The following is a 118,005-nucleotide window of genomic DNA, read 5'->3' as shown; positions in this document are numbered from 1 at the left end:
GGGAACGAGTCACCTGTTGACTCCACCGGAGGAGGCGTCGAGCAAGTTGTGTTTAGCTGCTGTGTGCGAACGCCACCCTGACGATCTGTATTCGCTACAGCTATAGTGCTGTCCTCGGAACAGCACGTGTATGTCTCGCACGAGAGGCCGTAGCCTGCTCAGTGCAAGTAGCATAGCCCACAACTCTTGGCAATTGATATGCCAGCGCAGGCGGGGGTTCGTCCAACACCCCACCTGCGTGCCCGTTGCACACTACACCGCACCCCTGCAGGGAGACTTCAGTCGTCACCACGACCTGCCTCATAACCTGCTCAGAGGGACCTGAGTCCGTCGAAAAAGTCATAAAGACTAGGGGTTATGGTGCGTCGGCAGCAGGGCGGCATCACCATGCGCCTGCTGCCGGTGTGCCACGCTCTCCTCGGAACTCGACTCTGAAACCAGTGTTGGAGCGGTGTCATGTGCATCAACTCGAGGGGTATTAGCCCGCGAGGACGCCATGTGTCCCAGGAGCCTCTGAATTGTTTCAGGGGGACCGCTGTCTGCCTAAAATGTTCATTTCAGACAGTTCAACACTGGTTGGGCACAACTGCGGACAGGTGTGCCGACATGGTGACAGAGTTGAGTTCCATACCGAGAAAGAGGACGCTCTGCACTGGGGAGAGCTTGCCCCTCTCTTGGTTGACCTGGAGTCCCAATCGACCTAGGTGCCGGAGCACCAGGTCCCTTTGTGTACATAACAGATCTCGCGAGTGTGCCAAGATAGGCCAGTCGCTGAGATAGTTTAGTACCCGCTCGCCTTCCTCCTCTCAGGGAGAAAGGGCGGTCAGGGACAGACCGAAAGGGAGGACTCTGTACTGATATGCCCGCCTCTCGCACGCGAACCGTGGGAACGGCCGGTGTCGAGGAGGATCGAGACATGAAAGTAAGCGTCCTTCAGGTCGATTGCCACGAACCAATCCTGACACCTCATAGATGTCAGGACGCGCCTCTGTGTGAGCACCCTGAATGGCAGCTTGTGAAGGTGCTCTGTTCAGGGTACGCAGCCTTTGGGGGCAACCCGCCGTCTTTCTTGGGAACGATGAAGTGCGGGTGGTGACCCACTGAACATCTTGGTTTTGAGGGACGAACTCGATGCCTGTTTTGCCAGAAGGGTGGTGACCTCTACCCGAAGTACGGAGGCGTCCCTGCCTCTGACAGAGGGAGAGATGATGCCCCGAAACTTGGGTGAGTCTCTGGCGAACTGGATCGAGTAACCAAGACGGACCGCCCTCATTAGCCAGCGAGACAGTGTGGGCAGCTCTCGAGCTCCCAGGGACTGTGACAGGGTGACCAAGGGGACGGTCTGCTTCATCATTCCCACGGGGGGTGGTTCGTCGGCTGGCGGAGCTAACCATGTCGCGGGGAGTCCCCGGAGGGAAGGTTTTTGCTCCGCCTGCTTACCTGCCTGGCGGGACAACGGCACGCACTGTCGGTTTGAGAGTGGTGACGGCTGTCGTATGTGTACGACCTCACGCCTCGCCAGGGTGTGAGGTCGGTTCGCCGAGCACAGTCCAGTGGAGTGTGCGATCGGCTGCAAGTAAACCCGGGGAGAACAGAAAACTCAGTGAGTAAGTGGGCGCCAAGCCCTAACAAGGGCCCGGCTTTGGTGACGAGGCAGGAGTCGTCCCGTACCGACCGATCAGAGCCGTGGCTGTGAAGGTTCGGGCCCGATGTTGTTCTCCCTGGGGTCTTCCCGTCAGTGTCCCTTCTCGCGAGGAGGTTGCTGACGGGGTGTAGGTTTCCCCCTCGACCTCTGCTTCCGGGGTGCCGCCTGTGGGGGCACAGGAACCGGAGCCGATGCCGAAAGGGTCCTGGGTTGCAGGGAAGCAGACGTCACGTGAGATCTCGGAGGCCTGTAGGCGGCCGAGTCGCGGCGTGAAAAAAATGTGGTTAATTGCCACTGTCTGCTTCGCCGTCAAAAAACTGCTGAGCGCAGTCCTCGACGGTGTTACCAACAACCCACCCTGCGAGATGAGTGCATCAAGAAAGCGGACTTCCTTGCTGTCACTCTTCTGCACAAGGTATAGCCGGGGGTGTCTCTCCTGGACCACTACCGTGGACATCGTCCGACCCAGGGCCCGTGCCGCCGCCTTAGTCGCCCGTAGAGCGCTGTCAGCGGTGGCACGGAGATCCTGCATTATACCCGGGTCGGCCTTACCCTCGTGGAGCCCTCTCAACGCCCTGGCCTGGCGGACCTGCAGGATGGCCAAGGCATAGAGAGAGGAGGCAGCCTGGCCCGCAACATCGCAAGCTTTCGACACCAGTGATGCCGAAGTCTTACGTGTTTTGGACGGTAGGAGTGGTCGATCCCCCCCCAGGTGGTAGCCGTCCGCGGCACAGGTGCACCGCAGGCGGACGTTCCACCCGGGGGATCTCGACGCAGTCCTTGGCTGCCTCACCATCGAGGGAAGTAAGGGAGCCGGAGCTGGTTTCACTGGAACGGTCCGTGAGTGGAGCGTTCCAAGTTTTACACAGCTCCTCATGCACCTCCGGGAAAAACATGGCACCCGGGGTGGGCGCGGTTTGCACCGCGCACCGACCTCGGGAACCACGCATCCCCGGGTTAGCACGGATGACATCACTTCTGCTTCCTCCTGAACTCGACCGCTGGGGGTGGAGTTTGGATTCGGCAGAGTCGGATGCCAGTCTCCCTCCGATGCTGCGAGCGACATCTCATCTACGTCACACATCGTTTCCGAGTGTGTGCGTGAGGATCCGGACGGTATGCCACCGCCGGTTGGGGAACGTTCAGAAGAGCGAATCGGGGTGCGATCGGCCCGTGAGCACTTGGCTGGCGGGTTTACGTTCGCAGAGTTCCCCGTATCACTAACGCTGCTAACGTGGGTGGTCATCGGGGCCGTAGCCACAGATGTCACAGCCCGGGTAGCAGACGAAATGGTGGCTGGTTCCCGTAGGAAGACAGCCACCCGTGACCGCAACTTCTGAATGACAATCTGCCCGCAGTGCAGGCAGATGTGTCAACGAACGCTGCTTCAGTGTGCTGGACGCCCAGACACCTAATGCAGCGATCGTGTCCATCCCCCTCCTCGATGAGGGTGCCGCACCCAAGAGAACAGCGGGACATGCCGCGCTGGAGAATGCTCAGTCAGTCCTGAAAAGGACTTTTAGAAAAAATCTCTAACACCTCCGGAACCGCCGAGACGCCCAGGGGAAGGTCGCTGCAGGAAGGGACGATCCGCTGTAACACGTCGTAGCACCAGCGTGTAGTTGTAGAGGATTGAATCCTGAGTTGTACTCATGAGCGATGGCTCTGAAGAACAAAAGGTAAGTGAATGCTGCACGCCGGCCTCCTTTTATACCGGATTTCCGGGGGCGGAGCCCGGCATGCAAATTGCATTCGCCAAATTTCATTGGCCTTTTCTATAGTAGTCAGAGTTGATTGGTTCTCAAGGGCGAACCCCATCTGTCGTTCTCGACACAACGTCGAGAGACCGACAGAAAGGGAACTACAATATATAATTACATATAAAAGTATAAAAGTATATACAAACATATTTCTGTTCTTACATAGCAAGTTAACACAGTATCTTTAGATTTCTGTACATTTCTAGCATTAGCTATTTGCTAACATGTAACGTGAGTGGTTGACAAAAATAGAAAACAAATTGTTAATAATAAATTATTTGATATTATTTATATTTCGATCATAAAATAGCATAGGGGTTCATTCACACAGGGCATCAGTGTTAACGCCTCTCATTTAATTTGATAGGTGACATCATGCATTACAGAACTGAATTGTGGGTCCGTCGGCGTCGCCTCACTGGCATAGCTCACGGCAGAAGTTGAAAATGTCTCAAAGTTTCAAGTGCAAAAGAAGGCATCAGTCCTTCAGAACGCCTTATGCAAATAACCTTCTGCAAGCGCTAGCCAATTGCTTTCACGCAAGACCAGATAAAAATGTCTCTTTGACGTTTGATTTTGTTGTCTCACCACAGGACACACACGGTTTAAACCTATATGGTTAAAGATATTGTAAATTATAAAAAATGATATACCTTATTATCACTGCTGTCCTTCCGAAACCTTGTATCTCCATGTTGTCAGTGGGTTTGCAAAATATCTAGCAAATAAAAATTATCCAAAATGCCTGTCAACTTTCACAACACAGTATTTAATTATTGAAAAAACAGTGTTTCCATTTCCTGAAAAATGTGGACATCTGAGATCTCGGAAGAACAGAGAGGATACAGTATGCTTTAACCATGTAGAAATTCGTCAGTCAGCACCATTGTAGAGTATTTTTTTCTCAAAACTGCAGTTGATCATGACGTCTGAAAAGCGTGGTTTGAAACCAACCCTTCTCTCTACGTAACAAACATTTTAAAACTAATTCCTGATAACACCAAGTGGAATTTATTATTACAGTTGTTTTCTTAAATGTAGGAAGTTTGTTTAGGGCAACATAAAAACTGGTCCTCCAATCAGATCAGTGTCAGAACCATCCTATCATTTTAAAAGAAGTTTATTTGTGTGATTAGCCACTCTTTAATAACAACCTGTTTCTAAGCAGTACTGTGCCGTTGGAAAATAAAATGGTAAATGAAATTTAGAAATTGAGTATGTTTTAAAGCCTACACATTTATATGGTGTTTTTCTTTTTGAGTGTTGAAACTGGAAGAGGAGCAGAAGCAGCAGCAGCGAGTGGAAACATCATTGTGCAGTGCTGCGTGGGCTGCTGTGTGCAGTGAGCTCACGAGGGGAAAGGCATGGCCTGAATTCCCAGACAAACATAAACCCAATACTCACTCAGGGAAAGGAAACAGGAAATGAAGCACTGCTTTGTCCAGCCAAGCTCGAGCATTATGAGTGGTCAGAAGGTAAAGTGCTTCAGTTCTCTTTATGTCTGATATGTATGCTTCTTGATAAACAACTGATTTGAATAGTCTGAAAGCGTCTTACAATATGGGGCATTCCATTTTGACACTGGAAGAAAAATCACAGTTGCAGCTCCACCATTCTGTACTTTGAATCTGACACCATTATATGTCAATCATTTGGGTCAACAAGCTCCTTTAAACTGTGTCATTGACCATTGTCCCATGCAATGGATTTTCCTAAATAGCCTTAATAGTGGTCTGCCCTTTCAATGTCTATTTTTATAACTGTTACCCAAATTTATATTCCATCTGCTGACAGTACACTTGGAAAATGGAACGCTGAAATATAATAGAACTGATAACATATTCTTTTCCTTTAGTACCCATCTTTGTTAAAGGGGAAAAGGCACACATTTCCTAGAATGACCCTCCTAACTCCCATATCCTCAAGAACAGGAAACTGTTTTCCTTTACTAATCCTATTAATGTTACAGCTGCAATCTGTTATTTTGTCATCTCTGTTTGAAACATCAAAATTGAAAGTAACTTGTGGAGTTCTTCATAAGGTGTTTAGCTTCATGTGGTATAGGACTGTTCAACAATTGATCAAAATTAATCGCATACGTAAAAAATCAGTAAAAATAGGGCACAATAAACTGTATTAATATACACTTACAGTTGTTTTACCTTTTTGCACTGCGATAAATTGCATTTTAGCATTAACGGAAATGTTCGTAAAAGAAACTTTCGTTTTTGTAACAGGACTTTTTTTACAGTGTATATTTCTTAATATGTACACATGTATGTGTATGTTTTTATAAAAACAAAATAAATATGCACGGTGCACATTACTGTGTAAATACAAACTTTTATTCTGGATGCGATTAATCATTAACCATTTATCCACGATTAATCCGGATGCGATTAATCTGACACACAGACTAATCGGCGTATGATGTCTAAGTTCCATGCGTGCGATTCAAAAGCACTGCACAAGTCGAACACATATTTTCTTTTCGTGAGTCAAGTTAAGTTTATGAAATCAGACATTTCCCATGAAATCAGCCCTGACAGCTCAATCTATACATAATTATATAAATGTACCGTTGTGAATTGGAGCGACGTTAGTTTTAAACAAGTTTTTTTGTACTTGTTTGATAACTGGTGTTAACCAAAAATGTGACGTATTGCAGAGTTAATAAACAAATATGGGTCAGACAAATTTTGGGTCATGACTACTGAGATTGTTTCAGCGTCACACTGAACTCTAATGTAGCGCTCCTCTGAAAACTGCAGTGGCACTCAGAAGATTGGGGGGAAAGCGTATCCAGATGTTATCTTCATAAAGGACCAAAGACAGAAAAAAAGCAAGGCTGACTAATTCTTCCCTCAGTCCCGTGGGCCACACATGTGCAGCATGAGGAGGATTATTTCTCCAGTTTTTCTTTTCCTAAAATCTTTTCTTCCTGAAAACAAATGCATAGAAGCACTGGCTCAAAGAGAAACTAACTGTAGTTTGTAACAGATTTGTTGTTAATCATGTTGGCAGCCTGATGAACGGGGCGACTCAAGCCAAATCTCTCATTATCTGGATGTATAAAGCAAGGCACTGTCCAATAGAGACCCAAGCCCCCAGACAGGAAGGAAAAGAGTAGGCTGTCTTGAGAATTCCGGCTTTGTTTTTCTTTTTCCACGAGTGTTAAGCGTTAGGCAAACTCAAGCACACTCCACCGGTTGAGGCGAGCATATTTTGTGGCCAGCAGGAATCTCAAGAGAACAATCAGAAGAGATTAATCTCACCTGAACTACTGTGAGGTCATTTGTCTGACAAACTACATGACAACAAACCTCAAGGTAGGCCTTCGGTGGTCTAGCAGGGTGTTTTTCTTTCCTATAAAATACTGGCTTGGGATTTTCTGGAAGCTTTTAAAATACAGCAAAAAGGAAAGCTTTTAATTTCAATGAGCTAACAAAACCAAGAATATACGGAGTACATGGAGTTCAAATTTTCTTTATAGATCACTTTGCAAGATGTTAACACTGGTCCAGAAGTACTTTTATTTATTTAAGTTTTTTTTACATTTTATATCATTAAATCTTAAAGATAGTCGTTTATAATTTTCAATTGGTGGCATTTTGTTCACAATTAGTGTAACTGAAACAGGAAGTTCTTCTAGTGTTATTTACTTCATCCGAAAGGGTCTGTACACACTTTCAAAATCTACTGTAGGTTATTATTTTTTGATCAGCCATATCAATAGGGGTAAGATGGTCCATAAACAGTTTTTTAAATGATAACATACATTTTATTTAATATTCTTTTTTTATGCGAATAATAAGCAACACAATGTTAAATACACATTTTATTAAAATTGTATTTTTCTTTGAAAAACAAAAAAAATTATACAAATCTGTGCCTAAACTACGCACAGTGTGAGAACTCCTAAAGCTCATGAAAGCTTAACTAAACAACAACAAAAAAAGCATTCACTGCAGCTACATAAAGAAAATGCTACAGACCCAACGACACAACATCAAAACAGATTATACACAGTTTAGCTCTCACAAGGAACAGAAAGGTTAAGATCGAGATGATTCTCTTATCAGAACAGAGGACTAAACTCCAGTGTGTGATTTTAAGGATGGATTGTATTACAGTAAACTAGATGCCTTCCACTGCTTTCTACACCAGCAGGACGACGTACTCCGCAGAAACCAATCCACCCTCAGCACAATTCTCCAGATAAACACTGCTACACAATGCAAAAATCTGGATCTCGTAGCACAAAACCATCTGCACCCACATAGTAATAATAATAAATTATTGTTTGTTTTATTTACTTGTGTCAACACATTGATGACGATCTGTAACACAACAAATGGTTGATTTGGGATACTGTTGAATCGTAGACTTTGAATGTTGAAGATGGAAGGTGAGAGGTAGACTGCTGGGTCAGTTGTCAGAGTTGGACCGCTGTTGAGAGCTGATCTTGTGTTGGTTCTCGATACACTCCTTTAGTTTATCTTCTGTGAGTGTCAGACGCTGCTCCAAAATGGCCACCGTCTGTCAAACAAGACACAATAAAGCGATTGAGCCACAATTCACATAATACACATAATACTCGATACGGGCTTCCCCAACGCTTAGATAGAGAGAGAGGGATTATGAAAGAGGATAGAAAAGCCCTATGAAAAAAACAAAAAAGTGAGATTTGGGGAAAATAAAGAAGACCGAGAGAGATCTAGCCGTGGGAGGGAGTCATAATCTGTCGTCACAAGAATGCATGAATGCATCTATTTTGGACGGCCCCAAACAGATGTGCCGTTCTCCTCGCAGACAAACCCTCTGATTATGCGGGCCCCCTGGTTGTGGCATGAAGCAGAAACCAAACACCACATCCTCTATGTGGGCCGGAAGCAAGGACAGACCCCTCAAGAATGCGGCCTTCTCTGAGAGACGCTGGAGAGGAGACGGAGGAATGGAGGCACTATGTCTTGGCAGGGTCAGCATGGCGGGCCCATCATTAGGGCACACGCTGAGAACCCCCTGACCTTAATGTACTGTGGGGGCTGGGTAGAAGCTTTGCCATTCCCTACCGCACAACTGTTGTGGGAGCACTAACAGCATGAAAACAAGCTCCCGGGAGAAGTATGCAGTAATCGTTTTTGGGTTTCTTCCTTGTCCTCCGCCAAAGCTGGAAGGCTGGTAGGTCATAAGAGCATATTACATAATATTACAGTGCCTATAATTGGCCTCAAGTTGTTATGAAAATGTATTTTCAGACTTGTTTAATTGTAGGGATGAGCAAAACTTCATACTTTTGAACCAGTCTGTGTAAGAGAAGCACTGTGTAATTATGTCGGTTCATGTCTACCAGGCAAAGATGAGACGTGTTTTCTGAGCGACATGTATAAACGCCACACACAACCTTCCAGACGGGTTTTCAGTAAGTGATCCAAAAAATATTTTATTGCACAAAACCGCCATAGCCCTCACAAATGATGAGCAATAATAAGAACAGTTCAGATTTAAGAATCGACAATAAAAAGGGAAATCGCCCTGAAGCCTTGGGGCGAAAATTCTGGGAATACTTTCCACTAGATTCTCAGTAAGGGATAATGTACAGGCAGCCGGTTGTTATCGCAGAAATCAGCCCAGACAGTGTGATCATCTTGTCTCCTTGTACATTATTCTGCACAGCTACTTGCCACAAACTGAATGAAATCTGAATTTGAAATATATGATTAGCTCATTTTTGGCGAGGAAAAGCCGTTTAGTTTCGGTTTTAGGGTAAGAAATGACATTCAAACGTCACAAATAGACAATTTAGTTTTTTAGTAAACTAAGTTTTTAGTTTTTAGTAATTTGTAATCAATCTCATATATGTAATTAAAATAAATATTTATATTTAATTTGTCAAAAGAGCCTGGAAAAATGATTTCCTGCATCCGTGTTTTATTAGTCATGACTGGCCAATCAGAATCAAGCATTTAAACAAGCCATGTAATAAGCCACAATAACACATTTGGTGTCGAAACTGATGTAAATTTACTATCATCATCATCAGGTCACAGTCTGAACGGATGGCGTTAGTTGGCACTGAGGTCTGGATTCAGTCCAGGTCACTCAAGTTCCTCCACACCCACCTTGACAAACCATTTCAGTATGGATTTCCTGTTGTGCTGGTCAGGATTGTCATAACGAGGCAGGAAAGGGCCCTCCTTAAACTGTCGCCACACATTCGAAAGCACGGAATTGTCTTGAATGTCATAAAAATCATTATTATCCTTCCACGAAACACTGGCACGATGCATTCCGGTAGGTACCGTTCTGCTTGGCACGCACCAAACTCAGATTTGTCCGTCAGACAGCCAGATGGTGTGATTCATTACTCCACAGATCGTCAGAGCGCGTTCCCACTGTTTCTGCAGCTTTGCAACATTCAGCCAACGATCTGCATAACAAACAGTGATCCATCGCTTGTGTCTGCTGCACGACCATGTACACGATTTCCAGGAGGCTCCAGACAAACAGTTTGTGTTGACGTTACATCTAGAGACGGTGTGAATCTTGTTGATGAGCGATCGAGAACAGCCGATGTTTTGGTGATATATGGTTCAGTCAATGTACTATAAGCTTGTATGACCTACTAGGGCTGTGCTGTTGTTCCTCATTTTGAGAACAGCAATATGTTGACCAATATGACTCTGATCAAAGCAGAACTTTGATGTTCTGACAGGTAGAAGCGGTGGCATCAAATTATTCACAGTGTGAAGTTGAAAGGAACAAAGCTCTTTAGTGTGGGCCATGACAGTAAAATTGCCCACAAAAACATCTCACGTCAACCTAAAGATCAGGCATTAGGGTGTCAAAGTCCCAATGACCCAATGAAGTTTGATGGAAGTAAAATAAAAGCACACTGTAGATTTGGAAAAGGGTATACATTCTTTCCAATGGTTTGGATGTCTCAACAGCCACAGTTGGTTCAATCATGAAACAGAGGAAGCTACATCAAACCAAACAGACACAGTCCAAAAAAAGATCAACCCTCAAAACTCTCTGCACGAACAAAAGAAGCCTTGTTAGCGGAGCCCGGACACGACGATGATCACTTTGAATGAGCTGAGGAGTTCAGTGGCTGAGAACAGAGTGAAGGTGAATCAGTCAACCACATCAAGAGATGTGAAGAACATTGCTCTATGTACCCGAGGTACAATAGAAGCCTTTACTCAAGAGTTTCAGCCTTGTGTGTTGAGATGTAAGGCAGTGTTTGAAATCCAAAAGGTAAAAGAGCATGGGCGAGTAAAAAACAGTGGAATGTTTAACGCATATACTGTACAAGCAAACAAATCCAGAGATGTTTTAACACCATATTACTGGGATAACTTAAAGTGGATGAATTGTGATTACTGCCAGACAGTTGAAAGTCCTTGTGAACCGGTGGTTGCGATCATGTTATCTTCCGTATTCTGACGCTTATTCGAGTGAAACGGAATTTCGAAAGAGAAAATTTGTGGGCGTGGCCTGTTTTGTTCACCGCAATTTGATCTATGTAACAGAATGGAACTTATGAAATGGAACTGGGAGCAGACTGACAGTTGAAGGGGAGGAGTTAACGAATGCTCCGCCCAAGCCATCTAACTTGCGTCACTACAGCACAGAAGTGCATTTTCAGATTTTAACTGAGGGCACATGAATTTGAAGAAGAGAATGACCCACATTGGTAAGCTGTTTACAATAAACGCTGCAATTTTTCTTGCAAGGATTTTTTTTATCTCAATAGGACTTTAAAAGTAATGTGAAACATGATATTCAATATACTGATAATATACTGGCACAAGCTTAAAAAATGATATTCATAACTTGTAATCAATTAAAATTAGTAAACAACAGCAATATATTACCTACATAGCACTTCTTAGTAACAGTATGATGTCACACATGTTTTGGGTAGCTCATTGTGACGTATGTGTAATTGTTTCAACATTTAGTTAAGTGCTGTTAAGTTTTACACTCAACACCTAATACTTCTGTGTGGTGTTCAATAGCAGTAAAAAATCAATATAGCAGTGTGTAGAATTTTGTGCACGGTACAAAAATATCCTCAGACACCTTTCAATTTTGTTCTGATATGGTTTCGAGAGACAATCCTCTATCGAAAAGATCCCTTTGAACCTTTAAATCATAGAACAAAATCCAATAAACAACCTCTCCATGTTCTTTTCTACCAAAGTTTATTTTATAGGATTCAATTTTAATGTAATCTCGTAAAACACAGACTACAATTCTGGGACATAATCATCAGTCATACGTTCTAACTGCAGCCTTGCCTTTTCTGTCTTGGGTCAGTTTTTATACAGTATATAATGATAATGATAGCCGTCATTTTTTGTATTTCTTATATTTAAAGTCTTTCCTCAATCCTCATTCGAGATCTCCTACCAGAAGGACGTACTGGACGCGCAACCCGAGGGTGACCCCCGGAGTGCACGCGGTTCAGAATGTGGGCGAGACTGGACTGATGCACAGTAAACAGGCTTCCTGAGCCAGCCCCTCGGGGCCTGAAAGGCAGAGCTCGATAACATCTGCTGGTATTTCATGCTAGAGGGAATGGGTTTTGCATTTCCTTCCTCTGCAAGTGTGCTTTTCCAATCAATAAGCAAGAGCTTATCGGGCCTATCGGAAAAAGCTGGGCAGCGCTAGACTCCGGCACAACACGCCGCTGAAGGTCATCGGGGTTGTGTAACGCGGTGCGCTGCATGTTGTTTACAGGAGCAGCGTTCAAGTGTGCGCGCTCCCAGCGAAAAATGCTTTGATTTCGCCGCCTGATGGCTCTTGTTGAATAAGAGGAGTATTTCACTTTAAAGAGTGAAAAACCACTTCTAAAGCCATTTGTTTAATAGAAAGTGAATGCTGCATTGCTGTAAGCTTAGTGTATGAAGCCAAGGAAGCAGAACCAAAAAGAGTTTGGTTTTCAAGACCACATTTAAAAATAATCTTTTCTAAATATAGGACTCACATTTTCAGTTTTCCATTATTAAGAAAGCAGTTTTCGTGGATAAACCAATGAAAAGCCATACTGATGTAGTGCAGATGGAAATCGTTTGTAAATGAGGTTAACTGGATCTGCCGGCAATGCAAAAATTCAAATCAGTCAAATAAAGTCTGTTTAATCTAAAATAGATGCATCTATACTGAGCAAAACAGCAGGGTTTGCCCAGTAAAAGTTGTGTTATGGGTCCATTAAACCCAGTGCAGATTTGATCCCATTTTATTTTTGTTTCAGTGGTGGCTCTATTACCCACACACCCCTGTATGCTGTGGTTTTCACTTTTTTATAAATGAGTCCCGCGCTTCAAAGCTGGTGGTGTGCACACCCGTTGAGTGATGGTAATGACGTTTGGGCCCAGTTGAATAAGTTAAGGTCTTAAATAACTTTTTCATTCTGCAGTTGGGGTGTAAGGCTGATACGGGCTCTGAGTGTGTGAAAGTGTGCAGTTTAGCACATTCCCCCGTTTCAGGTTTGAATGTAAATTATTCATCAGGTCCTTCCAGCAACTGGATACAGTGTTTTCTTTAAAGAGCGTAACACCCGGCGCTCACAGTGTACATTAGATATGCATTACACCGAGTCAGTCCATTCACAGTTAGATTACATTACAGAGATAAAAAACACAGGGTTTACATTTAACTCTTTCACCGCCATCGACGAGTTATCTCGTCAATTAAAAAAAACGCTTCCCCGACAAAGAAGAGTTATTACGGCAATCAGTGTTTGTACTGTTTTACAGCAGGTGGCTCTATTACACACCTTTGGGAAAAATGACAGAATCCCAGAACCTAGAACGTATATGTTTTAGCGGTTTTTAATGATTGTTCTGAGTGTAATCTGGGCGGAATCTTTGACAAAAAGCTGTTTAATCAAAGTGATGCATTTTTGAAGAAACCTACTCACATCTACGGAGTGATAAAAAACGAACAAATAAAGATAAAAGAATACCGTTTCTAATTTTTAAAAGCTGAGACTCTGTTCTTTCATTTGACATATTGTTATATATTGTATTGTCCATATATTCTTTACAGAAAATTTACTGTGAACCTTTAAAGTTGGGTGAAAATGTTAAAAAAACGCTGGCATAGGCTGGCAACTTTTTAAAAAAAGGCTGGTGGGGAAAAAGTTAAAGGAAAAGTTGAAATAAATGAAAATTCAGTCCCAATAACATGCTAATGAAATTTAAAGGGACAAGACTTCAGAGGACAACAATGGAAATTTGAAGAAGTGTGCTGGCTGATTTATTCAATGCATTCACAATTAGAGAAGACCTGAGGCTCTATATGAGTTGTGTGTGAAGTCATACAATAGCTTCGACTGAACAGCAACAGATATTACAGAAATGAAAATCTTTTCAAGAAAATCTGGTTGTGTAACCTTTTATGCAAACAAATCTAGGTGGGCTTTAAAGCTCCAGTGTGTAATTTTTTGTAGAATCTTTTGACAGAAATGCAATATAATATGCATAACTATGTCTTCAGAGGTGTATAAAGACCTTATATAATGAAGCATTATGCTTTTTCTTACATTAGAATGATTTATTTCTATCTACATCTAACACAGGTCCCCTTACATGGAATTCACCATGTTGTTTCTACGGTAGCCCTAAACGGACAAACTGCTCTACAGAACGTGTTACATAAATACGTTATCATCTTTAATAAAGAGGTGAAAACGTGACGACGTCTTAGTTCTTTGTCGGCCACCGTAATGCTTTGAAACGGAGAGCTGGAGTGAGCCATTGGATGTAATACGCAAACTCGACCGTTAGATGCCAATACATTTTCTAGATTGGACATTCAACAGGGTGAAAAGGACATTTTTATTCTATGATAATGCATCTTAAAACAATGTATCTGAAAAGAAAAAAAAATCACAATATTTAGTCTTTATTTAGAGAAAAAATCCCAAGTGTTTCTTCACCTTATCTATCATTTAGACAAGTTTAAGGTATTCTATCACAAGACTGAGTTTCAACAAACACAAACAGAGTATAGATTAGATTATAGATCAGGAGTTTTGAAATGGTCTGGATTTTGTCTCTGCCTCAGACTGTTTACGGTCAGCACAATGACTATGAGATCAATTGCTTCCTTAAAGGATTTAGTTCAAGCCATCATAGAAATGAGAATCATTTTTATAATGTTTAGAAATGAGAACTAAAGCTTTATATTCTTTTTTATGCAGCACTAAGCATAATCACACCAATTTTCTCAAAGCCAGAGTACAGATCTCATTTTGTACGGTGTAGGACATTTAATAAACGCACACTTCACCTTTAAGTTTGCTTAACTCAGAGCTTTGGTCTTTTAACTAAATTGAATCAAGTGTTTGCATTACAAGTGAATACTGACCAGACTCCCTGTAGCAGAACTGCAGGTCGTGACAGACAGCTAAAGGCTAGTGTTCGCAGCATGGAGAATGTGAATCTGGAATATAGATAAAAGCTGCCAGATGATGAAAAGCCCCCTTTGAGGCCCGAGTGTTTTCTGCGTGCCAGAGGAGCAGCGCAGAGGCAGAAGGTGGTGTTCTTCAGCGATGGAAAGCAGCTGTTACGTGCTAATAGCTGCAGCATAAAGAGCTTTACCTCCGCTGTCATGCGAGCTGATTATGAGGCTATATCCAACGGAACAGATCAGAATGAGGTCAGGTCGGGTGAAACTGCTGACCTGAGACGCTCAGAAACATTAACCTGCACTTTTCCCAGTCAATGATGGGTCAGATAACATTTCATTATATTGTGAATTTTTATGGAAGATCTCAACAGAATTCATTGACCTTCCTCATTATGTCACATTCATATTCCGCCACACCGCCCAGCCCTAGGTACAATGTACTGATAAAAACAAAGAGTGAAAAAAGAAAGGTGCTCAAAAGGTTCTTCACAGCGATGCCATAGAAAAAACATTTTAGGTTCCACAACCATTCAATGTTCTTTAAAGAACCATCTCTTTCTTTTTTAATCTGAAGAACCTTTTTCAACACAAAGAATCTATTGTGAAACAGAAAGGTTCTTTGGATGTTAAAAGTTCTTTTTGGAACCAAAAGGTTCTTCTATGTCATCAAAGGACCTTTTGAATAGTTGTGGGAACCTTTGGTACCTCACGATTCAATAAAAAATGTATTTTTTGATTTTTAATAACGATTCTTTCTCAAAATAAGATGTGATCTATGTTTAGCCCCTTGACTGGTGCCGTCCTGTATCCGGGACAGCTGATTTACTCAAATATTTTGCATGTGAATTCTTATCTTATTGTAACAAACATAATAGCGTTGGAAAGTCTATAGAAGACATATTTCATCACCGTTTTATAGAATAATGTGTGTGGAAAAGGGCTTAAATTTTAGTCCTTTCCCTGTATGTATAGTTTCATACAAATGTATTGTTTTTATTTTGTTTCTGTCCTTGATTATTTTTTCATTGTGTCTGTTAATTGGAAAATGAAAAAAAAAAACACTTCAATGTGTGTTGTGGTCAAATTTCAGATCAGATGTTAAAACCAATGGAAAGTATATGGGCCCCTAGTGGATTTTTGCAATACTGCAGCTAAAAAACTGACAGACACATCAAAATTTGATGTATCAAGAACAAACTTGATACAACAGTTGGTGATCCTTGAAACTTTGACATTTTGGGGCTGATCCATAAATCTTTTAAATGTATTTTTTTTTATAAAAGACAAACAACCCTATTTTTTTAATACTTTTTTTAGTGGGACTGTGGCGTTGAATGACATCACAAGCTCATGATCATTTTTACGGCATCATTGTGATGTATTTGCATTGGCCCTTCAGATCCGTTTCTCTTTAAGTCTCTGAACATTCTGTGTATGGATTGAAGGTGCTTCAGTAGATGCTGAGAGAGCAGTTCCCTGCACAGGTAAAGCAAGACCTCGCGCTCGCGGGGATCTACTGCCGACATTTTCTTCTGAATGAAAGCGAAGGTTTACCCTTAAAGTTGTAGATTTGTTGTTATACGCTTCTTCTGAACAAATGTTGCTAAAGGGATTTGGAAAAGTCGCTAAATCTAGTGCTAAATAAACAACAATGTTCTGCATCCATGCTTCCGCCATCCACCAGAGGGTGATTAAGTTGTTTTGACTTCACTTTTCATGAGACTATGTCAGACTTCGTACTTCAGCTCAATATCAGTTCGCTTCTGTACAAGCAAATAGAAGTAGCTGAGTTTGGTATTACCTTGGCAACGCTTATGTCAAATTCTTAACAAAAGTTATAAGGAGTTTGCCATGAGACCTGATAATCCAATTTTTTTTTTAAATTCATCAAATTCAACTCATCCAGTATATAGAAAGCTCACTTTTGCAAACTTATTCATCATTATACAGCATCAATGTCTTTCTGTGACCTTCAGAGTTAATATTCCCAGCCATATTACAGTCAGTAGGCAGTGGTACATAAGAAATGCAGTCATTTAGCATGGCCTTCACTGGACTCACAGCTTACAATTATGTGTTCCTGTTGAGGTCTCAGTGGCCTATGGAAATGAACAGTCATGAATAATGTAAAATGGTCTGGGCAATTCTCATAGCAGAGACCAAACTTTCACAAAGGTCATTATAAACAGAGACAAAGAATAACATCACGCCAGTGGACGTGATTGACAGAACTGAGGATGGAGATTTGGTACAGGATTTACATTAGTATGTCATTAATCGACAGCAGAGAGGAGACAGAAAACGAATAACTAATATTTATGTGAACTTACATTAATAAATGCTGCAGAAATATTGTTCATTGCTAGTTCTACATAAAACATTAAAGATGGAACAGATCAAAAGATCACAGAACACTTAGATGACAACATTCACTAGAAGTAAACGTGTGATTATTTTGGTCAAATCTCTACCTGTGTGAGCACATCCAGTTGTCCTACGATGTGCTGGAGGGTGTTAGCCAGCACCGCAGGGACGCTGTCTCTTTCAGTCTGCTTCAGCTGCTGCTGATGTTGTTGGGTATATGACGGAGATGGAGACTCAATGCGAGGTTCATAGAAGATCTGGGTGGGCTGATCGAGGCTTCTGCTGCCACTCTCGTGCGAGTCAAAGTCATGAGATCTCCCAATACCATCTGACACCTGGAGAAGTGATAGAAATAATAATACAGGCAATGATTCATGTGATCATACGGCCACAGTCACAAGCATGTTTTAGTAGTTTAGGTCAAGGGTTGGTTGAGGGGGCAGAGGTCCAGGGAGGGTAAGGATAGATGTTTGCTGGATACACTATTATGTCATGCATACTATATAATGGCCACAAATGAGACTTACAGATATTTGACAAGAGAAAGACGGAAAAAACATCAACATTATAACAGCTTTCGATTAAAAGATATTACGCACATAAAGACTGATTTCAAACCCTAGAGGGCAATGAAGACACTAATCATCCTTTTTGCACTGCACGCTATTTTTAATGCACACTTTCCTTCTCAGTTTATCAATTATATGCCATTTCTGTCCATGTTGGCTTATACAATTCATGAAATAATTTCCTTTAATAAGACTCTTAATGCATTTTACTACAATGGGTGGACGGTTGAAATCATTTCCAATAAAGCTGAAGTGTGTACTTTTTCTACATTTTTATTCCCATCTTATTATGGTTACTAAGATTGAGATAGTGCTCAAGAAACCTGTTCGGAAACAGACAATATTTTTGCCACACTATTTAGTAATGCTAGTAAAAGAGAAAAACATCCCTGATTTAAACAATTGTATTTTTATAATGATTCAAAGTCTGCATTCCCAAGTCTGAAATGTGCAACTAAGTTTATTGAAGTTCTTAAGTAAATAATTAGATATAGTTGTTGTTGTTCAGTGAATGATTGTTGACTGGTGAAGCAGCGACTGTGAAGCTGGCCATTATTTAAGCAGCAGACAATTATAAAATCATTTTTTGTATAGAGAGCAGATGCTATGAAATTACTGCAATCAAATGAATGCAATTGACACTTATGAGAATTGTGAAGATGAGACCGATTCACAGAACAAGTTCACTAAAGTCAAAAATATGTAAAAGCACTAATTAACTTAATGTATCAATTCCATGATCATTCATCCTCAAGAAAATTTCCCTCATGCTAGAATTGATTTAACCGGAATTCAAGCTAAAGTTGATTCCATTGAAATTCACATGAAAGCTGATTCAAAATTCCAGTTTTTGAAATTCTAATTCACTGTATTCTTCCTTGTAAATGACTGCATACTATAACATTAGGCTTCATGATACCAAGTGAAATAATGTTGTACTTTATGCATCCCAATTTAACAAAGTAGTCTGCTTAAAGGGATACTTTACTAATAAATCCAAATTTCCCTATGTTTTACTCGCTCTCAAGGCATCCTGACTGAATATGACTTTCTTCTAGAAGAATTTCGCATTCGGGGTTATAATACCACTTATCATTGTACTTCAAAGCAGCAGATTGGGAGTGAATGGGTGTTGACTTTTTGAAGCTGCATCCATCGATCAAAGAACTGCTTGACACGGCACAGCGCGGCAGTTGAACACACCTATGGTCTACACGTTTTCTGCAAATGGATCAGCTCTTTCGATCGCCCGTAATAGAGATCGCCGACTGATCAATCAGAGCACCCTTACCAACTCTAAAATCTTGAATAAAGAGATGCAATATACACCGAAACAGATAAGCAGGTCAGACCTTGAAGATGATCTATCCTGCAATAAACGCCTCTAAAAACATCTGGTGAGCAGGTGCCATTCGAGTACCAATTTCTGGTCCAAGCAAGGTAAATATTTGCCTCTGTGACCAAGGTGATTTCAAGGCTGTGCAACACACACTAATGTGATGGTTGAACAAAGACCGCCCCAGTAAAAACAAGCACATGCTTTTTGTATGGTAAATAGAGATTCCCTACAGTAAAGCTGTCCCAAACTACTCCATACATTTTGTAACAGGGTCAAAAAAAGGAATACAGATGCTAGAATGATTGGGTTGATAAAGTAGTGTTCAAGCATGTAGTAGTGATTACTGAACCAGACATCACTTTTGTTATTTAAAATGTCTACAAACCCCCAAAATATGGCACTTTTCTGTGTGTTTTGTACAACAGAAAAGCTTTGTAATTTTAGCGAAACACATACCTATAAAAAGTCAATTTTAAAAACAGAAAAACGATCTCTAAAATGGGCTCTCATATTTCATCAGGCTTTATATGCTAATGTACATTTTCCATACACTGCACTAAAACTCCGCAAACATTTCTCATCAAACCATAAATTTCACTTGAGTGAAAATATGTACAATTTAAGTGTAATTTAATTTTAAAGAGAACATAACACAAGACATTTCATGCAGTGAGTAATGTTTGTGTGTGTGAAAGTAAGCATTCTGCCAAGTTGTAAATTCGAATGTGAATGAATAAAATAATTGGCATGGAAAAAAGGGAGTCGACTCTGAATCACGCAAACGAGTCGTCACTAGTCCGATTCACGGAGCGCCACTGATTTACATCATTACATATAGTCCATACCTATGTTTTGTTAGTACTGCCCGTTAAAACTTCATTCTTCTACCCCAAACACTGTAACTCTTGAGCCTCATTCATGGTAGACCAATCACAGCAGACTAGACCATCTGACCAATCAAATCAGACTAGACCATCTGACCAATCACATCACACTAGACCATCTGACCAATCACATCAGACTAGGCTAGCGGAAAGGAGGGGATTAGACAGATGAATCACGGAACAAATCATTTGAGAGTCAGACAAGAAGTCAGATAAGAATAACTGCATTTTATTACGAAATAATAGTGTTTTTACACCTTCTATGCACATTAACTTGTTATTGGACACTCCATAAACCAAAGCAGGACCTTAAAAATCCCTAGTTATGTAATCCCTAGTTATGATAAAATCATCAAAATTCCATTGCTATCCAGATTTTTTTTTTTTAAATGGGCCTTTACAACAAATTTAACCCAAATTTGTTCCTCACATCATTTTTATATGTGTAAAATCAAACATACCCCTATCATTCGCTAAGGTCTATTCTTCCATTTTCTGCCACATTCTCTCATAAGTTTAATGTCTCAGCAGGTCTGTGAAGCAAAAGTCTTGGCCAGCTTGGTAGCTCCACCTGTCAGACATCAGCACTGCCTTCCAGTCACCGTGGAAAACTACTCAGCCTTGCCAACAGAAGTCAGTGATACAGCATGAAGTGGAACTGTTTAATCACCCACCTAACGCCAGCTCGTCTCTAATGACTAAACCCTGCTGCTTCTGATCCAGATTTATTACCATGGCAAACGTGGGATTTTCTTCATCATCACCCGATTCACTCGCATGTAACAGAAAAAGGTGCATTCGGTAGTGTGTGAGTTCTGACGAAACTCGCCGACGGTGCCACTCGAGGACGCCGCAAGGTGCATATCTGCAGTGCCGGGTAAGTGCACACTGCAGCTCTATATTTAACCAGGTTAACCAGGTAACCCTGACTAATGGTTTCTAAGCTCATTTGGGATACCAAGGAATCCATAATTGTCCAAGTCAGATTCTCATCAGACCCCATAGTACGTCCTCCATTTATTAGACGTAAGAAAATATGTTTATTCAAACACAATCATTTTAATTCATGACTGTTTATATATGGTAAGGATGAACAGCGATATGTTAACATAAGGCTGCCGATCTCTGGAACAGTGTGCAAGCAGTGGCCAGTGAAGCTGAAGTGCTAAGAAAGCTGAAACAAACACAAAAACGTGAAAGCCGAAGCTTATGCCAAGCCAACGTGCTCCCCAAAAGCAGGATTGACTCTTGTTGAGAGGTGGACTTATTCACAGCTCAGCAGTAACCCAGCTGCTCAAACACGTACACACAAACAGTGATACACACACTCACGCACCCTTTAACACCCTCACCATGAATCACCTGGCCTGGAAAAACCAACAGTGGAAAATTTCCTGAGGCCCCAATGAACCTCTGAGTTGCACTGGACTGACGGATCCATCAATAGCTGCTTCCTCATACGCAGTCATTCATCATGATCCGCACCGCGCGCCTGTGCTCGCGCATACACAGAGAGGAGGGCCGCTTTATCATGTTGCTCTGCTGTAAAAGTGGGAATGCACCTGTAATTAAAAGGTGTCGTGTTGAAAAGAAAAGTTCGTACAGGATGAATGAGCATGACGGCTGGTGTCTAAGGCAATTTTAGCACAGACTATACAATTAAATGGATAAAAGTACATTTTCAGAAAAAACACTTGCTGCTGGTACAAAAGTCCAGTAAGCCCACCCACATGTCTCTATAATAGTATATTTCCCAGATATGGCTGGATTCCTTATAAACAGTTCACATATAGAATACATATTCATTTGAATTCGCATCCATGTTGTAAAATAGCATTACAACTTGTACGCTTTTACATGTTTGGTGGAAATCACAATGCTGCCGTGCTCTTGTGCTTTTTCATCTATGTTGCAAAACCACATCAATATTTAAGCATGAACACATAAAAATACACAGGTTGTTTGTGAAGAACAAATGCTGTTATTCTCAACCAAAGTGATTGCAACCTGATTGAACCGTTTCGAACATGAACCCCAGTTTCACTTTACAAACATTTCACTGTGGTATATCTAAACCAAATGTACCTTTATCTCACTACAGGAACCACAGTTTTACTATGTTATTATTTAAAATTCATATTAACACAAATCAATATGTCAAAAAATCATAGACAGTTATAACAGACGTGTGTGCCTGACCCGATGTTAACTTCAAGTCTGTGTTTCATTATTACTCTGGCTAGAGGGTAATTTTATATTTGTATTAATTTATACTTTATTTTATTGTATTTTAATTGTATTTAATTCAAACTTCTCAACAGTTATTGGTTCTTTGCAGATGTCTACCAAAAGTTTGGGCCGCATGTTTAGGTTATGTTGCTGTGATGACATTTTCCCGCCAGTTAATCGACGTGTAAAAACACCGGTTTTTACTGGTGACACCGGGGCTGAGGGGTGTTCTGTGGGGTGGTCGAAGATGTGGCCGTGCGCATGACGCATTTTACTTTCAGTTTTAGGGTGTACTCACACTAGGAAATGTGAACTGTGCCCGAGCACGTTTGACCCCCAAAGCTCGGTTCATTTGACTAGTGTGGTCGCTCAGTATCATGCCCGGTCATGGTTCGTTTAGCTGGCTAAATGGTACGTCCCTGGCTCGCTTGAAAGAGGTGGTCCAGAGCATGGTGCGGTTGGGCTCGGGCATGATACAAATCACGCCAGAGTGCAGAACTGAAAGCATGACTTATGAATTATGCGACTGTTTAAATTCCTCCCTGAGATTCAACTGTCACAGTTAAAAAACTCATAAACCATACACTTACACGTGCAAGCGTGTGTCACCCCCTAGTAAGCCGAAACTTACTAGGTTTTGTCAAACATAATCCAACATGTGTAGCGATAGGCTTTACATTAATAATGTACAAGAGGGTGATTTAAAAGCATGAGTCGTTTAATCTCGTATCGCTCTCGTATGACGATGACATATTTTAAGCAGATCGGTCTGTGCAGCGTACGCATGAAGTCATACTCAAATATGCCCCAAACTGAACGTGGCGGTGGATTCCATTGTGCTGAGAGGGATCGCTTTGTTTACGTTTGCTCCGAAGCAGTCGCACCGTAATGATGAAAGCGTGCCCGGGTGTGGATGGTAAGGAAAAATGTGAGCGCAGGCCAGCGGGGGAGTGGAGAGGAGGGAACGTGCTCAGGCACAGTTGAGAGCAACTATGATAAGTGAGAGTACACCCTTAAAATAGCGGCAATTCAAGAACGGTTAATGGTATGGGTTCAATATCTCTCTTAATAAAAACAAACAAAACTAAAAAAAAAACTACAATGATTTGCACATATTAAAAACAGACCTTACAGAAAACGAATAAATACAGCACACAAAAAAAGAAAATAGAAATGAAAATAAAAATGATTTACGTTAGATAAGTTGCCTCTGTATTAAAAGTTCAGTGGTAAGAGCTTGGCGTTAAACAAAACCTGGGTCGTGGGTTCGATCCAAGGGGATTGCACATACTTGGCAACAAATGTATAGAATAATATAATGTAAGTTGCTTTGGACAAAAGCGTCTGCCAAATGCAGAAATGTACATGTATGAAACGAAAAACGTAATGTTAAATGAATAAATAAATAAGAAACGAATACTAAACGAATAAGAAACGCAAAGTCTATGTTAAAGTGCTTACATATTCTTATGTGTTCTTTGCCAGAAAAGCCTGCCCATCCTCTTGTCAGTCAGCACTTCGCTTTCCTCAGATGATGAATAAATTATAACTTGTTGCACTTACACTGAATGCAGCAGCCGCGTTCAGAACCGGCATCTGGTTTTTGACTAAACTAAGTGATTTATTACTATAAAAATTACGGTGGGGTCAGCGCTGCGGTGGACAAGTGAATCACCAGTGACACAGACTATCGCAACAAGCCTAGTTACCACTGAGACATCTATATCAAAACGATGGTGATTAATAGAGTTGAGCCGGATTCTCGGCTGAAACGAGTATCCGGTACGGATAAAGCACTTTTGCCGAGCACGAGTATCATACGAGTAATACGAGTCAATATCTGTGCTCGGATTGAATAAAAATCCTCATTGGGTAGCTGACTGTGTCTGCGTTCTGTGATAGGCTAGTCACAGCGCCCCTCCCCTACACACATACAGATGTATTGTGTTGCTGACTGTGTCCGTAGCTCTCTCTCTCTCTCTCTCTCTCTCTCTCTCTCTGTCTGTCTCTCCCTCAGGTCACTCAGGTTCGCGCGTCTTTTCCGTTAACGTTTAGGTCTCTTCAGCTTCAGGTTTGTTTTTTACTTCGGTTTGTAGTACTTACTTATTAACCAGTAGAGTTTTGATAAACGTGGGGTTTGTTCAGACATGGTGCATGGTAGAATGCGTCTCTGCCTGTCTGAGTTTTTATTTTTTAAACCGTCAGCTGGCTCTAACCAGTTTTTTTTACTTCACGCAAACACTTGTTCATTACATTTTACTTCCTGATTGCAACCGCATGTGTTGTATTCATTGTTGCAAAATTTGTTCTGTATATAGTTCGTTTGTTATCGTGATCAAAACCATTGATCTGAAGCTCAATGCTGGTGCTGTCATGTAAATACTTTTCTAATCATCAATAAATATAACAATTTCTGATCAACCCATATCAATTGCATGCTTAAAATAACACACCGGTTAAAGCCCCGCCCATCTCAAGACAACCAGACCCAATTTCCGGGTTAAATCCTGCCCACTTCCGGGTTAGGCCCCGCCCAGTTCGAGTACAGATACATATAATTCATATGGTTAACAGATACAGATACAGATAATGCTGTACTCGCTCATCCCTACACTGTAAAAAAAATCCTGTAAAATTTACAGTAAACTACTGGCAGCAGGGTTGCCAGCCAGTTACTGTAAATTGTACAGCCACAGTACTGTAATTTAAGTTACAGCCATTTACTGTAATTGCAGAATACAGGAAAAACTGTAATTTTGAATAGCAACAGTATAATGCTGTATTTTTTACAACAAATTGCTTGATTTTAATTTATTTTATTTAGAAGAAATACATAAATCACTGTATTTCCAGTACGTTTTGCATACTGGATATACAGTGTTTAATTTGACTTTAATTTGTAATTGATACAAAAATACATTACAGACGAATTGTGTACGTTGTTGTACATGAAATAATTTTATTCAGTTTCAACTTCATAGTATCCAACATGGCTCTTTAAACATTCATGTTTAAACAACGCGTTAACCAACATTACCATCATGAAACAAAATTGCAAAACAAGGCCCAAGTGAGTCTGTAAAACGGTCCACATCTTGATCCATCAGAGCACAACAAGTAGCAAGAACTATGGAAACAAAACAAGAGAATAATGTTAGATATTCAATTTATAGTCAGAGAAAAACAGAGGACAACATATACAGTCAGAGAATAATATGATGTAATTCAATGATGAGATCTCTGTGTGTTTGTGTGCGTGTGTGTATGTGTGTGTGTGCGTGTGTGCGTGTGTCTGTGTGTGTGCGTGCTTCTTACTTTTCATCGATTACAATGAAAATTCATCATTGTGTAGAGCGGCAACATGTGGGTTCACTGCAACCTGTTTCTTCTGTTTCCTGGCATTTTAGATGATGCTTCTTCTTGTTCCACTCTCTGGATTAATATCTACAAAGAGTCAGGAAAAACAAAATGTTATATATTAAATGTACAAAATATATTATATTAAAACACATGAATTAAATCATTAGCTTGCTAGTGTTAAATAGGGGAGACTTCTAAATAATTTGCACTAAAAAAATCCATCTCTCGTTGAGAAATATTGTTTTAAAGGTCTTAACAGGTATATAACATTAACATATCTATAAAATGCAGGTAAGGAAGTTGTTCAACTAATACCTTTCATTGGACTCCAAGATACACGCTGACCCATCCTGGTACTCAAGATTGAATATGTAACATGCTATGAACAGAGTGGGAAGGCCAGACATGAAGCTGTGCTGAGAACCGTCACACAGAACCTAACCTTCAGTAGTCAGCATCCAGTGGCCTGCATGGCAAAGTGTGTCTTAAAACAAACAATACCACATGTGACAATAGTTAATAGTTACTATACAATTTTATCTTTAAGCTTTTTACATTTAAACTACATTTTAGTATAAGTGATTATACAAACAAACTCTAAGCAAATTACACAGATTAATTTACACTTAAAACCGTACTTATACAGAAATGTAAGCTAACTAACGTTAGGGAGGTCACGGTCAAGAAATTGTCACACTAGTATTTTGTAACGGGTCTCACTCCCACCATCCCACGGTCCTATCTGTTCGACAGTCCTGCTCTAACGATGAGGGTGTCGCTAACGTCTTTTGCTACAGCTCTCATCTGGCCTCCGTTACATAAACTGTATATCTAGGATGGTTACGTACATTAATCACTTTACCGGGCTATCCTCCGTGAACAACGACTTACCTCAAGCTTTGGCGACTCGTTTTAATTTGGGCGCTCGATTTAACGGATAACTGCATTTGCACATTTGAATTACACCAGAAAATAATCACGACCGAGTGTGGTATCCCTACTGTCGAAGCATGTAACTTTTACCGAGTCTACGGCGTGCGCGATGTTCAACATTAAAAAAACAACCGTCAACTTACTAATACAATGAACTGTAGCTCGTCACATACCGACTTCGCTCCTGATTTGTACAAAAACTCTAAATAACATGAACAACTTCTGTCATCAGGTGCTATAGCGACGGAGAATGTTTGAAATCTTACCGCGACGGCGCTGCTGAAACCCCGCGCAAGACTCCTTCGGTCCCCGCGGATGGAGGTTGAATCCGGGGTTACCAATGTGAAACGCGAATGTAGATACCTCTATATAAAGTTACCACTATGATAGTTACCAAATATGGAAAAAACGTAATAAATCACTTACCACATGTGTGAATCACTCATTTTGCGCACTACACCAATCTCGACCGTTGAAGATCATCCCGCCATTGTAGATTTGAAATTTACAGCAATATTCTGTACATTTGAGTTAATCCGTCACGTGACCCCAGAATGCATTGCACTTTACAGCAATATTCTATATTATTTAAAAAACAGTCAGCTTCTGTAAAATAACGCTGTAGTTTTTACAGCAATTCGTTACAGTGTAGTGATTATATTTAGTACGTTTTCATTACACATCAAATTGCAAAAACTGATATTATGCTATAGAAATACATTTCTTTTGTTCCCACACTTTCATTTTAGCAATTTTACGTTTTTATATACGTGCATGGGACACACCAAAGACACAGAAAAATACACAATCGCATCATATGACCCCTTAAAGAACTCCCATATATAACAAAATTGTTCGATGCTTGCATATTCTACATGTCTTTTTCAAAGCATACAAGCGTGATTTTTTTCGGCCAATATCGTGCATCCCTCATAAGCAGTTGTGATGATCACACCCACTTTTGTTCCTCATGCTTGTCTTGGTGCATTAATGTTGGAAATATTTACCTCATAAACTTTTGGATAAAAACCCTTAGGTGAAAGCATTCATACAGGTGTTTCTGTTTAACAGACAGATGTTCTTGTAAGTAGATGGTTTGTATGGCTTTGATTGGAGTCAGATTATCATTCCTACAGTTTAATTACACCACATGACACATTTCCACAAAAGCCTTAGTTCAGCATATGGACTTCAGCTTTTATTATGGACTCTGAATGCAGAAATATAAGGTGAAGATTCAAGTCAGGTCACTGACTACATACATGAGATCCAACGGAGTTGACAATAATGACTTTATTTTTCCTAACATACCGTCTGCAAGACTAATTTCATATTTTGCTTCATTATTCAAAGTACTAAGTGGCACTATCTGACAAAAAAAGGGGAGGACCGAATAAGATAATTAAATCTTGCATATCTCATTTGGATCTTGTAAATTAGTGTGATATTTTAATTGTGCTGTTTCAAAAAGATGCCATCGTGTACTGTGATGTAAAATCAGGATTATACCAGATGAGAGGAAAAAGGACAAGACAAGACGTACAGACAGAGAGATAGAGAGCGAGCATGAGTATCAGTGGGATATGTCTCTGCTCTTTGAGACTTCCTTCAGTCTTTGTTTCTCAGTACTGTTATTCCTGGAAGTTCAGGCATTAGACAGTGAGATAAAGAGAACAAACTGAAGAATGACCATCCAAACCTGTCAGAGGCGATTCTGTGAACTATAGCCAACAAATGCCATGAAGAATTATGGTATGCACATTGTTTCAGCGTTCCCAGTAACCCCGCTGACAGAAATATGATTTGCAGCAATTATCCCAGTGCGGCTCAAAGTTGAACTTTGCATTTCCCTTCATTTGATTTACAAATGACATTCAAGTCATTGGGTTCATCTTCAGTTGAATATTATCATCCATGTTGTCATTATACCCAAGAGAACAGTTCACCCAAAATGAACTATTTGTTCATCCTCAGTCATTTCGAACCAGTATGAGTTTCTTTCTTCTGCAGAACACAAAAGAAGATATTTTAAAGAACGTTGATATCCAAACCACACTGATCTCCGTTGACTTCCATTGTATGAACACCAAACCACAGAGACATTTCTCTAAATATCTTCTTCAGTGTTCCACAAAAGAAAGAGTACTATACAGGTTTTGAACGACATGAGGGTGAATTTAAGGATGAATGAATTGTAATTATTATTATAACAACATAAAAGCATTGAGCTATCACATCTCCATTGTATTGTTTGAAAGTAGGATTGGATTTAGGCTGATGTCGACTGGAGTGTTCCCGATCTCAGTCGGTACCTGTTGACTGCTTTGCTCCTCGTATGCCTGTGCACGTGAGGCCAGCCGATGGGGGGTGGGACACACAGATGTGCAGCAGGGGAGATTACATGCGGAGTGTATGCGTGGATGTGATCCCAACACACTCATCTTACCATCACTGGACCTATAACCTCTCTCGGATTTTACATGGCAATCCTCTTTAAACCCCCAAACGCGTAACATACACAGTAACATACACACTGAGGTGACGAGAGCATCAGCTGTGACGTCTCACTTAACATAGATGACCATTGTTACATCAAAGAACATGCAAGCTGTGGATAGGGTGGCCATTGGGTGTTTGGGCCACCAAACTATTTCTTAAAAGGATACTTGACCCAAAAATTCTGTCATCATTTACTCACCTTCGAAATATTCCAAATCTGTATAAATTTCTTTTTTCTGATGAACACAGAAAGATATTTGGAAGAATGCTTATAACCAAACAGTTCTTGCCCCCCACTGTCTCCCATAGCAGGACAAATTACTTCATCCTTATTTTTTCTGTCGAAGCTTTCCTGTAACTCAGTGGTAAGAGCATTGCGTTAACAACGCAAGGTTGTGGGTTCGATCCCAGGGAATTGCAAATACCTATGTAAAATGAATAGGATAAAGCAATGTATGTCGCTTTGGATAAAAGCGTCTGCCAAATGCATAAATGTTGAACACAAAATAAGACAATATGAAAAATGTAGGACAGCAAACAGTTCTGGGGCACTTTTGACCACTATTGTATTTGTTTCTACCATGGGGGTCAATGGGGGGGTGAAATCTGTCTTGTTATAATCATTCTTCCAAATATCTTTCTCTGTGTTCATCAGAACAAAGATATTTATACAGATTTGGAACAACTCGAAGGTGAGGAAATGATGACAATATTTAATTTTTGGGAGAACTATACCTTTTAAATTTTTATAATTTATAAAAAGGATTGTGGGTAATGCAGACTATGAAAAACAACTATCAATTCTCTTAGACAGGAATTGAATCGAGAACGCAATGTCGAGACCCTGTTCTCTTCATATAAAGCTAATTCAGGCCCATGTTCCAGACACTGTCTAATGAATTCAAGCCGTTTTCAATGAGGACACAGACAATGGAAGAATATTAGCGTTATTTAACATTTTTTAAGGGCACGGGGACCGAACTTTTGTGAAGATGTGCGTTCGTGTTTCAGCGTCCCTCTAATTACGTCTGACAAAAGTAATGAGTCTATCAAAGGCCATTAAGAAGCCATGGAAAAGCACTTCTGTGAATTACAGCATACTTGAGTTTGACATTTACAGAACACACATGCTGATGGTTTGCAGAGGGTCCAGTCAAAGCCCGCTGTCGAGAGGGAAAGCGTTCAGCAGTCCGAAAATGGAATTACACACTAGGAAACAAGCTGGCCTAAAGCCCCACCCAAAGCTTCACAATGACGTAACTTAACTTCCGCCTTTTGCAAAGCAGTGTATCATAACATCCTTCTTGCAACCAACAATAAGAGAACTTCCGTTTTGCCGTCGGGCTGGAATTTAAAATCTGAGAAAAAAAAAAACTGACTGAACTGGCTGGCAGCTGTGCAAGGGACTTGGTAAACTCCATTCTGAGGCACTAGCAGAAGTAATGATACACTGCTTCACGGCAGAACGGAAGATACGTGACGTCATGTGAAAAGGGCCTATTATAAGCAATAAGACTTTTTTACAGACTTTTTAGCTTTGCACCAATAGTTGAAGGCATAAATGAATCTAACCCAGGTACCCATTCACTTCGATTTTATGGACACAAAAATACTGCAAGTGGGTGCCAGTTAACAACATTCTTCAAAATATCTGTGTAGTAGAGTAGGCGGGGCGAGACCGTGGTTCGAGTCCGGTGAGTAATTGTGAATAAGCGCCAGCTGTGCGCACACCGGGCTCGAATCACGTAGGAGATTGGGAGGATATAAAAGGAACGAGCGACCAGACCGTCGTTGAGAGAGGACCGGGCCCGAACATGTTTTACATTTGTATTTATATTTATATTTGTATTAATGTTATTTCGCCGGCGGTCGTCCGTGAGGGGCCGCCGGCTGTTATTATTTATATTAAAACTTTGTGTTAAATGTCTGCCGGTTCCCGCCTCCTTCCTTCCATATCTTGAATCTTTCTACAATCTGTTCTGCAGAAGAAAGTCAGGTTTGAAATGACAAGAGGGTGAGTAAATGATAAAAGAATTGTTATTTTTGGGTGAACTCCAACAAATAATCACTACATAACCCAGATATCCATGCAAACGTGATCCAAATCTTTTAAAGTTTGCAAAACAGAAAAAATAGGTTCCTCGAACGGATCGGTGGTATTTGTAACCTAGCAACCAACAGCAAATCAAACAAGACCCCGAAAGACATCAAAAAAGTCTATTTCTATTTAAAAAGTGATTTTTTTGTTTACATTTTTTATGTCTTCATTATTAAATTGATCAACTGATTCATCATTTTATTTCTAATTGGCACTTTCAGTCCTCCATATTGTATGGGCTCTGTCTGTCTGTGTAAAACTAGTTTCTTTCCCAAATCTTCTAGTCTATTTTTTGCACCGGTTCTTTCTCGCTGCCTTTTTCTTTCCTTTCAGTGTCTAATTATTAGTATTCTTTAGTTTGAATGTATCTACAGCAAGGAAACACAATGAGTTTAGATACCATTAAGATACCTTAATAACATGTTTTAAAAATATCCAGCTAAAGAACGTCCGATAATATGAATATATTCAAAAAAGGTCAAAGAGTGCTCAAGACTGACATTTCATTCAGTATAAAGAGACCAATGTGAAAACACATCTGAAACATTAATGAGACAACCTCCATTTTTATAGCCATGTTACTGATATGAGCTAGAATTTGGATTCCTTTTATAGCATCACTTAAGCTCTGTGCCATTGATCTGTGTAAAATCAGACTCTGATGGACATGGAGACATACGCTGGACAAAGGCGGCTCCAGGAACCTTGGCCGTGCCCTTGTCAATGTAAGTCACTGCTAGCTCCAAAACAAAAATCTGAAACTTTAAACGTGGTTCCACTTCCCCCACTCCACTGGAGACCGCTGTCCTATCCACAACACCTCCACCCAATCATAGCTTTACATGTTCAACCGCTGTAATGGACTTTTGTTCCATTTGCCAGCCTCATTTCAAAGGAACTGGTAAAAATAGAGAATCGATGGCAGTCTGGAAGCTATTATCTAAACACGAGAGTGAAATTGTGCGAAAGACAGCCTTTGCCTGTGAGATAATCTCTCCTTGTATAAAGAGTAACAAAAATTCACCTTCGGCTTTCTCTGAACACCATTACCCCATTTCTCAAATGGATGGGGATAAGGTCAAAGATAACCATCTGGAGCATTATGCCACATCTAAATCATCACGGGGAAAAATCCCCCCTGAAGAATGCTTCTAAATTTCCATCAATCAAACCCAAAATGTTACAATACATTTTTAAAAAACAAATGACCAAACTAGTATTACTCAAACAAAAAACTATAAAAATGTTAACGCAGTTTCACTGAATAAGTGAATATGCCTAAAATAGTCACGTAAAAGTCAAATGCATAGAATGTCCTGTTCTTCTCCGATGGACAGTTGGGAAGCCTGACTCATTTTAGCAAATCTGTTCAAGAACTGATTCACAGATACATGTAAAATCATTTCATTGTTCCCAGAAGTCCCTGCACAGCTTTACTTTCTTGGTAATATTTAATCGATTTATTCACACATTTGCATGCTGTTCTTAGAATATCACAATTGACTGAAGTTCCTTGTAGAGTTTAATATGTAGTTTTATATACGATCTAGCATTAAAAACATTTCAATACATATTGTCCTTTTAAATGAATTCAGCATACATAGCTTGGATACTTGGCAAACAACTTCTTTAGGATACTTTCCTGTAGCTCAGCTGTTAGAGCATGGCGCTAGCAATGCCAAGGTCATGGGTTGGATCCCAGGGAATGCACATACACTGATACAAATGTATGTCAGTTGCTTTGGATATACGCGTCTTCAAAATGCATACATATAAATGTTAAATGTACTTTCACACATTTTCTCTTAGCTCGATTCATTTAGGCTTATATGAACATGACATTTGTTTTTGGATATTGTCCGAGTCTATCTACACAAGGTGGTCTAGGCCTGCTTAACAAAATGGAATGACTGCTTTTGGTCTCAAACCAATCCGACCCAACCAGTGTGAACTGATGGATAATGCACCTTGTGTAAAAAAGAAGCACTGTGGGTTTCACAAATGGCTCTGGATCGTGCATCAAACTGAAGCAATGTAAACATTTCAGAATAACCATCCAAAACACATAAAATATCTATAATCTTTGGTCTTTGTCTTTGGTGAGTTATAAGTTGCCGATGCATGTATTAGACATTTTATCTAAAGCGAACACTGACCCAGACCGCCCAAATCTATACGCAAGTAAGGTTATGTACCTGTCAGTACAATTGAAGAGGAACCTGATGTTCCAAATATGGTAAGAGGCGTTACATTTCCGTCACACGCTTGCAGTATTCCACCAATCACTACACACTGGTTAACTGGCCAATCATAGCACACCGCGCTTTTCAGAGCCATGAACTTTGTTAAAAACCTGCACATGTATGTGGAAAATACACATACACATTGCATTACATCTAAAACAAGCCGTGTCATATAACCCCTTTAACTAATAACACATCGCCAAAACAGATTGTGTCCACTCTGAGAAAAGCTTTCACACCTGCTGTTATGATCATCTGTCTGTCAATGTGATCATCTATAGCTTTCATCACAAAAGTGTAGACTATGCTATAGCTGTACTGGCATGGATAAGGAATATATTAGCGGTAAAAACAACCTGGTGTAAGCCAGATGGTTACCGCATCTTGTGGACCAAATGTTCTTCATCTTTGAGCATCACGACAGCTCGAGACGACGATATCACCTCACCCAATGTAAAGTGAGCCATCATTTTGACCTGACCAATGAGAGATGGCAGAAAACTAGTCTAAACACAATCATAATTTTAATACTCTGCGAAACACAGAAACTCCACATTACACCAGTAATGCGTGTCATGAATGATTTCTATATTTTTCTAAATGAAGGAAAAACCCACATACTATGTGTTGAAAAACCTTTTTTAAGAAAACGAATAGTTCAGACTGTGACCCTAGAAGAAACACGGTAGTTATGCACATTCCTCAAAAGGTTTAAATCAGATGAAGGTCAACGTGGAACAAGCCAGCTCACAGCAAAACTTGTTCATGATAAGAATCTCTAGGGTCAGGCCTTTAGCCCCTATTCATGTCGAGCAGAGGATCTTTTTGTGCTCTGGGGGGAATGGAGCGAGCCCATGTCCATTTGATGCGTGAGAGTGGTACACACCGTCATTGTGCTGGGATTTGCCTTCAATCTGTTAACAGCACGATAGCGTGATTAGGCAAAAAAAACAGAAGCATTATCTGATGCCGCCGGACCGTGCAGAATGGCGTGACAACGTACTTGACGGCGATGAAGGGAGGAAATCAGCCTCTCGCCACAGCACTTGTCATGTTTGACAAAGCCAACGCAATGGTTTTGTACAAACTGTTTTTAAAAACATAACCTGAGAACAAAATCTGCACAGATCATTACATTTTTCATTCGATAATTTAATTATTTGCAATAGCCTGTGTGGGTGTTGCCTGATTTGGAGATATTTACAATCTTATTAGTTTTTGGCACTTCCGCAAATGTGCAATGAGTTTGTGTATTTCTGAAGGAGAGGAATGGAATGTGTCCAAAAAAACTTTAAACTTACCTTGAATATACTGATGGATATTCCAACACTTTAAACATGGATTAGAAGCTGTGCTGTATCTTTTATGCAAGTGCTGTCATTTCACACTACAGAAAAGTATTTGAGGCCTTTCCTATTGCTGTCAAGCTGTGCAGTGAGATGTTTGTCAGTTAATTCCACCCCATGAGTTATTGTTCTGCATGACTGCCTAATGCTTTCCTTTTACTTTTACTACAAAGGTAGTTGTCAACACTTCGGTTTGTCAAAATTCCCCTTCTGAAAAAAATTGTTAACAAAATGTATGGTATGGGGTTCTCCTGTTTTTTCTTTACTGTACAGACAGGTTTACACTATACTTATGCACCTACTTGAAAAGTGCCTGATGACATTGTACTTTTAGAGAACAGACATACTGCTTTAGACTTAATATTCATTAGAGGAATGAGGTTTTTAAATATGGAATCATAAATTAATAACTTATCTACTGTGTTTTACACATGAAAATATCAACCAGTGCTTATAAAACTGCTTTTTTGTGACCAATTCCTCACAAAAAATACAAGTAAAGGTAAGAAATAGAAGAACTTACAATTTACAATACAATAAAAATGTAGACAGTAAACCCTAAGAAAAAATATAGAAATACCTGAAAAATAAGAAATATATGAAAATATACAGCATAAATACTAAAAAGAAAGGCAGAAGCAAACATTAAAAGCAGGGTAGAAATAAAAGAATGTATAAAAAATGCAGTAATAGAACAATATAAATAAAGTAGAAATATAAACAATACATTTTATATGTAGATGTGCAAGCTGAATGTGATGAATGTAAAAAGTCAAGAGGTTAAATATGCGAGTCTAAATCTCAGTGCAGCTGATGTTCAAATTGAATGTGGTGGGTTTATTATCATAAACTCATGACATGCTGTGTCATAAATTATGAAAATATCAACAACTACTACCAGTTTTGATTACTGAAAACATTCTTAATTTGAACAATATTCCCACCATATAAAAAGTAAAATAAATAATTGATTTTGATCTCTGAGAAGCACTGCTCAGCAATGGCAAAATACAGTAACTACACATAAGGTTTGGTTTACCTACAGTATTGCCAGTAATCCACATCTGACTTTGAAGTCTGTAACCTCAGTTACATTGTTGGTGACTGTACTATAGCTTTGTAAACAGAACGGATCAAGCTATATTTGATCCCCTTCCGTCACAGCATTTCAATACAGCAATAAGCCCCAAGAAGCAGTGGGTTACAGTGCGATGGGAAGGTGAATGTGTAAAACGCGTTCAATTGACATCCACTGATGAAGATTCAAATGCTGCAGATCGGAAATGCAAGTTTATGTGAAAATTCCAAGGACTTCAAACTTTACAATTGGTGAACTCTGACCTGTGAATTACTTTAAACAACGAAGACGGATACGCCATGACCTTTTCAAAAAATTGAATGTGAAAAACACTGATAATAATGATGTCGCACAACCCCATAAAAGCAGGGTCTGCAAGAAAACTAGCATGCTTAAAGTCTAATGCGACTGTGGCATCACACTATGTGCCCCTTGTATCTTTTAATACTGTGTGTCTTTTGTTCATTCCAACCCTCCATATTTGTCTGACATCAAGGAAGACCTTTAAATGTGTGTGTGTAGTTGACAAAAGCGTTTTATAATACTCCCTTGTGCCAAATATTATCTCTCTGTTAATACCACCACAATAGATTTTTGAAGATGTGAACAAAACAAGCAAAGCAACTTAACTAAACATAAATCAAACAGCATATATGTAACAATCACACCATGTCTACCTTAAACTGTGTTGTTTGGGTTCTGGAGTTGTCAACTGAAGTTTTGGAGTTACGACTTCGAGGCTCTGAACGAGTGCATTTCTGCTCCAGCACTTCACTGTAATCCACGCTGTCAAAGTTAGTCCTCCACACCATCACCTTCAGACATGACCAGAGCCACATAAATAATGTTACTCACAAAACATACATCAAACCATAAAATCCAGACTACTGGAGTTTATTTTTCAGAGTGTAGAAATATACATCACCTGCTCATCCGAACCACCGGAGGCAAAGTAGTCTCCAGTCCTTGAGAAAGCAACACAGGTGGCAGAACCCTAAAAACACATACAAGGAATATAACAAATATGAGATACCATAAGAATTTATTTAACACATTTTGCACAACTTTGTGAGGCTCCCAACTCAAAGTTTGATGTCAAACAGCATTAGTTGACTGGCAACTTCTGACTAGCTAAACATGGCTTAAATGTGGTCCTGTTCTTTAAAGAATCTTATAATGGGGCTTCTAATAGAGTACTTCTGTGATGTTTTTGGACAGCTCATCAAACATCTTTTGTTATTAGTAAGTTATTCAATTTTGGAGACGTATTAAAAAAATAATGAAAAGTGGAAAGACCTTTTTGTTCCATCCTTGAAAACATGTTAGATTGCACTTTAATAATCCATTTGGTGTAAAAAAGGTTAAGACGCTAGCCCTTTATACACACTATTATCGATGAAAGAAGGGAACAGAAAAGAGCTCTTGGCCAGCCCGTAGGAGGAAAATTATAACATCATGAGGCCATATTGACTTTGGTGGAAGAGAGAAGGTTAAATTTAGGCAGTACATGGTGCTGAACACACACCAGACACATTTACACAGACACGGCTTTGGCGAAGCCAAAAGACATGTCGACACACTCCACCCACACTGTTGGCACAGCGGATAACAAACTATTATAAAGAGCTATCATTACATTTGGTCTGTGTGTGTGTGTGTGCATATATAAATAGATGTACACACACACACATATGGCATATATACAATAAAAAGAGTGCGTACATATGCGGATTTGTCCTTCATTTGAAATTTTACAGCAATGCATTTGACACCACATGACTTAGACGTTTAAAATATGAATAAGAGTGCAGGTATAATTAAATAAACACAAGTTTTGTAATTTCAGCTCATGAAGCTCAAGGGTTTTGGAGTGTGATGTCGAAGACTGGAAGTACCCACTCATTTGATTAGTGTGGATTTATAAGCGAATGACTCACAGAAGCAACTCCTCAAGTCGAGTCCTCAGATGCACCTCAGCTAGCAGGGGTACATGTGCACGAGCCCACCGATCACATCAGGATAACATATTCATCCAATACTAAATTAATCAGTTTAAAACTCTTCCTTCTTTAACAAGCCTTGGTCAAAATCACCCATAATCCTTTGCGTCACTTCACCATGTATCTATCATTTTAAGCCTGCATGTTATATTCAGAGAAATGCTATGGAAAGTAAAAATATCAAGGACCCTATGCAGCTTTCTTGTTTATCAACTATCAGAAATGCTTTTATTATAGGGATGTAACGATTCACTCAGCTCAGGATCTGATCCAGTTTACGATTCATACTGAAGGTCTGGAACATATCGCCGCTTTCTTTGGAAAGGCCCACCCAAGAGGCCATATGACTTACAGGTAAAGCAACCAATCACGTTTCGCTTTGTGCCGTATCATGTTTAGAGGCCTGGAAATGTCCCCAGAGTACACTCTAAAAAATGCTGGGTTATTTCTGTAAACACATTTTTGGGTTAATTGTGCTGGGTCATAATTTTGGGTTGTTTGAGGTACTGTAAACACACAGTTGGGTTGCTCATGCTGGGTCAAATGGACTGTAGGGGTTATTTCACCACTGAACAGCTGGGTTGGGTTATTTTGACCCAACCGGTTTGTTCATTTTTCCACTTCATCGAACCTTCTGGATCCTTCACGCGTCTCATTGTCAGACGGCAACGCACATCACAGCAAGCTGATTTTATAAGGTAAATTAATATGATAATATGATTATTCTTAATAACTTGTGGTAAGAGCACACTGATTTTACTGTTTAATGCAGTATTTGATCTGTCTCTGTGCGTAGGAAGTGTTTTATTCTGTGATTGATTAACGTTAAGTAATTTAGCAGCTTAGCATGCTATTTTTTTTTACAAAAAAGTCCTTAACAATCGCTTTATCGTTATGTTATATATATATGTGTGTACGTGTGCATATTTTTACTTTAAAAGGTTTTTATCCTTCACGTAAAATCCTCACGGAAATGTATGAACTAGCCTTAGGTCAGAAAAACATGGTATAGTTCGGTTACTGTTTGCCTACTGTATGGCTTTGTAATGTTTAGTCAGAATTAAATAATTTCATACAAAACTTAATCTAAGGATATTTTTTCAAGTGTCTGTGACGTGCCGGATCCAACCAACTAGCAATAATTTAAAATTTAGCATTTTCGCGCTTTTTTCCCTCAGGTAACGTTACCGTTAGCTGCATTAGCTAAAAGCTATGCCTCTTAATCTCACTGATTATTACAATTAATGACAAAAATAATGTTTGGAAAATTAAACAGAAATTTCCTTCTGACACACGACAGCAAACGATAGAAATAACTGACTTTTATTCCATTTTCCAGCTGGTAAAAATACTAGTGTTCTAATAGTTTTGGCCATCACTGTGTGATATATGTATATCCTCAGAAGTAAATGATATACAATATGAATGTAGTGAATGAAGTAAAATACTAAAAGTGAAGTTTGAAGTTTTCTTCTAAAATTAGCATTTTTATAAGGCCTCTGTGTTTGTTCATTAAATGCATTTTAACTTAAATGTTAGTTATGTTTTAAGACTAACTGTCATATATTTAACAGGTGGGGACGGTCATGGTGGAATACTTGCAAAATGCAGAGAACAGTGATGTAATCTGCACATTTTTTGCCTTTGGGACGAGGCAGCCACGACATCCCAGACCTTCGACATTGTTTCCGGACATGCCATTGAGAAAGACTTGTTGTTAAGTTGATCTGTTTCAAGTCCTTTTCTGTGCTTTATGTTAACTAAGCAGTCTCTTCCTACTTAGAAATTTCTCCGGCATGCAGTTTATCGTATTGATGGACATGAGTGAAGAGGGAAGTTTTTGAGGACAACAGTTTTTCCTGGACACTTGTAACATGCTTTAAGTTGTCCCATGTATTGTCTGTTGTTTGGAGTCTTTGTTTGGCTTAGTTTTAATGGCACACTGTTTGGACTGATTCTCATGTGCCAATAATATATTTTTGAGTGTTCTAATGCTGCAATGTTGACATATAGAATAGGAATCTACAGTGCCTAATTCACCCAGTTTTGTGTTTTTAAAGAAACTGATCTACAAAACTTGTTTTTATGTGTCTGTAGGTGTTGGATGAAATGTATGACAATTGCACCCATTCAATAAATGTAAAGAAATAAATTTAATAAAAATGCATATTTACAATTGCATTTGTTTTGTGTAATTGTATTACAGAAAAAATATAATAATTTTACATTCCCTTGAGATTATTTATTTTTATTGGTAAATATAAAAGTAGCAAGGCAATGGGAAAACATATAACCCAATGTTTAGGTTATGTTAACCCAGAAACACAGTTAACCCGACCCACTAGTTGGGTCAAACAAACAACCCAGCATTTTGGGTCAAATGGTTCAACCCAGCACTTGGGTCAAAATAACCCAGCGCGTGTTCTGTCCCATAGTTACCCAGCAGCTGGGTTAAGGTTGGGTTATTTTCTAACCCAGCAATTCTTAGTGTGTAACAGACCGGTGTACATTCACAATGTGTCAAAAGTTAACAGAAACAACAATGATTAGAAGTTTATGCCGTGAACGTTTAGTCGATCGTGATGAATTCTTATAGCAACCGTTGTAAAGACGACAGCTTACTTCTTAGATCAGAAGGCTTTGTTGTTTCCAGGCGGACCGTTAAAGAACGCGACACGCACGTCTCCAGGATATCCTGTGAAATTCAACCAATCAGATGACGACTTCGAACGTGCTGAAGTGTTTCCAAAAAAGTGTGTCTTATGCATCAGACGTTCAGCCAACAGATAGTGGGCATGACGTCTGAGGCTGAGACTACATCTCAACCGACTTGAATCCTCTCATATTATAATAGACTTTCAACCGGCTTGTGGTGCATCTTAACGTCCCCAAATGTGTTACCCAAAATGCTTCACAAAAGTACATTACAATATATCCTCAGTGCTGTAATGTTCGTCAGCATAATACACGACAAATTGCAAATCCATGTAAAATCCTTGAAGACACAAGTACACCTCCAAACCTTGCTTTTTCAAGTTAAACTTTCTAGAGTACCCCTGACAGCATCCACAACCTCAGGGTAGTGTGCCATCGTGATTATGTGTTGAAAAAGTATGCCAAGAACACGCTCTCCTGATCAAGGATGCCAAACTGTACTTGTTCCAACCTGAAACATGTAAAGCCCACCTTATTCTGCCATCACAAAGGAATATTAGAGGAAGACAGGTCACAGAAGAGGAGGCAGATGACGGCAGATGAAAATGAGGAATGTAAACTTGGCAGAGGTGTGGAGAAGGATCCAGGCATTCCAGACACCTTCTGCTCAACAGGTCAGTTACACGCACATTCACACACACACACACACGTGCACGCACATGCTCAGAAGAGCTTTACATCCATTGTCCTCACAGGGACCATGAAAGGATGAACAGATGTGGTATAACTTGATCTAGCTGCAATGCTCAAAATGTTTAAAAGTTATACATTGCTTAGCTATTTTATTAAAATCATTAACAGAAAACCACACAGGGTTGAAACTACATGATGACATTTTTATCTCTGCGTTTATTCCTTTAAATCCACTCAAAAGAAAAACATAAGATCAGGACCAGAGCTCAACATTCAGTGTCTTAATGTACCATTTACATTTGTGTTATTACGGCTTTAAAGTGCTTTGTTTTGCATGAAACATTAGTAAACATGCTTACTGGTAGTACATATGAAGAACAGACTTGATAGAGACAGAACGTGCTGCTGACTAACAGGCTGTCCCAGACACCGTCTCACGAGTGGATAAAACTCACAGACGGGTTTTCAGACGCCCTATGTTTGGAGGGTTAGCATGTACTGAAGCATCAGCAACACCTGCTAATCTTTCCAGAGCCAAGACTGGCTCAGCGAATCACAGCTTCAAGCAGAAAAGAACCGGGTGAACCCTTCGTGCCAAACGCCAGTTAGACTGAAACTGTTTGCAGAAGCAAAACATTGTTTATAATGTTACGCTCGAAAGAATAACAGAAGCTGTTGACTAATTAGCCTGTTGACTAATTAGCAGTGGTGGGTAAGTTCCTTAAAAAAAGTCATGAATTACATCATCAACCACATATTTTAATCACTGAAAATTACTCGAAAGTCACTGCAATTATAATCATTTCAACAAAACCAAACTACGCAAGTTAACGCAAACTACAGTAGATTTTACATTCATTATTGGTTTATATTGCTGGGTAAAAAATATTGACTCCAGAATCGATTCTTGTGGATGTTTCAGAGGGTGTGAATATTACCTGTAATTCATTCCTTGTCCTGAAGATGTGCCGAAGTTTTGCTTTACTTAAAAAAAGATACAAACCTAGATACAGGCTTTATGGGCCTGTTTAAAATGTTTTGAATTTTGAAAACTGTTGGTATTGAATTCCATTGTTACACATTTACAATGTTTTTATAGTTATGTGCATTTTGCAGTTTGTGCTTGCCTTTTGTGCATTGTATGTATATTTATAATTTCTCTTTCCAATGTTTGCTGTCTCAGCCTCAGACGTGCCGACGGTACGTTGGCTGAACTTCTGATGCATAAGTCCATGTTCACATTTGATATATTTTTGTAAGCTAATGACGTCTGTTTTACGTTATAATCCTATGGATTAAACCGTGAAAGTCATGAGCGTTTTTTAAACGCAGTGGCAACGTTTTTTTCTGCAGTCTTTGAAGTTGAAAAAAGTTCAACATTTCTGAAAAAAAAAGCCTTACATCAAGCAGCTTTTTCACAGCTAACCAATGACAGAGACCTGTCGTTTCCATAACAACATTCAAGGAAGGTGATTGGTTGAGACAGATCAAGCTTGAAAAAAAGACTGACCATTAAGATTACACTTGACAACATCTCTACACTTGACATTTATCAAATTGCTGTAAGTCAAACTGATCCCTAACAGTCTCCTCATTTTACTCATTATTTGCAGACAGCACAATACCAAAATCCTGCTGACTAGAACGGTACACGTATTGAACCAATGGCTGGGTGTCGCGTGAAGTCACAGATTTATGTATTTAACATGTATGCATTTTCTTTGGAGCTCCTTACATGGCAATGTATGTACTATACATTTGTCTCTGACTACGTACAATCATACCCATGACCTTGGCATTGTTAGTGCCATGCTCTAACCACCGAGCCACAGGAAAGCTTTCAGATGAGAGACCCAAAAGGATACGCTGACATACAACTTCTGGCAGAAATAATGTCCTTTTCTGCCAATGTAGTTAATGGATCTGTTGTTACACCTTCCATTTAAAGGCCAAACGTACTGCTGAGAAAATACCACCAATCGTTTTAAGCAGGCAGCTCTGAACGTGCTGCGTTTGGTTTTTAAAAAAAGTGCCATTCAGTGGGAAGTTACACAACAGGGATGTAGGAAGATGAGTTCTTTTAAAGGGGTGATATGAAACGGCTAAAACTAATATTATGGTTTGTTTTAGATGTAATGCAATGTGTATAAATGATTGAAGGTTCAAAAACGCTGTATTTTCCACATACTATGCATGTTTGTATCTCCTCTTTGCTCTGCCTCTCTGAAACATGCGGATATTTTAAAAAGCTCATGGCTCTGAAAAGCGAGGTGTGTTATGATTGGCCAGTTAACCAGTGCGTAGTGATTGGTGGAATACTGCAAGCGTGAAACAGAAATGTAACGCCTCCTACCATATTTGGAACATCAGGTTCCAGAGCAATTGTACTGACATGTACACCACCTTACTTGTGTATACATTTGGGCGGTCTTAGTCAAATCATTATTTGTCATAGATTTGTGGGGGTGTGGTTCCACGAGGCGCTTCAGGAAAGTCTGGGTGAGCATTCGCTTTGAGATAGAATGCATCTTTTTTTGCGACACTTAAATTATTGCAATTTTACGTGTCTAATACACTCATGGGCACACCAAGTCACATAAAAACACGTATTTGCGCCATATGAGTCCTTTAATATTCTAAAACAAGCAACTGTGAGTGACTACACAATAGCTCAAATTATGTACTAGCACTACAGGTTTGCATGTGCATCTAAACATTATGTCAATTCATTGAAAAAATCATGTCAGAAGTGAAGCATATTAGTAAAATAAAAGAATATTATATGCACCAACGAATTGCACACAAGTGTATTAAGGAACAAAACAAAGTCCATTTTGATTTCATTTTGACTGTGACACTTGCAAAAGCACTCAATAAACACCCACCCTGACTTTTAGCCTATATCTTACATGTCTAGCTCACAGATTGTGCCTATACGGGATGAGACCGAGTAAACAGTCGTGACTCTTTATTTCTCATGTACTGTGTTCATGAAAGCTTCATGCAATGCTTTCTCTGTTCAGTCTCTCTTTCTGTTGAAAGCTTACAGAGGTTATTCACAACTCATCCCACACCTACAGATGATAGCAGGCGTTTGGTATGCTCTGCAATACCACTATAACACAAACCGGGAGGCTTTAGGTTTACAATACACATGACTCATCATCAATGGGTAGGCGGTCAGTTTTTAATACACTTAGCACAGGACTGAATTAGGCGATGTTCCATTAAAAGAAAAAGAAAACAATTAATGTGTCCAGTACCTGTCATGCGATTTAGATGTATGAGTTCATAAAGCTTTGATCCATCAAGACCAGATTATGAGGGATGTTTTACCCGTGCTTTTTTAACAATATTAAACATCAAAATGAAGACTACATAAATGGAATTGGCTTTGGGAGAGGAAACTGTGTATAAGACTTGACTTTATGATCTAATGTGAACATATCTGGCCACTGCAGGTCACAATAAGGCAGAGATACTACAAATACAATATAGTACCTCCGTCTATCCAGTCCACAGTACAATAACACAGCATTTTTACATTATCTGTGTGGGCGTTTTGAGAAAAGATCTGTTTTCGCTGAAAAAAACCCTAGCGTGGATGGATTATCCAGATTAATGCGGATGTAGCTCTAGTTATTATACAAAGCAGACATACAGCTACAGTGGACAGTAATTTTTTCGAGAGCCTGACACAGAGCCAATCCATGATGTCGTGATAAAGCGTGAAGCTGAACATGTGACGAGTTACCTGATGACCGTGTAAGGTGTAAAGCAGTCGGCCCTCCAGCAGGTCCAGAATCTTGAGTGTGGAGTCGTTGGAGGCTGTGATGAGGTAATTTCCAGACGGATGGAAGGACAGTCCGTTCACCGCACCACTGTGAACTGAAACAACAGGAGCAAAACTTCACACGCAATGAAAACACGAACACGTAGTTCGCAATCTGGCTACCTGCAGCACAGGTTTTAATAAGTGTTGCTTCAAGTGAAATATATCGGTGGAACCATTTTGCTCAAATGAACGAATAAAAAATGGCTTCATGCTTTCTTCAAATCTGCACACTGCAGTCTACATATATACGTATACGTATTCATACTCGTTTCCTTTTAGCTTGTGTACTGTCGTTTATTGTTTTCTAGGATGGTATGCAACCTGTCCATGCACTTTGGTTACTTTCTACCGAGTGATGTACTGTAGAATGTGACTGTGAACCTTTGACAACAGCAAAAAAAGATATGAGTTCCATTTAAAAAAAGATGCAATGTTATGAACAATTCTATAGTTGTTTTTACCATCACTACTGTGACAGATCTATACTGTGTGTGTGAATACATGTTGGTGGTAATGCACTCAAAGTGGTTTTAACATCTTCAATGAGTTGAACATTCCCAACAATTGAAACCAAAGAACTAGAGGTATTTCTTCACCTTGCCTGCTCTGTAATATCACATCTCTGTGGCAGTACTGTAAATAATGGAATTCTGAACTAAGTCTTAACTTATGTTTCCATTCTAATAGTCGATTTTTTGCTCTGCTTTTCAGCCTCTGCACACATGTGGGCATCACGCAACGACCCTCAGCAGAGCTGTAAAATGTCTACTAGACTGAGTAAAGCACGGGTCTACTCACAGTCCCTCTGAACAAATACAGTTTGCACCACATGACATCACCCTAATGAATGGACACTGAACTGCAAGAGTAAGGCTGGGATGCCCCCAGCAGGCATTTGTAGGAATTACAAACCAAAGTATGCACATTCAAATGTATATAGCAAGCATTGGAAATATTTCTGCAATATTCATTTGAATAATATGTATACTTAAGAAGCACTCACGTGCTGTGAACCGAAAATGAAATATTTAATTATTTGAATATTAATGTTAGCCATTCTGTTGTAGGTACATTCGTTACTATAGGTACAAGCCCATTATGTAGCAACAATCCAGAACACGTTTGTAAACGCACAGCAACCCCTGGCAATAATATCCTAGTACAATAGGAAGCATCCTTCACTTATTCAATTAAGTAAACATAACACCAGTAAGCTCTTACATACAATTTGAAAGAAAATATGTTTATTATATCTTGATTATATCTTATTATGCACAACACTGTAAAATTTGAAGTTAATGGTTAAACATTGGGTTAAACTGTGGCACTGACAGCCCTTCAGTGTCGAGGATATCACAGACCAGAGTTTTGTTGTCACTGATGCCTAGGGTAAATAAAGACACCAGAGCATCGAGTGCATGAGTCAAGATCTCGAATCACAAAGATCTGTTCTTCACCTACTGCACTGGCTGTTTCCCGGGACGCATGCCAGCCAATGACAGCATGCTGTGGTCCTGTGTTTGACCTCTAGCCAAATGTAAAATCTATTTATATATCATGAAAGCTCTATCACCACTTTGTCCTCATTGATCCTCAGAGTAAACTGCTTTCTAAGCCAAAGCATCCATGAAGTCAAGCACTACATTTGGCAGGTCACGGAGTGTATTGAATATCAAGAAACGTTTCCACTGTAATCCTGATGGGATATCTGATTGGCTAAAAAGCATTAGTTCAGCAAATCAATACATGAGTTTCAGATATAATTTAATACAGATAGGAGTCATTCCTACTATGCAGTATTTTCATGTCCCCATCATATATGTCTGCTTATAATATATAAATAATAGAACAATATTAATAAGACCGATAACAAGTAGGGATGCACAATTAATCAAAAAACTAATCAGGATTACAACTACAGGTGAAACAATTACATAATGCCAGTGTGTTTTGGTTAAATTTAGCCTTTAGCCATTCGTTTTTGATTTTTTACTAAGATCAAAACTGCCATTATTATTTGCTATTTACATCATATTATTTTGTTTTGAATGTATATAGATAAAGAATATGGCATGCAGGTGTTTCACATAAAGTTATAAAACATTTCAAAGCTTCAAAGTAAAATCTATCAAAAACGTTGCAATTAAGAAGTAAAATAAAAAGTATTTTTTTACTATCACTGTCAGTTAGCAATATTTTCATGGGTTTTGATCTAACACATTTACCGTGTTCCACAAACTTTCACAATTAAAAACTTTACTTTCTATTTATGGTCATTTTTTCTTTAATGTTTCAATAACATGATGACCAGAGGTCGAGCTGCAGCTCCAGCGGTTCAGGTGACACTAACCTTGATAGTGCTGCAGGAGTTTGTGGGTTCGAATGTCCCAGACTTTCACCGTGTTGTCTGTGCCAGCGGCCGCGATGCAGGTGCCGCTCGGGTGAAAGTCAGCATAGTTCACATATCTAAAAACAACAGCAGGGATGACTGTGTTTGTGTCATACAGGTGTAGACGATTACTATATTCAGACAGCATGTGATGCAACTCACCCGCCGTGCTCACAGAACGAATGGATGCATTCTCTGCTGTTCTTATCCCACAGTTTTACTGTTTTATCATCACTGGCAGAAACGATCAGCCGGCCATCAGGTGAGAACCTAAAAGACAGGTAACTAGTTAAAGCAATAGGCCATCCAAAATGAAATCATATAATATTAATAAGATTAAGATGATACTTGATGGAGAGTTCATAAAGAAAATGTATATTCAATAAAATAATTTCAATTGGAAATCTGCATCGTTTCATGATTATTCCACATTGTCCCTGACCAATGGAATCCTGTTATGTTAGTGCGATGAAAATCTGTCAGAAGTATAGAGAGTCACTTACTTGGCACAGCGAACCCAGTTGATATGTTGGTTTAGGGAGAAGAGAAACTTTTGCCGATGAACAGTCCAGACTTTGATGGTTTTGTCATCAGATGAGGTGACAAGGGTCTGGCCGTCATTTGAAAAGTTAACACTGCGTACCGTTCCAGTATGGGCTCGGAATACTGTGGATTCCCCCTTCCTAAAACCATTGGAAAAATCGTATTCAGATAAAACATGGATCAGTTCTTAGATGGAGCCGCTTACTGTTTCTTCAGTTTATTCCTCATTGAGCTGTTAAGATTAGGTTTCTGCAGGGGTTAAACCATCGGTTTCTGAACACCTTGATCTTTTAACTCTAGTTCTCCTGACACAGATGATGTAACTACCTTGTGTGAAACATCTAGTGTGCCTTATGATTTCACACATATATATATATATACTGTATTGAGGAGTCCTTGCTCACACAGATGCAGTCTTCTCTCAAACAATACAGTCATGGTTAACAGGCATTATAGAAGTAGCTTTTACCTCAAACACCTACATCCAGCATCCCACTAACACAAAGAAAACACTTGCAGGACAATTCCGTTTTTTTATTTTAAATAAACAGAGAACTGCTTGGCTATAGACTGTGTATTTCAAATAAATTTGTTTTTACTGCCACCTACTGCCTACATTAGACATTGCATTATTTTAAGCCATTCGCAAATTAAGTTTTATAAATTCTATACTATAACATACCGTTTATGTCTTTCCAAAGCCAGTGGGACACAAAATAAATCAATAAGCCCCACGAAGCACTGGATTACAGTGCATTTTATATGAAGGACGTTGTGTCAAGACGTGAAGCATCCATGTGTGTAGCAAGGTTTCATAAAATAAGATAAATGAAGTCTTATATGAGAAAGAAAGAAAGAAAGGTTTATTACTCACACACTGGGAACCCAGAGCCGGACCGTTTTGTCTCTGGATGCAGAAGCCACCAGATGACCAGAGGGTGAGAACTGAACGGACATCACAGCATCTGTATGTCCCACAAACCTATACGCCCTCATCTGAGGCTTCATGTTCCAGATCATGATACATGAGTCCAAAGAGCCAGTGGCTGGAATAAACAAAATATTTGTTCAAATATTTTTTCTTGAAAAATGTTAAACAGGCCCGAGTCAAAAACACGAGTTTTAATGTTGACCAACAGCCTTGACCACCCTGTTATCTTTTCAAGAGAAGTTACCCAGCTGTTTTAGTGAACTATCTATGTATTCGTTTTTATTTCCATAAGAAATTGTGTATATTTGTATGCATCTTTACAATGTATTCTTTAATGTTTTACATGAAGTGCAAATGTAAATGTATCAGTGTCAATGTAAAGCACTGTAAATCATAGAGAAAAAGACACAAGATAAATAATTCGCATGTATTTAGTCTTACCTATTTGTTTCATATTAGAGTTCAAATCCACACTTGTGATGACATCTCTGTGACCCTTAAAATGTCTCTCAAGGGTCGGATCATCCTGATATAAAGATATTCATACGACATATAATATTCAAAATGCTTAAACAACACTAGTAGTAAAGACCAAGTATAAAATGTATGTGATTTTATTATCATTGGATGGTTTGGCAGCACTCACCAGGACAGAGCTCATTGTCAGACGATAACACCTCTCGAAAGGTTTAGAAAGTCTCCGTAAAGGTACACTTAGTCAATGAAAACTTCACGTTAATTTATAAAGAAAACTGTTGAAAAGTAGGATTATTACTACAGGTCCTTCAGAGTCTGTTTGTTTACATGTAAGAAGACACGCTAGCTAAACTTTAAGTCTGTAAAGTGAGCATTTCCAGGGTAAGTGTTCGTCAACTAAGATAAAATAATTGTTAAACACCAGTCTGCATCTTTGTTCGTCCGTTTATTCCGGTGTATAGAAGCTAATCGGTTGCTATGGACTGTAGACCAGTCGTTAACGTCTTTCATTTTACCCGCCGCGGTCGGCGCATGCGCGTCTTCCGTGCACGCTCTTAAAGGGGACGCGCTCACTCAGTGTTGAAAAAGCTCATCATAATAGTCAAAGTTGCAAGTCATGATGAACATTATGATAAATCATAAATCAGTTAAAACAGCGAGTCCAAACGTTGCCAGAATAGATACACTGTAAATAAAAGCCTGCATTGTGTGTTTGGCTTTTGTCGTTAAGTGTGTAAATACAAGTCAATTATTGGCTACCTACGGTTTAAAATGGCAACACTGTGTTTGTTCATACAATATTTATTTTGGCATGAGTATGACCTAGAATATTTTTTAATAAAAAAATAAAATTATTGAATTGACAAAATAATTTTTTTTTCATGATAAAAAAGGTGACTTTTATTTTGACCTCATCTGTTATATCGGGTAAGGCCATGTAACTGAACCAGAACGGTCATCTGCTGCTCTTTATCTGATTCATACTGTCATTATGAATAACACTTTGTACAAATAAGTACAATGTATGTGTTTGTATTGAGATTTTAGTTTTATGGTTATTATGTGACATACTAATGCAAAAAAGAGAGCACACATTTTATAAGCAAATATTGCTTACTGAATATGACTGGCTGTAAGTGAATTTTTATTATGAATGTTATCCTTACAGACTTTTTGTTATTTTTTTATATTTAATAAGTGGTTTTAATAATAACCACTAGATGGCAGAAGTGACAGACAGTTTTTAGGCGGTGAGTTTCCAGCATGGATGGACATAAAAATGTGAGATTAATTATATTAAACTAATATAAATTAAACTCATCCAAAGAAGAAAGAGCTAGACTAAATCTCCGATGCATATGAATTGTTTGTTAAAATAGTTTAAGTAAAATACATTTGTGACAGTTTCACAGACTGGGGTTAAGACTAGTCCCAGACTGAAGCAAGTTTGAGCTATCTTAACTGAAAATAACTTGCCAGGACATAGCTTAAAATATGTCAGTGCCACTGTTTTATCTCAAGCTGGCACATCAGTATATGACATTTTAATTAAATTGACTTGCTTAAATTACCTAAGGCACAGTCCTGGTTTATACCTTGAAAACGGGCCAAACTGAGAGTTCAGTGTTTGTGAAGAAAAAATATTAAGTGAGTCATGCTTTCATAAAACAACCTAGAATGTTTCCTTATAGATAAATAAAATCTTATAATGATACGGTGTCTCTGCTGTACATACTGCATGCTCTACATAATTCCTTTATAATTCATTTTGTTACTCTTAATACATTACTCATTTGAAGCATTGAACAAAGTGTCTTCTCTGTTCCTTTGAGGAACAATGATATGATTGACATTAATAAACAAGATGTTTCCTTACCAGAACATATCGTAATTAATGTTTAGTTTCGTTGAAGACTCGAAAAGTTCCTGTTACTGTCAATGAGAGCTTCAATGAGGAAACAGTATTTATATCTATTTACTTACAGTAAACTTTATTATCCAATCCGTGGAATGGAAATGTGCAATTGCCACTGACATAAAAGATGACATGACATATACACAAATCTACAATTACATTGAGGCATGTATAGGCCTACAGTAAAGTACGCGAAATTAAATATAAACAAAAAACAAGTAAATAAATCAAAATACAAAAATCTCCTTAAGAAGATCTCCATCTTCTTAAAACAGTCCCATTTAAAACAATCAATATTGGAGCAGAGGATTGTGGCTAATTTTCCTGATTTCTACTAAAACGTTCATACATTACTGTCATTAAAGTGTAGTTGTTGTGTAGTTGTTGTTGTTACTCAAACACCTTATCTGTACTTTGATTCATGCAGGGCCTTGAACTCTCTTAGAATAAAGATGTTTTAAGAGTTAATATTAAACCTGTTTCACTTTTTACCCATATATTTATGTCATTTGATGTTGATATATTGATAAGGCAAATGTTAGACTTTTACTAGAGGAGTGCAAAATGCAAATGAATTTCATTTTTCAAACCTAGAGAACCCTATTTCTCTTTTGAGAATGAATGACAAGGCTTTGTTACATTAACTGCAAAAAATGACATTTTTACCAAGCATTTTTGTCTTCTAATTTCTAAAGCTTCTTAAATCAATTCTATTACTTGACAAGAAAAGTGACCTAAGATATTTAGTCTTGTTTTTAAAAAAAATATATTAGAATTAATTAAGTTTATGGAAAAAAGAGGAAAAATAATTGCCACTGGGGTGAGAAAAAAATACTTTTTCTCAAGTGTCTAATTCAAGTTAAATTTTTTCACCTCATTGGCAGATTTTTTGCCTGTTTAACCATAAACTTAATTAATTCTTATATTATTTTTTATAAAACTAAATATCTTAGGTCACTTTTCTTGTCAAGAATATTTATATATTTGTCCTACAAATCAAAACAAAAACCCTTCTGTTGAGGTCAAATTCATTTTTGAAGTGACAAATCCAAAAGACATGTTATTTACATAAAAAATGTATAGAGTTTAATGGATTTAATACACAGTCTGATACCTTACGGCACAATAATGAGGAGAAATGTTGTGTTCATTAACAAACCTCTCACTCACAGGCGTTCCTTTGGCATGCGTGACCTATTTTTCTTCCCACGCAAAACAAGCAGGTTCCTCTGCTGCATTAACTCTTCACGTTAATGAGATATGCACAATAACAGCTATAGTCTGTTATATACACAAATCATTAACAGTATCATGTAAAGGCCTAAGGCTCTGATTGAACACGCATAACGGAAAAAATCATAAGATTCTGCAGCATGCATTTTTGGGGCGATTGCTTGGACGGCTGACCATCTGGTAAATGTGTCTCTATTAGATGCTTTGATGCAGGTCCTTAATGAACCATTACATTTAAACCGTCTCATAAAGCAGTAGATTTTGCAAATAATTTAACTGAGCAGGATTTAAACTTTTGCCAAGCTATTTAGTTAAAAATGGTGATGCTTTTTATAGCAAACACTATTAATGAAGTTACAATATTACATCAATGATGAACTTTCTTTAGTGATGAAGTTCCTTCAAGGGTTGGGTTTGGGCATATTTTTATCCAACAATGGGATAAAACAACATAGAATGTTCAAGGTGCAGGCTGACTTGAAATGGTCTTTTAAGAGATTGAACTAGTTTAGAATCATGAGTGTGATTTAAGATTTAATCTGTTTGTTATAATCCAACTAAATCAGTGAAAACCCTCTGATTTCTGTGTGTCCAGTCGCCAGTCGTGTACGTGTATTGTTTCACGAAGGTCTGAAGCGATCTCTTGAACTTCTATTTTAAATGTTGGCAACTGACCAGGTAAAGCTGTAGCTGTTGTCTATTTATTACACACAATTCGCCATTCTTACCTAAAAACTTTTCTTCTTTACGGTTATACAGTAGCAGGCAGTATATAAAGTAAGCGAGCCGAATGAGTTCAGTCTCAGTCCACTCTGAGAACAGTGCTTGCTTTTGTTTGCTGCTTAAGAAAAGATAAAAGGTTTCCAATGTTCGCGTGACAAAACACTGTTTACAATCTCCCCTGAGTGAAGAGATCAGTACTGCCCACTTCTGACATCTGAGAGAGACAACAACTCACTCACAAACTGCTCTTGAACACATCTCACTACTGTAGTTTTACCTTTACTGCATGGGCTCTGGAATCACATCATTTTCTTGTTTTACCTACTCTTTAGATCTAATTCTGAGGAAATTGTGCTAGTCTTATAATGTTGTAATCGGCTTGTTTGGTGGGAAGTGCCTTTGGTTAAACGGTGTTCAGGAATGCACGAAGTTTCAACATCCTTGTTCCTGGGTGCTTGAAGGAGGTTGTCTAATAAAAGGCAACAATGGACCTTAAACCCACTCGACACGCACACTAAGGCTTTTAGAAATGTAGTGTTTAATGAGAAGATGAATTTCCACAAATTAGTTTGTTATATTTGTTATTTTCATTTTGACATAATTTTTTTTATGTAGCCTATGAAAAGCAGGGAGTTCATTTGCACTAACAGTTCAGTGGTCACCATCACTCGCTCTCTCTTCTGCCTGACTGTCACTCATGCTCACACATACACACACACACACACACACACACACACACACACCAAGACAGTCCTTTACATACGGTGTTGTATACTGTACATACTGAATATTTTATCCCCTGACCCTAACCAAACCCCTAAACATAAAGATTGTTGAAAACTTTTTTCATTTTTAGATTTTCCAAAATTATCATTCTGTGGGGACCTCAATTTTGTTCCCCACGGTGACACGGGTCCCCATGAGTTTGTGTGCATGCAGGTTTAGGTCCCCACTAACATATTGCAGTTTATTACAATCACTTTGGCACTAATTTCAGAACCTAGACGTCATTTTTCAAAACTATAGTCACAAAACTATAAACGGTATAGTTTTGTCATCACTTGTAACACAGGTTGCCCAATGTTCAAAACATTGCACGTTCATATCTTTAAAGAAATCTTGCACTTGCACAATCATTGGTTAAAAAACAGGTTTGTGAAATGCCATTGAAAAATTAATTTAGATCATCCACACACAAGCAACCAAAAGTTTCATGTCGTTGTTTGTATAATCATTAAATATTGTAATACAAAATAGGTGATACATGTTTCATTATGTACTACATGTAAAGTACATTCCTGTAAAAGTACTGCAGTAGTAGAGAGAATACAACAGACACAGTGGAATCACATAGGGTTATTTGAATCAAAGCAAAATAATTAGCTTCGAAATAGAAAAGAAAAGACAGTAATGTAAAATATCAAATGAAGAGCTCTTTTTCCAAAATGCATTAAGTGCCAAATAAAAAAAAAAGACTTTGTCATGCCATTTTGCTGTGTACTTAACCTATTCACTGCTCCATCAATGTTTCATGCCAAATCGCTATATTTCCTTATTTAAAATGTACTGCAAGATGCAGTTTCTTTCCAAAACGCTATAAATCCCGAACTTGTTTTTTGCCTAAATGCGATATGTCCTCTCGACCAATCAGAATTCGCTCGTTAGTGGTATTTGTATGTGTTATTTCTAAATTATTTGTTGTATGTGGTGGAAAATATTGAAACATGAAATTTAAAATATTTATTTTATTTTATTATTTAATTTGTTATTATTTATTTTATTTGGCTGTTATTTATTTAATTTATTTGCATTTATTTGATTTATATTAATTTATAGTATGAGTCCCCGATGTCATATGTTTCATGTTCTCTTGTTTGTTTGTTTTTAAAAATAAATAAACCATTTTTTTTTTTTTTAATTTTTAATTTATAATCGACAATATTGCTGTTTCATTTAACAATCATTGTTTAACATGTTCAGACTGAGCCAACAGACCATTTTAACAGGATTAATTGAATATTAACAAAATCTATGGGTCTAGGTAAAAAAATGTCATTTTCATGAAAACTATTAAAATGGATTTATAGCGTTTTGGAAAAGAGCTCTTCAAATGCAGTGTTCCTCAACTTGCTTGTAATGTAAAAAGCAAAACATAGGCGACTGATTACTGTACTTACTGTACTACATTTTCATCAACTCCATAGTTGATGAAATTTGGCCACAGGTTCTCATCTACATCACAATGAATGTTTTCATTAGCCAAACATCTTGGAAAAATCCAGGCCTGAAACTGGTCTGCCATGATGTCCTTGCATGAGTCATCAATGGCCTGGAGAAGAGTGACTTGTTCATGAGGATGCCTATCATAAACCTTCCATCTCCATGTGGAGAAAAAATCCTTAATCGGGTTAAGGAAAGGAGAGTATGGTGGTAAATACAGGGTGGTAAATTGTGCAGTGGCCTGAAACCGTGCTTGCGCCATATGAGCATGGTGGAACCTGACATTATCCCACACAATGACATGGGTCACACCATCAGCTCTACAGACCTGATCAAGCTCATCAAGGAAGGTTACAAGCAGAGCTGCATCATATGATCAAACACGAGGTCTGCGTCATACCAACACCATCTTCTGATATAGCCACACACATGGCCCCACGCTGTTTAGGTACTTAGATGGTTGGCCACTGGCCAATGAAATTCCAACGTCTCCTCCTTGTCTTGCCCAGGTTAAAGACTGCATCAACCAAATATACGAATTTGTGATGGTTGTCATCAGCATCCAGCTCCAGCATCCTCAAAAAAATACATTTTGGAAAGAGATTTACGGATTACTGTACAATGTAGAATTTTAGGGAATTTTATTACAACAGATATCTTGAAACTGAACATACCTGAACATACTCATTCCTCATTTGCTTGACTCTGTCTGCATTTCTTTCAAAAGGCACACGGTATAGTTGTTTTAAAGACACCTGGTGCCTTTTCAGCATGCGTGCAATAGTCGGCAAATTTATGGATTACACATTGTTAAACATGTCCAAGATATACAACTATTGCTCGGATTTCATTGGATACTCTTCGCTGTTGCTGCCGCTGTCTTGGTCTGTGGCCTTGTCCTCTGCCACATTCCCCCACACCTCTCAAACGAGGTCCACGACCACAGAAGGGGTGCTTGTCCCCTGCCATTCCTTTGATCAACACGTCTTCATCCGACTCCTCCCACTACTGCTTGACCTCTATTGTGACCTGGATCACCTGCCAGCTCCATGTTACGTATCGCTGTTGTTGCAAATGGATCCCAGTCAATGTTTTATATACTCGTTCCACAATGTGAACTCAATCTTCAGTAACGAGTTGGCAGAATTGGACAAACAATTCCAAGGGCCTGCATCCTGAAATATTACATCCATAGATGATGTAGTGTCATTGGTTCATGCTCCACGCTAATTGGTGACAATAAATCTTGTTATCTTGAAACTTTCATGATCTTAACATGGAATGTTGTTTTTTCGGGTTCCATTCAATCATGCATTAAGAGTAATGCAACAGCTACTTATCATTTTGAGAAGTTATATCAATTGATAGTTGGATCATTGTAATGAAATAAATATTCACTCATTTTAAAATGTAATTTGTGAATTGTCTTTGAAATAGTAATACTATGATGTTTAGTTATGTCATATTGAACAGGTGATTTTTGTTAAATGAACAAATTATCGTAGTTTTATGTGTATTGCAACCAAGCATTTGAAAAAATTGTTAGAGTTTTAAAAAATGTGCATTTCGATCATTGGTTATGAGTTTTGTCTGTAGAGTCTTGAAAAATGGCATCAAGGGTCTGAAATTAGTGCCAAAGTGATTGTAAAAAACTGTAAAACCATGTCTACACACACAAAATTATATGGAACCAGAAATCTGTTGCTGGCTTTAACAAGAATGTAGGTTTCCAGATAGATATGACAAATAGTCTTGCCTAGGGGAAATTCCTAGCAGCATTTTTGCACCTGCACACTGAAGGGATGTAGCTTAAAGGCTTAGTTCACCCAAAAATGACTAGTCATTGTATGCCTTGTTTCTTGTCCTTCACTTAGATTTTGTGAGACACTGACGTAATCACTATCTAGTAGGCCTATGAGTAGGGTATAGTGCACACTGTTAGAGAGTGAGTTGTTAGAGAACGTGTTTTCTACCTGTTTTGTCCTGTGAGAACAATGAACCACGGATAGGGATTTCTCTGAGAGAAAAGTGTTAATGGAGTTAGCAAGTGTTTGAAATGAAAGAAACAGTTCTGTCATTCAAACTTTATAATACTTTTTTTAACACTTCTGTGAAATATTTGTTATGCATTATTGAGACGAAGTACTTCAACTTCATAGAAGACACCAAACAGCCGAAACAACAACGTTCCAAATTTTGAGGTAAAAATATCTAAAGCAGGAACACAAACACCTTCCTCTTTAAAAAAGTTTCCCCGCCTACATATTGCTGGAGGGGTTGAGCTTTAATCTGTTTGATCACATGACTGCATACCAGTCTAGGGCTGTGTCTAACCACATACAGTTTTCCTGAGAAAGTTTTTAAACGGCGACTCATACATGCCTTGACAGATGTAATGTATGAATTCCAAGTCTTTTAATATATCTGTCTAATAAAGACAGAAAGGAGTATTGTTCCAAGAGCTAAGGTGTGCAGATTATAGGGCTGTGATGAAAAACACCCTCTGAAAACTGGCCCTGAAACAATGTTAGATGTTTTTCAGTATCACGTGTGTTTGGTGAACTATCTGCCTCGTTTGCCACCTGTGGATGAATGAGGAAATGTATATCAGATAATAAACCAAAGTGTTTCATGTCACAGTGCTCATTGTGTGCTATTGATAGATGCAGAAATTTCATTATGAGAGTGTTGAGCGGTTGTGCCAGAGCAGGTTCTCAAAAGGCATTTGGGTTTTGTTCTGTGATGATTCAGGCATGGGGCCGTGGCGGTCCTCACACAAATCCTGCCAAACACGTTTGGATCATATTTCACAACGGTACACAAGAAAAAGCTTGTTTGCCTTAATTTTTCATGATAGGAAAGTTGTCTAGGTTAGAAAGTTATTCAGGTAAACATATAGAATTTAAAAAAGTAAAAAAAAACACAGGTGACTCTGAGATTGAGTAAATTCTGTTTTATTTTACAGAAATTTCAATTTTCATTATTTGTTGTGTTCTAATCCTGTTTTATTTAATGATTTGTCATACACATGACAGATCCGTATGCTGTTATTTTGGAAGTTCCCCCATCGGGTTAAAATCAGATGACATATTGTAGGTTTGGCTTTCACAAGGTCATTTCCAATTATCAAGAGAGTCTGTCTGTGAGATCTGAGTGCTTTAAAATGAACACACATACACAACCTCCTCATTCTCTCTTAAGTCGTCATAAATTCTCTTAGTTAAAGACATGACTCATATCAGTTCTCATTGTATTTGCACAAAATCATGTGTTTTTCCAAACACTAAAAAGTACGGTGTTACATAATCACAGTTTATTAAATAAGAAATGGAGAAACATTACAGGCTTAACAGTATAAAGTACAGCATGCTTTCTGTAAAGTAATAATAACATAAGACTTTAATATAATAATTGTCTTTGTTCCTGAATGTTTTTTTTAATTTTACAGTTTTGCTCAAAAGTTTACATACCCCTTGCAGAGTCTGGAAAAAGCTGAAACATTTGGAAAAATAAGAGGATTTTTGAAAATTAAGGTTTATTTTTAATTTAATCCACCTTAATTTAAAAAAATCCTCTTATTTTTCCAAATGTTTCAGCTTTTTCCAGATTCTGCAAGGGGTATGTAAACTTTTAAGAACAACTGTAAGTTGGGCTGTCAAACGATTAATCGATTGATCGCATCCAGAAGAAAAGTATGCGTTAACATAATATATGTCTGCATGTACTGTGCAAATTCATTTTGAATTTATAAAACTTACACATACATGAATATATTTAAGAAAACTATACAATTTATAAATACATGTAATTATTTCCTAAATATGCATGTGTGTGTTTATAAATACAAAATGAAACACAGAAATATATTATGTAAACACAAACTTATATTCTGGATGTGATTCATCGCGATTAATCGTTTGACAGCTCAAACTTGAAGAGATGTTCAGCAAGATTATTACAGTTGACTTAAGTTAAAACTTTGAAAACTTTTCTCTTTATTAAAATCAAATCAAATATTGGCCTAAATAGTATTGAAAAATTTAAAGTACATGAAAAACTAAAATTATAATAAAGAAAATAATAAACCAATATTAATATAAAAATTGCTCAAAAAAAGCTAATTTAAAGCCTTGATGCCCGATGACTCCTGAGATAGGCGCAGGCTCCCCGTGACCCGAGGTAGTTCGGATAAGCGGTAGAAAATGGATGGATGGATGGAAGCTAATTTAAAATGTTAATAAAACAACAATAAAACTAAAGACAAAAAATGTTAAGCACCAGTTTAAACTGCATCTTAAGAACTGAGACTGTATTTTTAGATAAAATAGAAATTTGCGCTCACTTATTGACACATTGACTTAATAAATTAGGTCAAACAAGAGTTTACAACATATTCTCATCAGAAAATCTTTTTTATAGGCTTATCGGCTATATTTTCAGGTTTTTCCTGACTTTGGGAACCCTAAATACATCACTTCACCGGCATTTAGTGTTACAGTAGGCAGTACTGTTCCATTTATAACCAAAACTGAGAAGTCAATGGTTGAACATTGTGGTGGTGTTCGCTAGTGATCCTCTTTCTTAAAACCACATCTAACATCAGAGAACGCAGAGGAGTCCGTCTGTCTGAGGTTGAAGCTGAACTAAAGCAAGAACAAAACTGCTTTTGAATGGTATGTGTCATGAAAACATGGAGTGATTCTTCACCCATCATGTGATGGTCACTCAAGATTCATTTAATCTTATTACCAAACTGCCCTTCAAAAGACAAAAAACTGATACATGTGTTTATAAGAACTGATCTGTTTATCTAGGATGCTTTTTCTTTAAACATGTTGAATGTCAAAGTCATGGCCCACATTTTATATGACATAAATATTTTTCTAACCAATGATCTATTTCATTTATTTGGGTCACCTCATTTCGCACGTACAGTAGCAGCCTCATCAGAGGAAACAGATGGTGATGTCATGTACACCTGTTTTCTAATATTGTGGTCCTCCGCTCAACCTCAGACCCGTCTCATTTTACAGCTGACCCACTACCTGACCGTGTATGTAGGTTAGTGTGCAAGGGACATGTGATCATTGTGTTGGGCAACATGCTTTGAAATGATGATGACATTGTCACTGTACAATACAGTATATATTGTAAAAGGAAAATAGGAAGTAGGTTGTTTCTGCTTTCACTAACACAACTGTTACTCATTTAGCTATAATTCAATGAAATGTTTCCAAACCATTGTGTTTGTACTGTATACCCTTTTTACAAAACTCTGATAGCCCTTCAACAACAGCAACACTGAGATATATCCATTTTTATATTATACTGCGTATCATTTTTTCATTATTCTTTACTTTCGAAACAAACAAGCAATACTGTGAGTGAAAACAACTAGGTTTCTGTTACACCTTACATTTGTATTTGGTTTTTAGATAAAATTACAATAGTGGAAAAACACTTTCAAAAGGATTTCAGTTTTTCTGAATTATAGGTATGCGTTTAGGTAAAATTATAGTTTTTGTTTCATTCTATAAACTACTGGTAATATTTCTAATAAAAATATTGTTTCTATTTGCAGAATATGAATATTGGAGAAATAGGTAATAACAGAAAATATGCTCTGTATTTTTAGACCTCAAATAAAACAAGTTAATATCCACTTTTAAGCAATACAAGTCATATTTATACAGGTATTTAGGAAAATGTAAAAACAAATTAAATCAGTTTTCATGTGTCAATGGGCAATGTGCCGTCTCAGAAAAATACCTCAGGCTTTATATGCATCACACACACACTTTTTATAGTGTGAAGAATTTCCATTGACTGTCTTTTACTGTCCAAACTGTAAATTGTATCTCCAATCCCCCACATAAACCTTTCTGCAGTCTTACAAGCGGAATTCAGTAAGTTTAATAATTAATTGACAATTTACCCTCCTTGTGGGGACATTTAGTTGTTCCACCTGTTCACAACCATGCACGAATGAATTTAAACCATTGATCTACACAAGCTGCTCAAATGACACAAAGAAACAAGTTACGTCTGTGTCCAAAGGTAGCGTCATGACTTTATTAAAATCCATGAAAAGTGCACAGCCTTCATCTAAATCCAAAATAATGCTTTAAAACACCTTTAAAAACTATTTGACCAACTGATTAAACATTTTCTCTCTTAAATATAAATTTGAATACCAAAATTCTCAAATGTATTCTCTGTTAACAAAATACATTGATGCACAATCCTTTTCTACAGATTTATTTTCTCATACAGGATTTGACGTACATGGAACAGTGATCTCAATAATTTAAGATATTTTAGACGCTATTATATATCTGCGTGGAATGCGTAATGCTGGATGAAGGCGGGCATTAGCCGCAGGCTGATATAGGGTGGCTGAGCCCGCTGAAGTAAGACTTCTCCCTCTCGCTCATCACCTCAAAGTGCAGCGGCTGTCGACAGAAGTTACACTCGGCGGATGAGTGTGGCTTCAGCTCAAGACCCACCTCCTTCCAGGTCTGAGTTAGCTTATCTGTGATAGACAAAAAAAGCCATTGATTATTGTGCCGTAGGACACAACTATTCATGAACACCGTACCAAACCACGTCCAATCAAACTTACCGACAAAGTATTTCATCATCTGCGGCGTGTGATGTGGCGTGGGGGCGATCCGGAGCATCTCCTCTCCGCGTGCCACTGTGGGATAGTTAATGGCCTGGACGTAGATGTTGTAACGGCTCATCATGATGTCACAGACCTCCGAGTTCTTCTCTGCATCCGAGACCTGATTATAAGAATTCATATTAGAAATGCGCACATCAATATAAAGCTTTGTGAATAACAGAAGCCACATATACATCACAAATGGTGCCCGCTGCCTACGTACTCTGACTGGAATGATGTGGCTGGGGCAATGGACTACAGGCAGGCCAGTATCCATCAGCATCTGACGCAGCAGCTTCACGTTGCGCTGGTGCTTTCGTCTCAGCGAACAACCTTCTTCGCTCTTCAGGATCTGAATGGACTCGCGGGCACCGGCGAGCAGCATGGGCGGGAGGGAGGTAGTGAAAATGAAGCCGGCGGCATAGGAACGGACGGTGTCGATTAAGGCGTTGGTACTAGCGATGTAACCTCCGACACACCCGAAAGCTTTCCCTGTGAAAATAAAACGCATTAGAGGAAGCAGCACTGTGTCCTGTATCACAGTGTTGGGTGTAACCAGTTACTAAGAAATTGAATTACTTTACCCTGGAAAAAGTAAAGTAAGGACTACTCTTTTTATGTAATTTAATAAAAGTTACTTCTAATGTAATCAAACTAATTACTGTGTAATATACAATAGTGGAACCGACATAAATCTTTAAAATGAATGGTTTTAAAGTATCCTTCTCACATTTGTAATACTTTGGTAAGGTAATAAAAGTACTTCACTATGTAGTTTTATATTATTTATTTGAATAAATTAAAAGAGCAGTTGCACGTCTATGCTTGAATCACTTGACTTATCAAGGTTGATATAGAATATATCAAGTTATTAATACGTACTTCAATACTTTTGGGAGAGAGTCATTTAAGTAACCTGTAATAAGTAACCAATTACTTAGTCAGAGTAACTTTCCCAACACTGATTACTATACAGAACGTAATGCACCAATGGAGATAAAGAGAGTATGTATTGACAATTAACAGTCAAAACAAGTTCCTGTTGAGCTGTACTTCCAGGCAACTAGTTTAAAAATGTCAACCAATCAGGTGTTTTGTTTGCAAGTTCATTAAGTCTGAATCAAACCTACAACTATTTCCTCTGAATGGATGATTCACTCAACTCAAATGGCTCAAAGTGAGCTGAGAGCTATGCGCAAATACATGATCTGTCTTTGAGGAAATTCTATCTTAAATGATCACACAACAATATAAGCTTTATGTACATTGAACCTATATTTACAGATATTAATGATGACTTCAACTGTAACACTCGACAAGCCTTCTGGGTCATCTCAAGCAGGCAGACAAACAGCCATTCAAGAGCAATTCAATAAGAGCAAAACAGGAGCTCTTGTTGCTAGGCGACAAGACGGCAGCTTCTGTTCAACAAGTATCCACTAGAGCAGTGAGTGTCAAAACCAGACCTCCGCTGTCACGTCCACAGACCTGGCCTTCATTCAAAACTAACAATGCAGCTACACAAGGAAAGCTTGGTTTAAAACATCCAGGTCCCAATTTAGCACAACAGGTCATACTCACCAAGAGTTCCAGATATGATGTCCATCTTGTGCATTACATTGTCCCGATCTCCAATGCCACCTCCCCTGGCTCCATACAGTCCCACGGCATGGACCTCATCCACAAAGGTGATAGCACCAAACTCATGGGAAACATCGCACATCTCCTCCAGAGGACACACAGCGCCTAACACAACAAACAAGAGTCGCCATTAACTACAGGCGGGAGCTCGTGTCCCCGGAGCATAACAAAGAGGTCCTTACTAACCATCCATAGAGTGCACAGTCTCAAAAGCAACGATCTTCGGAGTGGATGGATCCGATTTCATCAGGAGCTCTCGCAAGTGGTTGGCGTCATTGTGGCGGAAGATAAACTTCTTGGCGCCGCTGTTCTTGATGCCCTGTATCATGGAGGCATGGTTGCCTGCGTCTGAATAAATCTCACAGCCTGAAAAGAAAATACAAACAAGTTGGAAATCTGAACGGATCACGTTTCACTTCAAATCCTCAGGCAAAACAAAATAATTACCAGGTAGTATTTTTGCTAGCGTAAAGAGCGTAGAGTCATTGGCAACGAAACAGGAGGTGAACAACAGGGCGGCGTCTTTTTTGTGGAGATCAGCAAGCTCGTGCTCCAGGTTCACGTGAAACTTACTCGTCCCCGATATATTTCGAGTCCCTCCAGCTCCTGAACCATGTTTTTGTAACGTGTCCCTGTTGAAAGAGAACACGGGAGCTGTTAATCCAAAGCGTCTTAAATTACACAACACACAAAAGGGTGAATTTGATGGTATTAACATAACATTATTCCCCAAAAATATAAAACTGGATCATTTTTATTACCTTAAGTGTTTACTTTGCCTTTTGTAATTCTTAAAGACCTTTTTAATATATGTTAATTTTTTATATTTTGTCCCCAACTGTCACAAAAATAACATCACGATGCAACAACAAAAAACAGAGTTTGTTTTCCTTAAAGCACATTTTTGCATTTGATTTCCAGTGAAATATGACATTCACCTATTCTTATCAAGTCACTTACATTATAGATTGCACAACCCGTGGATGACGGCTCATGCCGAGATAGTCGTTGCTGCACCACACTGAAACACTCCTCTTTAAGGAAAAGGACTCAGTATAATCGTCCGCCATCGGGAACTCGCTGGCTCTGCGGTTCACCGTCTTAAATACACGATATGTGTGATCATTCTTCTTCGTCTCGATTTTCCTCTCAAAGAACTCATCATAGCGAAAGTTGGAGACAGCTGCAAGAGAAGAACACGATCCGAATCAAAACGAGAAGTGGCAGTTTCAGTTTCACCAGTGCGCTTCTAGCGCAAGATGTAGATGTGTAAAAGCTCTTACTCTTGGGCATGTTCTCCTGCAGCAAGTGAGAGACGCTGGTTGGCTGTTGTTTCATCAGCTTCCTCATGAGGTTCCCTCCAACCTTATTGTCCTTGACCAAGGGTTTAAGCTCAGATTGAGGGACATCTGAAACATGGATCACCTTAACATGTCAAGCCACTGACAGTTCACGCAAGCTCTAATGACAGTCTAAAAGATCCCAAAGCAGCAAATCAATTCCACACAAACCTTTGCACACAGTGCGAACTTCAGAAACGTCTTCCTGTAGTTCCATGCGAGCTTGTCGAACCACGCTGCTGTTCTTCTGACCCATTTCAGCAGCCAGGAAGGGGCATTTGGATGCCGCAGATGGACCTGCTGAAGTCGCAGGGTGGCCCAGAGGTACCTTGGGGGACCCTTTAGGCTCTAATTTTAAAAACAAAGGGGTGACTTTTTAGTTTAAATAATAAGGGAATGTTGAGAATAACAAAACGGGATACAAAATAATATATTGTACTCCCTCTGTAGTATATACACTCCCATAGTGCAACGGGTTCAACATCAAAAAAAAATTATAATATAATTTTTAAATACACCAATTTTTCAAACACAACTGATGCACAAATGGTAATAAATAAAATATCTGCAGTTTATTTATTTCTAATGGGATATTGCATATGAAGTGTAATGAAGTCATGTGACACTTTCAAACGTGAAATAATGTAGAAGTGTTTTTCTCTTAAAAATGTAGACTGTAGGTAGCAAGCAAGTGCATAAACAAGCAATTGTTAAACGGACTGACCCTCATTGGCCGGGGGCGTATTCTCGACCTTCTGAAAGCTGGCAGAGGAAGAGCAGACAGAGCGGACCAGTGGCCTCGAGGCAAGGTCCATCATGACAGGACATTTCACTGCATACGCAACCAAGGACTTTCTAGCCTGCTGCAGGAAAGTTTGGGGGACACGAGACAGGAATGGGCAGCGAATGATGGCATCCATAATTGATTGTCCTAGCCTGAAATGAAATAAAGCAGTGTTAATTTAATACAGAGGTTAAAATGCCCAAAACAACACAGCCAATTGTTACAACCTTAATATAAATTACCCATCTTGTCACTACAGTAATACATCTGCCAAACAAACATGATGGCTACACTTGGTTATCGTTTCTAAGCAATTAATAAAGTAGTACATTGTCTAAACCACCAATGCAGTTACTACCACAAAACACTTCAGTTTTTGGAAACAGGTGTAGAACTCTTAAAATCGATTGCATTAATGGTGCATTTTGAAAAGTGTAACATGATAGCCATAAAACCGGTTTCAAGGTATACCTTGGTTTTAAATGCTCAAGGTTATAAAACCACTAAAATTACCTGTGATACCGTATGAGCTGTGTTTACACAAAAATAACTCATTAAGTCATGTAATGCAATGTTTGATGTTTAGGTCTTATATATAGGCTATGACAAAAATATATTTTTTGAAAGAGTATTATAATTGTAAGGCTTCATTTTTACATGACATATATTTTCAATGAATGTTGCTTAAAATAAAATGTATTTGTGTCCAGTTGAAAGTTGTTGTTCGTATATGCAGACATTTAAAAATAACACATTTTAGTGTTGTAATTGCAATACCGTGGAACCGTGACACTTTTGAGAAAGACTATTGAAAACATCAACATTTAAGCTATTTTAGTTGATTTTTTATTCGCATATCTTGTTATAATATGTTTCTGCTTGTAGTTTCTAAAAATAATAATAAAGGAAGATCGTCTGGACCAGGTATGAAAACAAAGGCATTTCATTCACGATAACAAATTTTTAATAAGATATTCTTAGTTTTGTTAAATATTTCTGTATAAAAACAAAAATAAAAAGCAGAATAAACACAGATCCAGAAATCAAACAATTAAACTAAAACAAAATCACTGAAAAGAGTTACAATAAACATGACTCATGAGTACAAGTCTGTCAAACTAACGTTATATCACCCAAGGTTGTCATGTTCTGAAAACCCTTAAAGATTATGCCAAATATCATGATTTGTATACAAATTAAAGAAAGTCTGCGAACAAACTTCATTACAAGACGTTCACTTCAATTACATTTGGTGATGAGAGAATATCTAACATTATTGTGTGTATACAGATGACATCTAAGCAAATAATCATAATAATACCTCAAACACACATCACCTTATTGTAAGACTTATGTCGTGTAAGAATTTACAACAAGTAAACTTATTGTTATTCCGCTAATATATTAAACTGTTGAATTTATCATACGTCAACTACCATAAGCAAGTCGACTAACCTTACATGTACATGCTAATAAGATTAGCATGAATCTGCTCCCCTTTAAAAATGAATTACTCACTTGAGTTTGATCCAAGATTACTCCGACTTTAAACGAGGTGCGGACACTGTGACCGTTCCTACTGTCAATATATAATATGATGTTGTACGTGACCTCTTATTGCTCCTGGGACGAGTGTGTATCTTCGTTATCCTACACTGAGGACGAACGAGAGGGCGAACGGACGCACGGAGACTTTATGAAAGAGCTGCACGAACAAATATCGCGAGATAGTGCACGTTATGACGTGCGATTCCGAGAACGCGCCCATTTCCTTCCTCGTATAAAAAAAAAAGATTATTAATCTCTCTATGCACAATAAACGTGTCTGTCAACCACCATAAAACATGAAACAATTAATATGAGCAACAGAATAAGAAATAAATATTTATTTAAAGTGAAAAAAGAAAATATATATATATATAGCAAAACAGTGCAAGAGCAGAGTACACTACAGCAATAGCATCTAATATACACATATTCAGTGCCTTTGTACTCATATATGTTTGTACTCGTGTGAACAAATGTGGTGCCTGCAATGTTATAAGGCCGTATTGCAGCTTTACTTGATTTACTAAACCAGTCTATCTAAAACAGAATCACAATCATCAATTATTTTAAAAAGAGACTAATCTTTTGGAGTCAAATAATTGATTTTATTTCTTTAATAACTTTTTATTGATCTTGGTTTTCGTATTAAATGCCATTAACGAATGTTCCTGTTTTGAGACAATGCGCAATGTGAAAGCTCTATATAAGAAAACACGGAAAGGTGTGACATCTAGCGGCCACTAACTTACATTACATTATGTCAGTGTAGCGTCATATGTCGTGTATAAGTGTTTAAAATGATACAATTTTAAAGTTGCTTTGGCAATATGAAGCCATCCTGCCATGCCCATAAAGCTATTTGAGTCTAAAATCTCGTTTTGTGCATTCATTTATATCCCAGCCAACATGTATATGTGGGCCCCATATGGTTTTTAGGGGGGCTACATGGGTATGGTCCCAATATGGGCATCTTATATGGGACCCGCTTGGTTAAGGTAAATAGGTCCCACATAGGCTAACAAAAGTGGGCTCCCTATATAGGTCCTATATGGGTCATTTATGGGAAATAAGTGTATGGGTGCCAAATGAGCATCACATGTAGGGCCCTCATGGACAACCCAAATGGTTCTCACATGGGCAAACACAATCAGTCTCATATAGGCTACCCACATGGGCCCAAGGTAGGACTCACATGGTTGATCTGTATATGGGTTATGAATGGGTAAACACATATGGGGTATTCATGGCCAACCCATATGAGTCACACATGAGAAATCACAATTAGTCCCATATAGGTTGCCAAAATGGGCCCAAGATTGGACTCACATGGTTGATCTGTGTAGTAGAGTAGGCGGGGCGAGACCGTGGTTCGAGTCCGGTGAGTAATTGTGAATTAGCGGCAGCTGTGCGCACATCGGGCTCGAATCACGTAGGAGATAGGGAGCATATAAAAGGAACGAGCGACCAGACCGTCGAAGAGAGAGGACCGGGCCCGAACTTATGTTATGTTTGTATTTGTATTTATATTTATGTTTTGTTCGCCGGCGGTCGTCAGTGAGGGGCCGCCGGCTGTTATATTACTTTATTAAATGTTTTGAATGTCTTCCGGTTCCCGACTCCTTCCTTCCTTTAAATGAATCGTATTACAAACTGTATATGGGTTCTGAATGGGTAAACACATATGGGGACCTCATGGCCAACCCATATGAGTCACACATGAGAAATCACAATTAGTCCCATATAGGTTGCCAACATGGGGCCAAGATTGGACTAACATGGTTGACCTGTATATGAATTCTGAATGGGTAAACACATATGGGGACCTCATGGCCAACCCATATGAGTCACACATGAGCAAACACAATCAGACCCATATAGGCTACCCAAATGGGCCTAAGTTAGGACTCACATAGGTGATGTCTATATGGGTTCTGATTGAGAAAACACATATTGGACCCTCATGGACAACCCATATGGGTTTTACATGGGCAAAAAGATTAGTCTCATATAATGTCCCCACATGGGCCCAATGGAGAATGCAGGACATAGGTGATCCCTATATGGTTTCTTAATGGGAAACAGTTGTTGGGCTCTTATGGCCAACCCAAATGAGTCTCACATGGTCAAACACAATCAGCCAGGCCCAGGATATATCCCACTTAAGTATTCTATGTGGGTTTTGAATTGGGGTATATACACACGTAACAATAAAATTGTAATTGCATGGTTCATGGTTCCATTAAGGTGCCATACGAAATTGTTGCCACTGACTCTCATGTGATCCTATGTTAATGGTAAAAACACAATAGAAACCACTAGGCCTTCATGCTTTACAAGTGTTGTCTTTCTTCCAGTCAATCCATGTGCACTTTGACCATAAACTGTTGCTTTGAGCGGGAGCACGTACCGCTCACCCATGCGGTTTGAATGCTCTCATCTCTTAACAAAGGCGCCAAAAAAAGTGCTGCTACGCGTGCAATGTGAAACCGGCATTACATACAGTATCTTGTAGGCCTATTGCTGAGCTTAATGAAAATTGTATATTTAAAAGTCATCTGACATCTGATTTAGAGGGTTTTCCATCTGAAATCTTGATGTTGTAACTGCACTTTAGACATCTCTGTATGCTTTTGACTTTTTCACTTTCATTTCAGCCTCAATCAACAACAATGTTTTTGTTGTTCCAACATTAAAAGAGACATTTGAGACGTTGTGCCAACAACAGCTGGAGCATCAGAGACTTAATACTATAAAATAGACCTTTTATCGATCTTGATAATCCCTTTAACCTTATATTTTAAACATTTATCTTGACTTAACAAATCAATTTCATAATGACTTGCAAGTTCTACCAACTGGTCTTTAGTTAACTCGTTTAATTGATTTCAGATGGAACTTTAATGAATTCCTCAATTATTGAAGCCATAGTGAAAAAACAGCAAAGTAAGCTATACTTATTCTGACAAATATTTGAAGGGCAACCAATTGGACCAACAATTCCCCCTAACTAAATTTGTAAATTATCTAAACTCAACCCTAAACTTCATACATAGTTACTTGCAGTGGGTTTTTAAACACCCTTAACCAGTATTTGCAACAGCGACCATTTTAAAATATATATGATTTTACCAAAAAACACAAATAGTAAATTCAGAATAACTGAATGTAGTTTATAGTTGAATTTTTTATTTCAAATTATATTTTCCACGACTGCATGTGCCTCTTACAACTAGTCATATGTAATATTTATATAGTCTGAGTTTGTAATCTATTACTGTAGTTTATAAACCATGGATTTGCCAATAATCAATACACAAAAACATGGTTACTACACTTTTACAACAAAAAAAACATTTTCGGTCATTTTCGTAAGGGTTATCATTTAAATAGATAGGAAACAACCTGAAATCAGGTTTACTATTCCTTACTTTTATTATGCCTAGTTTTCTCTTATCTTGACAACCACATGTCTCATTTTATCCCCTCCCCTATTGGGTATTTCACTATCGCGCCATTTTGCGACCACTTGGCGGTATTTTCTATCACTCGCATGATCAGGAGCCCTCATGTGCAGGCAGCGACCCGCAACTAGGTGAGTACATCATATTTGTTATATGATGTGAAACTGTATTATTAAACAGTCTGCTATAATATTACATAGAATGGATAGAGGAAAGTGACCCATTTGTTAATTACGGAACTAATTGGATTCGTCAATGGATTGTGCAATGCAAAAAAGAAGGTGCACATTAACAAAACTCTTAAGCCATCTCCACGAGAAAACAAGTCAGAGAGACAAGTAATTAAACGTTTAAATATAAACTGCTGTATATCATGAGAGTAATAAGTGGACTAGCAAGTCAAGTGGAGTGGGGATATGCAACGGTTGAGATCGTGATTGCCATCCTCTCGTACGAAATCACACTCATTGCTGGGATCCGCCGTGTTTAAAATCGCGTTATTTCTTATGAGCATTATTTAGCCAGATACATGTTTTGTGCACGCTGTTTAATTGAAGATCTAATTAATCAAAAAGCAGATAATCATTTGAATCATTTGTTTATTTAGGGTTTCGAGCACGAAGTGCTGAAAACCTATTGTTTTTGTAAGGATTTTTATTAGGGTTCGAGCCCGAAGGGCTAGAAACCTATTGTATTTGTTGGTTTTATTAGGGTTCGAGCCCGTAGGGCTAGAAACCTATTGTATTTGTTGGTTTTATTATTATTTTTCTCCGGTAAAACTGATACTGCAGCCCAAACCGTAAGGCCGACAGAGCTGAGACTCAGTCAGATGGTAGTAGTCCTTGTCGCTACTCAGATACACGGACCCAGCCATATCGGCCTATAGGGGGCGCTACAGCGATGAAAACAGGCTTTTTGTTCGTAGCCCCTAAACCGTTTGTCGCACACCCAAGTGTCTTATATCAGTGTAATCATTGGCTCAAAACTTAAAAAACGTATGACTCAGATTTCATTTCCGGTATGCAAATTTTTTCGCTAATTAGCATTTTATGAAAAAAAAAAAAATGAACTAGTCCCTGGATTTTTGCCCTATTGGAACCAAACCAACGCTGATGTGTTCTGTGGAGTGTGAATATGAATAATTATTAAAAAAAAGTTGAATTTTCAATTCACGGTTGCTAGGTGGTGCTAAAACATCCAAACCGGAAGTAACATATTTAACTTAAATGGCCATAACTCCTGAACTGTTTGAGATATCTTCATGGGGCTTGGAACACATGTGTAGACCTTCAGTCCGGGGTCACAATAAAAAAACAGTGGCGTTTGGCCACTAGATGGCGCTATAATTTGAATGAGCTAGAAAATGGCTATAACTACGCAACAGTTTGCCCGATTGACTTATTATTTGGTATGGTGTGTCTTTGTCTCATTCTACATGAATATCTAAAAGGACATTGGCGTAACTCAAAAAACATGGCCGCCATTGGTCGATGAAGTTTGAGCACTCATTACAATGGGTTAACGGAGGCCAATCAAAACGACACTCACTGTGCTTATTTGTCTCATGGTCCTGAAGGTCTGTAAGAAACAAGAACTCATTCGGCCACCGGGGGGCGTAATAGCGCTTTTGGAGTGCATGCACAACTGTGTATCACGTGATATTTGACATATACCCAAACTAAGGTTATAATATGATAGTACTCTTCATTCTGAGCAACTTTGCCTCTGGAACAACTTCTATCGATCGAACGGTTCGTGAGTTATTGCTGATGAAGTCAAAAACCTACTTTCGCGAACTAGTCGTTGGATTTTCGACCGATCGGAACCAAAACAATGCAGATGACTTCTGTGGGAAGTGTTTGTACATAATTATTGAAAAAAAGTTTAAATTTCCTTTCACGGTCGCTTAGGGGCGCCAAAATAAAAAATGGGTGGAGCCTATCACATTTAAATGGCCATAAATCCAGAACAGTTAAACATATCATCATATGCCTCGGGAAATATATGTAGACCATCATTCCGAGGTCACATACAAAATAACGTGGCGTTTGGACACTAGGTGGCGCTATAATAGTAAAAATGGCTAAATGTACATGTCTTTTGGTGGCCTAGACAACGGTGTGTCACGTGACATTTGACTAATACACAAACTATTGATATCAAACGATAGATCTCCTCATTCATAACAACTTTGCCTCTTGAACCATTGATGTCTATCAAATGGTTTGTGAGTTATTGGTGATGATGTAAAAAAACTACTTTTGCAAACTTGTTCAAGGATTTTCAAGAAATTTCAAAATTTCCACCACAGTACATTTCTCTGGACTCTCTAGGTCAATAATCATCAAAAACATGTTGAGTTTTTTTTTGTTTTGTGACCAATGGGTCTTTTAATATATTAGCGTGAAACAAGTACGGTGAAGGTCGCTACTCCTTAATAATTAATCCAACTGACTTGCCATTAAGTACTATTATACATATTATGACACTGAACAAGCATGCAACATGTGATTCTTATCGGAAGAGGCTTTCCTTCACAACAGTCAAAAAGGTGAAATATCATATATTTAAATTACTATTTTAAACTTGTCTTTAATAAATACATCATTTGCTAATCAAATTGCTAATCAGCCAGTCACATAGCATAAACTCAATCCATTTTGGCTTCTAGACGTGGTAAACACACTTGCTGAAGTTCAAACTGAGCATCAAAATGGAGAAACAATTGGATATATGGTATGGGATTTGTTAGATAACACATACCACCTGAGGATTGTTGCCAACCATGTCCATGTTTTGATGGCTACTTCCAGCAGTAAAAAATGGACCATGTCAGAAAGCTCAAATGATCTCAAACTGGTTTCTTGAACATGACAATGAGCTCACTGTACTCCAATGGCCTTCAGAGTCACCAGACTCAACCAAATTAGCATCAGTTAAATGGCAAGGTCTTCTGGAATATTGTTGCAGACCATGAATGTGAATCAATTATCTATTTAAATTGGTCGTATTTTTTTTATCAATTCTTCAGAACACAAAATAAGCTATTTTGAAGAATGTGCATTGTATTAAAAAAAAGACCTATATATGTGCAATAGAATGTTTTAGAGACACAGGAGTTGCTTTGTTTTGCTAATGGCTTCATTCTTTATCAATTGACAGCTGCCAAGCCACACCCTTAGCAACCAAACAGATTATTTTTTGCAATCGTCTAGCCAGACCTACATCTCTGCAGTAGAATATTATAAAGACACGGGGCTTGGTTCGTTTGACCTGTGGTTTAATGTGTTATGAATTGACAGGTATTAAATGACACCCATGGCAACCGAACAGGTTAGCTTAGCAACCGTTTAGCAAGATCTCTATCTCTGCAACAAATCATCATAGAGACATGAGAATTGGTTTATTGCACTCGTCCCTTAGCACTCGCATGCATTATCGGTTACGCCCGTTTTTGCATACGAGTGTACGCATGCATGGTCTGTATTAAAAGTTACCAACCGTTTCTGTCATATTTCTTGGTTTGGAAGAGTGTCATTCGTTGTGGATTTGTTACGGTGCCATTCCTGAGCCTAGTTGACAATGGCAAGGCCAATAGAGGCCTTAGACTGCTCGAACCCGCTAAATGCTGCTTGCAGCTTTAATTATTATTATTATACTTCTTCCCTAAAACTGATCGTGCAGCCCAAACCGTAAGACCGACAGAGCTGAGACTTGGTCAGATGGTAGTAGTCCTTGTCGCTACTCAGATACACGGAACCAGCCAAATCGGCCCATAGGTGGCGCTACAGCGATGCCGCACGCGTTGGCTTGCGCAACCCATAAACCGTTTGTCGCACACCCAAGTGTTTTATATCAGTGTAATCATTGGCTCAAAACTTAAAAAACGTATATCTCCGATTTCATTTCCGGTATGCAAATTTTTTCGCTAATTTGCATTTTATGAAAAAAATAAAAAATGAACTAGTCCCTGGATTTGTGCCCTATCGGATCCAAACCAACGTTGATGTATTCTGATGAGTGTGAATGTAAATAACTATCAAAAAAAAGTTGAATTTTCAATTCATGGCCGCTAGGTGGCGCTAAAACGTCCAAACCGGAAGTGACATATTTAACTAAAATGGGCATAACTCCTGAACTGTTTGAGATATCTTCATGGGGCTTGGAACATATGTGTAGACCCTCAGTCCGGGGTCACAATAAAAAAACAGTGGCGTTTGGCCACTAGATGGCGCTATAATTTGAATGAGCTAGAAAATGGCTATAACTACGCAACAGTTTGCCCGATTGACTTATTATCTGGTATGGTGTGTCTTTGTCTCATTCTACATGAATATCTAACAGGACATTGGTGTATCTTAAAAAACATGGCCGCCATTGGTCGATGAAGTTTGAGCACTCATTACAACGGGTTAACGGAGGCCGATCAAAACACCACTCACTGGGCTTATTTGTCTCATGGTCCTGAAGGTCTTTAAGAAACATGAACTTATTCGGCCACCGGGGGGCGTAATAGCACTTTTGGAGTGCATGCACAACTGTGTATCACGTGATATTTGACATACACTCAAACTGTTCATATCATATGATAGGACTCCTTTTTCTGAGCCACTTTGCCTCTTGAACCACTTCTGTCGATCAAACTGTTCGTGAGTTATTGCTGATGATGTTAAAATCCTAATTTAGCAAACTAGTCGTTGGTTTTTCGACCGATCAGACCCAAACCAATGTAGATGACTTACGTGGAATGTAAATGGTTAATAATTATCCAAAAAAGTTGAAATTTTCTTTCATGGTTGAATAGGGGCGCCAAAATGAAAAAATGGGCGGAGCCTATCAAATTAAAATGCCTATTAATCCAGAATGGCTTAACATATCATCATGGGCCTCGGAACATATGTGTAGACCATCACTCCGAGGTCAACTACAAAAGAACGTGGCATTTGGACACTAGGTGGCGCTATAACGATAAAAATGGCAAAATTGATGCGTATTTCATTGCTTAAACAATTGTGTATCACGTGACATTTTGTCATTTACACAAACTAATATAATCATATGATAGTTCTCCTCATTCTGAACAACTTTGCCTCTTGATCCATTGATGTCAATCAAACAGTTGGCAAGTTATTGGTGATGATGTTAAAGATGTACTTTTGCATACTAATTTTAGGTCATTCTTGAAATTTCAAAGTTTCCACCACAGTACAATTCTCTGGACTCTCTAGATAAATAATTATCAAGAACATGTTGAACTTTTTCATTTGTGTGACCATAACAGGTCCTCTATTATATTAACCTCAAAAGTACACCTGAAAGCTCTCTCCTCCTTAATGAATAATCCAACTGACTTGTCATTAAGGATTATTATACATCTTATGACACTAAACAAGTATGCAAAATGTGAAGGTCATCGGAAGAGGCATGCCTTCATAACAGTCAAAAAGACGAAATATCATTCATTTCAATGGCTTTTTTATAGTCAACAGATCACAATGCATGTAGTTCCACTGTAGCGGCTTATTGTATATTATATTATGTGTGCATACGTGCGTATGTATTACATGTTCTGTGTGTGTATGTGTGTGTATTTATGGATATAATTTCTCTCTGTTTCATAAGAGTGTGAATGTACTTTATACTTCTGTGTGTCGTGTGTGATTGAGACTGTGCATGTGTGTGGAATGAAATCTGTCTCACAATACGACAGTGATAAAAATTAAATGTATTAAACATTAAACATTGGTCCTTATTTATACATTTATAAATATAGCACATGTCTGGCTGGTTGTAAGATGCTGTATTTATATACATAACAAACGTTTATTAGGTACACCAGTTTAATTGCATGTAAACCCAAATTGATACTCAACCAGTCACATGGCTGTCATTGTTCCGTCATTTTTCTTGGTGTGGGAGAGTGACATCCGTCGTGGATTGTAATGGTGCGATTCCCGAGCCTAGTCGACCCATTAGACGCATTAGCCTGCTCGAACCCGATGATTGCTGCTTGCAGCTATATTTCTTCTTATTATTATTCTTCCATAAAACTGATACTGCAGCCCAAACCGTAAGACCGACAGAGCTGAGACTTGGTCAGATGGTAGTAGTCCTTGTCGCTACTCAGATACACGGAGCCAGCCATATCGGCCCATAGGGGGCGCTACAGCGATGAAAACAGCCTTTTTGTTCGTAGCCCCTAAACCGTTTGTCGCACACCCAAGTGTCTTATATCAGTGTAATCACTGGCTCAAAACTTAAAAAACGTATGACTCAGATTTCATTTCCGGTATGCAAATTTTTTCGCAAATTAGCATTTTATGAAAAAAAAAAAAAATGAACTAGTCCCTGGATTTTTGCCCTATTGGAACCAAACCAACGCTGATGAGTTCTGTGGAGTGTGAATATGAATAATTATTAAAAAAAAGTTCAATTTTCAATTCACGGTCGCTAGGTGGCGCTAAAACATCCAAACCGGAAGTAATATATTTAGCTAAAATGGCCATAACTCCTGAACTGTTTGAGATATCTTCATGGGGCTTGGAACACATGTGTAGACCCTCAGTCCGGGGTCACAATAAAAAAACAGTGGCGTTTGGCCACTAGATGGCGCTATAATTTGAATGAGCTAGAAAATGGCTATAACTACGCAACAGCTTGCCCGATTGACTTATTATTTGGTATGGTGTGTCTTTGTCTCATTCTACATAAATATCTAAATGGACATTGGCGTATATCAAAAAACATGGCCGCCATTGGTCGATGAAGTTTGAGCACTCATTACGCCGGGTTAACGGAGGCCGATCAAAACGCCACTCACTGGGCTTATTTGTCTCATGGTCCTGACGGTCTGTAAGAAACATGAACTTATTCGGCCACCGGGGGGCGTAATAGCGCTTTTGGAGTGCATGCACAACTGTGTATCACGTGATATTTGACATTTACCCAAACTATGGTTATAATATGATAGTACTCTTCATTCTGAGCAACTTTGCCTCTGGACACTCTTCTGTCGATCAAACGGTTCGTGAGTTATCGCTGATGATGTCAAAAACCTACTTTCGCGAACTAGTTCCTGGTTTTTCAACCGATCGGAACCAAACCAATGCAGATGACTTCTGTGGAGTGTGAATGTAAATAATCATTGAAAAAAAGTTGAAATTTTCTTTCACCGCTGCTTAGGGACGCCAAAACTTAAAATGGTCTGAGCCTATCACATTAAAATGGCCATAAATCCAGAACGGCTTAACATATCATCATGGGGCTCAGATGATATGTGTAGACCATCACTCCAAGGTCACATACAAAGGAAGGTGGCGTTTGGATACTAGGTGGCGCTAAAACATTAAAAAAGGCAAAATGTACATGTATTTTGGTGGCCTGGACAACTTTGTGTCATGTGACATTTGACTAATACACAAACTATTGATATCAAACGATAGATCTCCTCATTCATAACAACTTTGCCTCTTGAACCATTGATGTCTATCAAATGGTTTGTGAGTTATTGGTGATGATGTATAAAACCTACTTTTGCAAACTTGTTCAAGGATTTTCAAGCAATTACAAAATTTCCACCACAGTACATTTCTCTGGACTCTCTAGGTCAATAATCATCAAAAACATGTTGAGTTTTTTTTTTGTGACCATAACGGGGTCCTTTATTATATTAGCGTGAAACGAGTGTGGTGAAGGTCACCACTCCTTAATAATTAATCCAACTGACTTGCCATTAAGTACTATTATACCTATTATGACACAAAACAAGCATGCAATATGTGATTCTTATCGGAAGAGTCATGCCTTCACAACAGTCAAAAAGGTGAAATATCATACATTTAAAATTACTATTTTAAACTTGTCTTTAATAAATACATCATTTGCTAGTCAAATTGCTAATCAGCCAGTCACATAGCATAAACTCAATCCAGTTTGGCTTCTAGACGTGGTAAACACACTTGCTGAAGTTCAAACCGAGCATCAAAATGGAGAAACAATTGGATATATGGTATGGGATATATTAGATAACACATACCACCTGAGGATTGTTGCCAACCATGTCCATGTTTTGATGGCTACTTCCAGCAGTAAAAAAAATCAACCATGTCAGAAAGCTCAAATGATCTCAAACTGGTTTCTTGAACATGACAATGAGCTCACTGTACTCCAATGGCCTTCAGAGTCACCAGACTCAACCAAATAAGCATCAGTTAAATGGCAAGGTCTTCTGGAATATTGTTGCAGACCATGAATGTGAATCAATTATCTATTTAAATTGGTCGTATTTTTTTTATCAATTCTTCAGAACACAAAATAAGCTATTTTGAAGAATGTGCATTGTATTAAAAAAAGACCTATATATGTGCAATAGAATGTTTTAGAGACACAGGAGTTGCTTTGTTTTGCTAATGGCTTCATTCTTTATCAATTGACAGCTGCCAAGCCACGCCCTTAGCAACCAAACAGATTATTTTTTGCAATCGTCTAGCCAGACCTACATCTCTGCAGTAGAATATTATAAAAACACGGGGCTTGGTTCGTTTGACCTGTGGTTTGATGTGTTATGAATTGACAGGTATTAAATGACACCCATGGCAACCGAACAGGTTAGCTTAGCAACCGTTTAGCAAGATCTCTATCTCTGCAACAAATCATCATAGAGACATGAGAAATGGTTTATTGCACTCGTCCCTTAGGTATTATCGGTTTACGCCCGTTTTTGCATACGAGTGTACGCATGCATGGTCTGTATTAAAAGTTACCAACCGTTTCTGTCATATTTCTTGGTGTGGAAGAGTGTCATTCGTTGTGGATTTGTTACGGTGCCATTCCTGAGCCTAGTTGACAATGGCAAGGCCAATAGAGGCCTTAGACCGCTCGAACCCGCTAAATGCTGCTTGCAGCTTTAATTAGGGTTCGAGCCCGAAGGGCTAGAAACCTATTGTATTTGTTAAGATTTTTATTAGGGTTCGAGCCCGTAGGGCTAGAAACCTATTGTATTTGTAGGTTTTATTAGGGTTCGAGCCCGAAGGGCTAGAAACCTATTGTATTTGTTGGTTTTATTATTATTATTATACTTCTTCCCTAGAACTGATACTGCAGCCCAAACCGTAAGGCCGACAGAGCTGAGACTCGGTCAGATGGTAGTAGTCCTTGTCGCTACTCAGATACACGGAGCCAGCCAAATCGACCCATAGGTGGCGCTACAGCGATAAAAAACGCGTTTACGCTTGTTACTCCTAAACCGTTTGTCGCACACCCAAGTGTTTTATATCAGAGTAATCACTGGCTCAAAACTTAAAAAACGTATATCTCCGATTTCATTTCCGGTATGCAAATTTTTTCGCTAATTAGCATTTTATGAAAAAAATTAAAAATGAACTAGTCCCTGGATTTTTGCCCTATCGGAACCAAACCAACGCTGATGAGTTCTGTGGAGTGTGAATATGAATAATTATTAAAAAAAAGTTGAAATTTTCATCCCCCATCGCTAGAGGGCGCAAAAATGTCCAAAACGGAAGTAACCTTATTGAACTAAAATGGCCATAACTCCTGAACTGTTTGAGATATCTTCATGGGGCTTGGAACATATGTGTAAACCCTCAATCCGGGGTCAAGGTAAAAAAAATGCTGCGTTTGGCCACTAGGTGGCGCTATAATTTGAATGAGCTAGAAAATGGCCATAACTACGCAACAGTTTGCCCGATTGACTTATTATTTGGTATGGTGTGTCTTTGTCTCATTCTACATGAATATCTAAAAGGACATTGGCGTATCTTAAAAAACATGGCCGCCATTGGCCAATGAAGTTTGAGCACTTATTAGACCGGGTTAACGGAGGCCGAACAAAACTACGCTCGCTGGGCTTATTCGTCTCATGGTCTTTAAGGTCTGTAAGAAATGTGAACTCATTCGGCCACCGGGGGGCGAAATAACGCTTTAGGAGTGCTTAAACAATTGTGTATCACGTGACATTTGACATATACAGAAACTATTGGTATCATATGATAGTACTCTTCATTCTGAGCAACTTTGCCTCTGGAACAACTTCTATCGATCGAACGGTTCGTGAGTTATTGCTGATGATGTCAAAAACCTACTTTCGCGAACTAGTCGTTGGATTTTCGACCGATCGGAACCAAAACAATGCAGATGACTTCTTTGGGAAGTGTTTGTAAATAATTATTGAAAAAAAGTTAAAATTTCCTTTCACGGTCGCTTAGGGGCGCCAAAATAAAAAAATGGTTGGAGCCTATCACATTTAAATGGCCATAAATCCAGAAAAGCTAAACATATCATCATATGCCTCGGGAAATATATGTAGACCATCACTCCGAGGTCACATACAAAATAACGTGGCGTTTGGACACTAGGTGGCGCTATAATAGTAAAAATGGCTAAATGTACATGTCTTTTGGTGGCCTAGACAACGGTGTGTCACGTGACATTTGACTAATACACAAACTATTGATATCAAACGATAGATCTCCTCATTCATAACAACTTTGCCTCTTGAACCATTGATGTCTATCATATGGTTTGTGAGTTATTGGTGATGATGTAAAAAACCTACTTTTGCAAACTTGTTCAAGGATTTTCAAGCAATTTCAAAATTTCCACCACAGTACATTTCTCTGGACTCTCTAGGTCAATAATCATCAAAAACATGTTGAGTTTTTTTTGTTTTGTGACCATAACAGGGTCCTTTATTATATTAGCGTGAAACGAGTACGGTGAAGGTCGCTACTCCTTAATAATTAATCCAACTGACTTGCCATTAAGTAGTATTATACATATTATGACACAAAACAAGCATGCAACATGTGATCCTTATCGGAAGAGGCATGCCTTCACAACAATCAAAAAGGTGAAATATCATACATTTAAAATTACTATTTTAAACTTGTCTTTAATAAATACATCATTTGCTAATCAAATTGCTAATCAGCCAGTCACATAGCATAAACTCAATCCATTTTGGCTTCTAGACGTGGTAAACACACTTGCTGAAGTTCAAACCGAGCATCAAAATGGAGAAACAATTGGATATATGGTATGGGATATATTAGATAACACATACCACCTGAGGATTGTTGCCAACCAAGTCCATGTTTTGATGGCTACTTCCAGCAGTAAAAAATGGACCATGTCAGAAAGCTCAAATGATCTCAAACTGGTTTCTTAAACATGATAATAAGCTCACTGTACTCCAATGGCCTTCAGAGTCACCAGACTCAACCAAATAAGCATCACTTAAATGGCAAGGTCTTCTGGAATATTGTTGCAGACCATGAATGTGAATCAATTATCTATTTAAATTGGTCGTATTTTTTTTATCAATTCTTCAGAACACAAAATAAGCTATTTTGAAGAATGTGCATTGTATTAAAAAAAAGACCTATATAGTTGCAATAGAATGTTTTAGAGACACAGGAGTTGCTTTGTTTTGCTAATGGCTTCATTCTTTATCAATTGACAGCTGCCAAGCCACGCCCTTAGCAACCAAACAGATTATTTTTTGCAATCGTCTAGCCAGACCTACATCTCTGCAGTAGAATATTATAAAGACACGGGGCTTGGTTCGTTTGGCTTGTGGTTTGATGTGTTATTAATTGACAGGTATTAATTGACACCCATGGCAACCGAACAGGTTAGCTTAGCAACCGTTTAGCAAGATCTCTATATCTGCAACAAATCATCATAGAGACATGAGAAATGGTTTATTGCACTCGTCCCTTAGGTATTATCGGTTTACGCCCGTTTTTGCATACGAGTGTACGCATGCATGGTCTGTATTAAAAGTTACCAACCGTTTCTGTCATATTTCTTAGTGTGGAAGAGTGTCATTCGTTGTGGATTTGTTACGGTGCCATTCCTGAGCCTAGTTGACAATGGCAAGGCCAATAGAGGCCTTAGACTGCTCGAACCCGCTAAATGCTGCTTGCAGCTTTAATTCTTCTTCTTCTTCTTATTATTATTCTTCCCTAAAAGTGATCGTGCAGCCCAAACCGTAAAGCCGACAGAGCTGTGACTTGGTCAGATGGTAGTAGTCCTTGTCGCTACTCAGATACAGGGAGCCAGCCAAATCGGCCCATAGGTGGCGCTACAGCGATGAAAGGCGCGTTTGCGCACGTAACCCCTAAACCGTTTGTCGCACACCCAAGTGTTTTATATCAGTGTAATCATTGGCTCAAAACTTAAAAAACGTATATCTCCGATTTCATTTCCGGTATGCAAATTTTTTCGCTAATTTGCATTTTATGAAAAAAATTAAAAATGAACTAGTCCCTGGATTTTTGCCCGATCGGAACCAAACCAACGCTAATGAGTTCTGATGAGTGTGAATGTAAATAATTATCAAAAAAAAGTTGAATTTTCAATTCACGGCCGCTATGTGGCGCTAAAACGTCCAAACCGGAAGTAACATATTTAACTAAAATGGCCCTAACTCGTGAACTGTTTGAGATATGTTCATGGGGCTTGGAAAATATGTGTAGACTCTCAGTCCGGGGTCACAATAAAAAAACTGCGGCATTTGGCCACTAGGTGGCGCTATAATTTGAATGAGCTAGAAAATGGCTATAACTACGCAACCCTTTGCCCGATTGACTTGATATGTGGTATGGTGGGTCTTTGTCTCATGCTACATGAATATCTCAAAGGACATTGGCGTATCTCAAAAAACATGGCCGCCATTGGCCAATGAAGTTTGAGCGCTAATTACACCGAGTTAACTGAGGCCGATCAAAACGACACTCGCTGGGATTATTTGTCTCACAGTCCTTAAGGTCTGTAAGAAATATGAACTCATTTGGCCACCGGGGGGCGAAATAACGCTTTAGGAGTGCTTAAACCATTGTGTATCACGTGACATTTGACATATACCCAAACTAATGTTATCATATGATAGCTCTCCTTATTCTGAGCAACTTTGCCTCTTGAACCACTTCTGTCGATTAAACGATTTGTGAGTTATCGCAGATGATGTCTAAAACCTACTTTCGCGAACTAGTCGTTGGTTTTTCGACTTAACGGAACCAAAACAATGCAGATGACTTCTGTGGAGAGTGATTGTAAATAATTATCGAAAAAAAGCAGAAATTTCCTTTCACGGTCCCTTAGGGGCGGCCAAATTTAAAAATGGGAGGAGCCTATCACATTTAAATGGCCATAAATCCAGAACGGCTTAACATATCATCATGGGGCTCGGGAAATATGTGTATACCATCACTCCAAGTTCACCTACAAAATAACGTGGCATTTGCACACTAGGTGGCGCTATAACAGTAAAAATGGTAAAATTGTTGCGTATTTCATTGCTTAAGCAGTTGTGTATCACGTGACATTTGTCATTTACACAAACTAATATAATCATATGATAGTTCTCCTCATTCAGAACAACTTTGCCTCTTGATCCATTGATGTCAATCAAACAGTTCGCAAGTTATTGGTGATGATGTTAAAGACGTACTTTTGCATACTAATTTTAGGTCTTTCAAGCAATTTCCAAATTTTCACCACAGTACAATTCTCTGGACTCTCTAGATAATTTATGATCAAGGACATGTTGAACTTTTTCATAAATGTGACCATAACAGAGTCCTTTATTATATTAACCTCAAAAGTCTACCTGAAAGCTTGCTGCTCCTTAATGAATAATCCAACTGACTTGCCATATAGTACTATTATACATATTATGACACAAAAAAAGCATGCAAAATGTGAAGGTCATCGGAAGAGGCATGCCTTCATAACAGACAAAAAAGTGAAATATAATTAATTTCAATGGCTTTTTTAGAGTCACCAGATCACAATGTGTGTATTTATGGATATTATGTCTCTCTGTATAATAAGAGTGTGCATGTACTGTATAGTTCTGTGTGTCATGTGTGATCGAGACTGTGCATGTGTGTGGAATGAAATGTGTCTCACAGGAAGACAGTGTTAGAAATAAAATGTATTACACATTAAACGTTGCTCCATAATTACACATCTATAAATACAGCACATGTCTGGCTGCTTTTATGATGCTGTGTTGATATATATATATATATATACAACACACCTTTATTAGGTACACAGGTTTAATTGCATGTAAACCCAAATTGCTACTAAGCCAGTCACATGGCAGCAACTCAATGCATTTAGACATGGTAAACATGACTTCCTGAAGTTCAAACCTTACATCAAAATGGGATATACTGTATAATGTGTGTACAAAATAAACACAATTTAAATGGCACGGCATTCTAGACTATTATGAATGGGAATCAATGTATCTATTTAAGATGCTCCTGGCCATAAGCCTTAAGCTTTTTTTATACACGTCTATCATAATGTATGGCAGGTGCCATGCCACATCCATAGCAACTAAACATGTTAACTTAGCAACCATTAAGCTAGACCTATATCTCTGGAACTGAACATCGTAGAGACATGAGAATTGGTTAATTTCACTCGCCCCTCAGGTATTATCGGTTTACACCTGTTTTTGCATATGAGTGTAAGCATGCGTGGTCTGTATTAACCGTTGATGACCATTTCTTTCATTTTTCTGGTTATGGGTAAGTGTCATCCCTTGCGGATGTGTTATGGTCCGATTCCTGACCGTAGTCAGCGAAGGCAGTCGACCTTAGTCCCCTTAGACTGCTCGAACCCGATGATTGCTGCTTGCAGCTATATTTAGGGTTCGAGCCCGAAGGGCTAGAAACCTATTGTATTTGTTGGTTTTATTATTATTATTATACTTCTTCCCTAGAACTGATACTGCAGCCCAAACCGTAAGGCCGACAGAGCTGAGACTCGGTCAGATGGTAGTAGTCCTTGTCGCTACTCAGATACACGGAGCCAGCCAAATCGACCCATAGGTGGCGCTACAGCGATAAAAAACGCGTTTACGCTTGTTACTCCTAAACCGTTTGTCGCACACCCAAGTGTTTTATATCAGAGTAATCACTGGCTCAAAACTTAAAAAACGTATATCTCCGATTTCATTTCCGGTATGCAAATTTTTTCGCTAATTAGCATTTTATGAAAAAAATTAAAAATGAACTAGTCCCTGGATTTTTGCCCTATCGGAACCAAACCAACGCTGATGAGTTCTGTGGAGTGTGAATATGAATAATTATTAAAAAAAAGTTGAAATTTTCATCCCCCATCGCTAGAGGGCGCAAAAATGTCCAAAACGGAAGTAACATATTGAACTAAAATGGCCATAACTCCTTAACTGTTTGAGATATCTTCATGGGGCTTTTAACATATGTGTACACCCTCAATCCGGGGTCACAATAAAAAAAATGCGGCGTTTGGCCACTAGGTGGCGCTATAATTTGAATGAGCTAGAAAATGGCCATAACTACGCAACAGTTTGCCCGATTGACTTATTATTTGGTATGGTGTGTCTTTGTCTCATTCTACATGAATATCTAAAAGGACATTGGCGTATCTTAAAAAACATGGCCGCCATTGGCCAATGAAGTTTGAGCACTTATTAGACCGGGTTAACGGAGGCCGAACAAAACGACGCTCGCTGGGCTTATTCGTCTCATGGTCTTTAAGGTCTGTAAGAAATGTGAACTCATTCGGCCACCGGGGGGCGAAATAACGCTTTAGGAGTGCTTAAACAATTGTGTATCACGTGACATTTGACATATACAGAAACTATTGGTATCATATGATAGTACTCTTCATTCTGAGCAACTTTGCCTCTGGAACAACTTCTATCGATCGAACGGTTCGTGAGTTATTGCTGATGATGTCAAAAACCTACTTTCGCGAACTAGTCGTTGGATTTTCGACCGATCGGAACCAAAACAATGCAGATGACTTCTTTGGGAAGTGTTTGTAAATAATTATTGAAAAAAAGTTAAAATTTCCTTTCACGGTCGCTTAGGGGCGCCAAAATAAAAAATGGGTGGAGCCTATCACATTTAAATGGCCATAAATCCAGAAAAGCTAAACATATCATCATATGCCTCGGGAAATATATGTAGACCATCACTCCGAGGTCACATACAAAATAACGTGGCGTTTGGACACTAGGTGGCGCTATAATACTAAAAATGGCTAAATGTACATGTCTTTTGGTGGCCTAGACAACGGTGTGTCACGTGACATTTGACTAATACACAAACTATTGATATCAAACGATAGATCTCCTCATTCATAACAACTTTGCCTCTTGAACCATTGATGTCTATCAAATGGTTTGTGAGTTATTGGTGATGATGTAAAAAACCTACTTTTGCAAACTTGTTCAAGGATTTTCAAGCAATTTCAAAATTTCCACCACAGTACATTTCTCTGGACTCTCTAGGTCAATAATCATCAAAAACATGTTGAGTTTTTTTTGTTTTGTGACCATAACAGGGTCCTTTATTATATTAGCGTGAAACGAGTACGGTGAAGGTCGCTACTCCTTAATAATTAATCCAACTGACTTGCCATTAAGTACTATTATACATATTATGACACAAAACAAGCATGCAACATGTGATCCTTATCGGAAGAGGCATGCCTTCACAACAGTCAAAAAGGTGAAATATCATACATTTAAAATTACTATTTTAAACTTGTCTTTAATAAGTACATCATTTGCTAATCAAATTGCTAATCAGCCAGTCACATAGCATAAACTCAATCCATTTTGGCTTCTAGACGTGGTAAACACACTTGCTGAAGTTCAAACCGAGCATCAAAATGGAGAAACAATTGGATATATGGTATGGGATATATTAGATAACACATACCACCTGAGGATTGTTGCCAACCATGTCCATGTTTTGATGGCTACTTCCAGCAGTAAAAAATGGACCATGTCAGAAAGCTCAAATGATCTCAAACTGGTTTCTTAAACATGATAATAAGCTCACTGTACTCCAATGGCCTTCAGAGTCACCAGACTCAACCAAATAAGCATCACTTAAATGGCAAGGTCTTCTGGAATATTGTTGCAGACCATGAATGTGAATCAATTATCTATTTAAATTGGTCGTATTTTTTTTATCAATTCTTCAGAACACAAAATAAGCTATTTTGAAGAATGTGCATTGTATTAAAAAAAAGACCTATATAGTTGCAATAGAATGTTTTAGAGACACAGGAGTTGCTTTGTTTTGCTAATGGCTTCATTCTTTATCAATTGACAGCTGCCAAGCCACGCCCTTAGCAACCAAACAGATTATTTTTTGCAATCGTCTAGCCAGACCTACATCTCTGCAGTAGAATATTATAAAGACACGGGGCTTGGTTCGTTTGGCTTGTGCTTTGATGTGTTATTAATTGACAGGTATTAATTGACACCCATGGCAACCGAACAGGTTAGCTTAGCAACCGTTTAGCAAGATCTCTATATCTGCAACAAATCATCATAGAGACATGAGAAATGGTTTATTGCACTCGTCCCTTAGGTATTATCGGTTTACGCCCGTTTTTGCATACGAGTGTGCGCATGCATGGTCTGTATTAAAAGTTACCAACCGTTTCTGTCATATTTCTTGGTGTGGAAGAGTGTCATTCGTTGTGGATTTGTTACGGTGCCATTCCTGAGCCTAGTTGACAATGGCAAGGCCAATAGAGGCCTTAGACTGCTCGAACCCGCTAAATGCTGCTTGCAGCTTTAATTCTTCTTATTATTATTCTGCCATAAAACTGATACTGCAGCCCAAACCGTAAGGCCGACAGAGCTGAGACTCGGTCAGATGGTAGTAGTCCTTGTCGCTACTCAGATACACGGACCCAGCCATATTGGCCTATAGGGGGCGCTACAGCGATGAAAACAGCCTTTTTGTTCGTAGCCCCTAAACCGTTTGTCGCACACCCAAGTGTCTTATATCAGCGTAATCACTGGCTCAAAACTTAAAAAACATATGACTCAGATTTCATTTCCGGTATGCAAATTTTTTCGCTAATTAGCATTTTATGAAAAAAAAAAAAAATGAACTAGTCCCTGGATTTTTGCCCTATTGGAACCAAACCAACGCTGATGAGTTCTGTGGAGTGTGAATATGAATAATTATTAAAAAAAAGTTGAATTTTCAATTCATGGTCGCTAGGTGGCGCTAAAACATCCAAACCGGAAGTAACATATTTAACTAAAATGGCCATAACTCCTGAACTGTTTGAGATATCTTCATGGGGCTTGGAACATATGTGTAGACCCTCAGTCCGGGGTCACAATAAAAAAACAGTGGCGTTTGGCCACTAGATGGAGCTATAATTTGAATGAGCTAGAAAATGGCTATAACTACGCAACAGTTTGCCTGATTGACTTATTATTTGGTATGGTGTGTCTTTGTCTCATTCTACATGAATATCTAAAAGGACATTGGCGTATCTTAAAAAACATGGCCGCCATTGGTCCATGAAGTTTGAGCACTCATTACAACGGGTTAACGGAGGCCGATCAAAACGCCACTCACTGGGCTTATTTGTCTCATGGTCCTGAAGGTCTTTAAGAAACATGAACTTATTCGGCCACCGGGGGGCGTAATAGCGCTTTTGGAGTGCATGCACAACTGTGTATCACGTGATATTTGACATATACCCAAACTACTGTTATAATATGATAGTACTCTTCATTCTGAGCAACTTTGCCTCTGGAACAACTTCTATCGATCGAACGGTTCGTGAGTTATTGCTGATGATGTCAAAAACCTACTTTCGCGAACTAGTCGTTGGATTTTCGACCGATCGGAACCAAAACAATGCAGATGACTTCTTTGGGAAGTGTTTGTAAATAATTATTGAAAAAAAGTTTAAATTTCCTTTCACGGTCGCTTAGGGGCGCCAAAATAAAAAATGTGTGGAGCCTATCACATTTAAATGGCCATAAATCCAGAACAACTTAACATATCATCATATGCCTCGGGAAATATATGTAGACCTTCACTCCGAGGTCACATACAAAATAACGTGGCGTTTGGACACTAGGTGGCGCTATAATAGTAAAAATGGCTAAATGTACATGTCTTTTGGTGGCCTAGAGTCTAGACAACGGTGTGTCACGTGACATTTGACTAATACACAAACTATTGATATCAAACGATAGATCTCCTCATTCATAACAACTTTGCCTCTTGAATCATTGTTGTCTATCAAATGGTTTGTGAGTTATTGGTGATGATGTAAAAAACCTACTTTTGCAAACTTGTTCAAGGATTTTGAAGCAATTTCAAAATTTCCACCACAGTACATTTCTCTGGACTCTCTAGGTCAATAATCATTAAAAATATGTTGAGGTTTTTTTTGTTTTGTGACCATAACAGGGTCCTTTATTATATTAGCGTGAAACGAGTACGGTGAAGGTCGCTACTCCTTAATAATTAATCCAACTGACTTGCCATTAAGTACTATTATACATATTATGACACAAAACAAGCATGCAACATGTGATTCTTATCGGAAGAGGCATGCCTTCACAACAGTCAAAAAGGTGAAATATCATACATTTAAAATTACTATTTTAAACTTGTCTTTAATAAATACTTCATTTGCTAATCAAATTGCTAATCAGCCAGTCACATAGCATAAACTCAATCCATTTTGGTTTCTAGACGTGGTAAACACACTTGCTGAAGTTCAAACTGAGCATCAAAATGGAGAAACAAATGGATATATGGTATGGGATATATTAGATAACACATACCACCTGAGGATTGTTGCCAACCAAGTCCATGTTTTGATGGCTACTTCCAGCAGTAAAAAATGGACCATGTCAGAAAGCTCAAATGATCTCAAACTGGTTTCTTGAACATGACAATGAGCTCACTGTACTCCAATGGCCTTCAGAGTCACCAGACTCAACCAAATAAGCATCAGTTAAATGGCAAGGTCTTCTGGAATATTGTTGCAGACCATGAATGTGAATCAATTATCTATTTAAATTGGTCATATTTTTTTTATCAATTCTTCAGAACACAAAATAAGCTATTTTGAAGAATGTGCATTGTATTAAAAAAAAGACCTATATATGTGCAATAGAATGTTTTAGAGACACAGGAGTTGCTTTGTTTTGCTAATGGCTTCGTTCTTTATCAATTGACAGCTGCCAAGCCACACCCTTAGCAACCAAACAGATTATTTTTTGCAATCGTCTAGCCAGACCTACATCTCTCCAGTAGAATATTATAAAGTCACGGGGCTTGGTTCGTTTGACTTGTTGTTTGATGTGTTATTAATTGACAGGTATTAATTGACACCCATGGCAACCGAACAGGTTAGCTTAGCAACCGTTTAGCAAGATCTCTATCTCTGCAACAAATCATCGTAGAGACATGAGAATTGGTTTATTGCACTCGTCCCTTAGGTATTATCGGTTTACGCCCGTTTTTGCATACGAGTGTTCGCATGCATGGTCTGTATTAAAAGTTACCAACCGTTTCTGTCATATTTCTTGGTGTGGAAGAGTGTCATTCGTTGTGGATTTGTTACGGTGCCTTTCCTGAGCCTAGTTGACAATGGCAAGGCCAATAGAGGCCTTAGACTGCTCGAACCCGCTAAATGCTGCTTGCAGCTTTAATTAGGGTTTCGAGCACGAAGTGCTGAAAACCTATTGTTTTTGTAAGGATTTTTAGGGTTCGAGCCCGAAGGGCTAGAAACCTATTGTATTTGTTGGTTTTATTATTAGGGTTCGAGCCCGAAGGGCTAGAAACCTATTGTATTTGTTGGTTTTATTATTCTTCTTCTTATTATTATTCTGCCATAAAACTGATACTGCAGCCCAAACCGTAAGGCCGACAGAGCTGAGACTTGGTCAGATGGTAGTAGTCCTTGTCGCTACTCAGATACACGGAGCCAGCCATATCGACCCATAGGTGGCGCTATAGCAATACCAAACGCGTTTGCGCTTGTTACTCCGAAACCGTTTGTCGCACACCCAAGTGTCTTATATCAGTGTAATCACTGGCTCAAAACTTAAAAAACGTATATCTCCGATTTCATTTCCGCCATTATAGATTTTTCGCTAATTAGCATTTTATGAAAAAAAAAAAAAATGAACTAGTCCCTGGATTTTTGCCCTATTGGAACCAAACCAACGCTGATGAGTTCTGTGGAGTGTGAATATGAATAATTATTAAAAAAAAGTTCAATTTTCAATTCACGGTCGCTAGGTGGCGCTAAAACATCCAAACCGGAAGTAACATATTTAGCTAAAATGGCCATAACTCCTGAACTGTTTGAGATATCTTCATGGGGCTTGGAACACATGTGTAGACCCTCAGTCCGGGGTCACAATAAAAAGACAGTGGCGTTTGGCCACTAGATGGCGCTATAATTTGAATGAGCTAGAAAATGTCTATAACTACGCAACAGTTTGCCCGATTGACTTATTATTTGGTATGGTGTGTCTTTGTCTCATTCTACATAAATATCTAAATGGACATTGGCGTATATCAAAAAACATGGCCGCCATTGGTCGATGAAGTTTGAGCACTCATTAGGCCGGGTTAACGGAGGCCGATCAAAACGCCACTCACTGGGCTTATTTGTCTCATGGTCCTGACGGTGTGTAAGAAACATGAACTTATTCGGCCACCGGGGGGCGTAATAGCGCTTTTGGAGTGCATGCACAACTGTGTATCACGTGATATTTGACATTTACCCAAACTATGGTTATAATATGATAGTACTCTTCATTCTGAGCAACTTTGCCTCTGGAACAACTTCTATTGATCAAACGGTTCGTGAGTTATCGCTGATGATGTCAAAAACCTACTTTCGCGAACTAGTTCCTGGTTTTTCAACCGATCGGAACCAAACCAATGCAGATGACTTCTGTGGAGTGTGAATGTAAATAATCATTGGAAAAAAGTTTAAATTTTTCTTTCACCGCTGCTTAGGGACGCCAAAACTTAAAATGGTCTGAGCCTATCATATTAAAATGGCCATAAATCCAGAACGGCTTAACATATCATCATGGGGCTCAGATGATATGTGTAGACCATCACTCCAAGGTCACATACAAAGGAAGGTGGCGTTTGGATACTAGGTGGCGCTAAAACATTAAAAAAGGCAAAATGTACATGTATTTTGGTGGCCTGGACAACTTTGTGTCATGTGACATTTGACTAATACACAAACTATTGATATCAAACGATAGATCTCCTCATTCATAACAACTTTGCCTCTTGAACCATTGATGTCTATCAAATGGTTTGTGAGTTATTGGTGATGATGTATAAAACCTACTTTTGCAAACTTGTTCAAAGATTTTCAAGCAATTACAAAATTTCCACCACAGTACATTTCTCTGGACTCTCTAGGTCAATAATCATCAAAAACATGTTGAGTTTTTTTTGTTTTGTGACCATAACAGGGTCCTTTATTATATTAGCGTGAAACGAGTGTGGTGAAGGTCACCACTCCTTAATAATTAATCCAACTGACTTGCCATTAAGTACTATTATACATATTATGACACAAAACAAGCATGCAACATGTGATTCTTATCGGAAGAGGCATGCCTTCACAACAGTCAAAAAGGTGAAATATCATACATTTAAAATTACTATTTTAAACTTGTCTTTAATAAATACATCATTTGCTAGTCAAATTGCTAATCAGCCAGTCACATAGCATAAACTCAATCCATTTTGGCTTCTAGACGTGGTAAACACACTTGCTGAAGTTCAAACCGAGCATCAAAATGGAGAAACAATTGGATATATGGTATGGGATATATTAGATAACACATACCACCTGAGGATTGTTGCCAACCATGTCCATGTTTTGATGGCTACTTCCAGCAGTAAAAAAAATCGACCATGTCAGAAAGCTCAAATGATCTCAAACTGGTTTCTTGAACATGACAATGAGCTCACTGTACTCCAATGGCCTTCAGAGTCACCAGACTCAACCAAATAAGCATCACTTAAATGGCAAGGTCTTCTGGAATATTGTTGCAGACCATGAATGTGAATCAATTATCTATTTAAATTGGTCGTATTTTTTTATCAATTCTTCAGAACACAAAATAAGCTATTTTGAAGAATGTGCATTGTATTAAAAAAAATACCTATATATGTGCAATAGAATGTTTTAGAGACACAGGAGTTGCTTTGTTTTGCTAATGGCTTCATTCTTTATCAATTGACAGCTGCCAAGCCGCGCCCTTAGCAACCAAACAGATTATTTTTTGCAATCGTCTAGCCAGACCTACATCTCCGCAGTAGAATATTATAAAGACACGGGGCTTGGTTCGTTTGACTTGTGGTTTGATGTGTTATTAATTGACAGGTATTAATTGACACCCATGGCAACCGAACAGGTTAGCTTAGCAACCATTTAGCAAGATCTCTATCTCTGCAACAAATCATCATAGAGACATGAGAAATTGTTTATTGCACTCGTCCCTTAGGTATTATCGGTTTACGCCCGTTTTTGCCCGTACGCATGCCCGTACGCATGCATGGTCTGTATTAAAAGTTACCAACCGTTTCTGTCATATTTCTTGGTGTGGAAGAGTGTCATTCGTTGTGGATTTGTTACGGTGCCATTCCTGAGCCTAGTTGACAATGGCAAGGCCAATAGAGGCCTTAGACTGCTCGAACCCGCTAAATGCTGCTTGCAGCTTTAATTCTTCTTATTATTATTCTGCCATAAAACTGATACTGCAGCCCAAACCGTAAGGCCGACAGAGCTGAGACTTGGTCAGATGGTAGTAGTCCTTGTCGCTACTCAGAAACACGGAGCCAGCCATATCGACCCATAGGTGGCGCTATAGCAATACCAAACGCGTTTGCGCTTGTTTCTCCGAAACCGTTTGTCGCACACCCAAGTGTCTCATATCAGTGTAATCACTGGCTCAAAACTTAAAAAACGTATATCTCCGATTTCATTTCCGCCATTATAGATTTTTCGCTAATTAGCATTTTATGAAAAAAAAAAAAATGAACTAGTCCCTGGATTTTTGCCCTATTGGAACCAAACCAACGCTGATGCGTTCTGTGGAGTGTGAATATGAATAATTATTAAAAAAAAGTTCAATTTTCAATTCACGGTCGCTAGGTGGCGCTAAAACATCCAAACCGGAAGTAACATATTTAGCTAAAATGGCCATAACTCCTGAACTGTTTGAGATATCTTCATGGGGCTTGGAACACATGTGTAGACCCTCAGTCCGGGGTCACAATAAAAAAACAGTGGCGTTTGGCCACTAGATGGCGCTATAATTTGAATGAGCTAGAAAATGGCTATAACTACGCAACAGTTTGCCCGATTGACTTATTATTTGGTATGGTGTGTCTTTGTCTCATTCTACATAAATATCTAAATGGACATTGGCGTATATCAAAAAACATGGCCGCCATTGGTCGATGAAGTTTGAGCACTCATTACGCCGGGTTAACGGAGGCCGATCAAAACGCCACTCACTGGGCTTATTTGTCTCATGGTCCTGACGGTGTGTAAGAAACATGAACTTATTCGGCCACCGGGGGGCGTAATAGCGCTTTTGGAGTGCATGCACAACTGTGTATCACGTGATATTTGACATTTACCCAAACTATGGTTATAATATGATAGTACTCTTCATTCTGAGCAACTTTGCCTCTGGAACAACTTCTATCGATCAAACGGTTCGTGAGTTATCGCTGATGATGTCAAAAACCTACTTTCGCGAACTAGTTCCTGGTTTTTCAACCGATCGGAACCAAACCAATGCAGATGACTTCTGTGGAGTGTGAATGTAAATAATCATTGAAAAAAAGTTGAAATTTTTCTTTCACCGCTGCTTAGGGACGCCAAAACTTAAAATGGTCTGAGCCTATCACATTAAAATGGCCATAAATCCAGAACGGCTTAACATATCATCATGGGGCTCAGATGATATGTGTAGACCATCACTCCAAGGTCACATACAAAGGAAGGTGGCGTTTGGATACTAGGTGGCGCTATAATTGTAAAAATGGCTAAATGTACATGTCTTTTGAGGGCCTAGACAACGGTGTGTCACGTGACATTTGACTAATAAACAAACTATTGATATCAAACGATAGATCTCCTCATTCATAACAACTTTGCCTCTTGAACCATTAATTTCTATCAAATGGTTTGTGATTTATTGGTGATGATGTAAAAAACCTACTTTTGCAAACTTGTTCAAGGATTTTCAAGCAATTTCAAAATTTCCACCACAGTGCATTTCTCTGGACTCTCTAGGTCAATAATCATCAAAAACATGTTGAGTTTTTTTTGTTTTGTGACCATAACAGGGTCCTTTATTATATTAGCGTGAAACGAGTACGGTGAAGGTCGCTACTCCTTAATAATTAATCCAACTGACTTGCCATTAAGTACTATTATACATATTATGACACAAAACAAGCATGCAACATGTGATTCTTATCGGAAGAGGCATGCCTTCACAACAGTCAAAAAGGTGAAATATCATACATTTAAAATTACTATTTTAAACTTGTCTTTAATAAATACATCATATGCTAATCAAATTGCTAATCAGCCAGTCACATAGCATAAACTCAATCCATTTTGGCATCCAGACGTGGTAAACACACTTGCTGAAGTTCAAACCGAGCATCAAAATGGAGAAACAATTGGATATATGGTATGGGATATATTAGATAACACATACCACCTGAGGATTGTTGCCAACCAAGTCCATGTTTTGATGGCTACTTCCAGCAGTAAAAAATGGACCATATCAGAAAGCTCAAATGATCTCAAACTGGTTTCTTGAACATGACAATAAGCTCACTGTACTCCAGTGGCCTTCAGAGTCACCAGACTCAACCAAATAAGCATCAGTTAAATGGCAAGGTCTTCTGGAATATTGTTGCAGACCATGAATGTGAATCAATTATCAATTTAAATTGGTCGTATTTTTTTTATCAATTCTTCAGAACACAAAATAAGCTATTTTGAAGAATGTGCATTGTATTAAAAAAAATACCTATATATGTGCAATAGAATGTTTTAGAGACACAGGAGTTGCTTTGTTTTGCTAATGGCTTCATTCTTTATCAATTGACAGCTGCCAAGCCACGCCCTTAGCAACCAAACAGATTATTTTTTGCAATCGTCTAGCCAGACCTACATCTCTGCAGTAGAATATTATAAAGACACGGGGCTTGGTTCGTTTGACCTGTGGTTTAATGTGTTATGAATTGACAGGTATTAAATGACACCCATGGCAACCGAACAGGTTAGCTTAGCAACCGTTTAGCAAGATCTCTATCTCTGCAACAAATCATCATAGAGACATGAGAATTGGTTTATTGCACTCGTCCCTTAGGTATTATCGGTTTACGCCCGTTTTTGCATACGAGTGTACGCATGCATGGTCTGTATTAAAAGTTACCAACCGTTTCTGTCATATTTCTTGGTGTGGAAGAGTGTCATTCGTTGTGGATTTGTTACGGTGCCATTCCTGAGCCTAGTTGACAATGGCAAGGCCAATAGAGGCCTTAGACTGCTCGAACCCGCTAAATGCTGCTTGCAGCTTTAATTATTCTTATTATTATTATTTTTCCGCCTTAAAACCGGTCGCCCAGCCCAAACCGTAAATCGTAGAAACTTGAGGCTTGGTCAGTTGGTTGTATCTATGCAGGTTACTCAGATACAGTGACCCAGCCAAATCGGCCCATAGGTGGCGCTACAGCGATGCGTAACGCGTTTGTGCTCGTTACTCCTAAACCGTTTGTCGCACACCCAAGTGTTTTATATCATTGTAATCATTGGCTCAAAACCTAAAAAACGTATATCCCCGATTTCATTTCCGGTATGCAAATTTTCCCGCTAATTTGCATTTTAGAAAAAAAAAAAAAAATGAACTAGTCCCTGGATTTTTGCCCGATCGGAACCAAACCAACGCTGATAAATTCTGTGGAGTGTGAATGTAAATATTCATTGAAAAAAAGTCGAAATTTCGATTCAGGGTCACTAGGGGGCATCAAAACGTCAAACCCGGAAGTAGCCTATTTCATTAAAATGGCTATACCTAGAGAACGGTTTGAGATATCTTCACGGGGCTTAGACCATATGTGTAGACCCTCAGTCCGGGGTCACAATAAAAAAATTGCGGCGTTTGGCCACTAGGTGGCGCTATAATAGCAAAGAACTCGAAAAGGGCTATAACTACGCAACCGTTTGCCCGATCGACATATTATTTGGTATGGTGTGTCTTTGTGTCATGAACCTTGACTATGTAAAAGGACTTTGGCGTTTCTCAAAAAACATGTCTGCCATCGGCCAATGAAGTTTGAGCACTCATTAGACCGGGTAAACGGAGGCCGATCAAAATGACACTCGCTGGGCTTATTTGCCTCATGGTCCTGAAGGTCTGTAAGAAACATGAACTCATTCGGCCACCGGGGGGCGAAATAATGCTTTTGGAGTGCATGAACAACTGTGTATCACGTGACATTTGACATATACAGAAACTATTGGTATCATATGTTAGCTCTTCTCATTCTGAACAACTTTGCCTCTGGACACTCTTCTGTCGATCAAACGGTTCGTGAGTTATCGCTGATGATGTCAAAAACCTACTTTCGCGAACTAGTTCCTGGTTTTTCAACCGATCGGAACCAAACCAATGCAGATGACTTCTGTGGAGTGTGAATGTAAATAATCATTGAAAAAAAGTTGAAATTTTCTTTCACCGTTGCTTAGGGACGCAAAACTTAAAATGGGCTGAGCCTATCACATTAAAATGGCCATAAATCCAGAACGGCTTAACATATCATCATGGGGCTCAGATGATATGTGTAGACCATCACTCCAAGGTCATCTACAAAAGAAGGTGGCGTTTGGACACTAGGTGGCGCTAAAACAGTATGTTGACATGCATCTCATTTTTAAACAATTGTGTATCATATGACATTTGACATTTACACAAACTAATGATATCATTCGATAGTCCTCCTCTTCATTCTGAACAACTTTGCCTCTTGATGCATTGATGTCAAACAAAAGGTTCACGAGTTATCGGTGATGGGGTTTAAAACTGACTTTTGCTAACTAGTTCTATGATTTTCAAGCAATTTAAAAATTCTCTATTGCAGGCACATTATAATTTATCAATAGAGATTAAAAAATGGCCATGCCAGTTAATATGACGCGATTGTCTCCCGGCTTCCCTAATGTGATTGGTGCCATAGACTGCACACACATTGCCATCAAGGCACCCCCAGGCCACAATGAAGGGGATTTTTTATGGCCCAAAATGGGGTTCACAGTATAAATGTGAAGGTGAGATTCATAACATTTAGTTTGATAATTATTCAAGGGAATGTATTCAATTATAAAACAAATCTCTTAGATGGTGTGTGACTATATATCATAGTATCAATGTGGTAGCGAAATGGCCAGGCTCTGTGCACGACCCAAGTATCCTAGAGAGTTATGCACATTATTTAAACGTGGCAAGTCAAATAGACTTTACAAACTAAATAGATTACTAATCTTGGGCCTAACAGAACTGCATGTTTCTATTATACAGGTGACTATGATGGAATCCTGCTAGGGGACAAAGGCTATGCCTGCAGGCAGTATTTTATGACACCATTACCTGACACCAACCAACTTTGAATTAGATTATTTTGTTGTTTTATCGAGAGAAAACAGCTAGTCATGAGTGTGTAAGCATGCAACGCTTCTGTGAGTTAATACTGATATTTTCTATCACTTTTCTGTGTGTGTGGGACTTTGATCCGTCGTGGTTTCGTTGGGGTTTGACCCCTTAGCCTGTTCGTGGATGCACTGCTCCATTGAATGGCGCAAATACTCGAAACCCGCTTAAAGGCTGCTTGCAGCTTTAATTAGGGTTTCGAGCACGAAGTGCTGAAAACCTATTGTTTTTGTAAGGATTTTTAGGGTTCGAGCCCGAAGGGCTAGAAACCTATTGTATTTGTTAAGATTTTTAGGGTTCGAGCCCGAAGGGCTAGAAACCTATTGTATTTGTTGGTTTTATTATTCTTCTTATTATTATTCTGCCATAAAACTGATACTGCAGCCCAAACCGTAAGGCCGACAGAGCTGAGACTTGGTCAGATGGTAGTAGTCCTTGTCGCTACTCAGATACACGGAGCCAGCCATATCGACCCATAGGTGGCGCTATAGCAATACCAAACGCGTTTGCGCTTGTTACTCCGAAACCGTTTGTCGCACACCCAAGTGTCTTATATCAGTGTAATCACTGGCTCAAAACTTAAAAAACGTATATCTCCGATTTCATTTCCGCCATTATAGATTTTTCGCTAATTAGCATTTTATAAAAAAAAAAAAAATGAACTAGTCCCTGGATTTTTGCCCTATTGGAACCAAACCAACGCTGATGAGTTCTGTGGAGTGTGATTATGAATAATTATTAAAAAAAAGTTCAATTTTCAATTCACGGTCGCTAGGTGGCGCTAAAACATCCAAACCGGAAGTAACATATTTAGCTAAAATGGCCATAACTCCTGAACTGTTTGAGATATCTTCATGGGGCTTTGAACACATGTGTAGACCCTCAGTCCGGGGTCACAATAAAAAAACAGTGGCGTTTGGCCACTAGATGGCGCTATAATTTGAATGAGCTAGAAAATGTCTATAACTACGCAACAGTTTGCCCGATTGACTTATTATTTGGTATGGTGTGTCTTTGTCTCATTCTACATAAATATCTAAATGGACATTGGCGTATATCAAAAAACATGGCCGCCATTGGTCGATGAAGTTTGAGCACTCATTACGCCGGGTTAACGGAGGCCGATCAAATCGCCACTCACTGGGCTTATTTGTCTCATGGTCCTGACGGTGTGTAAGAAACATGAACTTATTCGGCCACCTGGGGGCGTAATAGCGCTTTTGGAGTGCATGCACAACTGTGTATCACGTGATATTTGACATTTACCCAAACTATGGTTATAATATGATAGTACTCTTCATTCTGAGCAACTTTGCCTCTGGAACAACTTCTATTGATCAAACGGTTCGTGAGTTATCGCTGATGATGTCAAAAACCTACTTTCGCGAACTAGTTCCTGGTTTTTCAACCGATCGGAACCAAACCAATGCAGATGACTTCTGTGGAGTGTGAATGTAAATAATCATTGAAAAAAAGTTGCAATTTTTCTTTCACCGCTGCTTAGGGACGCCAAAATAAAAGAATGTGTGGAGCCTATCACATTTAAATGGCCATAAATCCAGAACGGCTTAACATATCATCATATGCCTCGGGAAATATATGTAGATCATCACTCCGAGGTCACCTACAAAATAACGTGGTGTTTGGACACTAGGTGGCGCTATAACAGTAAAAATGGCCAAATGTACATGTCTTTTGGTGGGCTAGACAACTCTGTGTCACATGTCATTTGAGTAATACAGAAACTATTGATATCAAACGATAGATCTCCTCATTCATAAGAACTTTGCCTCTTGAACCATTGATGTCTATCAAATTGTTTGTGACTTATTGGTTATGATGTAAAAAACTACTTTTGCAAACTTGTTCAAGGATTTTCAAGCAATTTCAAAATTTCCACCACAGTACATTTTTTCAGATTCTCTAGGTCAATAATCATCAAAAACATGTTGAGTGTTTTTAGTTTTGTGACCATAACAGTGTCCTTTTTGATATTAGCGTGAATCGAGTACGGTGAAGGTCGCTAGTCCTTAATAAATGATCCAACTGACTTGCCATTTAGAACTATTATACATATTATGATACTTAACAATCATGCAAAATGTGATGCTCATAGGAATAGGCTTTCCTTCATAAGAGTCAAAAAGGTGAAATATCATTCATTTCAATGGCTTTCTTATAGAGTCACCAGATCACAATGCATGTAGCTTTGCTTAAGGAACGATAAATGTGTGCAGGATAAAGGTGTGTAGTGTGCATGTGTGTATGTTTCTGGGTATCATTTCCCTCTTTATCATAAGAGTGTGAATGCACTGTATAGTTCTGTGTGTCTTGTGTGATCGAGACTGTGCATGTGTGTGTAATGAAATATGTCTCACAGGAAGACAGTGTTAGAGATATAATGTATTACAGATTAAAAGTTGCTCCATATTTACACATCTATAAATATAGCACATGTCTGGCTGGTTTTAAGATGCTGTGTTGATATATATATATATATAAAACACACCTTTATTAGATAAAACCAGTTTAATTGCATGTAAACCCAAATTGCTACTCAGCCAGTCACATGGCAGCAACTCAATGCATTTAGGCATTTAGACATGGTAAACATGACTTCCTGAAGTTCAAACCAAACATCAAAATTGAGAAGAAATGGGATATATCATGTGAGGTGTGTCTACCAAAGAAACATAATTTAAATGGCACGTCCTTCTAAAATATTATTGCAGACAATGTCAATGTCCTACTGACCACAATGTATTCATGAATATGAATCAATGTATCCATTTAAAATTGTCCTAAATTTTAAATTCAATTTTAATTCTTCAAAACACAAAAGAGGCTATGTTGAAAAATATGCATTAAATTAACAAAAAAGACCAATATCTCTGCAATCGAATGTCATAGAGACAAAGAAGTTGCTTCGTTCTACTCATGGAAAAGTGTATTATAATATGACAGGTGACAAGCTATGCCCATAGCAACTAAACAGATTAGCTCTACAATCAGTTACACAGACGTGTATCTCTGCAGTTGAATATTGTAGAGACACAGGGGTTCGGTTAATTTCACTTGTGACTTAATGTAATATCAATTGGCAGGTGCCATACCACACCCATAGCAACTAAACTGTTAACTTAGCAACCATTAAGCTAGACCTCCATCTCTGCAATAGAGCATCGCAGAGTCACTGGAGTTGTTTCGCCACTTGTGGTTTGATGTGTTATTAATTGGCAGGTGCCATTCCACGCCAATAGCAACCAAACGGATTAGCTTAGCAACCTTTTAGCAAGATCTATATCTCTGCAACTGTATTAAATGTTTCTGACATTTTACTTGGTGCGCTAGAGTGTCGTCCGTCCTTGATCTGTTATGGTGCGATTCTTGAAACTGATCGGCGATGGCAGACGTACCTTAGATGCCTTAAATCGCTCGAACCCGCTAAATGCTGCTTGCAGCTTTAATTATTCTTCTTATTATTATTCTGCCATAAAACTGATACTGCAGCCCAAACCGTAAGACCGACAGAGCTGAGACTTGGTCAGATGGTAGTAGTCCTTGTCGCTACTCAGATACACGGAGCCAGCCATATCGGCCCATAGGGGGCGCTACAGCGATGACAAACAGCCTTTTTGTTCGTAGCCCCTAAACCGTTTGTCGCACACCCAAGTGTCTTATATCAGTGTAATCACTGGCTCAAAACTTAAAAAACGTATGACTCAGATTTCATTTCCGGTATGCAAATTTTTTCGCAAATTAGCATTTTATGAAAAAAAAAAAAAATGAACTAGTCCCTGGATTTTTGCCCTATTGGAACCAAACCAACGCTGAAGACTTCTGTGGAGTGTGAATATGAATAATTATTAAAAAAAAGTTGAATTTTCAATTCACGGTCGCTAGGGGGTGCTAAAACATCCAAACCGGAAGTAACATATTTAACTAAAATGGCCATAACTCCTGAACTGTTTGAGACATCTTCATGGGGCTTTGAACATATGTATAGACTCTCAGTCCGGGGTCACAATAAAAAGACAGTGGCGTTTGGCCACTAGATGGCGCTATAATTTGAATGAGCTAGAAAATGTCTATAACTACGCAACAGTTTGCCCGATTGACTTATTATTTGGTATGGTGTGTCTTTGTCTCATTCTACATAAATATCTAAATGGACATTGGCGTATATCAAAAAACATGGCCGCCATTGGTCGATGAAGTTTGAGCACTCATTACGCCGGGTTAACGGAGGCCGATCAAAACGCCACTCACTGGGCTTATTTGTCTCATGGTCCTGACGGTGTGTAAGAAACATGAACTTATTCGGCCACCGGGGGGCGTAATAGCGTTTTTGGAGTGCATGCACAACTGTGTATCACGTGATATTTGACATTTACCCAAACTATGGTTATAATATGATAGTACTCTTCATTCTGAGCAACTTTGCCTCTGGAACAACTTCTATCGATCAAACGGTTCGTGAGTTATCGCTGATGATGTCAAAAACCTACTTTCGCGAACTAGTTCCTGGTTTTTCAACCGATCGGAACCAAACCAATGCAGATGACTTCTGTGGAGTGTGAATGTAAATAATCATTGAAAAAAAGTTGAAATTTTCTTTCACCGCTGCTTAGGGACGCCAAAACTTAAAATGGTCTGAGCCTATCACATTAAAATGGCCATAAATCCAGAACGGCTTAACATATCATCATGGGGCTCAGATGATATGTGTAGACCATCACTCCAAGGTCACATACAAAGGAAGGTGGCGTTTGGATACTAGGTGGCGCTAAAACATTAAAAAAGGCAAAATGTACATGTATTTTGGTGGCCTGGACAACTTTGTGTCATGTGACATTTGACTAATACACAAACTATTGATATCAAACGATAGATCTCCTCATTCATAACAACTTTGCCTCTTGAACCATTGATGTCTATCAAATGGTTTGTGAGTTATTGGTGATGATGTATAAAACCTACTTTTGCAAACTTGTTCAAGGATTTTCAAGCAATTACAAAATTTCCACCGCAGTACATTTCTCTGGACTCTCTAGGTCAATAATCATCAAAAACATGTTGAGTTTTTTTGTTTTGTGACCATAACAGGGTCCTTTATTATATTAGCGTTAACCGAGTACGGTGAAGGTCGCTACTCCTTAATAAATAATCCAACAGAATTGCCATTAAGTACTATTACACATATTATGACACAAAACAAGCACGCAACATGTAATTCTTATCGGAAGAGGCATGCCTTCACAACAGTCAAAAAGGTGAAATATCATACATTTAAATTACTATTTTAAACTTGTCTTTAATAAATACATCATTTGCTAGTCAAATTTCTAATCAGCCAGTCACATAGCATAAACCCAATCCATTTTGGCATCCAGACGTGGTAAACACACTTGCTGAAGTTCAAACCGAGCATCAAAATGGAGAAACAATTGGATATATGGTATGGGATATATTAGATAACACATACCACCTGAGGATTGTTGCCAACCATGTCCATGTTTTGATGGCTACTTCCAGCAGTAAAAAAAATCGACCATGTCAGAAAGCTCAAATGATCTCAAACTGGTTTCTTGAACATGACAATGAGCTCACTGTACTCCAATGGCCTTCAGAGTCACCAGACTGAACCAAATAAGCATCACTTAAATGGCAAGGTCTTCTGGAATATTGTTGCAGACCATGAATGTGAATCAATTATCTATTTAAATTGGTCGTATTTTTTTTATCAATTCTTCAGAACACAAAATAAGCTATTTTGAAGAATGTGCATTGTATTAAAAAAAAGACCTATATATGTGCAATAGAATGTTTTAGAGACACAGGAGTTGCTTTGTTTTGCTAATGGCTTCATTCTTTATCAATTGACAGCTGCCAAGCCACGCCCTTAGCAACCAAACAGATTATTTTTTGCAATCGTCTAGCCAGACCTACATCTCTGCAGTAGAATATTATAAAGACACGGGGCTTGGTTCGTTTGACTTGTGGTTTGATGTGTTATTAATTGACAGGTATTAATTGACACCCATGGCAACCGAACAGGTTAGCTTAGCAACCGTTTAGCAAGATCTCTATCTCTGCAACAAATCATCATAGAGACATGAGAAATGGTTTATTGCACTCGTCCCTTAGGTATTATCGGTTTACGCCCGTTTTTGCATACGAGTGTACGCATGCATGGTCTGTGTTAAAAGTTACCAACCGTTTCTGTCATATTTCTTGGTGTGGAAGAGTGTTATTCATTGTGGATTTGTTACGGTGCCATTCCTGAGCCTAGTTGACAATGGCAAGGCCAATAGAGGCCTTAGACTGCTCGAACCCGCTAAATGCTGCTTGCAGCTTTAATTAGGGTTCGAGCCCGAAGGGCTAGAAACCTATTGTATTTGTTGGTTTTATTATTATTATTATACTTCTTCCCTAGAACTGATACTGCAGCCCAAACCGTAAGGCCGACAGGGCTGAGACTTGGTCAGATGGTTGTAGTCCTTGTCGCTACTCAGATACACGGAACCAGCCAAATCGGCCCATAGGTGGCGCTACAGCGATGCCGAACGCGTTAACGCTTCTTACTCCTAAACCGTTTTTCGCACACCCATGTGTCTTATATCAGTGTAATCACTGGCTCAAAACTTAAAAAACGTATATCTCTGATTTCATTTCCGGTATGCAAATTTTTTCGCTAATTAGCATTTTATGAAAAAAATTAAAAATGAACTAGTCCCTGGATTTTTGCCCTATTGGAACCAAACCAACGCTGATGAGTTCTGTGGAGTGTGAATATGAATAATTATTAAAAAAAAGTTGAAATTTTCATCCCCCATCGCTAGAGGGCGCAAAAATGTCCAAAACGGAAGTAACATATTGAACTAAAATGGCCATAACTCCTTAACTGTTTGAGATATCTTCATGGGGCTTTTAACTAATGTGTACACCCTCAATCCGGGGTCACAATAAAAAAAATGCGGCGTTTGGCCACTAGGTGGCGCTATAATTTGAATGAGCTAGAAAATGGCTATAACTACGCAACAGTTTGCCCGATTGACTTATTATTTGGTATGGTGTGTCTTTGTCTCATTCTACATGAATATCTAAAAGGACATTGGCGTATCCTAAAAAACATGGCCGCCATTGGCCAATGAAGTTTGAGCACTTATTAGACCGGGTTAACGGAGGCCGAACAAAACGACGCTCGCTGGGCTTATTCGTCTCATGGTCTTTAAGGTCTGTAAGAAATGTGAACTCATTCGGCCACCGGGGGGCGAAATAACGCTTTAGGAGTGCTTTAACAATTGTGTATCACGTGACATTTGACATATACAGAAACTATTGGTATCATATGATAGTACTCTTCATTCTGAGCAACTTTGCCTCTGGAACAACTTCTGTCAATCGAACAGTTTGTGAATAATCGCTGATGAGGTCAAAAACCTACCTTCGCAAACTAGTCGTTGGATTTTCGACCGATCGGAACCACAACAATGCAGATGACTTCTGTGGGAAGTGTTTGTAAATACTTATTGAAAAAAAGTAGAAATTTCCTTTCACGGTTGCTTAGGGGCGCCAAAATAAAAGAATGGGTGGAGCCTATCACATTTAAATGGCCTTAAATCCAGAACAGCTAAACATATCATCATATGCCTCGGGAAATATATGTAGACCATCACTCCGAGGTCACATACAAAATAACGTGGCGTTTGGACACTAGGTGGCGCTATAATATTAAAAATGGCTAAATGTACATGTCTTTTGGTGGCCTAGACAACGGTGTGTCACGTGACATTTGACTAATAAACAAACTATTGATATCAAACGATAGATCTCCTCATTCATAACAACTTTGCCTCTTGAACCATTGATGTCTATCAAATGGTTTGTGAGTTATTGGTGATGATGTAAAAAAACTACTTTTGCAAACTTGTTCAAGGATTTTCAAGCAATTTCAAAATTTCCACCACAGTACATTTCTCTGGACTCTCTAGGTCAATAATCATCAAAATCATGTTGAGTTTTTTTTGTTTTGTGACCATAACAGGGTCCTTTATTATATTAGCGTGAAACGAGTACGGTGAAGGTCGCTACTCCTTAATAATTAATCCAACTGACTTGCCATTAAGTACTATTATACATATTATGACAAAAAACAAGCATGCAACATGTGATTCTTATCGGAAGAGGCATGCCTTCACAACAGTCAAAAAGGTGAAATATCATACATTTAAAATTACTATTTTAAACTTGTCTTTAATAAATACATCATTTGCTAATCAAATTGCTAATCAGCCAGTCACATAGCATAAACTCAATCCATTTTGGCTTCTAGACGTGGTAAACACACTTGCTGAAGTTCAAACCGAGCATCAAAATGAAGAAACAGTTGGATATATGGTATGGGATATATTAGATAACACATACCACCTGAGGATTGTTGCCAACCAAGTCCATCTTTTGATGGCTACTTCCAGCAGTAAAAAATGGACCATGTCAGAAAGCTCAAATGATCTCAAACTGGTTTCTTGAACATGACAATGAGCTCACTGTACTCCAATGGCCTTCAGAGTCACCAGACTCAACCAAATAAGCATCAGTTAAATGGCAAGGTCTTCTGGAATATTGTTGCAGACCATGAATGTGAATCAATTATCTATTTAAATTGGTCTTATTTTTTTTAATCAATTTTTCAGAACACAAAATGAGCTATTTTGAAGAATGTGCATTGTATTAAGAAAAAAGACCTATATATGTGCATGGAATGTTTTAGAGACACAGGAGTTGCTTTGTTTTGCTTATGGCTTCGTTCTTTATCAATTGACAGCTGCCAAGCCACACCCTTAGCAACCAAACAGATTATTTTTTGCAACCGTCTAGCCAGACCTACATCTCTGCAGTAGAATATTATAGAGACAAGGGGCTTGGTTCGTTTGACTTGTGGTTTGATGTGTTATTAATTGACAGGTGCTATTCCACACCCATGGCAACCGAACAGGTTAGCTTAGCAACCGTTTAGCAAGATCTATATCTCTGCAACAAATCATCGTAGAGACATGAGAATTGGTTCATTGCACTCGTCCCTTAGGTATTATCGGTTTACGCCCGTTTTTGCATACGAGTGTAAGCATGCATGGTCTGTATTAAAAGTTACCGACCGTTTCTGTCATATTTCTTGGTGTGGAAGAGTGTCATTCATTGTGGATTTGTTACGGTGCCATTCCTGAGCCTAGTTGACAATGGCAAGGCCAATAGAGGCCTTAGACTGCTCGAACCCGCTAAATGCTGCTTGCAGCTTTAATTATTCTTATTATTATTATTTTTCCGCCTTAAAACCGGTCGCCCAGCCCAAACCGTAAATCGTAGAAACTTGAGGCTTGGTCAGTTGGTTGTATCTGTGCAGGTTACTCAGATACAGTGACCCAGCCAAATCGGCCCATAGGTGGCGCTACAGCGATGCGTAACGCGTTTGTGCTCGTTACTCCTAAACCGTTTGTCGCACACCCAAGTGTTTTATATCATTGTAATCATTGGCTCAAAACCTAAAAAACGTATATCCCCGATTTCATTTCCGGTATGCAAATTTTCCCGCTAATTTGCATTTTAGAAAAAAAAAAAAAAATGAACTAGTCCCTGGATTTTTGCCCGATCGGAACCAAACCAACGCTGATAAATTCTGTGGAGTGTGAATGTAAATATTCATTGAAAAAAAGTCGAAATTTCGATTCAGGGTCACTAGGGGGCATCAAAACGTCAAACCCGGAAGTAGCCTATTTCATTAAAATGGCTATACCTAGAGAACGGTTTGAGATATCTTCACGGGGCTTAGACCATATGTGTAGACCCTCAGTCCGGGGTCACAATAAAAAAATTGCGGCGTTTGGCCACTAGGTGGCGCTATAATAGCAAAGAACTCGAAAAGGGCTATAACTACGCAACCGTTTGCCCGATCGACATATTATTTGGTATGGTGTGTCTTTGTGTCATGAACCTTGACTATGTAAAAGGACTTTGGCGTTTCTCAAAAAACATGTCTGCCATCGGCCAATGAAGTTTGAGCACTCATTAGACCGGGTAAACGGAGGCCGATCAAAATGACACTCGCTGGGCTTATTTGCCTCATGGTCCTGAAGGTCTGTAAGAAACATGAACTCATTCGGCCACCGGGGGGCGAAATAATGCTTTTGGAGTGCATGAACAACTGTGTATCACGTGACATTTGACATATACAGAAACTATTGGTATCATATGATAGCTCTTCTCATTCTGAACAACTTTGCCTCTGGACACTCTTCTGTCGATCAAACGGTTCGTGAGTTATCGCTGATGATGTCAAAAACCTACTTTCGCGAACTAGTTCCTGGTTTTTCAACCGATCGGAACCAAACCAATGCAGATGACTTCTGTGGAGTGTGAATGTAAATAATCATTGAAAAAAAGTTGAAATTTTCTTTCACCGTTGCTTAGGGACGCAAAACTTAAAATGGGCTGAGCCTATCACATTAAAATGGCCATAAATCCAGAACGGCTTAACATATCATCATGGGGCTCAGATGATATGTGTAGACCATCACTCCAAGGTCATCTACAAAAGAAGGTGGCGTTTGGACACTAGGTGGCGCTAAAACAGTATGTTGACATGCATCTCATTTTTAAACAATTGTGTATCATATGACATTTGACATTTACACAAACTAATGATATCATTCGATAGTCCTCCTCTTCATTCTGAACAACTTTGCCTCTTGATGCATTGATGTCAAACAAAAGGTTCACGAGTTATCGGTGATGGGGTTTAAAACTGACTTTTGCTAACTAGTTCTATGATTTTCAAGCAATTTAAAAATTCTCTATTGCAGGCACATTATAATTTATCAATAGAGATTAAAAAATGGCCATGCCAGTTAATATGACGCGATTGTCTCCCGGCTTCCCTAATGTGATTGGTGCCATAGACTGCACACACATTGCCATCAAGGCACCCCCAGGCCACAATGACGGGGATTTTTTATGGCCCAAAATGGGGTTCACAGTATAAATGTGAAGGTGAGATTCATAACATTTAGTTTGATAATTATTCAAGGGAATGTATTCAATTATAAAACAAATCTCTTAGATGGTGTGTGACTATATATCATAGTATCAATGTGGTAGCGAAATGGCCAGGCTCTGTGCACGACCCAAGTATCCTAGAGAGTTATGCACATTATTTAAACGTGGCAAGTCAAATAGACTTTACAAACTAAATAGATTACTAATCTTGGGCCTAACAGAACTGCATGTTTCTATTATACAGGTGACTATGATGGAATCCTGCTAGGGGACAAAGGCTATGCCTGCAGGCAGTATTTTATGACACCATTACCTGACACCAACCAACTTTGAATTAGATTATTTTGTTGTTTTATCGAGAGAAAACAGCTAGTCATGAGTGTGTAAGCATGCAACGCTTCTGTGAGTTAATACTGATATTTTCTATCACTTTTCTGTGTGTGTGGGACTTTGATCCGTCGTGGGTTCGTTGGGGTTTGACCCCTTAGCCTGTTCGTGGATGCACTGCTCCATTGAATGGCGCAAATACTCGAAACCCGCTTAAAGGCTGCTTGCAGCTTTAATTAGGGTTCGAGCCCGAAGGGCTAGAAACCTATTGTATTTGTTGGTTTTATTATTATTATTATACTTCTTCCCTAGAACTGATACTGCAGCCCAAACCGTAAGGCCGACAGGGCTGAGACTTGGTCAGATGGTTGTAGTCCTTGTCGCTACTCAGATACACGGAGCCAGCCAAATCGACCCATAGGTGGCGCTACAGCGATAAAAAACGCGTTTACGCATGTTACTCCTAAACCGTTTGTTGCACACCCAAGTATTTTATATCAGAGTAATCACTGGCTCAAAACTTAAAAAATGTATATCTCCGAATTCATTTCCGGTATGCAAATTTTTTCGCTAATTAGCATTTTATGAAAAAAATAAAAAATGAACTAGTCCCTGGATTTTTGCCCTATTGGAACCAAACCAACGCTGATGAGTTCTGTGGAGTGTGAATATGAATAATTATTAAAAAAAAGTTGAAATTTTCATCCCCCATCGCTAGAGGGCGCAAAAATGTCCAAAACGGAAGTAACATATTGAACTAAAATGGCCATAACTCCTGAACTGTTTGAGATATCTTCATGGGGCTTGGAACATATGTGTAGACCCTCAATCCGGGGTCACAGTAAAAAGAATCCTGCGTTTGGCCACTAGGTGGCGCTATAATTTGGATGAGCTACAAAATGGCCATAACTACGCAACAGTTTGCCCGATTGACTTATTATTTGGTATGGTGTGTCTTTGTCTCATTCTACATGAATATCTAAAAGGACATTGGCGTATCTTAAAAAACATGGCCGCCATTGGCCAATGAAGTTTGAGCACTTATTAGACCGGGTTAACGGAGGCCGAACAAAACAACGCTCGCTGGGCTTATTCGTCTCATGGTCTTTAAGGTCTGTAAGAAATGTGAACTCATTCGGCCACCGGGGGGCGAAATAACGCTTTAGGAGTGCTTAAACAATTGTGTATCACGTGACATTTGACATATACAGAAACTATTGGTATCATAGGATAGTACTCTTCTATCTGAGCAACTTTGCCTCTGGAACAACTTCTGTCAATCGAATAGTTTGTGAGTTATCGCTGATGAGGTCAAAAACCTACCTTCGCAAACTAGTCGTTGGATTTTCGACCGATCGGAACCAAAACAATGCAGATGACTTCTGTGGGAAGTGTTTGTAAATAATTATTGAAAAAAAGTAGAAATTTCCTTTCACGGTCGCTTAGGGGCGCCAAAATAAAAGAATGGGTGGAGCCTATCACATTTAAATGGCCATAAATCCAGAACGGCTTAACATATCATCATATGCCTCGGGAAATATATGTAGATCATCACTCCGAGGTCCCATACAAAATAACATGGCGTTTGGACACTAGGTGGTGCTATAACAGTAAAAATGGCTAAATGTACATGTCTTTTGGTGGCCTAGACAACTCTGTGTCACGTGACATTTGACTAATACAAAAACTATTCATATCAAACGATAGATCTCCTTATTCATAACAACTTTGCCTCTTGAACCATTGATGTCTATCAAATGGTTTGTGACTTATTGGTTATGATGTAAAAAACCTACTTTTGCTAACTTGTTCAAGGATTTTCAAGCAATTTCAAAATTTCCACCACAGTACATTTCTTTGGACTCTCTAGGTCAATAATCATCAAAAATATGTTGAGTATTTTTTAGTTTTGTGACCATAACAGGGTGCTTTATTATATTAGCGTGAAACGAGTATGTTATAGGTCGCTACTCCTTAAGAAATAATCCAACTGACTTGCCATTAAGTACTATTATACATATTATGACACAAAACAAGCATGCAACATGTGATTCTTATCGGAAGAGGCATGCCTTCACAACAGTCAAAAAGGTGAAATATCATACATTTAAAATTACTATTTTAAACTTGTCTTTAATAAATACATCATTTGCTAGTCAAATTGCTAATCAGCCAGTCACATAGCATAAACTCAATCCATTTTGGCTTCTAGACGTGGTAAACACTTGCTGAAGTTCAAACCGAGCATCAAAATGGAGAAACAATTGGATATATGGTATGGGATATATTAGATAACACATACCACCTGAGGATTGTTGCCAACCATGTCCATGTTTTGATGGCTACTTCCAGCAGTAAAAAAATCGACCATGTCAGAAAGCTCAAATGATCTCAAACTGGTTTCTTGAACATGACAATGAGCTCACTGTACTCCAATGGCCTTCAGAGTCACCAGACTCAACCAAATAAGCATCACTTAAATGGCAAGGTCTTCTGGAATATTGTTGCAGACCATGAATGTGAATCAATTATCTATTTAAATTGGTCGTATTTTTTTTATCAATTCTTCAGAACACAAAATAAGCTATTTTGAAGAATGTGCATTGTATTAAAAAAAAGACCTATATATGTGCAATAGAATGTTTTGGAGACACAGGAGTTGCTTTGTTTTGCTAATGGCTTCATTCTTTATCAATTGACAGCTGCCAAGCCACGCCCTTAGCAACCAAACAGATTATTTTTTGCAATCGTCTAGCCAGACCTACATCTCTGCAGTAGAATATTATAAAGACACGGGGCTTGGTTCGTTTGACTTGTGGTTTGATGTGTTATTAATTGACAGGTATTAATTGACACCCATGGCAACCGAACAGGTTAGCTTAGCAACCGTTTAGCAAGATCTCTATCTCTGCAACAAATCATCATAGAGACATGAGAAATGGTTTATTGCACTCGTCCCTTAGGTATTATCGGTTTACGCCCGTTTTTGCATACGAGTGTACGCATGCATGGTCTGTATTAAAAGTTACCAACCGTTTCTGTCATATTTCTTGGTGTGGAAGAGTGTCATTCGTTGTGGATTTGTTACGGTGCCATTCCTGAGCCTAGTTGACAATGGCAAGGCCAATAGAGGCCTTAGACTGCTCGAACCCGCTAAATGCTGCTTGCAGCTTTAATTATTATTATACTTCTTCCCTAGAACTGATACTGCAGCCCAAACCGTAAGGCCGACAGGGCTGAGACTTGGTCAGATGGTTGTAGTCCTTGTCGCTACTCAGATACACGGAACCAGCCAAATCGGCCCATAGGTGGCGCTACAGCGATGCCGAACGCGTTAACGCTTGTTACTCCTAAACCGTTTTTCGCACACCCATGTGTCTTATATCAGTGTAATCACTGGCTCAAAACTTAAAAAACGTATATCTCTGATTTCATTTCCGGTATGCAAATTTTTTCGCTAATTAGCATTTTATGAAAAAAATTAAAAATGAACTAGTCCCTGGATTTTTGCCCTTTTGGAACCAAACCAACGCTGATGAGTTCTGTGGAGTGTGAATATGAATAATTATTAAAAAAAAGTTGAAATTTTCATCCCCCATCGCTAGAGGGCGCAAAAATGTCCAAAACGGAAGTAACATATTGAACTAAAATGGCCATAACTCCTTAACTGTTTGAGATATCTTCATGGGGCTTTTAACATATGTGTACACCCTCAATCCGGGGTCACAGTAAAAAAAATGCGGCGTTTGGCCACTAGGTGGCGCTATAATTTGAATGAGCTAGAAAATGGCTATAACTACGCAACAGTTTGCCCGATTGACTTATTATTTGGTATGGTGTGTCTTTGTCTCATTCTACATGAATATCTAAAAGGACATTGGCGTATCCTAAAAAACATGGCCGCCATTGGCCAATGAAGTTTGAGCACTTATTAGACCGGGTTAACGGAGGCCGAACAAAACGACGCTCGCTGGGCTTATTCGTCTCATGGTCTTTAAGGTCTGTAAGAAATGTGAACTCATTCGGCCACCGGGGGGCGAAATAACGCTTTAGGAGTGCTTAAACAATTGTGTATCACGTGACATTTGACATATACAGAAACTATTGGTATCATATGATAGTACTCTTCTATCTGAGCAACTTTGCCTCTGGAACAACTTCTGTCAATCGAACAGTTTGTGAGTTATCGCTGATGAGGTCAAAAACCTACCTTCGCAAACTAGTCGTTGGATTTTCGACCGATCGGAACCACAACAATGCAGATGACTTCTGTGGGAAGTGTTTGTAAATACTTATTGAAAAAAAGTAGAAATTTCCTTTCACGGTTGCTTAGGGGCGCCAAAATAAAAGAATGGGTGGAGCCTATCACATTTAAATGGCCTTAAATCCAGAACAGCTAAACATATCATCATATGCCTCGGGAAATATATGTAGACCATCACTCCGAGGTCACATACAAAATAACGTGGCGTTTGGACACTAGGTGGCGCTATAATATTAAAAATGGCTAAATGTACATGTCTTTTGGTGGCCTAGACAACGGTGTGTCACGTGACATTTGACTAATAAACAAACTATTGATATCAAACGATAGATCTCCTCATTCATAACAACTTTGCCTCTTGAACCATTGATGTCTATCAAATGGTTTGTGAGTTATTGGTGATGATGTAAAAAAACTACTTTTGCAAACTTGTTCAAGGATTTTCAAGCAATTTCAAAATTTCCACCACAGTACATTTCTCTGGACTCTCTAGGTCAATAATCATCAAAATCATGTTGAGTTTTTTTTGTTTTGTGACCATAACAGGGTCCTTTATTATATTAGCGTGAAACGAGTACGGTGAAGGTCGCTTCTCCTTAATAATTAATCCAACTGACTTGCCATTAAGTACTATTATACATATTATGACAAAAAACAAGCATGCAACATGTGATTCTTATCGGAAGAGGCATGCCTTCACAACAGTCAAAAAGGTGAAATATCATACATTTAAAATTACTATTTTAAACTTGTCTTTAATAAATACATCATTTGCTAATCAAATTGCTAATCAGCCAGTCACATAGCATAAACTCAATCCATTTTGGCTTCTAGACGTGGTAAACACACTTGCTGAAGTTCAAACCGAGCATCAAAATGGAGAAACAGTTGGATATATGGTATGGGATATATTAGATAACACATACCACCTGAGGATTGTTGCCAACCAAGTCCATGTTTTGATGGCTACTTCCAGCAGTAAAAAATGGACCATGTCAGAAAGCTCAAATGATCTCAAACTGGTTTCTTGAACATGACAATGAGCTCACTGTACTCCAATGGCCTTCAGAGTCACCAGACTCAACCAAATAAGCATCAGTTAAATTGCAAGGTCTTCTGGAATATTGTTGCAGACCATGAATGTGAATCAATTATCTATTTAAATTGGTCTTATTTTTTTTAATCAATTTTTCAGAACACAAAATGAGCTATTTTGAAGAATGTGCATTGTATTAACAAAAAAGACCTATATATGTGCATGGAATGTTTTAGAGACACAGAAGTTGCTTTGTTTTGCTTATGGCTTCGTTCTTTATCAATTGACAGCTGCCAAGCCACACCCTTAGCAACCAAACAGATTATTTTTTGCAACCGTCTAGCCAGACCTACATCTCTGCAGTAGAATATTATAGAGACAAGGGGCTTGGTTCGTTTGACTTGTGGTTTGATGTGTTATTAATTGACAGGTGCTATTCCACACCCATGGCAACTGAACAGGTTAGCTTAGCAACCGTTTAGCAAGATCTATATCTCTGCAACAAATCATCGTAGAGACATGAGAATTGGTTCATTGCACTCGTCCCTTAGGTATTATCGGTTTACGCCCATTTTTGCATACGAGTGTAAGCATGCATGGTCTGTATTAAAAGTTACCGACCGTTTCTGTCATATTTCTTGGTGTGGAAGAGTGTCATTCGTTGTGGATTTGTTACGGTGCCATTCCTGAGCCTAGTTGACAATGGCAAGGCCAATAGAGGCCTTAGACTGCTCGAACCCGCTAAATGCTGCTTGCAGCTTTAATTAGGGTTCGAGCCCGAAGGGCTAGAAACCTATTGTATTTGTTAAGATTTTTATTAGGGTTTCGAGCACGAAGTGCTGAAAACCTATTGTTTTTGTAAGGATTTTTAGGGTTCGAGCCCGAAGGGCTAGAAACCTATTGTATTTGTTAAGATTTTTAGGGTTCGAGCCCGAAGGGCTAGAAACCTATTGTATTTGTTAAGATTTTTATTAGGGTTCGAGCCCGAAGGGCTAGAAACCTATTGTATTTGTTGGTTTTATTATTCTTCTTATTATTATTCTGCCATAAAACTGATACTGCAGCCCAAACCGTAAGGCCGACAGAGCTGAGACTTGGTCAGATGGTAGTAGTCCTTGTCGCTACTCAGATACACGGAGCCAGCCATATCGACCCATAGGTGGCGCTATAGCAATACCAAACGCGTTTGCGCTTGTTACTCCGAAACCGTTTGTCGCACACCCAAGTGTCTTATATCAGTGTAATCACTGGCTCAAAACTTAAAAAACGTATATCTCCGATTTCATTTCCGCCATTATAGATTTTTCGCTAATTAGCATTTTATGAAAAAAAAAAAAATGAACTAGTCCCTGGATTTTTGCCCTATTGGAACCAAACCAACGCTGATGAGTTCTGTGGAGTGTGAATATGAATAATTATTAAAAAAAAGTTCAATTTTCAATTCACGGTCGCTAGGTGGCGCTAAAACATCCAAACCGGAAGTAACATATTTAGCTAAAATGGCCATAACTCCTGAACTGTTTGAGATATCTTCATGGGGCTTGGAACACATGTGTAGACCCTCAGTCCGGGGTCACAATAAAAAGACAGTGGCGTTTGGCCACTAGATGGCGCTATAATTTGAATGAGCTAGAAAATGTCTATAACTACGCAACAGTTTGCCCGATTGACTTATTATTTGGTATGGTGTGTCTTTGTCTCATTCTACATAATTATCTAAATGGACATTGGCGTATATCAAAAAACATGGCCGCCATTGGTCGATGAAGTTTGAGCACTCATTACGCCGGGTTAACGGAGGCCGATCAAAACGCCACTCACTGGGCTTATTTGTCTCATGGTCCTGACGGTGTGTAAGAAACATGAACTTATTCGGCCACCTGGGGGCGTAATAGCGCTTTTGGAGTGCATGCAC

General features: G+C 38.8%; 2 protein-coding genes and 1 long non-coding RNA gene across 3 annotated transcripts; all 3 read right to left on the bottom strand.

Moving 5' to 3' along the window:
- Window positions 1-7,230: 7,230 nt before the first annotated feature.
- Window positions 7,231-49,839, bottom strand: poc1a (POC1 centriolar protein A). Its single transcript, XM_056735640.1, has 11 exons — window positions 49,464-49,839; window positions 49,259-49,343; window positions 48,761-48,932; window positions 47,847-48,026; window positions 47,506-47,613; window positions 47,305-47,420; window positions 44,874-45,007; window positions 36,697-36,765; window positions 36,449-36,586; window positions 17,301-17,528; window positions 7,231-7,944 (listed from the first exon to the last, which is right to left on the bottom strand). The coding sequence occupies exons 1-11, from the start codon at window positions 49,476-49,478 to the stop codon at window positions 7,834-7,836; spliced, it is 1,356 nt and encodes a 451-aa protein (XP_056591618.1). The 5' UTR covers window positions 49,479-49,839; the 3' UTR covers window positions 7,231-7,833.
- On the bottom strand, window positions 25,213-27,113 carry LOC130410776 (uncharacterized). The gene is made up of 3 exons (XR_008905038.1): window positions 25,890-27,113; window positions 25,530-25,658; window positions 25,213-25,341 (listed from the first exon to the last, which is right to left on the bottom strand). It is a non-coding gene; the product is annotated as an uncharacterized LOC130410776 (long non-coding RNA).
- Window positions 49,840-61,429: 11,590 nt separating the features above from the next.
- Window positions 61,430-67,502, bottom strand: alas1 (aminolevulinate, delta-, synthase 1). The gene is made up of 11 exons (XM_056735397.1): window positions 67,333-67,502; window positions 65,755-65,966; window positions 65,202-65,378; window positions 64,974-65,099; window positions 64,651-64,873; window positions 64,138-64,322; window positions 63,877-64,056; window positions 63,631-63,795; window positions 62,273-62,541; window positions 62,008-62,170; window positions 61,430-61,917 (listed from the first exon to the last, which is right to left on the bottom strand). Exons 2-11 carry the CDS (start codon window positions 65,948-65,950, stop codon window positions 61,757-61,759), a joined length of 1,845 nt encoding a protein of 614 aa, XP_056591375.1. The 5' UTR covers window positions 65,951-65,966; window positions 67,333-67,502; the 3' UTR covers window positions 61,430-61,756.
- Between the last annotated feature and the right edge of the window lie 50,503 nt (window positions 67,503-118,005).

Source organism: Triplophysa dalaica, chromosome 21 (assembly GCF_015846415.1).
Source record: "Triplophysa dalaica isolate WHDGS20190420 chromosome 21, ASM1584641v1, whole genome shotgun sequence".
Taxonomy (NCBI): Eukaryota; Metazoa; Chordata; class Actinopteri; order Cypriniformes; family Nemacheilidae; genus Triplophysa; species Triplophysa dalaica.
The sequence above is the reverse complement of the archived record's forward strand: the minus strand, read 5'-3'. Positions and strand labels throughout refer to the sequence as shown.

Coding starts and splice junctions, on each gene's coding strand:
- poc1a (XM_056735640.1), bottom strand. Junction 47,614..47,846: donor AACTGGGTTCGCTGTGCCAA/GTAAGTGACTCT, acceptor CCTGTCTTTTAG/GTTCTCACCTGATGGCCGGC. Junction 7,945..17,300: donor AACTGGATGTGCTCACACAG/GTAGAGATTTGA, acceptor CTTGTTTGACAG/ACGGTGGCCATTTTGGAGCA.
- alas1 (XM_056735397.1), bottom strand. CDS start 65,950: ATGGATGCCATCATTCGCTGCCCATTCCTGTCTCGTGTCCCCCAAACT. Junction 65,379..65,754: donor TACGCCCCCGGCCAATGAGG/GTCAGTCCGTTT, acceptor TTTTAAAATTAG/AGCCTAAAGGGTCCCCCAAG. Junction 62,542..63,630: donor CATCATATCTGGAACTCTTG/GTGAGTATGACC, acceptor TTATTTTCACAG/GGAAAGCTTTCGGGTGTGTC.